This window comes from Heteronotia binoei, chromosome 5 (genome assembly GCF_032191835.1).
Source record: "Heteronotia binoei isolate CCM8104 ecotype False Entrance Well chromosome 5, APGP_CSIRO_Hbin_v1, whole genome shotgun sequence".
NCBI classification, from domain to species: Eukaryota; Metazoa; Chordata; class Lepidosauria; order Squamata; family Gekkonidae; genus Heteronotia; species Heteronotia binoei.
This window is the reverse complement of record NC_083227.1, coordinates 78,270,242-78,408,464: the sequence shown is the minus strand read 5'-3', so window position 1 is coordinate 78,408,464 and position 138,223 is coordinate 78,270,242. Positions and strand designations below refer to the sequence as shown.

At 44.9% G+C, this 138,223-nt stretch overlaps 1 protein-coding gene across 3 annotated transcripts; it reads right to left on the bottom strand.

Annotated features, from left to right (window-relative positions):
* Positions 1–16,845: 16,845 nt before the first annotated feature.
* Positions 16,846–89,214, bottom strand: SLC41A3 (solute carrier family 41 member 3). 3 transcript variants are annotated; one of them, XM_060239670.1, is made up of 11 exons: positions 89,122–89,214; positions 77,112–77,426; positions 59,165–59,272; positions 55,782–55,853; positions 51,787–51,931; positions 46,962–47,108; positions 35,729–35,873; positions 34,723–34,802; positions 20,957–21,091; positions 19,295–19,443; positions 16,846–17,213 (listed from the first exon to the last, which is right to left on the bottom strand). In XM_060239670.1, the coding sequence occupies exons 2-11, from the start codon at positions 77,400–77,402 to the stop codon at positions 17,028–17,030; spliced, it is 1,458 nt and encodes a 485-aa protein (XP_060095653.1). In that variant the 5' UTR covers positions 77,403–77,426; positions 89,122–89,214; the 3' UTR covers positions 16,846–17,027. The 3 variants fall into 3 exon arrangements, with proteins under 3 accessions (XP_060095653.1, XP_060095652.1, XP_060095655.1); XM_060239669.1 differs by lacking the exon at positions 89,122–89,214 and adding an exon at positions 79,107–79,322; XM_060239672.1 differs by lacking the exons at positions 77,112–77,426; positions 89,122–89,214 and adding an exon at positions 67,991–68,947.
* Positions 89,215–138,223: the final 49,009 nt, after the last annotated feature.

Below are 138,223 nucleotides of genomic sequence, written 5' to 3'. Positions count from 1 at the left end.
GGCGGGACCTGGAGATCCCCTGGAATTACAACTTATCTCCAGAGATCAGCACCCCTGGAGGAAATGGATATTTTGGTCTGTGGACTCTATGGCTTGGCATCTCACTGAGGTCCTTGTCCTCCCCAGTCTCCATCCCCAGTCTCCAGGAGTTTCCCAGCCTGAATCTGGCAACCCCACTGGTGATTAGTGGGGATTTGGCAACCCTACCAGGGAAGGATGGGGTTTTGGTAGGGGAGAGACCCAACCAGGCTGCTCCAGCCATCCTTCCCAAAAGCTCTCCAGTGATTGCCCCATCCAAACAGTTCTCCAAACTAAACACCAGAACCTGTGATACAGTGGTACTGTAATCAAAGCCCACATCTGGGAAAGCATCCAAAGTTTATATAACAGGAAAAAAATCATAAGAAATGTGATGTGTTTTCTGCAGAAGTCTATGCAGCTAGAAAAGGGAAATGGATTTTTCAGATGAATTTCACTCAGTGCTTTTGTGGACTGTACTTGTAAGCACAAAAATTCCCACACCTGTACTACAAAGACATCAGACTGTGAATTTGTTCAGATTCTCAAAGAATTAAGCGTTTCCTCTATAACCATTTTTTAGAAGAACTGTCACTGCTGCCTTCAGTTCCACAGTCAATTGCACCATCTATAACACTATTAATCAGCCATGTGAGTATAATTAGTGAAAAAAAATGGCCTTCCATAATAAAGTGATCAAATTTGCAGGAAAAATAACCTTACAGGTGCACCTTTAAAATCCTTTGCTATTGCAACATTTTTCTCCTGTTAGGTAACATTTATTGAAGGTGGTGGTGGTGGGGGAAGTGATCATTTGTCCTAACAGTTTGCCTTTCCAGTACAACAAAGATGGCTTGCAACTCAGCAATACAGCACACACTGTGTACTTGTGTTTCAGAGGATGCCCCAAGAGCCAACACCTGATCAGTTCCTGATTTGGCAGCAACTTTCAGTATGGCTATCCCTATGCAGAACCCTTCTGGTTCATTAACACGGTAAAGATCTACAGTTCCTCATATATTTCATGCAACTAGGCCAGCAGCTGGCATTGATTAGTCTTCCTTGCCTTGCGTGCCGCTGATACAATCTACCAAAGTAAGCTGGGGAAAACGTTTTAAAATACAAACTAAAAACATATGTTTTGCAGGTTAAACAATTAGCAGATTGGTGTCGGAGTGAGACTTCTTATCCCTGCCCTGATTGCTATGCTGCAGCCTGTAGAAGAGTCAGTTCAATTGTGAGAGAGTTGGACTAGGATTGAAGAAATCCAGATTTAGATCCCCCTGCTCAGCTATGTGGCTCACTGGGTGGCCATGAGCTAGTCCCCCCCTCTCAGCCTAGTCAGATTTATTGTGAAGGAAACAAAGAGGGAGGCAGGACCATGTGCACCTCTCTGTGGGGAAAGGGTAGGATAAAAATGTACTAAGCAGATACATGCTGCATGGTTTTGCCAGGCTCTTCTTTGTAATCGGAAGGGTAGCTTGCGGGGGATTAGAATAATTACAGATAAGATGGCTGTTCCCTATAGACTTCTATGAAATTCTGGGAATTTGAAAATTTCACTTGTTAAAAATCTCAGATTCTGAAATTAAAGGATCATGATTCTGAATTCCAAATCTGAGTTTTCATGCTGTTGCTTAAACTTCTCAGCAACTTCGGGACATTTACTCCCATATGCTACTGATATGGAAACAAGATACAGTGCCCAACAGTGCAAGACACAGAGAGCCAGTGTGGTGTAGTGATTAAGAGCGATGGACTCAAATCTAAAGAATTGAGTTTGGTTCTTCACTCCTCCACATGAAGCAAGCCGGGTGACTTTGAGCCAGTCACAGTTCTCTCAGAACTCTCTCAACCCCACCTACTGCATAAGGTGACTGTTGTGGGGAGAGGAAGGGAAAAGCAATTGAAAGCTGCTTTGAGATTCCTTGGGCTAGAAAAAAGCGGGGCATAAAAGCCAACTCTTTGTCTTCTTGACAGAATCCAATGCCTTGTACAGGCTAAGTCCATCCATTGACTTGCCCTTTAAGCAAGGGCTTGTGCATATCTTTGCACCAAGATTCTTTACTGACCAAGGATCATTACAATGAAGAGGAGCTGCACAACAGCATAGCCAAGGTTCTGGTAGATCCCCCCCCTCCCCAAAAAAAGAATATATATTCTCAAGGTAGTTACCTATACAGGGCAAAACACATGCTGGCAGTAGGTCTGACTGAAAAGAAAACTCTCATCCATTTCTCCACTGAAAAGGGGACAATTTCTTCTTGGGATTCTAGTAGTAGGGAACAGCCTAAGCCTTTTAAGCATGTATTGATGCATGAAGACTGGTCTATGAAGGGAAACAGTTTCTGCAACAGCAGTGTGAAAGATCAAGAAGTTTTAAAGTGGGCACTACAAGGTCTTAGTTTTATCTATCTGTCACATCACCTAATCGTTTCAAATGCTGAACCCATGCTAAAATGAATGGGCATGACACCAATAAAAGAACAAGTCATATGTTCACATGAATATTTGAATTGGAATGCTTCAGCAGAGATTTTTTTTTTTTGCTCTCCAAATTTGCTAATATCTTCCCACCAGTATTCAGTCAGTTTAATTAGTTGGCAATCCATGTCTCCAATTTTTATATAATTTACAAAGTACACAACTCTTCTCAACATTCTTCTTACTCCTCAGCATAATCCTTGCTGTCCTAATAGTAGCTTTTGGGTTTTAATGTTCTTTCTGTATAGACCACAGCAACTGCAGCACATCTGTGCCTGTGGTTGAATGTAGCTGGAATCAGACAAGTCTTGCTTCATGCTCAAGGCACAGGCAGATGTTTCACCCCAAACCAGATCTTAAGACCTTAAAGTAGTTCCATGGGCTCAAGAAATTTTGGAGTTAGGCCTGGGGAAGGGGAGTCAGGTTTTGGTAAATGAGATTATGTGTTCACAGAGGTGAATTCATAGAGGGTCACATGGTGTGAATTCCTGAAACTGTAACAACTAAAGAAAGGGCATATGGAGATAAACCCAATTAAATATCCCTTGCAATACATTAGTAGACAAGTTCTCCCCAGCTTAGTACCTCATCAATAACTATATTTAGAGTTGGGGAGGAATACTTAACCAAATCCATTGGATTCTTGTGTTCCCATCATTCTGCAGCACTCGGCCCAATTTGCTTCTCTAGGTTGTCTCAAAGTACTTTTTTTTAGCAATGCAGCTGCTTTTCACCAAATTTGATTTTACCTTAAAACATATTCCCAGATCCAAAAACTTTTTAGCGGATGCTTTGTCTCGATTTCCTCAACACAACAGTTAAAGAGAAGTCATTGACTCTATCATATCACCCAGTCATCTAGTAGGGGCAGTCACTACCAGATCCAAAGCAAAAAGAGGAAACACAGAGGAAAAATGAGGAGGAGAAAGACTGATCACTGAGGTGGAAAAAGAGGGAGATAATAAACCAGACGGGGTTACTAAGGGGGAAGGAGGGTTCTGGTACCGAGAAGGGAAACTCTATGTACCGGAGAGCCTCCGGAAAGAAGTACTGCAGTTTTGCCATAGTAGTAAACTCCCAGGGCACTTTGGGTATGTAAAAACTTCACATCTGGTAAACCGACAATTTTGGTGGTCACATATGAAAAAAGACATCTCGAGCTATGTAGCCACCTGCCCAGTGTGCATAATGGCCAAGAAAAGGGGAGGAAACCCCCCAGGATTACTACAACCCTTAGAAACCGCCGGGAGGCCATGGTCAGTAGTTTCAATGGACTTTATTGTAGAACTCCCAATGTCTCAAGGGAAAACTGTGATATTGGTAGTGGTGGATACTTTCTCGAAACAAGCCCATTTCATCCCGTGCCTGCAACTGCCTAAAGCAAAAAAGCTAGCCTACCTGTTCTTCCAACACATAGTTAAATTACATTCGTTCCCTAATAAGATTATTAGTGACAGAGGACTGCAGTTCGTTGCCAACTTCTAGTGGGAGTTTTGTAAATTAACAGGCATAGAGCAAGGTCTGAGCTCAGCATATCATCCTCAGACTGACGGACATACGGAGAGGGTGAATGCTCTTCTAGAACAGTATTTACGGTGCTATGTAAAGCACCAACAATCCGGTTGGGTAGATTTGTTGCCATTTGTGGAGTATGGATATAACAACAGTGTCCACAGTTCCACCAAGACTTCTCCTTTCAGAGTAGTGAATGGTTATGAAGTGAAGCCTTTCCCCTTGTTACCAGAAGGAGATGCCACAGAATTACCTTCATCTTTTGAACATTGGTGGGGAAACTTAGGGAAAGTATGGAAGGTAATACAGGAGAACTTGGAAACGGCTAAGGACACTTACAAAAGACATTATGATAAGAATCATGTTCCAGTATGGGACTTCAAAGTAGGAGAGACAGTTTTCCTATTGACTAAGAACTTACCAATGTCTCAGCCTTCGGGGAAATTAGTTTACAAATTCCTGGGTCCGTTCAAAATAAAGAGAGTCATCAATAAAGTCACCGTGGAATTAGAACTGCCAAAAATGTTTAGTAAAATCCACCCTGTCTTTCATTGCAGCCTATTACGCTGGGATCCTGGAGCTACGTCTTGGCACCCTCGACCACAAGCTCCAAAACCTATCCAGATTGGGAATCAGAGTCACCATGAAGTTCAAGAAATTCTAGATGCCAAGTTAAAAAGAGGGGTGCTGTGCTTTTTAATTAGATGGAAACATTTCCCACCTAGTCACAATGAGTGGGTGGAGGCTTCAAATGTGAAAGCAGCAAAATTGATAAAGAAATTCTACAAGTTAAATCCAAATAAACTGTGAAAAAAATCTTAAGGGGGGGGCAGTATGTCAAGCATGGTATTTCTGTGTATTAGGTCAATACAGTTATTGGAATCTAATTCCTCTCTCTTCCTGTTCTGAAATCTCCTCTTTCCCATAGCTGCATTTCAAAGCTTACTCCCCCCTCACTTTTCTTGCCTTCCTTTTCCTTTCTCACCTCTGGGTAGAAAATGTAGGAATGCAGTAACTTTGATGATAGAGAGAAAGGAGGCGCCTCCCCCGAATTGTTCCCATTCACCACTTATCAAGAGAAGCAGGAATGTATGGGAACCAGGGAAGTTACAACCACATGATAGTAGAGGGTAGTATTTTTGCATATTTATAGCAATTCACATATACATGTTATGGCTTGAAGCTATCTTTTCTATTTCCTTTGATGTAGCCCTTAAAACATTATGCTGTGCGAAACTCTGTACTCTGTATCACTCTCAAGGTACCATACCTTGAGCCAATAATGGATTATCAATAAAACGAGTCTTTGTATCAAACAACCGCTTGTTTATTCAAAATACCGATGCTTGACACAACAGGTCACTTTAGTCATATGTTCAGTGCCATCTTATAGGCAAGCAGTAGTTCGAGCCACACCTTTGACTTATGGTTTTCTTACACAGCTGTCAGGAGTTGTGGAAATTAGAAGCTCGGCTGATCCATTTGGCCAGCCACTGAAAATGTGACGTTAGCGATTTGCAGGAGTTATAAATCCTAGATGGGTTCCACCAATCAAAACAGCTTACTGAGCCATTAACGAAGGAAGCATTTATGAAGCCCCAAGGAAGAATGAGAATCACTGTCTGGTCAGCAGTCTCCAGGGTTGGTCCAAGTATACTAATAATTCTTGCTTGATATACTGACTTTTGCTTCCTTTGTCACATTGGTTCCTGGTTTATGATTCAGAACCATCATGGTTTCTATTCTTCAAATACTCTTGATATGTGCACTTCCTTGTGACTTCAGTTCCTGGATTATAATTCAGTTTAGCTTCACTTTCTAATCTAATCACTTTTGATCTTGGATTACTCTTGATCTGGACTCCAAATCCTAGGCTCTTCTTAGTTGTTGTCACCCATGATTTTTGCCCTTGATTAAGGCCTTTCCCCCCTGTATAGCCAGGATTCAAAACACAAGTGGCAAACCAATGCAACTTTTGGAAAGACAGGTTGCTTACCTGTAACTATAGATCTTCGAGTGGTTATCTATGCATTCACACTCATGGGATATCCCCCGAATCGGTATCTAAAAAGGCCGGGATTTTTCGCGCTCGGCACCAGTGGGCATGCGCAGGCGTCCCAGTACGCATGCTCACCGGAGCCATTGTGTGGATCCCACCAGTTCCTTCTTGACCGCTGGAAACCCCTAATATAGGGAGACCATCAGCAGTGGGGAAGGAGGACGGGTAGTGTGAATGCACAGATGATCACTCAAAGATCTACAGTTACAGGTAAGCAACCTATCTTCTTCGTGGTCTGTGTACTTCACACTCATGGGAGATTAGCAAGCAAGACATACCTGGAGGCGGGAAGACGATCAACCAGAAGAAACAGCTTGCAGCACTGCAGCTCCCAGATGGGTCATCTGCTGGGCATGCACATCCAGAGCATAATGCTTCATGAACGCATGAGGAGAGGACAAGGTGGCGGCCTTACACACGTCCGTCAAGGAAACGCGTTTCAGGAACACCACCAATGTCCCCATCGCTCTAGTAGAGTGCCCATGAATGGGCCCAGGCAACGGCTTCTTTGCCAACAAGTAGCACAGGTTAATAGTCTCAGTGAGCCACTTCTAAAACCACTGAGATGAAATTCTGGAACCCAACTTAGGAGCAGCATAAGAAACAAAAAGATGCTGGTCCTGATGAAAACTCTTAGAATGACTCAAATAAAACAGTAATGCACGCTTAATGTCCAAAGTGTGCCATCGATGTTTCTTGGCCAGAGTTACCACTAACCCTTCAGAAGGTCGTTTTGTGGGTTGGCCTCGCTTGGTCGGCAAGTCAGTCTGCACTGGTGACGATGGATTGACCAATGTAACCATCAGGGCCTGGGTGGCTTCCCCCATTGATACTGAGGGGCCCATTGCCATTTTCGGTGGCCGAAGAGCCAATTCTACAAGTGCTGCTGACAGCCTTGCCACCCGGTTTTAGTGGGTTTGTTTCGAGAAACTCGAGCAATGTGGGCATGAATCAACACAGTGTCCCTCGCCCAGACACAATAAGCAGAGGGAGTGACCGTCCGGAGGTGCAATTTTGCTACCACACTTGTGGCAACATTTTAAAAAAAACCAGTGCCTTTCCATAGGCACCGGAACCCACACAGAATGATTTCTGAGGGGTTAAAATCTTTTTTTTAAAAAACAATCAAAGTGTTTTTTTTTAACAACAACAACTAACTATAACACTTAACTATTGACTAGGAAAAACAACAAACGGGCTATATAACAAGGAAAAAACCCAAAGAATTACAATACTGACCGGAGCAATCAAAAGGAGATCCTATCAACACGGCGGCTCTGGTGAGTATGCATACTGGGACGCCTGCGCATGCCCACTGGTGCCAAGCGCAAAAAATCCTGGGCTTTTTAGGTACAGATTCGGGGGATCGGCGCAGGCGCTATATCCCATGAGTGTGAAGCACAGAGACCACGAAGAAGATAGAATGGTTTCCTTATCTTGAATAAACCGCCCAAACCTGATTAGTGCTTTCAATTATAATCCCATTTCATTAATAAAAATACAAATTATTATTATTTTTAGTATACTTGCTTCCCAAACAATCTTGGTTAAGTATAAATTATCTGAAAAATTAAGTCAGACACAAAAGAAAACTCTCAAAGAACTATTTTTTTAACATTTTATTTTGTGATGTGTGTTTCTATAAACCATAAAACTATTAGCTTGAAAACCATAAAATGGAAAATGATAACAAAAATTCTGTCAAACTAGGCACAGTCTCTGTGGGCAACAAGTGCTTATCTTCAAGTATCCCTGGATTTCATCTGGAGAGGCTCCCTGAAGCTTAAGTGCATTGGGATTGAAGAGCTTTGTGCCAAGGTGAGTGGTTTAAGAACACCAAAGGTGGGCACAGAAGGCTGAGTGTAGGCAGGTGAGCCTTCCAGTCACCTGTGAATATGCTGGATGAAACTGACAACTGGAGTTCTAAAGAAAACACGAGTTCATAGTTCATAATTACAGTCCTGTAATGCAAAAATGTGTGTACACTCTGTGAATGGCTTCAGATGTGACCTTGACATGGATAATGGGTCAGGGGAAGGATACTAGAAAGCTCAACAGCTTCTTTTTTTAAAAAAAATGCTGGTGCTTCTGCTTCTCAGTACCAGCCTTTAATAGAGCTTTGGTCTTTTACCACCATCCAAGGAAACATGCAGTTGCTCAACATGGAGATGGGTTCCGTACCTCCCTGGGGTGCATGTACAGCAAGTTCTAGTTAGGACGGGACACAATGCGGAGAAACAAAAATCATAAAATGCTCGCCCTCTAGTTTCCTTTTCATCAATCACTACAGGTTGCTCCTCATCAAATGCAAGCTTGGGTATTTGAGAAATCAAGATTTAAAAAAAATTTCAAGGAAATGGACAGGTTAGGGCCCGCCAGTCTCTAACAGCAACCAGTAGGAGCTGACCTACTTGATGAAGGGGAGAGTTGAAACAGCCATTAGTTCAGTTAAGGGAAAATGAGACTGGCTGAGTGAAGCATGTGGCAGAAGAACATGTCAATGCTGACCAGGAAGTCAGCTTGTAACAAAGAATCCAAACGCCTGAAAAAGGGTGTGCATTTTTTTTCTCAGTTTGGATCTATCAGACTATATATATATGGGATTCCTGAAAAAAACCAGATCCAGGATTTTCCAGATACCCTGAATTTTGGGGGGGGTTCAATAGACACAAATAAAAAAAAAAAATAGAGGAAAAAAAGCAGCGGCAAAGCTGCTGAAAACAACTGAAAGGTGACTCAGCTGGGGCTCTTTGGAGCAGTCCCTTTAAACTGGATAGTCCAAAACAGCTTGTAAAGTAGTTGATCCTGTGGGGAAAACTGTCCCTACAGGCTCAGCTGGGCAACCTGGTTTAAACTGGACTGCCCAACAGAGCCTGCAAAGCAGTGGAACCTGCATAGAGAACTCTCCCTGCAGGAGCCACTGAGTATCTCTTTGGCAGTTCAGTCAAAAAGCCCAAGAGTCCCAGCTGAGTTAATGGGGAGAGTGCTCCCCTCAGCTGTTTTGTTAGCTGTCTTCTGAAGTCCTTTTAATCATCCCCCCAGAAGAAATAGTGGCAGTGTGTAAAAGAAGCAGTGGCTGAAGCCCAGTCCCCAGCAGTTCTATGCAGTAACCGAGGGGTGATTATTAAAGGGCACTCCTGTCTGGTGGTATCTCTGTGAATGAGAGGGAGGGAGCCTTGTGTAGGAAGAGAGCGGTCTGCATATTTTAAAAGAGGTAAGACAGGTGGCAAACTGTGACTGCCTGACCTGCCTGTAACTCTGAACCTGTGGGACTGAGGTTGTGGAGGGTGGAGGCTGGTAAAAGTCTAAGTGAAAAAGAGCTTAAGAACATAAGAGAAGCCATGTTGGATCAGGCCAATAGCCCATCCAGTCCAACACTCTTGTGTCACACAGTGGCCAATACACACACACACACATGTATATAGCCACTGATATGGACCTCTGCTCCATATTTTTATCCAATTCCCTCTTAAGGCTGGCTATGCTTGTAGCTGCCACCACCTCCTGTGGCAGTGAATTCCATATTTTAATCACCCTTTGGGTGAAGAAGTACTTCCTTTTATCCGTTTTAACCTGACTGCTCAGCAATTTCATTGAATGCCCACGAGTTCTTGTATTGTGAGAAAGGGAGAAAGGTACTTCTTTCTCTACTTTCTCCATCCCGTGTATAATCTTGTAAACCTCTATCATGTCATTCCGCAGTCGATATTTCTCCAAGCTAAAGAGCCCCATGCGTTTTAACCTTTCTTCATAGAGAAAGTGTTCTAAACCTTTAATCATTCTAGTTGCCCTTTTCTGCACTTTTTCCAATGCTATAATATCCTTTTTGAGGTGCGGTGACCAGAATTGTACACAGTATTCCAAATGAGACCGCACCATCAATTTATACAGGGGCATTATGATACTGGCTGATTTGTTATCAGTTCCCTTCCTAATAATTCCCAGCATGGCGTTGGCCTTTTTTATTGCAATCGCACACTGTCTTGACATTTTCAGTGAGTTAGCTACCATGACCCCGAGATCTCTCTCTTGGTCAGTCTCTGCCAGTTCACAACCCATCAACTTGTATTTGTATCTGGGATTCTTGGCCCCAATGTGCATTACTTTGCACTTGGCCACATTGAACCTCATCTGCCACGTTGACGCCCATTCATCCAGCCTCAACAGATCCCTTTGGAGTGCCTCACAATCCTTTCTGGTTCTCACCACCCTGAACAATTTAGTGTCATCTTCAAACTTGGCCACTTCACTGCTTACTCCCAACTCCAGATCATTAATGAACACGTTAAAGAGCATGGGACCCAGTACTGAGCCCTGTGGCACCCCACTGCTTACCGTCCTTCACTGTGAAGACTGCCCATTTATACTCACTCTCTGCTTCCTATTACTCAGCCAGTTTTTGATCCACAAGAGGACCTGTCCTTTTACTCCATGACTCTCGAGCTTACTAAGGAGCCGTTGATGAGGAACTTTATCAAAAGCTTTCTGGAAGTCAAGGTAAACAACATCTATTGGGACCCCTTTGTCCACATGTTTGTTCACCCCCTCAAAGAACTGTAACAGGTTAGTGAGGCAAGATCTTCCCTTACAGAACCCATGCCGAGTCTTCCTCAATAACTTGTGTTAATCAATGTGTCTACTCATTCTGCCCTTGATAATGCTTTCTACCAACTTTCCCGGTATTGAAGTCAGACTGACTGGCCTGTAATTTCCCGGATCTCCTCTGGAACCCTTTTTAAAGATGGGGGTGACATTTACTACCTTCCAATCCTCATGAACGGAGGCAGATTTCAATGAAAGATTGCATATTTTTGTCAGGAGATCCACAAGTTCAACTTTGAGTTCTTTCAGAACTCTTGGATGTATGCCATCTGAACCTGGTGACTTATTAGTTTTTAATTCGTCCATCAGTTGTAGGACCTCCTCTCTTGTCAAAATGAGTGGTTCTGGAGCAGGCAAACACTTCTCATCTTCCACAGTGAAGACGGAGGCAAAAAATGCATTCAGCTTCTCAGTCATTTCCCTATCCTCCTTCAGTAATCCTTTTACCCCTTGGTTATCCAAGGGCTCCACTGCCTCCCTGGCTGGTTTCCTGATTCTAATATATTTGAAGAAATTTTTATTGTTGGTCTTTTTTTTTGCAATATGCTCCTCATAGTCCCTTTTTGCCTGCCTGATCACAGTGTTGCATTTGATTTGCCACAGCCTGTGTTTCCTTTTATTAATCTCACTTAGACTAGCTTTCCACCACTTAAAGGAGCTGAGCCACCTTTCAGTTGTTTTCTTACCTTTTACAGCTTCCATTACTTTGTTAACCATGCAGGCCTTTTCTTATACCTGTTTGTGCCTTTCCTAACTTGTGGTATATATTTTATCTGAGCTTCTAGGATTGTAGTTTTAAATAGCCTCCAAGCTTCCCCAAGGGTTTTGACTGTATTTACCTTTCCTTTCAGTTTCCTCTTCACATGCCTCCTCATCTCAAAGAATTTACCCCTTTTAAAGTTAAACGTGGTTGTGCTGGACTTTTGAGGCAACTCCCTATTTATACAAATGGTGAAATCAATAACGTTATGGTCACTGCTTTCAAGCAGTGCGATCACTTTTACATCTCTCACCAAGTCTTGGGCATTACTTAGGACCAAATCCAGGATCGCCCCACCCCTGGTAGGTTCTGTGACCATCTGCTCCATAGCACAGTCATTGAGAGCATCTAGAAACTCAATCTCTTTCTCTCAACCTCAACACATATTGACCCAGTCAATCTGCGGGTAGTTAAAATCACCTATTACGACACAGTTTTTACATTTAGCCGCTATCTTTAATTCTTCCATCATATTATAATCATCCTCTATTTTTTTATTTGGTGGGCGATAACAAACTCCCATAGTTAATTTTCCTTTTGGGCCCTCTATTTCAACCCAAAGCATTTCTAGAAGGGAATCTAATTATTTTACCTCAGTCTTATTGGACTGTATACCCTCTCTGACATTCACCTACAACCCTTCCCTCCCTATCCTTCTGATAAAATTTCATATAGCATCACATAAAGCAGTGGACAAGCAGCGGAATTCTAACCCCAAATTATAAGTAGTGTTGAAGTAAAAAGCCTTGGTAGAGAACACCTGCAGCTGTGTGTGGGTGAGGAAAAAGGAGTTTACAGACAGAGCCCTTCTGAGGAAATCTTTTGGTATAACCTAAAGTGGTACTGTGGAAAGAGTCACAGAGAGTTAAAGAAAAAAGAGTGATTTAGTAAAAGGATTTGCCTTTCTAAGGTGAATGTGTGGTAAAGCTTAAGGAGGCACTGTGTTAAAGATCTCAAATAGTCAAGAAAATAAAAATGTTTAATAAGAAGATTTGACACTCCTGAGGTAACAGAAAAGGGTAAAGCATAGGGCAAGGGTTCCCAGCAAGGTACCTGTGGCCATCATGGCACCTGCTGACACCTCTGGTGCCCACCAAGAGTTTTAGGAAGTGGATGGCACCAGGTACAGCTGATTGGCTGTGCAGTTATTTTAAAATGTTGTTTTGGCAGCAGCTGTCACCATAGCACAAGTATTAACACTGTGCTACTGAAGCTAAGCAATCATTTTTTGACTGGCTCTGCCTCCATTTTGTTGCTGCACTTGCCATGCCATGTCAGAATTCAAAAATATGCCCACAGACTCAAAAATACTGGCAATTCCTGGCATACAGAGTTGTCACTGAAATGCCTCCCAAGAAAGTGAAGTCTGTTGCAGATAAAATGGAGTTGCTGGAGCTATGGGTAGTGACAGTGAAAGAGAACCAGATACTATTAGGGGTGTGTTCTTGGTATATACCAAGCCAAATTTATTCAGCCAAAAACAGATCAGACAGTCTGATTCCGCTAATGAAGTAGCAACACCTGAATGAAAGCTGATATTATCCAGTCTTTTCAAAGTCTTTAGTTCATTCCCCCAGCTGTGCCGCCACCATGGTGTGACTTGGGAAGCGGACTGAGGGCTTTTAAAGTTTAAATACCTTTAGTTCATCACTAGGTTGTGCCACAGTGGCAGCATGACTCAGCAAGTGAAATTCTCCATTATAACCTATGGCAGGGGTGGCCAACAGTAGTTCTCCAGATGTTTTTTGCCTACAACTCCCATCAGCCCCAGCCAGCATGGCTGGGGCTGGTGGGACTTGTAGGCAAAAAACTTCTGGAGAGCTACCATTGGCCATCCCTGACCTATGGGAATGGTCCCCATAGAATATAATGGAGCCAAATAAATTTGGGTTTCCTGAATATTTATCTGAATCCCAATACAATACCGATATTGAGATTTGGGAATATTTGGGAATGCTGGTATTTTTGGGGTCCAATGAACCTGAATTAAAAAAAAAAAAAAATTTTGCACACTTATAGATGTGGAAGTGAGGAAAATTAAGGAGAGAACTGAACTGGCTAGAAAAAAGAACAACAAATAGAATTAGCCAAAACAGGAAGCAAAAGAGGGCAAGCCCAGCTCATAGCTCAGAGAGATGAAAGGGAAAGAGAACTGCCAGGGTGCAGAATGGAAAGAACTCTGCCTGCCTGACATAAACGACACAGGGATGGTGGCAAAATGGCCAGAGAAACAACTCAGGGCAGAATGAAGGGAACACGGAGAACATGTTTTCAGTTTGATGAAGAAGGACACCTGTGGCACAATTGCCCCAACACAAACAAACTGAACCCAGTGTACCAGAACAAGAAAATGCTATAAGACAGACAAAGACTGCCATTGCACTGAACTCACATAGTAATTCACACAGAGAGCATAAAATATTTAGAAGCCTGTTTGGAGAATCTGGCTCTACAGGGACTGACCAGCACTTTAAGCTCAAGGCATACAAAAATATCCATGATTCCAACACCTGAGGAAGGCATGAACCTACATAACAGTGAACCTGGGGTTCCCTGCCTTAAAGGACTACAATTATTAGAATGAAGGAATTCAGGTTCTGAGGTTAGTGTCATCAAATTTCATCTGGTCAAGAAAGAAAACATCATAATTAAAGGGCTGGGAGGACCTGCTTCCCCAGTGCCTATGGCTGAAGTGCAGGTACAATATAAAGACTGTAATGGTCTTGGGAGGTAGGGGTATTAAATTATATCCCTGCCCCATGGCGCAGAGTGGTAAAGCAGCAGTACTGCAGTACGGTGGTCTGAACTCTCTGCTCACGACCTGAGTTCGATTTCAGCGGAAGCTGGATTAAGGTAGCCGGCCCATGGTTGACTCAGCCTTCCATCCTTCCGAGCTCAGTAAAATGAGTACCCAGCTTGCTGGGGGGAAAGTGTAAAAGACTGGGGAAGGCAATGGCAAACCACCCCATAAAAAGTCTGCCGTGAAAACGTGAAAGCAACATCACCCCAGAGTTGGAAACTACTGGTGCTTGCACAGGGGACCTTTCCTTTTCCTTTCTATTAGATTGGGGAATGACTGGCAAAACATGTAGCCAAATCAAACTGCAAAAAGTTGTATCTCATCAAGAACAAGGCGTGAGCACACAAGAAATCTCACAATGCAATGAAACCTCTGAGGAGAGAATTAAAATTCAGAGTTGGTTGTAGGGAGCAGGCATAATTCCAACTGGAAAAAAGGGATCAGCTGAATTTATAGCAGAACCACAGCAGGATTACAAAACAGCCCTGAGGATTTAAATATGGGCTAATACAAATCCTCCTGACCTCACACCTGAATATCCTGTGGAGTTGATAAAGCAGGCGGATTTCATCAAGAGTCTCTTGAAAAAAGAGAACAAACTACAGTTGACCCACTAGTAAAGCCACAAAAATACACAATGGCCATTTTCCCACTGAGCTTACCTTGGAGCGACGTCCCTCTTCACCGCGCAGCGTCTGCGTGGATTTCCCACCAACTGCTCCGAGGCTGCTCCGAGGAACCAGGAAGTTCCCGACCTTTTGCGTCGCAAATGTAAACCACCAAAACCCAGTTTACATTTGCGACGCAAAAGCCGCGGGACTTTGGGCTCTTCTGGGTTCTGCGGAGCAGTTGGTGCAAAATCCGCGCAGACGCTGCGCGGTGAAGAGGGACGTTGCTCCGAAGTAAGGTCAGTGGGAAAACGCCCAATGTGTTTTCTGAGAGTGGTACAAAGAAAGTCCTTTTGCTGGTCACCTAGGTTTTAGCAGAACTAACAACAGGCTGACCCAAAATTTATACAGGCCAAACAATGGACAGAATGTGGCAAGAATGTTGGCTGATGAATGTGATCCAACATTCCACATTAAATTTCACATGGTTCACTTTCCACATCTCAACATCATTACCTCTGTGAGACAACAACTGAAACTTTATAACAAAGCAACTCTGAAGAGTCTGATTGTGGACTGGGAAACAGAGGAACAAATAGATTAGAGAGGAAAGTGAACAGTGGCACTGAAGCTCTCAAACTAATAAATACATCTTTGTATTGCAACATTAATAAAGTCCATACAGAAGTTCTTGCAACACTACCATCATATGACAGCCCATCAGCTTTGTTGCAATAGATATTTTACCAGGGGCTTCCGAGTTGTATGGTGTCTGCCCCAACTCCATCTTGGCTAAATTTGCTTTGGCAGAGGTTTGGGAGCTACGAAATGCCATTTTGGAAAAGGTGAGGTCAAGGCTCTCCTCAGGTTACGCTAATATGGCCAAAACTTGGGGGAGTCCAATTCATTGATGGGGAATCTGAATGCATGCCCATGGTCACAGGGGCTTAATCTAATTACTAGAAAGCACCAGGTAGCCCTTGTTCAAATGTCTTCCACAAAGCTTCCTCAGGCACCGCCCTCAGTCATCTTTTGTCTATCCTGTCTGGGTAAAATCACCTTTTTGTTACCTTTCTGGGAAACCCCCTCCCCTGGCACAGAATTCCCGCTCAGCTGGAGGCTTGGCTCTCTTTTAATTTCTGTACCCCTACATTCACCTAAACCTTGCATTGGAAAATATCTGATTGTTTCATGGTTACTGGCAGACTATCAGAGGCACCTTGCAGCTTGTTTGCACACTATCCAGGTGAAGATTCCTAAATCACATGTTCAGTTTCCCCTAATTGGCAAGTCTGTCAGTTTTCTAAGCTAGTCAGGCTGCAGAAACAGGAAGAGGTTCTCCCCAACACTGAGCTTATTTTCCCCAAAACTGTGATTCTGGGCAAGTGTTCTGAACTTGTTAGTGTCTAAGAATACATATGAAAAAAGACCACGTGTGGTAACAGAAGACAGTGAGGCATTTTTTAGCCCCCTACAAGGAACACCAGAGAGGTGCAGAATGAATTCACAGGGATCTCCTGAAGAAGTATGGAAGAGACCAGTGTGTCTTTTGTATTGCTCACTAGAGAATGGAAAACACAACACAGCTATGCACAGAAAGTCACAGAAACAGCTGAGCAGCTGCACATTTCTGTCTCCAAAGTGAACATGGCAAGTCTCATGTTAGCAGGGTATGAAGAACTGAGTCAGAAATGTTTGATCTGCAAATACCATCTAATGTACTACAGCTAGTGGACACCTTAAACGGGGATGAAAATAGATTCAAGCAAGCCATTTACTGGTCCTCCAAGGATCTGCCTAATACGGAACATCCTCATGTAGAATATTATCTAAGACACACTGAGAGCAGTGGATGGCCTCCCATTAATGTCTATTTCAGACCAAGGCCTATCTGACCAGGCCTCTATAGTAACACTGCTTAACCAGATGGGGCTGGTTTAAGCAGAGTTTCACAACCGTTTCATTACTAGACATGGCTGCAGTCCACACAGATGCTACTTCGTTGGTATTTTTCATTGCTATCACTTCATTGGTATTTTTCATACAACACAGCTATGCAATGTTGAGATCAAAGAGGATGGATCTCCAATATCCTTTTAATACCCTGTTGGACCATGTTAAAAGCACCATAGTGAAAGTCTCACTTGTCACAGTGGTGGGCAGGGCAATATTGCAGAAGTCTTTTTAGTTTCCCAGTTCCGTCTGTGGCCCACTGATCACCCAAACCAAGAGAAAGCAAAGTGCTAGCAATCCAGTGCCTAGGAGGTCTCCCAGTGCAGTGAGGTAGGGGATGGAGAAATTATCAGGATCTAGTCCCTTTCGCCACATCAGCCGCACAACCAGGTCAGCCATGTAGAGCAGGATTCCCACCTTCAATCAAAAACAATACAGACATTATCATCCAAGTGCTACTAGCAACACACATTAGCCATGCTATATTTTACTAGAAATGTCTTCCTCTGAGCCAGATCAGCTACAGCACTAAACTTGCTAACAATTGACAACAGGGGAACTTTGGCCATTTCCACATTAAATGCTTGCTCTATATTATCTCTATTTCTGCCCCATTTTCACCTGAAGTGCTTTCAGAAGTTGCTTCCAGACTTTCCTCTTCTTGTTTTCCATTGTTTCTAGGTTGTCAAACTAGACTTTCCTTTCCACACTAGATCTGGTGAAGGATCTCTCAACCCCCCTAAAAAATACAAGTAAATCTGTAGAGGCTTACTTAGACCCCTATTAAAATAACAGTGGGAGGAGAACTCTCTCTTATTCATCTACTATCACATCTCAGTTTCCATGTCCCCATCCACCAGCTACAGTAACATTTCCCCCACCCCCATCTGAAATTCAGTGTTTCAATAGCTGAGATCCTGTCTTACCCCACATGCCCTTCCAGCTATTTTGGCAGTTCTCAGTCCTCTAGGTCAGTGGCCCACAACCTTTTTGCCACCAGGGACCAGTTTTGTGGAAGACAATGTTTCCACTGACCAGGGGGGGGGGGGCAGCGCTGGGGGTTTTGCCACCACAGGCTCCCCCCTGCCCACGCCACATCCCTGCCCCCCCATGGGGGGGATCTTTAAATGGGAGGGCAGAGACTGGGGCTCTTTCTGCTTCCCCCTCCCATTTAAAGAGTCTATAAATGAGGGGTAGGCTAAGACAAGTCCCTTCTACTTGTCCAGGACCCTGTAAGGGGAAGCAGCCTTGGAGCGAGGCTGCGCCGCCTCTTTAATCCAGGACTGCTCTGCCTCACTCTGCGGCCCAGTTGCTAGCAGGCTACAGACTGCTACTGGTCCACGGCCCGGTGGTTGGGGACCCCTGCCCTAGATAATCAAGAACTGTGTTTGTTATTGTGATTGAATGAGACAGACAACCTTCCATTCCCCTCCTGTTTTGTAACTAATCTCCCTTTGTCTGATTAGTTGGGAGCTGCCCATAAGCAGTAAGCAAATCAGAAAAGACAATTTCATACCTAAGCACACCATTTAACTGTAAGTCAAGACTTCAACCCACCCCGACCCACAGAAAAATCTCATTTTGGACAGCAGAATTTCAATATGTCATGAGGGCAGCTTCCAGACTGCAGCCCAGATCCAGATTTTCTCCACCTCCAGAGCATCTTTGATGACAGTGTGATTGTTCCACACTAACTGTTTGTGCCATACTTTCATTTACAGACTGTTCAGTATTCAGTGTTTTTTGGGGGGAGGGTTGCATGCTGCAATGAGAAGATTTAACGCCGCCACTGATCCCCATTGGCTTATGCAGTCACTGCCCCCAAAGCCCACCAATGACTTGTACCTTGTCTACATGTTGGTGCTTTTGCTTGGTTATCTGCTTTCCCACTTTAGACTTGTTTTGATAGGTTGTTTTGATTGGTTGTGCTGCCCTTCCTTCCTTTTGTGAATTATGTACAGTCGCTAAAGATTTCAGCATAGCTATGATTATGGCTGAATGCAGGGCTAAGGGAATATTATTTTGAAAGGTTATTGTTGTGGTTCTTCAAAGCACCCTTACACTGTTCCTGTTTTGTTCATCGATAAAGAATTCTGAGATTTTAATGCTCATTAATTATTGAGCATTTAATTAATTAATTAATTATTATTGAGCACCAATTTTGTTTCCAGCAAGGGGGGGGGGACACCACATACTAGACAATCACCTCTTTTGGCCAGAGGAGATTAGTGCAATCTCAGCTCACTTACCCCAGGCTCGTCAGGCTGTGGCTCTCTCACCACTGCAGTCTTTGCTTGCCCATCCACAAGGGGCTCATTGGGCTTTTGGTTCCCTCATTGCTGCCTCAGCTTGCCCTCCTGCATCACACACAGAATTCACCTGCACGCTTGTCTTAGGCAAATGTATCTGGCATAACATTAACACATCCAAAGTGGTCTGACCTATTTTGGAACACATCGAAGATCCCAATTTGATTCCAAAAAATTGTCCTTAATTACCTGCAGGAGAGCAGCTATCAGGTAAAATGACACAAAACTGAAGGTAAGAGAGATGTGGCCTCCCTGTAGGACATGAATGGTGTACAGGAACACCAGGTGCCCTGGGATCACCAACAGGATTAGCACACGAGCTGACTTGGAATTGACTCCTGCAGAGAATAAATATCAATGTAAGTAACAGTTAGAATAAGACTCTTCCTGTAACAGTGTTATACATATTGCAGTGAATATGTGCTCAATTATGTGCATGGCTCAGATAGCTGGCAACTCTAAAAATACAAAATCCTTCAAAAAGGATCCATCACTGCAATACAATGTGACTGCTCCCATATGAATGCTCCTTTATGTGACTTCCCACAATGTCCATCAGTGTCTACCATCACTTGGTAAGCTATTCCTCCAAAGCTGACCATCCAAAGGATTGGGAGATCTTCTCTGTATCACTCTAATACACCTGATATAATGGGAGAGTGGAGGGTCAAATGTTTTCTAAATATTTTCTAAGTACCATAGGAGAGCATTTACCATAATCCTAACAAATGCACTCCTATGGCTTATCTAGCATTCCTAAGGGTTTAAAATATGAAATTGTTTATCACAGGTCCCATAGAACAATTGTGGCAGAACCATGATTCAACTGTGAAAGCTAATTTAACTGGAATTCAAAATCCTACCTAGCATTTTGCAGGCAGCTAGCTCTATCATGAGTTTGTGAATTTACAAATGCATTGTGTTCCAATATGCCCACCTCCTTTCTGTTTTATACACAGTGGTCTGTAACTTCCCTAGTTGCTCTCTTGGATGAACTCACCACAGCTGCACTATCTAGGCTTTCCAGCAGCTTCATTCAGTTTTTGTTAGCTAACTTACTCTCAGCAGTAGCTACTCTCAGGGTATCAGTGTTCAAGCTAAAAGGGGGGAAACTAAGACTTGAGCTTTCACTGTCATACCACACAAAAGCCTGTAGAAGGACGCTTGATTTGCAGCCATGTAGTTTAACAGATCAGTGGTGGTGTTACTGTACCACAAGAAACAAAAGTTCAGAGCCTAATGGCAGAACTACATGTTAGGGAACAGACTCAGTCTTCGCAAAACAGAAGAACTGATGAATGGCATAATAGAGAGCCTATATCTAGCAGAAGAGAAAGGGGACACTTAACCCTCCCTCCACTGTTTAATTCCTGCGGTGCATGCATCTCAGCTGTTTTTCCCTGCCCCCCCCCCATGTGATAAACACATACCTGAACTCTCTGCTGGGGCTTAATGACTGGGGGTGGGGGGGTCAGAGGCATATAGTTGATCAGTAAGGGATAAGCAGCCCCCCTCCTCTGCTCCTGTGCTCAAAATATGTTTCAGCTGTTTGGCAGCAGCTTGAGTTTCTAACTCAGGAACAGCTGTAGAATGTCTAGCTCCAGACTCACAAGTTAGGAGAACAGTTTTCCCTCATGTATTTAAAGTTGTCACTGTCCCCCAACCCAACCCTCACAAAGAACTGATGAAAACTGCTCTGGTGCTACAATTCTTTTAAATGAGTACAGGATAACCCAACAGTGGCGCAGTCCCAAGCTTGCCTTGTCATTGATTCTAAGAAATAGAATCCCATGGAAAGTTCAGTCTCTCATTTGGATAGTGGACAGAAAGAATTTAAAGCTAGTTTTGTACCTGAAGTGAAGAAGGTGGTACATGGATTAGGCCAGTGCTGTCTCATCTTGTAGGGCAAGACACCAGGCATGCTCCAGAAGTGAAGAAATGTAGAAATGCGACTGGCCTGGATAGCAACCAAATTGCCACCCACACCTGCAAAGTAGAATTGTAGAACAGACCCTTAAAGCTTTTTAAAATTATTATTAGTAACACAAAAGATAATATGAAACAAAATTACAACCAATATAAAAACCCTGAACAAAATTTCTGTTCCTATAACTCGATACTCCATTATTTCCCTGTTCATTGTTCTTTAATCTATTATCATTTAAAAGTCATTTATCCTTTAAAAAATATATAAGTTCCTGAAAAAAAAGATTAGATGACAGAATTTCTCTCTCTTGAAGAAGCTTAACTATTGGAAACCAGACTGTTTGAAATTTTTTCCTGATAAGTAACTAACTTTTGTAACCCTGAAGAGAGATCTAATTTACCCAACACAAAATGATTCCAAATAGTGTTATACCATTCCTCCAACCTAGGCCCTTTTTTCTTTCTCCATTTACATGCAATTTCTATCTTAGCAATTGCTAATAATGTTGACACTATGACTTGTTTTGTTTTATCTAACTTCTTCATTTGACTTACTTCAAGAAGGACAGTTTCTGGGTTTCTACTGATATGTATTCCAACTATTATTTCTATTTATGAAAGCACCTCATTCCAAAAAATGTTAATTACCGGGCAACTTCAAAAACAGTATATATAATCACCTACTTGTCCACAGCCCTTCCAACATTTATTTTTTAAAGCTTTTGTGATAACAATTACAATTCTTCTGTTGTCCAGAGTTCTCTAGAAAAATGGGGATGTCAGCTTCCAGTCAAATACATCCTTAGCATGATGATGGCTATACACAGGACTGGCCTCTAAAACAATGATTTGGATTTTTTTTTAAGAAAGCCCTGTTGGATCAGACCAATGATGATCTAGAGCAGCATCCTGATTCACATTGTGGCCAACCAGCTGCCATGAAGGGCCAACGAACAGGGCATAGAGGCAAAGGCCTTCCCCTGATGTTGCCTTCTAGCACTGGTATTCACGTATTATATTAGAAATTTGCATAGACCATATCACCTTAGTATCCAAACTCCTACCAATACACAACATTGCACTGAGAGACAGGAGCTTTGTGCTACAGAGCAGCCTCATTTTGACACCAGAGACACACCTTATACTGGATGGACGTGCTACTGTTAATCAAACAAAAGGTCCAACCCATCACCTCAAACTACCTGACTGGTGTGTGTACAACACTGTTAAGTACAGTGCTATTCAGGGGTGAGCAAATATATAAGTGGTATGTAAATCTGCACACCACATCACCACAGATTCCAAAGTACTTTGAAGTGAAGCATTCTGCATCTAGCTAGGCTCCTCTGGTCTCAGCTGCCGAACATTTGGACTGGTGGTCAGCAAGCTTGCTCTTTGCGTGATCATGTCTGAACCTACTCTTGGACTCTAGTCCTAATATACTATTTACTCCTGTGTGCTCCATGTACACCAGAGGGAAAACAGAAAATTAGCAGCACTACAAGGCCCTGCCCCTTTCTACAGGAAGTATCTGGCCCCACCCCACCACTGCAAATTCAACAGCGGCTTTCAATTCTGCTTCTCAGAAACAAACAGAACAAAAAAAAGACTTTTATTTTCAACAAATTTTGAGGACAAGAACAGCAGGACACAGTCATGTAGTTTTTCCGGAGGCACTGGCCATTGCTTCAGTTGAGGGCGAATTAGCTCTATTAATGCAAGGCAATTATCAGACAAATATATTCCTTCTAAATTTATTCATTTTGGCTATATGGAAGGAGATACTATATTTCTTATTTAGCAGACTGATTAGTTCTGTGAGACCTCAGCATTTTATTATATATGTACATGTGAAAATGAAAGCAGGATTAGAATGCACCAACTCAGGAGTGTCAAACTCATTTGTTATGAGGGCCAGATCTGACATAAATGAGACCCTGTTGGGCTGGGCCACGTTGGGTTGGGCCGGGCCATGTTGGGCTAGGGCTAGGCCATATTTAAGATTAGGTAGGAGAGATATATAAACTTTGCAAAGGACACAAACACAATTAAAGATTTTTTAAAAAAACTTAAAACATGCTTAGAATGTTAGCATTCATTTGTTTTAAAGGTGCTTTCTTTGTATTTCTCCCATGGGATCCAGGGAACTGGGCAAAGGAAGCTCTGGTTCTTTCCTTCCTTCCTCAGGGGACTGGTGGGGGAGGAGCTTCAGCCAACAGAAGGAAGAGAGGCTTGGCTCAGTAGCTCTGCTGTGTGATTGAGAGAGCCTGGCAAAGCAAACTATTCCTCCCCCTCTTCCTCCCCAAGGGAGAAACCTCAGCCAATGGAGAAATAGAGGTTTTGCTCTGTAGCTCCTGTGCAATTAAACAAGCCTGGCAAAGCAAGCTGAGATGCAGAAGGAAGCAAGATATAGGGAGAAGGAAACAGATGACAGCCAGTTGCTTGGGGGCCTGACAGGAGACCTCCGGGGGCATGACTTGGCCCCCGGGCTGCATGTTTGACACCCCTGCACTAGTAGTGTAAATATTAGTGTTGGACAAAGACCAAGGTGCCTTAGGTTCAAACCCTAGTTTTGCCATGAATTTCCCACTCTCTTTCAGTCTAAGCTTCCTTGCAAAGTTGTTGTCAGGATAAAATGGGGAGAGGAGAAACACTGATGCACTTGAGAGCCCTGACTGAAAGGCAGGAGAAATTTGTGGCAGACAGAATATTCTACAGAGAAAGCCCTGAGTTTGTTAGGTGTTTCCTCTGCCCTGCCTCACAGGTTTGCCACAAGTTTTTAGTTGCTTAGTTTTGCCATCGTGTTCTAGACAAACAGGAATAAAAATATTAGTGAGTTAGCATTCTGTCTTGCCAGGTAACAGGGTACCTGTGCTAACCTGTCCTTGAACCAGTGATTAGTTGATACAATTGTTGGAGTTGAAGACTGTGGTTCAAATCTCTACTCAGCCATGAAGCTCAATGGACATCTGGACAACTTGCATTCCTTCAGCCCAATGTAACTTATCTTAAAGGAGTGACAGGTAGATAAAAGAGGACAACACCCTTGTTTGGCATCCTCACCATAGAGAAAAGGTGAGATGCAACTGTAACAAGAGAGGAAGTCCTATGTCACGGCTGGGGCCGGGTCAGGCAAAGTCCAGAGGCAGTCCGAGGTCTGTAGCCAGTAAGCAGGAGGGTCCGAGGCGCCAAATCCGAATCACTGTAGAAGTATCGCAGGTCTGAGGTCCAGAAGCCGAGGTCAGGGAGTCCAGAAGTCCAAAGCCAAAGTCAGGGAGTCAGGAACCAAAGTCAAGCCGGAGTGGATGCTAGAATGTCAGGGAGATGACTAGTTGCTTCCACAAAGCTTCCTCCCAAAGCCCACAGCTATATAGCCCTCTGCTGGCTGTTGCCCGTTTGGGCTAATTGCTGGCTCAGGGAGGCAGCCAGGATCCTGTTACCACTCAAGCATCCTTGCTCTTAGAAGGGCCAGAATCCTCTCAGAACTCAGGGCTCAGGGAGCGTCTTGCTTGTGAGCGTGCCGCCCTCCTCCGATCCCTGAGGTCCTGCCGGAGGCGGTCACGCACACGAGCCACCCGAGAGGGCGAGGCAGGGGGGCTGGGATCTTCTCCAGCAGGAGGCAGGGGCACTGGTGCAGGTGGCAGGGGCACAGTTTCCTCATCAGACTCAACTTCCTCTGAAGGGTCCCCAGCACCCATGACACTATCCCCCCCCCAGGGCCCCCCTCCGTCGAGGGACCTGGAAGGTCGGGGTGGTCGTTGTGGAACTGGTGCACCAAGTCCGGGGCATGAAGATTGTCCTCGGGCTCCCAAGACCGGTCTTCTGGGCCGTATCCCTCCCAGTCCACCAGGTACTGGAGGCCTCCACGATGGTACCAGGAGTCCAGGATCTGGCGCACCTCATATTCTTCCTCGTCATCCACCAACACTGGTGGTGGCGGCGGTGGGGAAGGAGTCCGAGCTGGGTCAGGGGGTGCAGCCGGAACAAGGAGGGAGCGATGAAACACGGGGTGAATGCGGAGGTGGGGTGGCAACTGGAGCCTGAAGGCGACGGGGTTTATTTGTTCAACGACGGGGTAGGGTCCAATGAACCGTGCATCCAGCTTGTGAGACCGACCAGGCCGGCGCAGGTAGCGAGTTGAGAGCCACACCTGATCCCCCGGCTGCACTGGAGGGCCTTCTTGCCTCTTTCGGTCCGCAGCCCGTTTATATGCCTCCTTGGCTTGCTGTAGCTGCTCTCGGAGCAAGTCTTGGCTGGCACGGAGTTCTTGCAGGTAGGCATCGACGGCGGGGACATTCGTGGGTGGTAGGATCGCTGGGAAGAACCGAGGGTGGTACCCGTAGGTTGCAGCAAACGGGGTCATTTGGGTGGATGAATGGACCGCGTTGTTGTATGCAAACTCCGCTAGGGGCAATAGAGTGGTCCAGTCATCCTGCTGGTAACAGGTGTAACAGCGGAGATATTGCTCTAGCGTGGCATTGGTGCGCTCTGTCTGGCCATCTGTCTGTGGGTGGTAGGCCGAGGACAGGTGCACTCGAGTACCCAGGCTGGAATGGAGGGCTTGCCAGAACCGAGAGGAGAACTGAGGGCCCCGATCGGAGATCAGATGGGCTGGGAGTCCATGCAGACGAAAGATGTGTTGCAGGTAAAGCTGGGCCGTCTCCTGAGCTGTGGGGAGTTTCGGGCACGGAACAAAGTGGGCCATCTTGGTAAATAGGTCGACGACCACCCAGATACAAGTCTGACCCTTGGAGCGTGGAAGTTCCGTGATGAAGTCCATCGAGATGGTATCCCAGGGTCCTGAAGATGTGAGCAAGGGCTGCAGCAACCCTGAGGGTTTGGCTGGGATGTCTTTGGCCCGTCGGCAGACGTCACAGGAGCTGACATAGCGGGCAACATCAGCGCGAACTCGTGGCCACCAGAATTCCCTTGTCAGCAAGTGGGTGGTCTTATGCTGTCCAAAGTGCCCGGCGGGTAACGAGTCGTGGGTCAGGCGTAGCACTTCTGCCCGCAAGGGCCCGGGCGGCACATAGAGGCGTTCGCGGTGTAGCAAGAGGCCGCCTCGAGTCGTGAACTCGCCTGTTGGGTCATCTTGGAGAGCCTGGAGGTGTTGCTGGACCCAGGGATCATTGGCCTGGCTAGCCCGAATGTCCTCCACGAGTGCTGGTGAAGTGGAGGTGGCTGCAAATACTGAGGGCGGCAGGATTGGAGCAGCGGGCGCGGTCTCAGTTGAGGCAGGGGCGTATTCCGGTTTCCGGGAGAGCGCGTCTGCTTTCCGGTTCTGGGTATGGGGGATGTAGGAGATCCGGAAGTCGAAGCGAGAGAAGAATAGGGACCACCGGATCTGGCGCTGGTTGAGACGGCGGGTGGTCTGGAGGTGTTCCAAGTTCCGGTGATCGGTGAGCACTTGAACAGGGTGGCGAGCCCCTTCGAGGTAATGTCGCCAAACCTCAAACGCCGCCTTGATCGCGAGCATCCCTCTCCCAGATGGTATAGTTCCTCTCTGCAGCAGTGAGCTGCCGCGAGTAATAGGCGCAGGGCTGTAGTGGCTGGGACGGCTCCTCGCGCTGGGACAGCACTGCTCCCAGGGCCACGTTGGAGGCATCAGCTTCCACCGTAAAGGGAAGCTGGGGGTCGGGGTATCTCAGGAGTGGCCCGGTGGCAAAGCGAGTCTTCAGGGTGGAGAAGGCGTTATCGGCCTCTGGGGACCAGTGGAAGGGTTCTTTGGGGCGGAGTAGTTGAGTCAGGGGTGTGGTCAGGGATGCGTAGGCCGGGATGAATTGCCGATAGTAGTTGGCAAAACCGAGGAACCTCTGCAGGTCTTTGCGATTCTGAGGAGCCTGCCAGGTCAGGACCGCTTCTACTTTTTTCGGGTCCATGAGGATCCCCTGCGGTGACACGATGTGCCCAAGGAACTCGACGGAGCGCAGGTCGAAGTCGCACTTCTCCAGCTTGGCGTAGAGACCATGGGCTCGTAGGCGCTGCAGGACCTGGCGGACGTGCTCGGCGTGTTGGGCAGGATTGCGGGAGTAAATTAGAATGTCATCCAGGTATATGATCGCGAAGCGGTCGAGCAGGTCCCGGAATATGTCATTCATGAACCTCTGGAAGACAGCGGGGGCATTGGTCAGTCCGAAGGGCATTACCAGGTGCTCGTACTGCCCGTATCGGGTCCCAAACGCGGTCTTCCATTCGTCTCCGGGCCGTATGCGCACCAAATTGTACGCTCCACGGAGGTCCAGCTTGGTGTAGATTTGGGCCCCCTTTAGGCGATCCAAGAGTTCAGGGATCAGTGGTAGAGGGTACCGGTCGCGGATGGTGATCTTGTTCAGGGCCCGGTAGTCATTGCACAGCCGGAGCTCCCCACTTTTCTTCTTCACGAAGAGCACTGGAGCAGATAGGGGAGAGGTTGAGGGTCGGATGAATCCGCGTTTCAGGTTCTTGTCCAGGAAGTCTCGCAGAGCTGCCAACTCCGGCTCCGACATTGGGTACAGACGCCCCACCGGGAGTGGTGCCCCAGGTACCAAATCAATGGCACAGTCGTAGGGCCGGTGAGGGGGAAGCTGATCAGCTCCTGTCTCTTCGAAGACATCAGCAAAGTCCACATACTTCTGAGGGAGCTGAGGACCACCACTCGGGATGCCAGCTGCTAGAGTGGTGGGAGGAGTCAGATGGGGGCATGGGTCTCGGAAGCGTAGTTCCTGCTGGGCCCAGTCCACGATGGGGTTGTGCAGCTTCAGCCAGGAAAGGCCTAGAATCAGCGGGAAGCGAGGCATGCGGGCGACATCAAACCGCAGCTGTTCTTGGTGCTGCTGGACGTGGAAGGTGATGGGACAGGTCTCCTGGGTGACGGGGCCAGAACGGAGGAGGCGCCCGTCAATAGCCTCCACCAGCGACGGAATCCCTTTTGTCTGCACAGGGATCTGGTGCTGCTTCACAAAGGCGGCATCTATAAAACAGTGGGCCGCTCCCGAGTCCAGCATGGCATACACGAACAGCCAGCGTTTGTCAGGCAGACGGAGTTTGACTGGTAGCAGGAATGGCCCTGGGGTATCAGCCCGCTGTTCGGAGGACCCAGCTAGTCGCCCCAGGCTGGGGGGTCCACTTACGCCTGGGGCTGCCCTTTTGGCGGCGGTGGCAGCGAAGGTCCAGGTATCCGATGCTTAGCAGGGCAGCCAGAGGCATAGTGGCCTGCCGTGCCGCAGTAGAGGCACAGATTCTGCGTGCGGCGTCTGGTCTTTTCCTCTGGGGTCAGGCGGGGTCGAGCAGCTCCAAGCTGCATAGGCTCATCCTTGGTGCTGGTACTAGCTGGGGACGGGCGAGGAGCCAGGTAGCACGGCGCAGGGAGCTGGCGCCCTCTGGTCTTGGCTTGGCGGCGACTTTCCAGGCGGCCATCGATGCGGAGGCAGAGGGTGATAAGTTCTTGGAGCGTGGGTGGCTGCTCCACCCTGGCCAGTTCATCCAGGACCTCCTCTGCCAACCCCTCAGTAAACTGGTCCATCTGGGCAGCCTCATTCCACGCCAAGTCCTGGGTCAGGAGCTTGAATTCAGTGGCATATTGAGCCACCGAGGAGTTGCCTTGTTTCAGTGCCCTGATCTTCCGGTTGGCTGTGGCTGCTTGGACTGGGTTTGAGAAAGCAGCAGACAGGTGGGCCTCAAACCCCTGGTAATCAGTCAGTAGGGGAGAGGACGCGACCAGTAAGGGTGTGGCCCATTTGGCCGCCTGCCCCTTTAACAGACTGATGACGAAACACACCTTGGTTTTGTCATTGAGGAAGTCCCGTGCTCTCAGTTCAAAGTACAGCCGACACTGTGCTAGGAAGGCAGGAAATTCTTCCACAGCACCCCCAAATCTGTCAGGTGGGGGAACTGGGCACTTGGCTGGAGCACTGGCCGCAGGTTGTTGCTGCAAGTGCACTACTGCCTGTGTTAGCTGCTGTACCTGGGCTTGGAGCGCAGCCAGTAGTTCTGTGGTTTCACTCGCTTCAGCATCCATCCTGTGGAGTGGGTGTTTGTCGGTGGAAGCAATCTGTCACGGCTGGGGCCGGGTCAGGCAAAGTCCAGAGGCAGTCCGAGGTCTGTAGCCAGTAAGCAGGAGGGTCCGAGGCGCCAAATCCGAATCACTGTAGAAGTATCGCAGGTCTGAGGTCCAGAAGCCGAGGTCAGGGAGTCCAGAAGTCCAAAGCCAAAGTCAGGGAGTCAGGAACCAAAGTCAAGCCGGAGTGGATGCTAGAATGTCAGGGAGATGACTAGTTGCTTCCACAAAGCTTCCTCCCAAAGCCCACAGCTATATAGCCCTCTGCTGGCTGTTGCCCGTTTGGGCTAATTGCTGGCTCAGGGAGGCAGCCAGGATCCTGTTACCACTCAAGCATCCTTGCTCTTAGAAGGGCCAGAATCCTCTCAGAACTCAGGGCTCAGGGAGCGTCTTGCTTGTGAGCGTGCCGCCCTCCTCCGATCCCTGAGGTCCTGCCGGAGGCGGTCACGCACACGAGCCACCCGAGAGGGCGAGGCAGGGGGGCTGGGATCTTCTCCAGCAGGAGGCAGGGGCACTGGTGCAGGTGGCAGGGGCACAGTTTCCTCATCAGACTCAACTTCCTCTGAAGGGTCCCCAGCACCCATGACATCCTATGACTGGTGGACAAATTAAAAACTGACAAATTGCCAGGCCCAGGTAGCATACCATCCAAGATTTTTGAAAGAACTCAAATGTGAACTTGTGGATCTCCTGACAAAAATATGCAATCTATCTCTAAAATCTGCCTCCGAGGACTGGAAGTTAGCTAATGTAACCCCCATCTTTAAAAAGGGTCCCAGAAGAGATTACGGGCCTAACAGTCTAATGATGATACCATGTAAGTTGGTGGAATCCATTATTAAAGCTAGAATTAGTAAGCACATTGATGAACAAAAGCTATTGAGGAAGAATGAGAATGGATTCTGTAAGGGAAGATCTTGTCTCACCAACCTTTTAGAGTTCTTTGAGGGGGTGAACAAACATTTGAACAAAGGGGACCCAATAGATGTTGTTTACCTAGACTTTCAGAAAGCTTTTGATAAAGTTCCTCATCAAAGGCTCCTAAGTAAACTCAACAGTCATGGGATAAGAGGACAAGTCCTCTTGTAGATTAAAAACTGGTTAATTAACAGGAAACAGAGAGTATAACTGGGCAGTTTTCACAGTAGATGAAGGTAAGAAGTGGACTTGGTTCTAGATCTGATGCTTTTTAAATTCTTCATTAATAATTTGGAGTTGGGAGTAAGCAGTGAAGTGGCAAATCTGCGAATGACACTAAGTTGTTCAGGGCGGTGAGAACCAGGGAGGACTGTGAGGCACGCCAGAGGGATCTGTTGAGGCTGGGCAAGTAGGCATCAATGTGGCAAATGAGATTCAACATGGGCAAGTGCAAAGTAATACACGTTAAAGCAAAAAAATCCTAACTATAAATATATGTTGATGGGGTCCAAACTGGCAGTATCTGACCAGGAGAGAGATCTTGGAGTTGTTGTAGATAACTTACTGGAAATGTCAACTCAGTGTGTAACTACAATAAAAAAGGCAAATGCTATGCTGGGGGTTATTAGGAAAGGGTCTGAAAACAAATCAGCCAGTACCATAATGCCTCTATATAAATCTATGATGTGGCCTAATTTAGAATAATGTGTACAGTTCTGGTCACCGCACCTCAAAAACGATATTATAGCATTGGAAAAAGTACAGAAAAGGGCAACTAAGATGATTTAAGGAATGGAACACTATGACTAAGAGACCCCTAATTTCAGTTATATACAGACATCATAATCACCCATTTGGTTGCCAGGGTGCCTGGAGTCTTGACTCTCACACATCTGCTCTAAAAAGTGGACTTTGCCCATGGTTTCTAAGGCTTATATGGATACTATAAGCCTCAGCATTGCAGCAGCATTCTACATCTCTGGATGGGTGTTTGCCAGAACCACAGATGAGTTTCCAGCCACTCCTTGCGTGCACAATCTCGGTTGTTGCAGTGGAAGAAGCCACACCACCATGAACTGTACAGGCAAACAGTTTCCAGCCTGTTTCCATGAACCAATGGCTAACACCACCAGAATCCATCTTGTTTTCCTGACTCCATTACAGCAAAGCAAGAAGCTCACGTACTCAACAGCTGCTTCAACTTTTGCATAAGGCAATCAATCTTATATTAAGTACCAACCCCACCAGACTGTCTAAGCTTCTGTCCAACGGAACCCAAGACACAGGATGATGCCAGTAAAGATATAAAGGAGAGAAAGAACATCTTCATCTAGAGTCAGAGTTCTTTGTGTAGTTCGGGTGTCACCTTAGGTAACTATTTGGCCCCCTATTGTGTCCTTTAGGTATACGTAGATAGCTTGTTAATCACTTCCATCCCAACACCCTCTCCTATTCTTTGCCTTAATGGTTATCCTGGAGCCTCCCCTTTTTGCCCATTGTTACCTGGAAGCCCAATCAGGTAACTAGGGCCAGGTCCGCTTATTGGCCAGGTATGGGTATCCAATCACGTGCCCCTAATAAATTGGCTGTACAAAGAGAATGGCAAAAGGATAGCCCTGTTTCTGCCTTCCCAGCATCAATGCACATGCAAAGAACATGAAAAGCACCAGCAGTGTGGAAGGCCAATGTATACCTACTATATCTCCATCCCACACTATCAGGCAAATTACCAACACTCGAGATCATGCGGGGCTGCTGGGGTAGGGGATGACAATGATGAGCAGGAGGCAGTACAAGAGTGGGAGCACAGCAAGAAATCCACCCGTCTCATTTTGCTTTCATACATTTTCCCAGCACAATACTTACAATTTCAGGGGTTTGGCAACAGCTAAAAGCCTCTCTAGGAATGGACAAATCCCTTTTAACCTTTGACTAGAGTTGAAATGATAGCAAGTATTCTCCTGTAGCAGTAGAAATTTGCTTTATTAACCAGTTAAGCAAAAAGTTAAGTGAATGGCTATGAATACCTAAAAAGGCTTTCCCCCATTACAGATGGATGAGTTTCTTCTCGGCTCTCTCACTTCCCTGCCCTCGCCTCTTCCTTCTCTCCTTCCTGCTGCCCCCACCCCCTGCTTTCCCCTGGGCATGTTGTTTCTTCCATCTCTCCTTCCTGCTTTCTGTCGCCTCCCTGCACTTTCTTCCAGGCACGTGGTTTCCCTCCCAGCCTTCCGCTCATCCCCTCTTCTTTCTCTCCTTCCTGCTTTCTGTCGCCCCCCTGCTCTTTCTTCCAGGCACTGTTGTTTTCCTCCCAGCCTTTCCCCTGTCCCCCTTTCCTTCTCTCCTTCCTGCTTTGTCACCTCCCTGCACTTTCCCCTGGGCACATTGTCCCCCCCCCCCAGCCTTCCCCCCCTTCCCTCTTCCTTCTCTCCTTCCGTGCTTTCTGTCTCTCCCTCAATTTTCTCCTAGGCACGGTGTTTCCCTTGTTCCCCCTCACTTCAGCCTGTCAGTCCTCACATTCTGACATGTTACTGTTTTATGGTTTCCCACGCTGGTGCAACCCAGATCAAAGGTTTTCTGAATTTGTTAATTTTACTATTCTGCTATTGGATTTTAACTTTGTACTACTATTCAAAACCCCACTAGCTATATGTGGCTCTGCTTATTGGACCTCATTCCTCATCTGAAGAAGTGTGCATGCACACAAAAGTTAACGTTCTGAATAAAACTAAGTTGGTCTTAAAGGTGCAATCGACTCCTATTTAGTCCTCACAGCTGTTTCTGTGCAAAATTCCTTCATTCTGGGAGTGATATTTCCAGGTGGGAAGTAGGTGCAGCCAAGGAAACTGGGGAACATGGGGAAACTCTCTCTGCCTTTTACCCATGGATGGTAGGATACTGCAAATGTTGCATTTTATTATTTGTATATTATCACTATACATTGTATAATACCCAGCACTGATAAAGGGCAAGGAAGAATGGTGTTCAGCTGGGCTACTTCATCTTCACGTATAGTTCCATGGACATGAAAAAAATATTTTTTATCGATCCTTGAAATTATAATTGCCATTTTTCTATTAGATTTTCTATTCTGGATTTTATAGCACTTTTGCAAATAACAATAAGCCCATGAAGATGACTGGTCAGTTTTCCTAATTAAGAACAGTTTTCTTGTTATATGTTAATAACAGTTAACTGTAGGTGTGGGTTTAGGGTTTTTTTTTTAAAAAGTCATACATTTGGTGTAACACGGAGTCTGTGGTTTGGTGTTATTTCTGTTGGGCTCACTGGTTCTGTTTGCATTTGAAGTAAGGATGCCAGCCTTCAGGTGGAACCTGGGGATCCCATTGAATTACAGCTCATCTTCAGACTAGAGAGATCAGTTCCCCTGCATCTTAACAAAGGATGGAGAAAGTGTGGTCTTTCCCTCTATGGAACTATTACCAATAAGTAAAATTTATTTCACTTGTTAGCAATAAGTAGAAATTTTGGAAGACAAGAGAGATGCTGCCCATTGATACTGCAAGGAGGTCCCTGTGGGTTTCTCTTTTCTTAAAGGCTTTTTGAAACTAGGCTTTGGAAGGGGTCCTCTTTGGAAATTTGGAGAGATCAATTCCCAAGGGGTAAATTTCTCAGCCCCTGCACTGGTTGTTCTTTGCATAGCATAGGATGTGTTTCAGAGAGATTGGGGTACAGTGTTTATGCCTTTATGTAGCTCTAAATAGAAGCTCCATTTATGATGTCTCTTAAGTGCCTAGAACTTGCTTTCTGATAGTAGCTCATTTTTGTTAGCAGAAGTTCTGTTTAAAACTTTAAAGAATAATTATATGGACCAATTGGTAAATGAAACATTTCTACAGCCTTGGAGAATAAGCCTGGACACCTTCTCTTATTCTCTCTTCCATCCTACAAAAGCAAATGGTCAACTCAGACTTAGAGAAAAACACTCAACTGAGATGCTGAATAGAGCCTTCCCTCCCAACTTTGTTATTCCAAGGAGGTCTGCCATCCAAATACTTGCCAGAGTTGGCCCTGCTCAGCTTCTGAGATCTGACAAGATCAGGCTTGCAGCTGGGCTACCTAGGTCAGGGACTAAGTTTAAGTTTTGTGCTTTTCATTTGTCCCACAGTTCATCTGTTTTTTATAAATTGGTTATAAGTGTGGGGGGGAGGGGCACCAGAAGTTAGCCTTGCCTAGGGCGCCAGATAGTATAGGGCCGGCCTTGCTCTGAAGCACAGGTGGAAGGAAGGCAGGAAGAAAACCACCTTCTGTAATGCCCTGGCGTGATCCTCTTTGTGAGAGTGCTGCTACTGAGCTTCGAATGGATTGGGTCCTTAATGAATAATCAAGGTATTTTCTTTAAAACCAAATTTATTTAATCTTCAGATTTCATGGAGCAGAGTGGCTTACTTTAAAATTCCTGTGCCTCAGCAACATATTGAATAGATGCTCATATTTCCAGCTCTCAGAGAATTTAATCTTATTCTGGGAAGTAGTGCCTTGGGTGCAAATGAAGTGGGATTCAAAATATCAAGTATTCCTGTTTTCTCAGATTCAGAGTTGTTAAACAGCCTGCTATGGGTAGATACGAGAAAATAAGGGTTCTTTTGCTTGTTGGTCTAGACACCAGGATTCCACTCTGATAACAGTGACAGTGAAGAGAGAGCCATATTTACAACCTCATAGCTCCAACTTCCACACCCCTCTATTAAGATGCTTGTGAAAAGAAGAACCTGCTTACCATTGATTACTGGAGTAAAAACAGCCATGCCTTCGAAGTTCGGCTTGGCCACGGTTTTGTTCAAGATGAGGCCGCCAATGCTGCAACATAAAGTTATAAGATCCTAGAATGGTTCATCTTAGAAAACTGATGTCCCTTTTCATTTACAGTACAATTTCTAAACATAAGCATTAGAGGACAGGAAACCCTTCTAGATATCACAGGTAGTAGCCATCAGTCACTTTCTCTCAGCCTCACCTACCTCACAGGGTTTTTATTGTGAGGGTAAAATGGAGGACAGGACTGGAGAATGTTGTTGTAAGCAACTCTGAGTCCCCATTGAGGAGAAAAGTGAGGTATGAATATCTAAATAAATGAATGCATATATCCAGAAAGAAATGATGTATGATATTATGCACAGATTTGGGTGGAAAGGCAACATAGAAATGTTTTTTAAAAATAAATATTATTTGACCATTGGAAGACTCTATGGATAATTCAAAACAAATAACCAGAGTCATCTCTATTCAGGTGGGGAATCTATGGAGTAACCTCCACTGACACAGAGCTTTGCAAAGAAGTCAGGTGGCCAATTCTGCTGCTAAGCCCAATTTCTTTTTTACAAAGTACAGACATCAGGACAGCAGAAGACACTTGATTTGTTATTTAAATTATTCACAAATGAATGTATAACGTGACCCCATTAGAAAGCATTATGTGACAAAAAGAGATGTACAAATTTGATCTACAGTGAGTGATCTTCTGATGGCCACTACCAGTAATATCTAAAAGATCTAGTTAACGAATCAAATATATATGAATGAAACAATCCAATAAACACTCCTGTGCACGGGTGCAAAGGAGATTTCATCACAATATATCCCAAATCCATTAAAAAAAACTATCCTCGGTACAACCAGAAACCTGACAAAGCAGATTGAAGTGATTTCCCCAAAGTTAGTGAGAGGAATGACTGAAGTCAGTCTCTAAAACTCCAAGAGGTTTCTTTCCTTATCTAATGATCTACCTGCTGATGGTCATTGCAACAATGACTGGCTGCCATCCAGACTTCAAGACTTCAGCAATGGCAGGACTCTGCTTGGCAATAGCAACCCACAGAGGAATCATCACAATGAAGACAGCACAGATCAAGGGTGAAAGGTAACTCACATCTGCCAGGAAAAAAAGAGACTTCGGGTTAGCATGTGAATCTTCAGTTCTGTTGAAGTTGTGAGCAAAACAATTCTATTCTACCAAGCAAAAGAATAGGTACCCAGCCTTGCCTGTTCTCAGAACAATCCCCCATCACTTCGATTGGCATCCATAATCAACAATAGCTGATATGGGACAGCTACTGATTATGAGAAAGGTAATAGCTAAATTCCAGTATCAATAAGAATATTCACTGCTGCATCAGGCAGGAGAGAAGCACACAAGAAATACTGTGGTGCCAAACCAGAGAAAGTTTATGGTGTTTGGGTTACTGAATTATCAGTAACTCAAATCCTATTGCTGTTGATGGGATTGAAGCATGGCTAATTTTAGCTGGTTTAGGGCCAGTGTGTTTTCTCTTTCCATAGCTATATATAAACATCACCCCCCATGCACTAATCAGCTTTGCCATTAATCTTGAAAAATGAGTCCCGATACTATACAGAGAAGAACAGAGTGGGCTACAGCAGAATTTCCCAAAGATGGAAAATTAGGAAACTCTAACTGTATGTAGCACACTCTCTTGAGATTATGTTAACAAGCTCATTACTGCTTCCAAGCCATAATCTTGTCATAGTGAAAAATCTAGCAACTAAAAAAGCTTATTAATTTGTGGAGAGGAAAATTGATACATACTAAAAGGAGCCAAGGAACCTGCATCAGAGGACAAGCATATAGCTATATATTTTAGAGGGGGGGGGGGACAGGTGTGCAATAAAGTAAACAAGTGGGAGGTGGGAGAAAATAGCAATTAGGCTGACTACAACTGAACCTAGAGGCCCCATCAACTTGGTGACTGTTACAAATTAATGCTAGCTAAGCATCATTGCTGAAAAAAGATTCACCCCAGGGTTTGTGTTTGAACAAATTTAGGAAACTTTCCTCTTTGCAAGTGTTAAGGAACTAAGGAAAGGGTGTCTTCCCCCTATTCCCTAATTGGAGAGTATTGCAATTTTTTTTATGGATATAAGAATTTTTCTGGGATATTTAATACACTGATTTAATGCTCTTGAGACCTCTAAGCTGTGTCAAACATGTGCCCTTTACGGTCCTGACAGCTGCAATGGCTCACTTAAGTATTCTTGTGAAAGACACTGTACAGTTTTATTCTGCTAATACCACTTCCTACCTTGCTGGTATAGCAGCTGTACAACCAGAAAAACACATAGCTGATTTATTTAAGCTATCTATACTTTGCTTTTCTCTCAAATGGGAACCCAAAATAGCTTGTAATATCATTCTCCCTTCCTTCACGTTATCCTTACAATGACAATTTTGTGAGGAAGATGAGGTGTGAATCCTCATTTCTGCCATGGAAGCTTACTGGATGAGCAGGGACCAATCACATTCTCTTGGCCTAACCTGCTGCACCCAGTGAAATGCCGTGTCAGAGTGGGGATTCAAAACTGGGTCTCCCAGAATGTAGTCAGACACTAACTCCTATACTACTCTGACCTTTATACATTTCCTGTAAAACTAAGCTTCATGCAAAGAGAGGAGCCTATTGTCCAGCTTTTTCTGACCTCATTACAGTATTTCCACAGATACATGTTTTCACATCAAATCTGATACAAACAACGGAGTTTTCAAAAGAAATGCGTATTTACCAGGACTGCATAAGTATGACTTTTCAGTTCTAGTGATAACTGGATTAAAGCCAGCTGATCTCCTCCCACCTCTCTCCTTTCAACCCCCTCCCCCCAAATTGCTTTGTTATGTAGTTGTGCTGATTCAGATCATGTGAGGAAAGTCTGATCCCAACCTGAACCACCCCACAATTTATACTGGTTTAGCATGATACCTTGGTAGAAATGTTATTTGTAATCACAATCCACTCTCCAAGAAGCTCAACACCCTTTCAGGGAGTGAGTGGGAAAATATTGATTACAGGAAACAAATGGCACAATCCTAAGCAGAAATACATCCAGACCAGCTGACTTCAGTAGACCTAGTATAAGAGCTGCACTGTAACTTACATCTGTGAACATGTCATCATGTCATTAGAAAGGAACACTGGACTTGACACAGAAATTTTTTCTTCTCGAAGGCAAGGAGGACACTCTGATACCCTTGGGTTCCTCTTCCCACAACTCCTGGAGGCAGGAAATTGATTGAATCTCCCATCTTTGGGGGGAGGAAGAGCCCACCCTCAGACTGGAGACTTTCACAGCTGATAACAGTTTACAGTGTGTGCCAAACAAACACACAAGGCTGACAGAACCCTTTGAAACAAACCATAAAGGTAAAGATAAACTGTTAGAACAGTGAAAGAACAATGAACATGGAAACTGTAAGTCAAGTCACCCTTTAGGAAGAATAATGGGTTGAACAAAGACCCTCCAACTAGGGTGGGTCCAGAGTGTCCTCTCTCTTGACCCTTAAGAAGAAGGAACCTTCACGGTAAGTCCAAATGCTCCATTCTTTTCAAGGGGAGAAGGACACTCTGATACTCTTGGGATGTTACAAAGCTCATCTGATCCAGGGAAGGAAAAGTGACTGCCAAGTATAGAGATAATAGTAGGACTAGACCACTTGCAGTAGGACTCTCTGCTCAAATGCTGCATCAACTGTGGCAATAAATGTAACGCCTGATGTTGACACCAAGGCCTTGCAGATATCTGCAATGGGTACATTTGTGTCAAACACTGCTGACATAGAAGTTCTTGTTGCTGAATGAGCTGTGATCTCCTATGGGACTTGAAGGCCCTGAGATTCATATGCCAAGGAGATGCAATCCTTTAGCCACTTGCTTAGTGTAGCCTTACAGAAACCCTTTTCCCCTTGACTGCTAGATGAAAAGCTACAAAAAGGGAATATGACTTCCTAAATGGATTGGTGCTTTTGATTTAAACGTGAAGTACCATGTGAAGGTCAAACCAGTGCCAATTCCTCTACCTAGGAAGGATGGCAAATATACCTCCTGTGTGCTGTGAAAAGGCATGCTGACCTTGGGAATCAAGATGGGATCTGTGTGCAGAACTACCATGCCCTTATGGAAGATGCATAAGCCTTCTCTGAGACCCATCTTGCTGACGTCGCAGCTACCAGGAAAAGTACCTTCATCAGGGTATGGAACTTCAGGGAAACCTCCCTCAGAGGCTCAAATAGAGGATGGGTGAGAGCTTGAAGAATGACATGAAGCCTCCAAGAGGGAAACGTGTGCACTAGGGGGCTAAAACAAATTAATTTCAGAACTCTCTTCACTGCTGGGTGCCTGGAGAGTGGTGCACCACTAACTGATGTAAGTACAGTGCTCAGAGCCAGCTATTTACCAATGAAGAATGCTTGCTCTTAGACCCTGAGAGAAGGCCCAGGGTGTCTGGTTGCAAGTGTTTCCTCTGGTTTCAGGTGTTTCCCCACTCTTCCACTTGCACCTGCTAGCATGGCCTTGGGTCAGCCATAGCTCTGGCAGAGGTTGTCCTTGAAAGGGCAGCTGCTGTGAGAGCCCTCTCCAGCCCCACCCACCTCACAGGGTGTCTGTTGTGGGGGAGGAAGGTAAAGGAGATTGTGAGCCGCTCTGAGACTCTTCGGAGTGGAGGGCGGGATATAAATCCAATATCTTCTTCTCTTGCACCATCTGAAAAAAGCCTTCAAAGAACTGTTGTAAATCCTAAAAGCAGAACTTTCCTGGGCTGCCATCATGGTCTGAATGACCAGATCTGATAAACCCTGTGCCACCAGTGCTTGCCACTCACCCTCCATTCTGTTAGATGATGCCAAGCTGGGATGCTGGGTTAGCATACGGGGCCACAGTGGAGGTTCCCATGGAGGATGAACTGATGAAGGCAGATTGGAAAACCAAGGTCTCCTGGGCCAGAATGAGGCCAGGCATATAAACTCTGCCTTCTCTGGCTTCATTTTGTTCAGAACCTTTGGAATCAAAAGTATGGGAGGAAAGGTGTAAGAAGAAGAACCAATGGCCAAGAAGACATCAGAGCATCCATGTGTTCTGCTTGTTGACACTGGTGTCTCAAGAAGAATTTAAGTGGCACTGGTCAGGGAAGCCAAAATGTAGAACCAGGGACTGGAATGTTTCCTGGCTGAGGGACCACTCCCCCTAGTCCAGCCTTGTGTGACTGAGCCAGTCTGCTTGAACATTTGCTACACCACTGATGTGTTCTGCTCTGAGAGAGGCCATATGTTGTTCTGCCCAGAACATGAGGATAGTTGACTCCTGCTGTAGCTTCTTGGTTTTGGTACCTCCCTGATGGCTCATGTGTGCCTTGGCTGTGATGTTGTCTGCTCGTATACATATGTTCAATTAAGACAGAAAGTCTTGGAAGTGGAAGAGTGCCAAACGAATTGCATGCAGTTCCAAAAGACTGATGCTGAGAGAAGCTTCTTGATGGGACCAGACCCCCTGCACATGGCCGAGTGTGCAATGGGCTCCCCAACCTATCAGGCTGGTGTCTATTGTGATCTGTAGGTCTGTGGTCACTTGGAAGGGTTTGCCAACAAGCAAACATTTCTTCTTTGTCCATCAGAGAAGGTTCTTCCTGAGATGCTGACTGATGCTGATTCTGATGTGCTTGTAGAGGACTATGAGCCTTTAATATGGCAATAGTGTCCACTGAAGAACCTGAGAGTGTGCATGGGTCCAAGAGACTGTCTTGATAGCTGCAGATGTGCTAGGATCAACAAGTCCTTTGATTTCACAGGGCAAGCCAGTCATACAGTCTGAACAATCAGAAGCTTGCAGCCTGCAGCGTAGCTGCTAGGCTGCTTCTGCGCTGTTTGCCTCCCTGGGAGGGAAGAGTCAGAAGTCGCCCGTTTGGGCGCGCAATGTGAGGGGCGGGGCTAGCTGCTTTAACAGCTAGCTCCACGTTCCCCTCAGTTCATTCTTCTCTGCTCTATTTAGTGGAAGAAACATTTTTTTCTGGATTGAATCTCACTGACCCCAAATGTGTGGTAACTTGGGCAGTTGTCAGGTGGCTCTTCTGGAGGCTGATTAGGAAGCTGTGACTGAAGAGGCACTGGATAGCGTTCTGAATGTCCCTGAGTGCCTGCTCTTTGAAGGCGACCTTACAAGGAAGTCTTTGAGGAGGATGGATATGGATTCCTTTGAGACGCAGGCTTGCAGAAAGAGATAATCAGTTTTGTGAATATCCAGGGGCTGATGGCAACCCAAATGGCATGGCCCTGAACTGGAAATGTTTTCGACCAAAGGTGAATCTCAGATACTGTCTGTCCTAGTGAGTTATGGGCATGTGAAGATATCCCTCGGTTAAACTGATGGTCTTCAAGGCCTCCATTTTCAACTTCCTGTAGCTCACAAACCTGTTCAGGATTTTGAGGCTGAGTACAGCCCAGCAGTCCCCATTCTTTTTGGAAACTAAAAATAGAATATATATCTAAGAACCTTTGCAATGATGACACAGGTCTGATGGCAGTGATCTCCAGCAGATGGCATCTTGTGTGCGCTGTCTCTTGATGGGGCACTGAGGGACCAGTGAGCTCAGGAATCTCTCATGAGGTGGAGTGACAAATTCTATTGAATAGCCATGGATTATTATTTCTTTTATCCATTTGTCGATGGCTGATAAATTCCAGGCTTGATGGAATTTTTGAAGCCATCCCCCCACCAGAACTAGCCTGGCATCACTTTTGTTATTGATGCTGCTTTCCTCCCTTACTGCAGGCTGGTGCTTGGGCTGAACTGCAGTACTGACTTGTGGCTCTGAAGTTAGGTTTAGATTTGGTCTATGACTGTTGCTTGGAGTCCAATCTAAATCATGGAAGCATTCTGTAAGATCGAAAGGACTGTAAACTATAATTTTTCTGCCATCTGGCCTCCCATTTATAAGTGAACTTTCTTCTTCTCTTGATCTCAACTGATATGTCCTTTAGGCTATCCTCAAGTAGCTTGCCACCTAGAAAAGGCCAAGATGCCATATGAGACACAGAAAGAGAGTCCACATTCCAAGACTTGAGCCAGAGATGTCTTCTGGCTATCACTGTGAAAGACATGGCCCTTGCTGAGAACAATCATGTCCAGGCTAGCATCAGACATGAAGGCTGCTACCCTCTTCAGATTGTCCATATAACTTGACAGACACTGATTTAAATAAGAGCATTCTTGGGACAATTGATGAAGCCACATGTATGAGGCTCTTGCATTGCAGAAGTGGTAGCAGAAGCTTTAATATAAAAGACAATGGCTTCATGGACTCTGTGGAGAGCTGAGTCACGTTTTCGATCACTGGGATCTTTAAGGGTGCCCTCTCCCTCATTTGGAAGAGTCACCTCTGGTGCTAAGCTAGCCACAGGAGTATCTACCACTGGAACTTTCAGTAAGCTGGTTTTCTTGGGAGGAAAAGAGTACATTTTTAAGCCTGTCCAGAATGTAAATTGTTATTGATAGGATCTGACCATTCCTCTTTAATCTGTTTTTAAAAAAGAAAGGGAAGGGGAAAAATTGAACCCAGATCTCTAACCCTAGAGAAAAGCTCAGGGACCCCTTTACTGTCATCATCCAGACTAGTCTGATCTCATCAGAAATCAGAAGCTAAGCAGGGTTGGACATTAGCGAGTATTTGGAAGAGCAACCTCAAAGGAATACCAGAATCATGATGCAGAGGCAGGCAATGGCAAACCACCTTGGAAATGTCTCTTGCCTTAAAAATAACTATAGCTTGCCACCCAGCAGTGCAAAATGCTAAAAGAGCTAAAACTTCTGGCTGCCAGACAATCTTAGGATCCCCTGGTTACTATCCACACTGCCATACGATGATGATGAATGACAATCATCTTCATTATCCTGGTTCCTCCTTGGAGATTTCTACCTTAGGGGCAAAAGGCTGTAGGATTTTTAATACTTTATGTAAGAGAATTGGAAGCTCCTCCTGAGAAAAAAGGCAGTGAGTTGGCTTGCTCTGTTGAGGAACATTGTCCATCTCAGAGAAATGGCCTTCCTCTTATCCAGGTCTATATCAGAATCCTCACAGCCTAAGGAGAAATCCCTACCTTCAGATCTGTAGTCTGAGAAATCTGAATAATTGCTTTTAATGGGGAACGTGCTTTTACAAGCAGTCTTTGCTGTCCAAGAGGAGTGAGCCCTGGTATTTCTCTGTGACCAGTTCTCCACTAGCCTTGCCCCAGTCTCACGCTCCTCTTCTCCATGGGGCTTCCGTCTGATTTTGCACAAGTTGCCAGGAGGCTGCGACTCACTCCGCCTCTTTCCTGCAGCAAGCAGAAACCATTGTTTTAGAAGATCTTGCTTGCCACAGGGAAGAGGAAAAGCAAGTTGCAGCCCCGGGGCAGCTTGTGCAAAATCAGACAGAAGCCCCACAGAGAGGCGGAGAGTGAGACCAGGACAAGGCTAGTGGGGAATCAGAGTGTGTCTAGAGGTCTTGAAATAGCTAAAATTTTTGAAGGTGTTTGACTGGAGAAGGAGGAGGGAATTGGCCTCACATTGTCTTTTTCAGGTGGGTAAAGAAGCTCTTTTTTCTTTCTTCTCTAACTGAAGACAAAGTCCTTGGAAGCCTGGTGGGACAACAAAGGGCTCTCGCTCCCTTCCCAGCTTCCCCCCTGGTGCGAAGCTATTGTCTCCCTTCAGGTTGAACAAGCCTGATGGGCCAATACAGGCCATCCCTGCTGATCAGTAGAGGGCACAGTTTTGGTACCAAAAACTGAAACTGCTTCTTCATGATCCAAGCCAAGCAATTCGTGGCCTATGGCACTCTCCAGGAGTTCTGCTGCAGCAGGATGGCTGGAAAAACAGGTTTGCAGGGATTTCCTACTCTGTTGTCTGGGGGTCACCTCTACCAATTCTCCCTCAGAGGAGGTCCCATGGTTGAAGATCTCGACTGCAGACACAGCTGTGACTGAAGCAGTGGGGAAAAGGCAAACAGCCTCAGGAAAGAGGATGCCAGAAGAACAGTTTGTTGCTTTTTAAAACAAGGAAGAGGCACACGGAAAGCCACACATGTGGAAAGGGAAAAACAAAGTGCAACCAAAGGAGCTCCTTAAAGGAAAATCTCAGGAGTTCTCTAAATCCATTGCTCTCTCAGGCAGAGAAAGGGAAAAGACTGAGGGTGGGCTCCTCCTTCCTCTGGAGATGGAAAGTACAATGAATTTCCAGCCTCCAGGAAGAGGAACCCAAGCGTATCAGAGTGACCTCCTCCTCTCAAGAAAGAACAGTTAAGAAATCTGGATATGAAACAAAGAAGTAAGCTGACCAGCCTTCCTTTAAGATTTCACCAGTGTAGCTGTATCATGCATGGTATGGAAAACGAGTCTATATATCCCAAGATTAAATTCTGCGTTTGTAGTATTGTTAAATTTCTTCTTCTTTTTTTTGTCTCCTACAGTCTAACACCAGCCTTCATGTAGCTTCCTGTGAAATATCCAGGACTGTTCTTGAGGCCACTGGATTGTCTCATCAAAAGGAGAAGAATAGACTAGAATCTTCTGATCTAGAATAATTGCTACAACCTTTATATAAAGCCTTTAGACTTCTGGGTTGCATGAATTTGAATAATCTCCTCATGAATCAGCTCTTCTTTCCTAAAATACAGCCTCAGAATAACCTTTAGAAGTTCAGGGAAGTTTAGAAAAAGGGGAAGAGAGAACGCTGCACTGGGAGAAAATAAGCATGACTCAGAAGCAGAAGGAAGGAAGCTTCAGAAACATCTTCAGGCAATGGGGAGGGTGCCAGGCCTTTTGATATGCTAATGTTTCTTTCTTCAAGGGCTCTCCATCTGCTCTTTGTAACAGGTCCAGAACTGGGCCAGTTGCAACACATCTTGCAGGTAATGGGAGCAGATGAAGCATCCATGAAATGTGCTTTTTTATTTTCTAAAAAGATCTTGTCAAAGCCTCAGGCTACAGGTATGAATAATGACGATGCCTTTAATCACAGTATCGTATTAATCTCAGCAGATTTTTACCCAGGAATAAAATGTAGCCTCCTCTGATAAACACAAAAAAACAGATTAAAAAAAACCAGCACACAGCATTACATCAGTGATACAGAGCAGGAAGTTTGGCAGTAAAGGGATACCGTGATACAGGGCAGGAAGTGGCAGTAAAGGAAGCACTGAGCACATTGTTATCTGCCTGGCAGGTAGGAAATAAATGTTCAACTGCAAGAAACATAAATAGGGTCTCAACTTCAAGGGAGCCCAGAATATATACTAGCAAAGCATATCTGAAAGTGAATGAGGACCAGATGATATTTCAGCAGAAGCTGCTTTTTACACCACAGTGTGGTTAGAGCAAGAAGAGCTATGCCTATGGACATTCCTTCATGTGCTCAGTAATTAAATCCCTTTGACTATTTCAGCCTCTTTGGACTTCAAGAGACTAAAAGGTTGGTTTCAGCCAAGGAGTTTCCAATGGAAGCTTCAGCAAGAGGCCACCTAGTTGGAATGCAAATGCTGATCAAAACTATCAAACTTGGACTCTCTATTGAGACTCAGAGTGCACAGCTCACTACAGAAAGTAATTGTCCTTCATGATTCAGCTTCATTCCAATTCACCAACATTTGGGAATGGTTCACACTCACTCTAACTGGCTCACTTTATTCTTGTGACTAGGCTGTTCTGCACTGTGATGCAACACACCATTATGTCAGGAAACTGAATCTTCTGGCCCTTCCTTGTAATAACTCTTCCCACCATCTCCACCCTTCTGCTGTTTGCAGTCTTTTGTGTGTGTGCGGGTGTATACACAAGTGAATGAATCTCTGTGATCCTAACAAGGTAGGCTCTGGCCCACAAAAACTTATGCCAAAACACATTTGTTCGCATCATTCTTCTGAAATTTGCCCAGTACATTTCTTCACTCCTCACAATGATTTCTAAAGGGCAAGAGATCTAAACTGGACAATATTAGGTCTCTGCCAGCATATTTTTAACAGGAAGGCTAAAACCACAATCTAGTCCATGCAGTCTGCTCTCAATTTTCAGCTGCAGTTTGATGTTTTTGCTAGCAATCCCCGCCCCTCCATCCCCAAATATATGCAACACAGTTAAAGCAAAACACAATCCAAACTCCCACAGTTGCTTTTCCTTAGAATCCCATCTAGGTCGGCCATTGAGTAATTTTCTTGCCAATTTGCAACAAAACCATACATCAGATAAGACCTACACCTTCAAAATAACTAAGATGTAAACTTTCTAAAGGGCATGGCTGGTCAGCAATGAGGCCTGCCATGATGGTGAATAACTCCCTGTTCTGGAGGGGGTTTTTTACAAACACAAAGGAACAGAGACAATTCAGACACAAAGATCCCACTACTGAATCAGGGAGCTCAGATGTAAAGGAAGGAAAAGGTAGTTTTAATAGTATCTTATGGAAGAATGATTTTGACAGGTACAACTTTTCTCACCTCTGCAGCAATGCAACAAGGCAAACCTGTCAAACTCCTTTTCCTGCACAGCTATATATAAGAGCCTACTTAACCTCCCCTTCCTCTTACTGATTTCATAGAGCAGAATAATGGAATCATGGAATCACAGAGTTGGAAGGGGCCATACAGGCCATCTAGTCCAACTCCCTGCTCAATGCAGGATCAGCCTTCAGCATCCCTGACAAGTGTTTGTCCAGCCGCTGCTTAAAGTCTGCCAGTGAGGGGGAGCTCACCACCTCCCTCTGTAGTTGATTCCACCCTTGGTAGCTGTTTCCTTAGGCTGAGTTCCACCTACCTAGTGTGCGAGCTTCAGAGATCCTCTCCCTTTCTGCCTGGTTGTCAACTATGCTGTTCTTTATTAACCGGAATTCAATTGCATCAACTGTGCTGTACTGTGCTGCTGCATGGCTGTGCTATTATTTGGTGCTATTAGTGCCATCCTGATAAGTTATCCTGGTATGTCATTATGATGGACTACCCTGTTGTACTTTACTCAAGCTTGTAACTGTTTTTTTTATTATGATTGTAATTTTATTGCTATTTATGTTGTGTTGAGCCCCCAAATGGCGGAATGGGCAGAATAATAATAGTAATAATAATAATTGTGTTCAACCATTTGCACAGCACTGCAGCTAAGGAAGAACTCTTTCTGCAGTTTCTGTCTTTTAACTGGCTAGGCTGCTCTTCTTAACGTACCAATGTATTTGAAGAGAGTGCTGCTGATTCCAGCGAGCAAGGAAAGGGTGATCAGGTCTCCAAGGCTTGCTGCGATGGGGGTGGCAACATTGTCTGGATTAATCCCAACCTTCCTTGCACCAACAATTACACCAATCATCACCAGACCTGCAAAAGAAAGGGATCAGAGAATGAGCAAAAGATGGCTTGGAAAACATTTTGAGTACAGTTCTGGAATTGTTTGAGATGGACTCTTTCACTCCCAAGATCTCTGACAGCACACAAAGACAACAGAGCACCAGTTTTTGTGAATGCTTTGCATATAGGTTGACAAGGTGAGAGAAGAAAGGGAGCACCTGGTTGAGCAGAAGGAAAACAAGAGCTGCTGGTGAGAAAGAAAAGCGAAGGAAAAGCATGAGAAGGAGAAGAGCAAAGAAGAGAAGGATGATTGGAGAAAAGCATGTTGGGGGGGAGGGGTTTCAATTCTCAGTCATGTGATTATTTCTGTATGCATTTGTTTCTGTACAGATTATTTTGTATGAGAGCCAGTTTGGCGTAGTGGTTAAGTGCACAGACTCTTATCTGGGGGAACCGGGTTTGATTCCCCACTCCTCCACTTGCACTTGCTGGAATGGCCTTGGATCAGCCATAGCTCTAGCAGAGGTTGTCCTTGAAAGAGCAGCTGCTGTGGGAGCCCTCTCAGCCCCACCCACCTCACAGGGTGTCTGTTGTGGGGGAGGAAGATAAAGGAGATTGTGAGCTGTTCTGAGACTCTGAGGTTTGAAGCGGAAGGTGGAATATAAATCCAATATCATCATCATCTTCTTCTTCTTCTTCTTATCCTCCTCCTCCTAAACTTTATAACTTAGAGAGCCAGTGTGGTATAGCAATTAGAGTGTTAGGGTAGGTTCTGGGGGACTTGGGTTTAAGCACCAACTCTGCCATGGACACTTGCTGGATGATTTTGGGCCAGGCCAGTCACCTTTTCTCAGCCTTATCTACTTCACAGGGTTGCTGTGATGATAAAATGGGGAAGGAAAAAACATGTATGCTGCTCTGAGTCTCCTGGAGGAATGATGGAATATAAATGTACTACACTGATAGACAGTAACTGTGGCCACCTCTGGAACAGAGAAACTGTCTGCATAACTTGCAGCTAAGGATAACGGATTGGTGGGTTACCAAACTGCTAGTAGGGAAGCTAAAGAGTAAGGCCATATAAAAGTGTCAACAGTTGTAAATAGCAGGTGGCAAAAAAATAAATAAATCCATTCATAGGTTTCCCAAGGATGGGAACTAAAAAGTTCAAATAGGTATATATGAAAAAAAAAATTCCTGGTTTCTCAAATTCTCTCTCTCTCTTTCTCTCAGATACAGACAGACACATGTACATTTATATAAAGAGCTCGAGAACATGCCAAAGAAGTATAACCAGAACAAAGAACATAAGAACTTTTACGGATTAGACACCTGGTACAGTGTGGTGAGAGCCAGTGTGGTGTAGTGCTTAAGAACAGTGAACTCTAATCTGGAGAACCAGGTTTGATTCCCCACTCTTCCACATGAAGCCAGCTGGGTGACCTTGGGTCAGTCACAGTTCTCTCAGAGCTCTCTCAACACCACCTACTTCACAGGGTGTCTGTTGTGGGGAGAAGAAGGGAAGGAGATTGTAAGTTGCTCTGAGACTCCTTGGGGTAACAGAAAAGTAAGGTACAAAAACCAACCCTTCTTCTTCTTTTTGGTCCAGCATTCTATTTCCAAAAGCCAGAGGTTTCCAAGGACTGGTCTTACTAAAATGCAGGTCTCCCATGCCCAAGCATTTCTTACTGCAGTGTCCTTTTAAAGAAACAGTCTTATGCTGCTCTCTTGTGGAAGGCTGGCACATTTTTTCTATTCCATTAGTAACTGCTTTATGAAACACCTTTTTGCAGCACCATTGCTTTTTATAATCCCCATTATTTAAAGAATTTTAAATAAACTGTTAAAATATATCCAGAGCAGGAAATCAGCCACAGAAACAGTGAGGCCTTTGGATGACAAAAGAATAAAGGAAATTCTAAAAGAGGATGGGGAGATGGCAGAGAAGTTCAATGAATTCTTTCCTTCTGTCCTCACTATGGACAGTGCGGGCCATGTACCCATGCCACAGCTACTGTTTTCAGGAAGGGAGTCTGAAGAATTGAGTCAAATAGAGGAGACAAGAGATGAAGTTCTAGACCTATTGGGGAAATGAAAAACCAATACAGACCCTGATGACATACACCTGAGAGTTCTTTGTTGTTGTTCAGTCGTACAGTCGAGTCTGACTCTTTGACCTCATGGACAAAGTCACACCAGGCCCTCCTGTCCTCCACCATTCTCTGAAGTCTGCTCAAATTCGTGTTACATCAGTTACACTGTCCAGCCATCTCATCTTTTGCCATCCCCTTCTTCGTTTGCTTTCTGTCTTTCCCAGCATCAGGATTTTCTCCAGCGAGTGCTCTCTTCTCATTTGGTGACCAAAGTATTTGAGCTTCAGCTTCAGCATCTGCCATTCCAGGGAACAGTCAGGGTTGATTTTCCTCAGGACTGACTGATTTGATCTTCTTGCAGTCCAAGGGACTCTCAAGATTCTTTTCCAGCACTGCAGCTCAAAAGCATCTATTCTTCTGCGCTCGGCCTTCCTTATGGTCCAGCTCTCACAGCCATACATTACTACTGGGAATACCATCACTTTAACTATACAGACTTTTGTTGGCAGGGTGATGTCTCTACTTTTTATTATACTGCCTAGGTTCACCATAGCTATCCTCCCAAGGAGCAAACATTTTTTTAATTTCATGGCTACAGTCACCATCTGCAGTGATCTTTGCCTCCCAGAAAATTCTTAGGAAGTTCAAATGTGAGATCTACTAACCCATATATGGAACCTATCACTAAATTTAGTTGCTTTACCAGAAGACTGGAAAGTAGCAAATGTTACACCAATTTTTAGAAAGGAGTCCAGAGGGGGACCAGCAAATTACTGGCCAGTCAGCCCAATGTCTATCCAAGGCAAATTAGTAGAAAATGTAATCAAAGATAGAGCTGTTAGGCACATAGAGGGACAAAGTCTGCTGAGGGAAAATCAATATGGCTTCTGCAAAGGGCGATCTTACCTCACCAATCTTTGGAGTTCTTTGAGAACATGATCAAGTATATAGACAATGGTGACCTGATAGGCATTATATACTTGGTCTTTCAAAAGACTTCTGACAAGGTACCTCACCATAGACCTCTGAGTAAACTTAGCAGTCATGGGATAAGAGAATGGGTTGTCATAATGATTAAGAATTGGTTACATGACAGGAACCAAAGAGTAGGAGTCAATAGACAATTCTCACAATAGAAGTAAGCAAGCAGTGGGGCCCCCCAAGGATTGGTATTGGGGCAAATACTACTTAATTTATTCATCAATATCTGAAAATAGAGGTAAGCACTGTAGTGCACAAGTTTGTAGATGACACAAAATTATCCCAGATGGTGAAACCAAGGCTGACTGTAAAGCTCTCTAAGAGGATCTCCACAAATTGGGTGAGTGGGTGACAATGTGGCAAATGAATGTCAGTGTTGCTATATGTAAAGTGGTGCACATGGGACAAAAAAAAATCACAGCTTCAAGTGGGGTCTGATCGTGCTGACAATGAGAGGGGAAAAGATCTTATGTCATGGGGATTGTAATGAAAGTGTCAATGAAAGTGTCAGCTCAGTGTGCTGTAGTAGTGAAAAAAGCAAGCTCTATGATAGAGATTATTAGGAAAGGCACTGAGAATAAAACGGCCAATATTATAATACCTCTGTATGGATCTATAGTGCAACTTCATTTGGACTACTGTGTACAGTTCTGGTCACCATATCTCAAAAAGGACATTGCAGAGCTGGAAAAAGTACAGAACAGGTAACCAAGAATATTAGGGGGTTGGAGCACCTGCCCTATGAGGAAAGGCTGAAGAGTCTGGGACTTTTCATTTTGGAAAATAGATGACAAAGGTGAGACATGACAGAGGTTTATAAAATTATGTATGGGGTGGAGAGTGTTGACCACTTCCCAAATACTAGAACTTGAGGGCATCAAATGAAACTGATGGGCAGTAGATTCAGGATGAACAAAAAAATATTTCTTTACACAGTGATTAAATTGTGGAATTTGCTGCCAGAGGAGGTAGTGATGGCCACAGGAATAAATGTAGCTAGTCTTTTAAAATCTTGGCAGCAGAAGTGGGGGGGGGGGGACAGTGTTTCTGCAAGAGAAGGCAGCCCTACAAAATTTGGCACATTTCTGATCATCAGACTGACTGAAGAAAAAAGCTTTATGTGATAATTGTCATCTGAGAATGAAGGGAGGGCTGCCACCATACTTAAACAGCACTCTCAAAGAAGCTGTCTGTGTGGAAGTGTCAGGCTTCACCATTTAGAGAAAGGGCCAGTGTCAACCTTTCTAAATGTCCCAGGTTCCATGCTGTCTCCTGTGACCAAAGTCCTTTGTTGTACTTGGCACTTCATGTCACTTCCCATCTTCTCTTCCTCCTCTAAAACCTCATCCTAATCTCACCTTCCACGCAGTCCCAATATTAACAAGATGATTCATATTTCAGAACTGTCAAGGTTGTAAAGCAGTGAGCTGGCAATAAGTGACAGTGCTATTGACAACAAGGTTTCTTGTAGACAGATGCAAACCCTGAAGACGTGATCTGAGATTCTGAAATGATCATTTGACATCAGCTGCGGAGTAACTACGAGGAGGAAGGAAGAACTAAAACCTATGTCATGAGTAAGAACAATACACTTTCAAAGACATGGGGGGAAAGGCAGTCCGAGAGACACTCACCAAGTGAGAGGGCAGCAATGAATGCCGTCGTCACACTGCTAGCACAAAGCATGGCTGCCTGGTTCAGCTCCACATACCCTTTGGCTATGGCCTTGAAAAGGACTGCAACTACAGCTGCCAGGAGTCCCACAACTGTGGCTTGTGTCTATTGAGCAAAAACAATGGACAGAAAGTCTCAGAGGTTGTTTTCGGAGAGCAGTTTGCAAACATTCCTGTAGGAATCTGGCCCTATGCTGATTCCTACACACACACTTCACACGAACAGTACATAAAGAAGCCCAGCTTTTTAAAAAATGAAAAGCAACTTTCAAAGGAAGCATTTTTTTAGTAAGGAAGTGATAGGGAACAGGTGTGCTGAACTTTCTCCTTCTCAGTCATTTCCCTATTACAGATCATACATGCCGCAAACCTCTAAGCCAGTAGCAATTCAGATGCATGCCTTTTGAGAGCAAACTTTTGTTCTTTTTTTAACCACTAAATACAACCTTCCCCCCCTCCCCATTCTTTCCCTTAATGATTACAGGATGGGTTGGGAGGACGGTTGGTCAGCTCATTATTTCATTGCTATTTTTCATTGTTCTTATCGATAAGCATTATACTGCATATCATTCTTAGTTCTGGTATTTTGAACGTTGCAATCTAAACTATTTTATTGTGTGTTACCTCAGATGATATGTTTGGAAAGATAGGGTATAAATATATTAAGTGACACAACTGGAACTACCTCCCCTCATATACAACACGTTTTACTCAAAATGATCACCTTGTCAAGTTGTCTTTTATGTTTTTAAAAGAATTCTGTGCTTCCTTACACATGTTTGTGTGTAATATACAGTTGGCAACTAAGACAATTTGTGTTTGGATCAGATATCCCCCAAACCCACTGTTACATCATCCTTCTATCAGCAACAAGCTGATAAAAATGAAATTCCAGGATGTGTTCTGCATTATTTTCTTCAAAGCTACTTCCCACATGACCTTTTTGAGGGTAACTGCAATGCACCATACATAATACTGGAGTGGACATACGCCTGGCTCACTCTGAAAAATTACTGTGGATAGCTGAGCCTGGCTCCCTGTAGTGTGTTTTTACTGTGGAGTATGTGTATTAGCAACATCATTGCAGAGGTACACTTTGGTACATCCCACACTGACGCCCAAAACTGTAATACCAAAATCAGCCTTTGCCCTCAATAACATCTACAATAGCATTAGAATTCAGATACTTTGAAATTATCCACAAAAAGCACACTGCTGCCCTCTGGTGAGAACAGACAAGAGTCACAATTCTATGTCACAGCAATACAGTCAGTACTGTAGTGTTATGGGATTATCTACACTGTTATCAGTTTTATACGACTATCATACAGAAAAGAAGGTATACTGACATAGGACATAGATATGTAAGAGTTCTAGGCCTCATTCCTGCAAGGCTGGTGACAATTTGAAAATTTCAGACTTTATCTAAAGCCTCTGATAATGCCTGATAAATCCAAACTATGCAACAACAACAAAAGTTTACATATGAAGGTTTCAACAATGTAAATATTACAGTCCTGGGAAAACTTGTGAAAAAGATACGTTGAACACAGCAGTTCAGGCTCATGGTGCTTTGAGGGAAACCACAGGTCTGATTCAAGACCTGACTACTTAGACCTCCGGCTATGTGAAACATAGCCATGAAAGCTTATGTTCTGAATAATAATTGGTTGGTCTTAAAGGTGCTACTTGATTCCTGCTTTGTTCTACTGCTTCAGACCAACACGGCTGCCCACTTAGGTTTATATCATAGAATCATAGAGTTGGAAGGGACTTCTAGGGTCATCTAGTCCAACCGCCTGCACAATGCAGGAAACTCACAAACACCTCCCCCAAAATTCACAGAATTTTCATTGCTGTCAGATGGCCATCTAGCCTCTGTTTAAAAACCTCCAAGGAAGGAGAGCCCACCACCTCCCGAGGAAGCCTGTTCCACTGAGGAACCGCTCTAACGGTCAGGAAGTTCTTTCTAATGTTGAGCCAGAAACTCTTTTGATGTAATTTCAACCCATTGGTTCTGGTCCTACCTTCCAGGGCCACAGAAAACAATTCCACACCATCCTCTATATGACAGCCCTTCAACTACTTGGTGATCATATCACCTCTCAGCCACCTCCTCTCCAGGCTAAACATGCCCAGCTCCTTCAACCTTTCCTCATAGGACTTGGTCTCCAGACCCCTCACCACCTTTGTCGCCCTCCTCTGAACCCATTCCAGCTTGTCTATATCCTTCTTAAAATGTGGTGCCCAAAACTGAACACAATACTCCAGGTGAGGTATTACCAGAGCAGAGTAAAGCAATACCATCACATCACGTGATCTGGACACTATACTTCTGTTGATACAGCTCAAAATTGCATTTGCCTTTTTAGCCACCACATCACACTGTTGACTCATGTTCAGCATATGATCCACTAAGACCCCTAGATCCTTTTCGTACTTACTACTGCTAAGACAAGTCTCCCCCATCCTATAACCATGAATTGGATTTTTCCTACTTAAATGAAAACTTTACATTTATCCTTGTTAAAATTCATTTTATTGATTTTAGCCCAGTTTTCCAGCCTGTCAAGGTCATCCTGTAAACTGTTTCTGTCTTCTTCTGTGTTTGCAACCCCTCCCAATTTAGTATCGTCTGCAAATTTAATAAGCATTCCCTCTATTCCTTCATCCAAATCATTGATAAAGATGTTGAACAAAACAGGTCCCAGGACAGATCCTTGAGGCACTCCACTTGTCACTCCTCTCCAAGAGGATGAGGAACCATTCACAAGTACTCTTTGGGTGCGATCCATCAACCAGTTACAGATCCACCTAACGGTAACAGGATCCAAACCACATTTTACCAACTTGTCAACAAGGATAGTATGTGGAACCTTATCAAAAGCCTTACTGAAATAAAGATAAACGATGTCTAGAGCATTCCCCTGATCCAGCAAGTTAATCACTTTCTCAAAAAAAGCGATCAGGTTAGTCTGACATGACTTGTTCTTGAGAAAACCATGCTGGCTCTTAGTAATCCATTCTTTCTAAATGTTCCAGGACCGACTGTTTGATGATTTGTTCTAAAACTTTTCCAGGTATAGACGTCAAGCTGACAGGTCGGTAGTTACCCGGATTGTCTTTTTTCCCTTTTTTGAAGGGGACAACATTCATCTGCCTCCAATCTTCGGCACCTCTCCTGTTCTCCAAGAATTCTCAAAAATAATAACCAGAGGTTCAGAAATTACTTCCACAAGCTCTTTTAGAACCCCTGGATGCAATTCATCTGGCCCTGAGGACTTAGTTTCATTTAAAGAAACTAGGTGTTTATGTACTACCCCTATGCTGATTCTAGGTTGGAACTTCATACTCTCCTTATATGTTCTGTGTTGGAACTTCATACCCTCATTATATGTGGAAGACCACTGTGTAGTGAGGACATAATGAATCATTACAGAACACCATGATTCCCTCTATGCCCTCTTTCACTCTATTCCATGTATCAGGCCTGCACTGGTAATTCCCAGCCCATTAGTGCATAGTTAGAGATAATGTTGAAGGCATAAAAGCATCCCAGGGACTGGTCTTGGCACTTGCATACAGTTAGCAACTTTAAAAGCTAGGCAAGCCTCAAGGAGGTCTTTAGATCTCACTGGTTGACAGGGAAATGTGCATATTTATTACCAGCAATTCACCCTACAGAGTAACATCTGTCAGGGATCCTCAGGCTTGGGAGAGATGCAAGAAGCCTACTTTTTGATTTATTTTGCCATGTAACCAACAACATGCTTACAACAGCTCGTTAAACTTCACCAGACATTATCACAAGTAATTTCTCCTCTTTTTCAGTACTCTACAAATGTAGATACTGTTGTTGCTTGATTTTAACACATGTAGTCAAAAAACAATTTTCTCACCTCTACAGGGATTCTTCAAAATGGCCCTGAGCCTCATGCCACACCAAACACCCTTACCTGAATCAAAGCCAAATTACAGGTGGCCATTTTCCACTGTTCATGGGGATCATCCATCTGTCCAGTGTTAGCCTGGGAGGCAGAAAAAGCAAAAAAAAAAATCACTCTTTGCAGTGATAGTTATGGTAGGGGAGCCTGCCACTCTCTCTTTCTCTAGATATATATATATATTTAATTATACTAAACAGTGCAAGTACAACTAATTGAACAGAACATACAACATAAAATATACAAAAACACATAATTAAACAAAAAAGCATTGCTATAATTTATGTATGTATTAAATTATTGGCAAACACTTGGGAACATGTAGAATTATTTTGATTCAGAGACACAGCTACATGGCAAACAAGTCTCTTACATTAATCAACAATGATTAATTCTCCACTTCCTATATATAACAACTGCCCACTTATTCATTAACTTGATTTACTGGGCTTTTCTATACTATTCCTCAATAGACAGCTTCCTATTACTTTTCCAATTTCTTGTAATAATCTTTTCAGCAGCAGTCAGCAGATTTCTGACTTACTCTCTTTTTTAATTTATACTTTTTCTCGTAAAATTTAAAAAAAAAAAGAATTTGCAGAGTAAATAATATTCTGGCCTGGATCCTGCAAACTGCTAGTGCTAAAATGATCATCCTTTTGCCACTTTTTGCATGAGCACAACTCCTTTCCTTGCAGCTACCTGGCCCCACACAGTTATTAGGATATGCAAGCCCTTCAAGCCTAAGAGTAAATTGTCCTGGGATGAGGAAGGAGTCCAGTGGAATGGGGAAGGTAGGGAAGTGCCTATGATCCTTGTGCCCTTTCAACCTTTTGATTTCTGTTATCTCCTGAATAACTTTTAATACCTCCTTCCAACAGCTTGTTACAGTTATACAGCTTCATCAAATATATGTCCATCGCTGCAGATAACACTGTTCATTAGTCAAAGGACTGCATTGTTTCCCATAAGCTTACTTGTACTCATAGGTCGTCAGGTAAGGATCTGTTCTGTGTCCCATTATCATCTGAAGTGTGGAAGAAAGGCATACAACAGGGCCTTTTACCCGGGCTTCAGAACTCTATATGCAAGTGGCTAATCTGGCACTCTCTGCTTGCCTTTAGACACCACACGAAGACACTACTGTTCTGATATGTACTTAACCTACATGGAAAATGAATTCTGTTGACTTTTCATTAGATTCTAGATAGCTAGTCCTGCTGAAGTTTTATTGTTCTGTCTGCACTGCTTGTTTTACTGCTTTTCTGGACAACATGCAACTAGTGATTTTGTTTCATTTCACTATGATTGTTAGATGCCTTAAAGGTCTCATGTGTGGACTGAGTCAGGATAAAAAATATTTTAATCAACATTCTCTTATAAGGACCCTGTGACCCTGCCTTAGGATGCCTTGTGTGGCACTCAGAAAAATACTGTGCCTGGCATGATACATAGGAAGATACTATATGCCTCTGTGGTCACAAAGCAAAAAACCTGCAACATATGAAAAATTGGTGGCCATGCTGCCAAATGGCAACATTATGTGGCTAATTCTATTTGTTTGTCTTCAGATTCAACTTCAGCATGGCCTTATGAACATTCCATTGGCCAACTGTTCTGTGAAGGTCATTACGATGGGCAGGAGGTCACTACCACTTATTGGAGAAACAACTTAAAAGCAAGCCTCCATGCCTTATACTAAGTCAGCCCATTGGTTCATCTAGGTGCTATTGTCTACTGAGACTGGCAGCTGTTCCCACAGTTCTGAGCAGAGATCCAGTTCCCAGCAATTGCTGCCTGAGATCCTGAATGGGAGAGATCATGGACTGAACCAGGGAGCTTTTCCCATTCAATTTATGGTAACTGCTAAACTTCAGTTTTGTTGCTGCAAACAGAACATGTAGATTCCAAAGACAGGATGTAGATGAGATGAATAAAATAGGACAGTGGTCTCTTCAACCCTTCCACACTAGTGATCTAGGGAGCTACAAACTTGAGACATCATGGCAGGAAGGGCAGATTGAGCAAACCCAAACAAGTGCCCTGCTGGGTACATATATTCTTTCTAATGCAAGGGCCACACACAACCCCATAGCCAGGATCTGAAGAATTGGGGGGGCTGATTTTTTCAGAGGGCACATAGTGGCCCCAACCTCCATGGCCTTCTCTCCTTCCACCGCTGAGGAGGAAAGCTGCCAGCTCACTGCCATACAGCCTCCCCCCTTCCCACAACTGCCCCAAGGTGATCCCTTTCCACCCTTCTTCCAGCAGCTTTGGTGAGGAGCCACTCAGAGGTTTAGATACGTGCCACACAATCTCCTGCCCTTACCTGTAGCATGATCCAGCTAGGCAAGCCCAGCAGGACAAGGGGAGGGGGGGGGGGGGGGTTGAAGGCGCCACCAAGTCGCAACTGACTTCTGGGGCTACAAGACCTCCAATTCAGATTTCTTCCTGTCGGAGGGCTAGCCAAGGTTGCCCAAGCGCAGCTCTCACCCTCGCTCGGGTGGCCAGCGAGACCAGGCCAGAAAACCCCTGCAGGCGAACATCACCTCTCCACTGATCCACAGCCCCGGACTGCAGCTGGGACCTCCACTTGTGTGCACCAGCCTACCCTACCCTGCCCTGTCTGCAATGGAGCCATCCGCCCCCTACCCCTACCGCCCCACTTGAGGGTCAGAACCGCCTCTTCTTGCAGGCACCCTCTAGCCCAACGTGGAGCTTAACTTTCAGTCCTGGACACTTTCAGTTGTTTCTGCTTGCTGAGGGTCAGAGATTTCTTCCAGTCCCTAAGCAAGCAGAAGCAACAGGGAGCTTATTTTTCAGTCCTGGGCTCCAAAAGTGCCCCGTTGTTTCTGCTTGCTGAGGGGGTCAGAGAATTCTTTCGGCCCCTAAGCAAGCAGAAGCAACTGTGTATGATCACGTCCCCTAAGCAAGCAGAAGCAATGGTATATGATGATGGCAGAATGGAGAAGGATGCAGCCGAGACACTGGAGGCTGGTTAGGGGCCCCAAGTCAGGGGGCCATGCCTAGCAGTCAGGGGGCTATGCCCCCACAGCCCCCCTCATAGCTATGGGCCTGGCCACACACCATGAACAGCTGCAGCAAATCACAACTTTTCATTAGATTCACGCAGCTGTCCACAATAACAGGGAGACTATTAGACTGTTTCTTTTCTGCAATGTAGGAGAAGGATTCTTATTCACTGCCCCTTAAACTGTAGCTTGCTGTAACCTGTATCAGCATCTTACTTTGTGAGAAGAAGCAAATTGAATAAAATTCAGTGTCTTGAATGGGGAGTAAAAACTCTTTTGACTAAACAAAAGGAATGAATTAATACATCTCTGCGCATAAGCCATGTCCCCCATAGCTTAAGTAAACCAGAGGCTGACACTTACAGCAGTAGAAAGTCTTGATGCCAAGGTCATTTCAAGGTTACCCTTCAAGCCAAGAAGGGCAGGAACCAGAATAAATACTTCTGTGATTGTCTTAAACACCTCCCAATGCTGAGAGAAAAGAGGAGAGAAAGTTAGTCAACTAACTGTTACCCACTATCACTATATACACCCCATAACCTCTCACACACAAGCTCACGCTTCAGTACACTGCACTGGCTTTTTTAAAAAAAGCACTTCCAGCTGCTGAGCATGGCACATTATCAATGCCCTGTCTGGAGGTTCAACACTGGTACAAAGAAACTGTGTGTCAACAAAATGTGTGAAACTTTCTCAACCTGTTTTCTAGAAGACATGAAACACATACATAGGTTGTCAAACTGTCTGCCCAAAAGAGATATCCACCTCCACCAAAAATACAGCAAGCACTTTCATTATACCAACAGTTTTTGTTGCATGCAAGTTTAACAATTATACATAATTCTTCATCAGGCAGAATGCATATGGTTGGCATGGAGTAAGGTTGTGGTAGGGTCATAGGCACCTACTACACAGCTCCCAAAATATCCCTATTCAGTGAATGGCATAATAACATTACTAAACTGAGGCTATCATACTTTGGTCATATTATGAGAAGACAAGAGTCACTGGAAAAGACAATGATGCTAAGAAAAGTTGAAGGCAGAGGGAAAAGAGGAAGACCCAACACAAGATTGGCCCTCAGTTTTCAACACCTCAGAATGGCTGTTAATGATAGGACATTTTGGAGGACATTAATTCACAGGCTCACCATAGGTCAAAATCAACTACACAGCACTTACACACATAAAATTCCTCCTTCCCCCTTGTCAATAGTATTTTATCGCCTTTTAAAAATTACCATTAAGAATATTCTTCAAAAGATTCCATACTCCATCACTATACAATTCCAATGTGAGAACACTTATCTTGCCTTGTTTAAAAGAAAAGAAAGAAGTAGTCTAGAAAATTGAGAAAGCACAAATAGGGATCTATTGCCAGTTAGGATAGAAACTATTTTGACACCTCACCTTCTTTCTCAATCAAAACCCAGAGAGGCTTACAACGTTCTCCCCTCTGTTATTTTAACCACTCTAACCACTCCATAACACTGGTTCTCAGTTGACTGAACTGATGGCAGAGACAATGGAAGGTTCACAAAAACAACTGGAAATTAAAATTGAGACCATATAGGCCCTAGACTCTGCATTCTGGATAACAGATAGGATGACGACAAAATCAGCAACTTGCTATCAGCAGCAGGGAAATAGGAGGGTCTAGACAAGGGCCCTAGAAAGACTGAAACCAAGAGGAAAGCAGAAGAATTATACTTTTCAATAAAATGCAAAGGTTGGAAGTCCCTTCCACATCCCCATTCATCCTCCTACCTACACCTACACCTCCCATCTACTATATGCCAACCTTCCTCCCACTTTTATTTACTGAAGGGATATAAAAGCCCATTTTCTGCTGGCAATTACTGATGCTTGCACAAAAAGACACAGATCTCCATTTAAGAAGGGTTGTGGTGACTGAGGGCTAGTTCCCAAGAAGTGAAGGAACTTTCTGTCAACTTGTCCTAAAATTCAGGAAACTGGTTCATTATGTTGAAGCCCATTTTAGAAGCATCATGGAAAAGATGCCAAATTTTATTAATGCCACTTCTGTCGCCTATCCAGGTGGACAACAGCCATAATAAAGATAAAGAACATCACAAAGTTCTGGAAGCAAAACAGAATGATATGAGGTGGAAGGCAGATGCACATGAAGATTCCAACAACGGCTAGTGGTAATTGGGCCTGTGGCTCAATGGTAGAACATATGCTTTGCATGTAGAACAGGGTTTCCCAAACTTTTCTTTCCTATGGCCTGGTTATTTTAACACTTCTCCTTCGTGGTCCACTAAAATTTGGGGGTGGAGCCTGGAGATTTTGGGTGTAGAGCCGGGAGAAAGGAATTATGTCATTTCCTGTGGTGTTGCTTCCAGGTCAAGGGCCAAGTGATGTCACTTCTGGGGCACACTGAACCAAAACTCCGCCTTTTCCTGTGATGTCACTTCAAGGGCACTCCCCTAAACCTGCCTCTTCTTCTGAAGTAACTTCGTTTTCAGAAAAATCTCTCTGAAACTCATGCTGAGCCAAAATGAGGATGGAAAGTGGGTGGTCTGAAACTTTTTCATACATTCCCAGGGTCCTCTTTTTCCACCCCCACATCTGCATGCATCTATCTCTGTGTGTGTTCTTCTTCAGCTTGCAAGCACTCCTAATGCCCATGTTCAATTGCATGCACCACTTACACCACCCTTTCCTCAACAGCACTGGCCAGGGTATGCAGTTGGGAGTGCTGTTACCATTGCCATCAGGAATGCCAGCACTGTGTACCATCCACACTGGGCCCTGGCAGCTGCTCTACCTCAAAATATGCTGTCACATTTAGTAGGCCCTTCCTTCAGCTGCTAATACTGGAACCCTGCTTCAAGCTACAACCAAGCTTGTTTGGTTTCAAGAAAATCTTTTGACAGCTATTTTTCATACTTTTCCTTGGCTACTGGGAAATTGCTGTGAAAGGTAGCAGAGAATTGTACTGCAATTAATGAATTAATTTCAAGTTATATGAAGTCCATACAAGCTTTGCTGCAGTTATCCCAAAAAGGATATTTATGAGGGGCTTGCAGCTTTTTACTGGCTGTGTTTCCCATGCCTTTAAAAGCAACCTGTTGTGCAGATATTTAGCCAGTGAACTTCTTTCATCCTTTTTTAATATCTACAGGAGAAGTTTAATTTTGGTGTCAGACAGCTGTCAAAAGCAGGACCAGTAAAATGGTGCCAAGTTCATAGTACCATCACTTTCAGTGCTGTTGAGATATACAGCAGTACTCTCCAATAATCTCTTTCTGCCCCACACCTCTCACTCTCATTCACTCACACAGAAATCTCATAGAAAGGTCAGCTGGCTACAATTGGGGGTGCCAACTTTTCATTGGCAGAGCTCCTATGTCTGCAACAACAGTATGATGAACAGAAAAGCTTCATCCAGTAAAAATGGAAGGAAAGAAAGAAAGAGAAAGGGAAAGAATGAAATGGAAGGAAAGGAAAGGAAAGGAAAGGAAAGGAAAGGAAAGGAAAGGAAAGGAAAGGAAAGGAAAGGAAAGGAAAGGAAAGGAAAGGAAAGGAAAGGAAAGGAAAGGAAAGGAAAGGAAAGGAAAGGAAAGGAAAGGAAAGGAAAGGAAAGGAAGAATATAAGAACATAAGAGAAGCCATGTTGGATCAGGCCAGTGGACCATCCAGTCCAAAATTCTCACACAATGCCCCAAAAGCACCAGAATGTCCACCAGTGGGGCCAGGGCACTAGAAGCCCTCCCACTGTTGCTTCCCCTCCTCCCAGCACAAAGAATACAGACAGAGCATCACCTGCAGGGAAAGAAGAAAGAAAGAAAGAAAGAAAGAAAGAAAGAAAGAAAGAAAGAAAGAAAGAAAGAAAGAAAGAAAGAAAGAAAGAAAGAAAGAAAGAAAGAAAGAAAGAAAGAAAGAAAGAAAGAAAGAAAGGCCTTACTCACCATTAGATGACCCCAACCAGCAACAATTCTGCCCAGGGGCCGTTTGGTTAAAAAAAAAAAAAAGCTACTGGAATGTCCACTCCCAGCCCCTCCCGGCTGAAAAAACATCCCCTCCCTTCTTTGCTGCCCAGGTCTCCTGGGGAAATTTCCCGAAAAGAACATACTGCAAGGCACATGAAAGCTCATACCTTGAAGAACACTTCATGGGTCTAAAGTGCTAGTGGACTCCAGTTTTTCTCTCAAACATTAGGAGGGAGGGAGAAGGAAGGAGAGGCAGCCCAGCTTCTCTCTGCACAACACAGAGACGGGGGAAGGAAGGAAGCTAAATGGAGCTCAGGCTTTGCTGGGGGCAGAGCTAGCTTTGGCTTTTCTTGCAACCAGGTATTGAGGCTACTGTGGCCCAGTGCTGGGTTGCAAACCTGTGAATTAAAAACACCGATGTAGAAGGCCCTAGGTTCAATCCATGGAATCTCCAGTTGAATGGTTCAGGTAGCAAATGATGAGACCCTGGAGAGCTACTTCCAGTCAGAGTTCATAATAAACATTTTGATGGGCCAAGAGTCTCATTCAGTATATGGCAGTTTTATATATTTGATTGGATCACTGTATTGACAAGACATTTTCGGCTTTCAGCATCATGACAGAAAATTTCAATGAGATGGCCTAGATTGCATGTAACTAAAACTGAGAAATACAGGGCTTTTTTTTTTCCCTCTGGAAAAAAGATGTGATCAAACTCTCAAGACTGAAATGAAGGAGAAGCAAATGGGTGTCCCTCATGAATTTTTAAACTTTTTTTTTTGAGAATTTTGTTTCCACAAAGAAGTTCTGGAACTCTGTTCTGCTGCATCCCCCCAGAAAAAAAGCCATGGAAAAATGTATCCTTGTCAGTTGCTAATCTTCCCAGCTGGGTAAGAAATGTGGCACTGGAATAACAAAAGAGGTCTAAACATTCAGGATGATATTCTTCCAGGCAAATTAAAAAGATAACTCTAATAGTTCATTTATAGATAGCAGCAGGGCATCTAAATGCTCAAAGGTCAAGTGACCCCCCCCCCCAACAGAAACATCCACTTCAAATTAAGGTTGCTCTCTAGTGGGGTGTGTTGTAACAACAGTCATTATGGTGTAGTGGTTAGTGTTGGACTAGGATTTGGGAAAACCAGGTTTGAATCCCCACTCTGCTATGTAAAGCTCACTGGGTGACCTTTTGTCAGCCACACATTCTCAGCCTAAGTTATCTCACAGGGTTGTTATTGTGATGATAAAAATGATTGAGGGGACAACAATGTCATAAACTGGCTTGAGTCCCCACTGGGGAGAAAAGAGGGATATAAATATCTAAATAAATAAATCTACCTTTCACAATCTTTCCCTCTGCCTGCATATATTATGATGACACTGAATCTATTTTATTCATCTAATACAGTGGACTCTGCTTATCTGTCACTAAACCTGTCAGCCCCAAGACTCCTTTTCTGTTTTCAGCAACTAATGTACGCATGCTGAATTTACAGTGACTTTGGCTCAGTGACTTTGCATTCATTCAAGATGAAGCATCGAAATTGTCATTCTTCCGTTGTCTGCACCTTTTAATTTTGTCTTCCTCGTGACACACTTTAAAAAAGTGTGCACAGAAGCTGCCCTTTCTGAAATGGACACTGTACAAAGTGAGTTGCACTGTGTTTGGTTATAAGAATCCACAGCTTGAGATTTGTTCCTATGCTTTCCTCCCTCCTCCCCTTGCAATTACCTTAACCATGTGGCTATCTGGACTACAAAGTTATATGCCAATGTAAGGCTCATAGCAAAGGGGGTATTTAGAGATTTTATGTTTGCCTTTTCAGTCCTTGAAGTAAACTCTGGGCACTCTGATTGAAGAGAAAAGCTTAAAAGGAGAGAAAAGAAATATCTCTCCATTCCAGCTAGTCTTACATGCTACAGTGCATATGTGTTGTGCAATGAGGAAGAAGAAGGGGTAAAGAAAACTGCATCCATTGGTCCTCCAGGCATGCATAACTGCACTTGCACTAGGCTTACAGATGGATTTAAAAGCTTAGACAGATTCATGGAGGGTCTGTCCATTAATGGCTACTAGCCCTTGGTGAGCAAAGGGATCAAGATCATTCAGGATACATTATCTCACATTGCACTCACAGTCAGGTGGGCCAAGAAGACAGAAGTTTTCTATCTTGAACATTTATGAATAAAATCAAGGATTCCAATTAACCTTAGAACTATACACAATCCATGAGAAGCAATTATTTGAGGGAGAACAAGAATGTCATGTTGTGTTAGCAACATACAATTCCAATAGCAAAATCCCTCACAGAATTACACTTTCCTAACTAAGCCCATTGACTTCAATGTAATTAGTAGGACGCAATTCTGTGCAGGATTGTACTACAAAATCTTTTAGGACTGTAGGTGGAAAAACAGATTTAGTGGTTGATGTCAGCACTCTAAGAGATAAACAGCACATGTATGGCTTCCATTCCTTTTATGTACTTATGAACTGCCTGCTTCCTTTCTCTGGTGTATTGCTGTATATCAGGTGATGCCTGTGGGGAGTTGCATGAGCATTCTTGCTGGACTAAGGATTACTGTATTTCTTCCCAAACCAAAACACCACTGGGTGCAGTTCCAGTCAGGATCAACAAATACAAAGGCCAAATTCAGAATCACCAAGTATATAATGCAATAAAGGGCCCCAAAATGATAGAATACCCTCACTTTCAACTACCGATCATTAAGCTAGGAAACCTGTGTGCGCAGCAGAGTTCTAAAGCTTAGTATAAAAGATGTCTCTCACACTTAGAGAAGAGCTGCATATTGACCGTAACTGCAGAATAACTCTCTGAAGAGCTTTTCCAACCCATCATTATGTGGAGCTTACAAACCCTGGTGGAAGGCTACTTGACAGCAGCAGCAGCCATCCACACAAAACTTTTACTCTTATGGAAAAGACAAAATGGCCCAATAGGAGCTGCTCTGCGTTTGCCCTCATAAAAAGAGTATCATAGAAATGCTTAGACTTTAGTCACATCATGCTCTTCGTCCTCTGCTTATCAGCTGAAGCCTGGACAATGAGAAAAGAGAGTGAGAAAAATGAAAGGACAGGTTTTCCTTCCTGTCATAAACAATCTCGCTATAGGACTTAAAGTTCAGGCTGTCAATTCTGAACAATTACTGTTATAAAGTTGGTCAGGATGAGGGCCTGTAAAGAACTGTGGAGTGGCAGGGAAGAGACTGGGAAATTCCATTCCACCCTCATAGCATGACTCTACCAAACTCCATGGCTGCTTGAGTCACTTTGGCTACATACAAACGTATGTCTGAAAAGAGGATGACATTGCTGTGGATGTGTGCTGAGATTGCTTTTTGTGACTGTAGCATATAAACCAATCCATCATGGATGTAAGATATGCACTGGCTGGTGCTTCATGGCAGCTATCTCTCCCTTCTCCTGTTGGGAAAATGAGTTGCCCCAGCAGTTCTGTGAGATGGACCACTTCCATCTCAGGTGCTTGACTGTGGGATGTTTTCACTCCCTGCAGCATTAGCAAAAGGCAGTAGAAGCAAGAAGACAGACAGGTGAGCCTGGGGATGCGTGACACTATCTTGGCTGTAGTTTACATTAGCCCTGGCTTCACTTATTTGGTATGTCATACAAAGCAAAGCATATCCACAGTGTTGTAAGCTTCATTTATCTATATGCAGCCTTCTTGCTCACCCAGCCCTGTAGTGTAGTTTTCCCCTTTCATGCAGGTCTAGGCCTGATGACCAGGAAGGGGACATTTTTGCACTTTCCTCTCCATGCCATCTGAAATATGATGCTGGAGATAAGTTTTACAGGTACTGTAGCACATCAAGAAGAAAAATAATTGGGTTCTTGATCAAATCAAGCTTGAACTCTCCTTAGAAGCTAAGTGTCTCAATTGAGGCTATTGTACTTTGGTCACATTATGGGAAGACAAAAGACACTGGAAAAGACAATAATGCTAGGAAAGTCTGAAGGCAGCAGGAAAAGAGGAGGTCCCACCAATGACTCAATGAAGGAAGCCACAGCCCTCAGTTTGCAAAACCAAAGAATGGCTATCCAAGATAGAACGTTTTGGAAGACATTAACAGCATTGTCATAGGTTGGAAATGACTTGAAGGCACTTAACACCTGCCCACACCATGTCATTTGGGAGAACTGTAAACAGGGGGCAGCATTTGGGAAAAACATGCCACACTTCCCCCAATCCCACTTTTGCCCTATATACTGGGATACTATGAACTGTTATGGGCTATGCCCCCTTCACAGCTTAATTTGTTTGTGTGTCTGCTTTGAGGGAAGCAATTCAATTAATTCCTTATGACTGGAAGACATGATACCTGCTTGGGCTGCATTACTATCTTAGTCAGAGCCTCTAAAAGTCTGTACCATCCTAAACTGGGATGAGAAATTACAGTCACAATCCAAATTCCTTTACCTTCATGGATTTTTTTTGTAGCAGGAACTCCTTTGCCACACACCCATGATGTAGCCAATTCTCCAAGAGCTTACAGGGCTCTTAGTATAGGACCTACTGTAAGCTCCAGGATGTTCCTGCTACAAAAAAAGTCCTGTTTACCTTAATTTCTCCCCCCAGGATACTATGAACTGTTAGGAGCTGAAGCAGCCCAGTTCCCCTCCCCTCTCTATTTCTCCATTAACAGACACTCAACTGCCCACAAGACTCAATGCCTCCTGAAGGACAATGAGCACACAGCCTTGAGCCAACAGCAAAGGCAGAATATAAATATTTTAATTTTAATTAATAAATTGATACATTGGACTGTTTCCAAAATAATATTTTTTTCTATATGTGGGGAGTCCCCAGGGCATGCAGAATGCTTTGTTTTGATGCTACTGACAGGAATGAGATTATTATTTACTGTTTGAAAAAGTGATGAGGATTCGCTCACGTCTGCTGAATTTTAGTGCCTGTATTCTATGATGGTTACATACAATAGTGTGTTATGAATAAAAATGAAAGTTCTTTCCTCTGACAGGCTCAAAGTATATGCTCAGTCGACTCTCCCAAATGACTGCTGAAACTCTTGTTCAGTAATACTCATAGAGGATCCTTTTCTCATAGGCAGGCAAGGCACAGCACTGCCTCTTGCAACTTTCATATACACAAATTAAAAATGGATTCCCAAGGTTACCCATGCAAACCAACCCTCTTTCCCTCTGCCTCCTAAGGTACTTGAAAGCACATACATACATGAACAACTTCCATCAAGAGGCCAGCAAGCACCAAGCCTAAACCTGCCAAGAATAATGGCACAAAGATCTGAGATACAATGGAGAAGGATGTCTCTGGGAGGAATCCATGGGGTGATCTGGTTAACTTGCAAGTGAAACCTCTCAGTTTCTTCCCCTGAAAGCACAGCTCCAATTGCAGCTGGGTGACCACCATGATTGAACACCATTAACCCATACTCAAGAAGCAGGATGAAATCCAAGAAGAGACATGAACCTCACTCTCAGCAGCACATTCCAGAGTTAAGGTACTGTACAGTTACAGCTTTGCTGATGTCTTCTTTTCTTCTTTTCCCCCCTTCTACAGAAGAGCAAGAAGATTACTTTCCAAAATCCCTTTGGTTTAGCTGAGCCCAGCCTTTACTAAGCTTCAGGGCAATTCCTTCTTGTTATACTCCACAGAGGAAACAAAATCCAGGAAAAGGGAGACAATTAAAATGTTTGTGGACAAAACGCAAACAAAAACGACAGCTTCTAAAACTTGGCTGGAAACCAGAAAGACGTGCTTGAACTGCCGCATTGAAAAGTAGCAACAGCATGAGGAGTGACAGGTTGTACGGGAATCCCAAATGCAACAAGTCAGCAGTGTCCTTCCTCCTCAAGTTACATTACAGTCTGATTAAAATTTAAGACTGAGCTGCTGAAACAGACACAATTCCTTCTACCTCACCATGTGTGATGCTGAACTTTTCTTGACATCCCAAGGCAGGGGAAGGAGTTAACTCCTTAGTTTTGTTTCCTTTTCCCTCTTGTTTCCTCAAGGTGAAGAAAGGTCACAGGAACATGAGCTTAATCCTACCAAAGCTGCAAGAATTATACAAGAGGTCAACAGGAACCACGAGGAGATGCACTGGCTGGAAGGGAACTCTTTTCCTTCTACCCCATTTTCTGTCTTCCTTTCCCCAGCCTTCCTAAAAGCTGTACCAGTTCAGAAAGTATGCAGCCTCTATCTCTAAATGACTGACGTTCAGGAAAAAAAATTCCACAGCAAAAGCCAATGAGCTTCAAAGGCAAACGCCCTTATCTTCTGTCATCACTTCAACGTTCAGCTACTTTGCAAAGGCCATGATAAGAGTCTCCAAAGGAATTTTATTTAAGGTAGTTCTATAGTATTGTTAGTCAGTGAAAATGTTTCCAGTGGCTTCTATGTGGCTTTTAACTTCCTGCTCCCCATGCAAAGCACTCTTAATACATAGCTGAAAAACAATGCTACACTATTGTCTTTGTGGTTTAACAATTTAAATGCTCACAAGTAAAAAAACTGATGGAATTGTATCCTTCCAAGGCCACATTTAGAGCTCAAAAGTAGAAGTGGTGGAACTGTATCCTTCCAAGGCCTCAGTAGAATCATTAAAGTTTGCAAACCATCACAATACTCAATGGTCGTTTTCGCACTCACCTCCAGCCGGTGCGACCCCCCTCTTCACCACGCAGGATCTGCGCGGATTTCGCACTAAATGCCGCGGAGCAGCCTTTTGCGCCGGAAACTCCCGTCGCAAAAGCCGCACAAATGCCAAACTGCTTTTTGGCGATTTACGTTTGAGCGGCTTTTGCGCCGGGAGTTTCCGGCGCAAAAGGCTGCTCCGCGGCATTTAGTGCGAAATCCGCGCAGATCCTGCGCGGTGAAGAGGGGGGTCGCGCCAGCTGGAGGTGAGTGCGAAAACGACCAATATGTTCATGCTAGGAAACGAGCAAGGGCACATCTGTGGTTCTCTCCTTTAGATTTACTTTCTTCCTTTCTTATATTTTGAGCTATTCTTGACATGGTTCACCAAGTCTACCTCTTCTACCTATTTTTAATTACAGTCACTTGCTGAGATACAGAGCTCTAATTTCCCCTTCCAAAATGAATGAGGCTTCATCAAACACCATAGCAACTGTTGAGGCCCAGTAGAACACTGAGGAGACAGAATTCTCACTCACCGATAGAGTGGGGGGAGGGCCTCAGTCAGCCCCGTAGCCAGGATTTGAAGAATTGGGAGGCCCTGATTTTTTTTTCAGGGGGCACATAGTGGCTCCAACCTCCATGGCCTTCTCTCCTACCACCGCTGAGGAGGAAAGCTGCCAGCTCGCTGCCATACAGCCTCCCCCCTCCCCACAGCTGTCCCAAGGTGATCCCTTTCCACCCCTCTTTCAGCAGCTCTGGTGGGAAGCCACTCAGAGGTTTAGATACGTGCCACACGGTCTCCTGCCCTAACCTGTAGCATAATCCAGGTAGGTAAGCCCAGCAGGACAAGGGGGGGTTGGAAGGCGCCACCAAGTCGCAACTGACTTCTGGGGCTACAAGACCTCCAATTCGGATTTCTTCCTGTCGGAGGGTGAGCCGAGGCTGCCCAAGCGCAGCTCCCACCCTCACTCGAGTGGCCAGTGAGACCAGGCCAGAATACCCCTGCAGGCGAACATCACCTCTGCACTGATCCCCAGCCCCGGACTGCAGCTGGGACCTCCAATTGTGTGTGCCAGCCTACCCTGCCCTGTCTGCAATGGAGCCATCTGCACCCTACCCCCGCCACTACACTTGAGGGCCAGAACGGCCTCTTCTTGCAGGGGCCCTCTAGCCCAACGTCAGCCCAACGTGGAGCTTAACTTTCAGTTCTGGGCACTTTTAGTGCCTGTTGTTTCTGCTTGCTGGGGGGGTCAGAGATTTCTTCCAGCCCCTAAGTAAGCAGAAGCAACACGGAGCTTAACTTTCAGTCCTGGGCTCTGAAAGTGCCCTGTTGTTTCTGCTTGCTGAGGGGTCAACTATAGAAGCTAACCTTCTGCTGCATCTCAAGTCTGAGGAAACAAGCCTCTGATATCAACTGGAACTAGTGAGATCTAGTGTTTTCTTATCTCAGAGGTTCAGTTGTATAAGTAGATGCCATAAAGTGACATAGCAGTGACTGGCCTTTATTAAGAGTAACAGTTGAGGTAAACAAGTTTATTTCTGTCTGTCCACCTCCACGTGAAGTGCCATAAAAAGCCCAAATGCAACCAATCAACATGCTGAAAGGGCATACAGTTCAGGAGACCTGGGAGAGTACACTTCACTTTTTTTTTATTGTGCTCTTAAGGTGTCACTAGTAAAGCAGCAGAAATCTGCCATCAGGGAAATCATGAGTGCATGTGGAACCGGAACTTTCTTTTCATTACAACACTTGTCCAGTGCTTAACACCTTCCACAACTAATGGAGGAAGGGAGAGAAATAACTTGACACAAGGCAGAAGCACTATTAAAAACAAAACTCAGCAATAACAATGGGATAAATACTTTTATAGCATTTTAATAAAGTCACACAGGGAGACAGGACACCTTATTCTCTGATACTGGTAAAAGTTGTACCCAACGAAACAGCTAAGCTTTGCTCCTAATTTTAGAAATCCATTTGTATGAATTTATTATCATTTCTACAGCACATTCTCGTGGGCTCCATCATTCTGAGGCTGGCCAGGGAGACTTGCTACAGCAAGGGAAGCTTCTTCAGATATGTGAAGAGCAAACACAGGAAAAAGGTGTAATAGACACACTATTGCCTGAGGACGAAAATGGAGGCCTGACAGAGGATGAAAAGAAAACAGAAAAGAAAACAGAAAGGCTCAGTGTCTATTTTACCCCCGTTTTTCCCTTTAAGAAGAGAACAGGCTACTCTAGAGATGGTAGTAGGCAAGGCATGGCATCTGGGCTGCTGGTTGACAAGGACAAAGAGGTCGTTGAGAGGCACTTGGCTTCAATGGATGAGTACAAATCCACTAAGCCAGATGGTGTGCACCCAAAAGTGTTCCAAGAACTTTTTGGAGTGCTTGCAGAGCCTTTGTCCATCATCTTCAGGTCCTCTTGGAGAATGGGAGATGTGCCATAAGACTGGAGGAAGGTAAATGTTATCCCAGTCTTCAAAAAAGGAAGGAAGGAATGATGACCCAAGAAACTATGGGAAAGTCAGTCTGCCCTCTGCCTCAGTGAAGATATTGGACTCAGTCTGCAAGCATCTGAATGACAGCTTAGTGATCCAAAAGGTCACCCCAGATTTGTTCCTAACATGTCCTGCCAGGCCAACCTCAATTCCTTTTCTGATCAAGCAATGGACTTACTGAATTATGAGAATGTCGTCAATGTTGTTTATCTGGATTTCAGTAACGTTTTTGACAGAGTTCCCCATGATAGGTAAACTGGAGAACTACAGACTGGACTCTAGGATAGTCAGGTAGATAGGGAATTGGTTGGAGAACTGGATTCAAAGAATAGTTGTCAATATCATTTCATATGAATGGAGGGAGGTGTTCAGTGGAGTGCCACAGGGATTGGTTCTGGTACTTTTAAAAAGGCTTATAAAAATGATCTGGACGAGGTGTGGAGGAGCTACTCATTAAATTTGCAGATGACACCAAATTGGGAGGAGCAGCAAGAACACCAGAAGACAGAGATAGACTTCAATGAAATCTGAACACACTGGAAAAGTGGGTGTATATGAACAAGCGGCAATTCAATAAGGTGAAGCACACAGTTCTAAATATGGGTGTCACAAGCAGGGGCCCAGGGAGGGCCTCTACAGGATGCCACCACTCTGGTACGAGTCTGTCTGGGAGGGCCAGAGTACCCACCCAATCCGTGTGTCTTCCTTCTTAACAAGTACCTTTTATCCATGACCAAGGAGATGCGAGGACCCAGGCAGTATAACAATAATAAGTTTATAGTAAGTGCTCAAAAACAAACAAATGTGTTTTAGCTATCATTGCAACAGTGAATGTGAAAAACAATAAAGCTGGTACAAAGAAAATAAAAGGCCCAATGTGACTAACTCCCTCCTTCCACTTCCAATTCACTCACCCATCTTTGGATGAGGGAACTCTCCTGCTGCATCCTCTTTCCAAACCAGCCTTTCCAGAGAGAACACCCCTCCTCCTCTAGCTAGGCCTCTTATCCTTTCCTCCAAGGTCCCACTCTTCTATTCTCCAGTGGGCAAGTTCTCCCTCCAAAACTGCTGCCCACCCAACCAGAGGGACAGAAAGGATACTGAGAGATGTAGGTCTTATTGCTTCTTTAATTCAGGCTTCCCTGGAGCCTGTAGGCCGCACTAGGCCTACAATCATAACACTGAGTAAAAAATTGAGAAGCCTGCATACTAGATGGGGGACATACTTCTGGGTAGCAGTGTGTGTGAATGACATCTTGGGGTATAGGTGGACAGTAAGCTTAATATGAGCAGTCAGTGTGATGCTAAAGTGGCTTTGGAGTGTATCAAAAGAGGCATGACATCAAATCATAAGATGTCATAGTCCAACTTACATTGTACTGGTCAGACTGCACAAGGAGTACTATGTGCTATTTTGGAGGCCTCACTTCAAAAAGGATGTGGACAAAATGAAGTGGGGGCAGAAAAGAGCAATGAGAATGATCAAGGGTCTGGTGACCAAGCCCTAAGAGGAAAGGCTGAGGGATGTGGAAATGCTGTCAATGTCATTTCATCTGAATGAAGGGAGGTGTTCAGTGAGCAGATTGGAGAAGAGCAGATTGAGGAAACATGACTGCTCTCTTTATGTATCTGAAGGGCTGTCACTTAGAGGAGGGCAGGCTCCTGTTGGCAGCAGAGGACAGGACTTACAATAATGGGTTTAAATTATAGGTGGAAAGGCACCAGCTGGATTTTTTAAACAGTAAGCATAGTTTAGCCATTGAATCAGCTGCTTAGAAAGGCTCCCCCTCGCTGGCAGTCTTCAAGCACAGTTGGAAGAACACTTTTCAAGGATACTTTAGGCTAATCTTACATTGAGCAGGGGGTTAGACTAGATGGCCTATATGGCCTCTTTCAATTCTGTGATTCTATAATTCTCAATACAAACCAGTGAGCTGAGCAATTAGCAACCCATTCTACACATGTCAAACAGAGAGAGAGATGACACAGAATTTGCCTGAAACTACACAAAGAAGGCCAAACAGAGATGTGGCATTGGCAGACTTTGGTAGCAGAATCAATCTACTGCCAAATCCCTGTAAATGGGAGGGAGTAGATTAACTGTGCAATCCTAAACAAAGGAACATCCAGAGTTAATAGTCCTAAAGAAAGTTACATCCATTGATGTTAATGAGCTTAGAAGGCTGTAACTCTGCTTAGGATAGCACTGTTAGAGAATATAAGGGTGGGTAGCAGGCACTAGAGCCCCATGGTGCAGAGTGGTAAAGCTGCAGTACTGCATTCGAAGCCCTCTGCTCACCACCTGAGTTTGATCCCAGCAGAAGCTGGTTCAGGTAGCTGGCTCCAGGTTGACTAAGCCTTCCATCTTTCCGGGTCGGTAAAATGAGTACCCAGCTTGCTGGGGGAGAAATGTAGATGACTGGGGAAGGCAATGGCAAACCACCCCGTAAAAAGTCTGTCGTGAAAGCAGCGTCACCCCAAAGTCGAAAACGACTGGTGCTTGCACTACCTAGCAGGCACTAAAACCTTCCTTGCTTGCATTCTCTCTCTTCCAGAATCATTTGTCCCACTCTGGGTTCAAGACTGAATGGGAGCAACTGAGAAACAGCAGAAACAAATGGAGGATCAATTTAGAGCAGCATTTCCTATTTGCTTGGCAGTCATTTCTGACCTGGGGCAGTTCTGAACTGCAGACTCACCACTAACCCAATAACAAAAACCAAAGGTAGCTAGGGCATGTAAGGGTTTTACGGTTGGTTCTGCACTTGCATTGCATTTGCTTATTTAATTCTTGTGGGAAATGAACTAAATCCATCAATAAATGTAATGCTCACTGCAATAAAAATGAGTGAGGAGAAACATTCAAGGTGAAAGTTCAGGCCTAATATTGCAAGGAGACCTGCTTAAGATTATTCTCTATGAGAATCTAACTGGCATCTTCCAGGGGCATTCCACTATAGATCTGTAAGTCTCCATTCTCTAACAAAAGAACTCAAAGGAAAATGAAAAACAAAATCTGCTGAACAGCAGCATATCAAGAAGATTAACACTATCCTCGCCCCTTCCTGGTCTTAACAAGGACTTTGGATTTCTAACTCACCAGTGGCACTAATATCTGGCATATCCTAGCCCTTACAGAAGTTAATTAATTCAGTCATAGCTCTGTAACTTTCTAACTGGACCTACTTTTCATGTTTAATGTTAATCCTATCAACAATGGTTCAATGGTATTGGGAAATGTGTTTTATGCTGGTGTAATACCCTAATAAATGACTTTGACCTTTTTTTGTATAGGTATTGGGAAATGGTTTTTTGGGGGGTGGGGGCTTCCCTGCAGCATCATAGTGCATTCGTGCACCTCTGAGGGTTTCCCTGGCTTTTCTCCGATCCTTCTCAAATCTACTTGCCTCCAAAGTTTTGAAAAGATCACAGCAAAGCCTGGATAGCTGCTGTGTGAGTGGAAAAGCTTGGATTTTAGTCTCGTCCACCACACCAGCCATTTCCCTCAGAGTAGCCATTTCCTTCACCTACTGCAGAGAGGTTTTTTCCCCCTGCCTTCACATTGGTGACTTAATAAAATTATATCAATATATATAATTATGCCAAAATATGCTCCAGGTTGTCTGAATTCCCAGCTGTTAAAAAAAAAACTTGAGTCTGTAGCCTTTTTCTTTTTAACAAATTGTGAGTGATGAATTCAGACACATCACAGGTGCTACAAACTGCGGCTAACAAGCCAGCTACAAATCCTAGTTTGAAATCCAACTAACAAATCTTGATTTGTTGGACTATCTGCATTTGGACATTACAACTAGCTGCAGTTACCTTGATACCTGCATACAATCATAACAATACTCTGCACAGCTGTCACTCAAGTAGGTGGGCATCATAATCACTTATATTTGCACAGTTAAGTTATGTGGCATTTTCTGACACAAGCAAAAGGGACCCATATCTGCCCCAGTGACCCTACAATTTAAAGACTGTTAACGGATATTTATTAGACATGAAATTCTGCAAGTTACAATATACTCTGCCTGATCAATGGATGCACATACATATACATATATACATGTGTTTATATAAAAGGAGACACGTAAACAAAGACTGGGAGCTGGATTGTCAGCCAAGTTAACGAAGTGAGAACTAAAATTTACACTAGTACCAAAAAATGGTATACACTCCTGAATATTTAATACATCTACCTGGTAGATATTGGATACTCAGAGCATAGGCCTAACTCAATAGTAGTGGCTTAATGGTCTGAAAGGGGCCTACATTCAAAATTGAGCAACTGCTTATTAATAGACCCTACTGTATGCATCCATTTACAGAATTCCTGAAAGCAGAGACAGTGTGTCCTTCATTACCTCTCAAAACAAAATGAGTTAAGAACACAATGCCTATCTGAATTAGTTTCCATTAGATTAGAGGGCCCTTCTAAATGATCTCCCTAATTCTGAAGAGCTTCACAAGATTCATGCCAGTGAGAAATAGACCCAGCTCACTGAAAGTTGTTAGGACATGAAACAAGGCTTTCAGTGTCAGACTATCAGATACATTAGGAACAGCATGACCTTACTGGTTGAATAAATCAAACAGTGTGTGGGGGGGAGAGGAAGGACTGCAATAATGCCGGAAAAGAAACCTGTTACAAGTAATCTATTTCAATCTTTTGTTTTTTGATTGAAAAATCTAGGAGAAAAAGCAGTCTGGGAAAATACTCACAGAATGACATATAACATGCAGCCTCCCCAGATTCTCAAATAATTTATAAGTGGTGGCATCCTGTAGATGCCAACATGCTGACACCACTGAGTTATTATTAGGGTTCCATGTGGTAGCTGTAGATCTCATGGGATTACAACTGATCTCCAGGAAACAAAAATCAGTTCCCCTGGAGAAAATGGAAGGTGGACTCCATGAAATTACATCTAATTGAAGTCCTCCCCAAACCCCACTCTTCCCAGGCTCCAACCCCAAAATCTCCAGGAATTATCCAACCAACAACTGGCAACCCTAGACTTATTATATCTAAATTAGATAAGGCAGAAGTTGCTGGTCAAACTAAGATGAGGTCTTCTTGTTTATCTGTTTAGCCTGTGGATGCCTGAAAGAGAAAGCAAGCAGAACCTATTCTGTAATACCTGAACTCACTTGAAGCAAAAACACAGGACTTTCCATTTTTCCTACCTGAACGTAATCCAAGACCATCCCCGCAAGGACCATGCCTATGCCAGCCAGCAAGTAAGGCAAGAGCACCTGAAGGCCAATGGAAAGGGCAGATTCCTCCTGAAGCTTTGCCATAGCCACTTTTGCCTCAGCTGACTGCTTGGGAGGCAGGAGCAAAGGGCCATCCTCTGTCCCCTGGGTGCCAAGTTTGCTTTCTTTATGTTTACTCTTGGCTTTTGCTTTGTGCCTGGACCGCTCTCCATTTCTAGATCGGCCTTCCTTCCTTCGCTGCCGAGCTTCTTCACCTTTCATGTTGGCTTTTCCAGTTCAGGAGTGCTTTTAAGTTAAGGTGAAAAAAGAAATATATCAGGGGGAGCGGGGGGGGGGGAGATATAAGGAAGCAATAAGGTGAGATATCCCATGGCACCTTTAAAAAGAACAGCATGCTGGCTTTTTAAAATTTAACTTAACCTTTTTTTGTGCATCTGAGAGGTCTCTCAATTTAATTTTACTGACTCCTGGAGTGATTCCCATAGAACATTCACACAAACTAGCTCCTAAACAGGGCTTGTTTTTGTAGAAAAAGCCCAGTAGGAACTTATTTGCATATTAGGCCACACCCCCTGATTACTGCCTGGACAGCAGCTGCTCTTAGCTTCCAGGAGTGGTTTATTGTTAAATAAATGTATTTGTTTGCATAAGAACATAAGAGAAGCCATGTTGGATCAGGCCAACGGCCCATCAAGTCCAACACTCTGTGTCACACAGTGGCAAAAAATGTTATATACACACATACACTGTGGCTAATAGCCACTGGTGGACCTGTGCTCCATACACTGTGGCTAATAGCCACTGATGGACCTGTGCTCCATATTTTTATCTAAACCCCTCTTGAAGGTGGCTATACTTGTGGCCGCCACCACCTCCTGTGGCAGTGAATTCCACATGTAAATTCCACATACTTTATAGTCCGCCTTTCTCACTGGGACTCAAGGCGAATTACACAGGCTGAGTTAATACAATCAGTGAGATGGGATGCTCAATCAACAATGCAATTAGGATTAGGCCTGTAGAACCAACCACAAATTCAAAAAGCAGAACTGAAGCAAAGCATACTGTTAACATGACATGATGCAATTACACAGTGGGATCCACCTTACAGCAAATTATACACAGTAATATAGAACACAGTCCCTAATAATCTATCCAAGTAATAGTTTTGTACAGTGCTGCACTACTATCTGCATAGAAAAGCCCTCCTGAATAATTCAGTTTTGCATAGTTTGCAGAATATATGACTCTTGGGGCTCGCAAGTATCCAACAATGCTGGTTCCTAATTTCATCTATGCACTGATTGCATTCATATTTAATTCCCTGAATTTTCCAGAGGAGTGATCTCTTACAGCTAAACAAAAACATAGTCTATGGTATTCCAAAGATGAATACATTCACCAGAGCAGAACACTTTAAGACTATAAGTTTATCAGCTTTGTTCCTGCATAAGCTTTGCTTCATCAGATGCATGACGAAGATACAAAATCAATGTGATTAGTCTTTTGACTGGATCTCGTTTTAAACTTCCCTCTATGACATCAACCCCCTCCCTTCTGTTGCAAATATAAATGCATTCGCCTTATAGACGTACACTTCATGCACCTGATGAAGTGAGCTCCGACTCGCGAAAGCTTATGCTGAAATAAATTCTGGAGCCACGGGCCTCCTGTTTCATTTTGCTGCCTGCTAGAGACGCACGTCGGTGCCCATCTGGAATCAATAATCGGAACAGCAGTAAAACAAGACCGTGCGGTTTAGTAAGTATCGGGTTAGCAAAACCACATGGGTTACGACTCGAGAGCAGGGAGCAAAACGGGCGAAGAGGAGGAAGACAAAATAGTGAGAAAAAACGATAGTAAAACAACAGATAATCGTCAGGGTTGCAATTCCGTCATCACTTATTCACAGCTCTTGAAGACAACCCGGCGAGACACACCCCCTTCCGATCCTCCAGCACTTACCCAGAGCCTTTGTCCTCCTTTGCCAGGGCTTTATCGCCCCCTTGGACCGAAGAAGGGCATCGCACCCACCTGGAGCGCATGCCAGAGAGGACGAAGGGTATGCAAACAGCGGGAGCGTGGCCTCCTCCCTCCGGCCTGCTTCTGTCGCGCTCGCTGTCACAACAGTCCCGTTATAGCCTGAAAGCGGCTTCTCTTTGCAAAGCGGAAAAAGGAAGCAGCCGGAGACGAAGGCCCGCAGATACTGGCAGGCGCGAAGAGAAAGGGGCGCGCGGCAACGGATAGAGGGCGCCGCCCCTTTGCTTTGGCCAGAGAGAGCTGGCCCAGGCGTTGGGGCGCATACTTGCAAAGAGTCGCCCCGCCAGAGACTTTGCTGTCTCTGCCTTCCTCGCAATTTCGGGGAAGGGGGAGTGTTAAAAAGAGTTCCTTGAGCACTGGCCTGTCTGGGGGCGTTCGTAAATCCCAAAGATAGCACGGTGCCCTGGGGTGGGGGCACTTTCCTCATGCTGACTATAAAGAGGGCCTCGAAACATAACCTTTCTCCAGTTTTAAGTGCAGAGTGGTAAGCTGCAGTACTGCTGTTGGAGCCCTCTACTTATGACCTGAGTTCAATCCCAGCGGAAGCTGGTTCAGGTAGTCGGCTCCAGGTTGACTCAGCCTTCCATCCTTCCGAGGTCGGTAAAAAGAGTACCCAGCTTGCTGGGGGGAAAGTGTAAATGACTGGGGAAGGCAATGGCAAACGATCCCGTAAAAAGTCTGCAGTGAAAATGTTGTGAAAGCAACCTCACCCCAGAGTTGGAAAGGACTGGTGCTTGGACTTTTACCTTTATACCACGCCAGGGAAAGCTAATGGCAGACAATGATGAACAGTGTTCCCTCTAAGCTGAGTTAGTGTGAGCTAGCTCACAATTTTTTTCGGCTTTGGCTCACACCTTTTAGTTCAGGAAAAACGGCCCTAGAGCGCGATAATTTAGCTCACCACTTTAATGCCAGTAGCTCACAAAGTAGAATTTTTGCTCATAAGACTCTGCAGCTTAGAGGGAACATTGGGGAACATTATGTGTAGAAGACAGGGCGTTTTTTGAGCAGGAACGCACAGGCTTTGTGTCAGGGGTGTGGCCTAATATGCAAATGAGTTGCTGCTGGGCTTTTTCTACAAAACCCTATGCAAACAATGGGGACATCGGGGTGTGGCTTAATATTCAAATGAGTTTCTGATGAACTTTTTCTACAATAAAAGCCCCATAGAAGGAATGAAAAATGCAGTACCCTCGAACCTGCAAGATAAACAGTACCCCAGACAAAGACATCAAATCACTCATGCATGATGCAAATAGACTGAATGAGAAATGATCATTTACTCCAAAACTTTCCTGGAGTTTGTGGCTGCAGATCAAGGCCTCTGACTGCTCAACGACCTGAACACTTACCTAAAAATATTATTTCCAACACTTCTGGGCAAACGCATTGTGTTTGTGTGTGTCAGCTAGATTGACCAGTACACATTTGGCAGCTGTATTTGTGAGTTCTTGAACTAGCCAGCATAAAATAGTCTGCCAAATATGTAATTTATTGTTTGTAATATAAGTGTAAGATCTGGAAAAATATTGACAACAGCTTTGGTCTGTGTTCTGTCCTTGTAGAATTTGTGTAGCGATTTTTAAACAGCCTATCTTTTTTATTTTACACATTTACTTTCCTGGAGTTTTTGGCATAAGCATGGAGAAGAAATTGCCAAATAAATCCTGTGATGAAGCTCTTGTGGGATTAATACATTTCAGAGTAATAGAGATAAATTCCATCTCTTCTGAATTGTTAGAATTGTATTCCATTTTTGCTAGTCTGGATTTTACAGGCTTTGTTTTATAAATATATAAATAAATAGCCTTCTTGTATCAAGAGAAAAGGCAGGAAGACTATTAATTATTTGTAAAAACTTATTTGACCACATACTTCCATTTTATGAATAATGCGTATTCTCATTCTGCAGTTTGGTTTTACTAAGCCATTATAAATTCCGAGTATGTCTCCTGAATTATTTCTTTGTATATTTACTGCATTCCCTGTAGATCAGGGGTGGCCAACATTAGCTCTCCAGATGTTTTTTGCCTATAACTCCCATCAGCCCCAGCCATTGGCCATGCTGGCTGGGGCTGATGGGAGTTGTGGGCAAAAAACATCTGGAGAGCTACCGTTGGCCACCCCTGCTGTAGATCTTCCCCTTTTGCTATGAGTTTCCACCGGGTTCTGTCTTGTCTATTGTGCTGTTTAATGTGTATATTATTTTTTATTTTATTTATTATTAGATTTATGAATCACCCATCTCTGCTATAGCAAGGCTCTGGGTGATGTACAACAAATGTGAAAAACATCAAGCTTAGATAAACAATTAAAATAACAATCATTTTACAGTTTAAAATCAGATGGTGAAATCCTGTTATTACAGCTGCAAGACAGCCAGCCACTGTGCAGACAAGGGGGAAGAGAGTAAGGAGGAGAGCGAAGTATTGAGGGTATCAATGAGAAAGTCATTGAGTAAAACATCACTAGTATGTTTGTTGTCCTTTTCATCCAATCCAAGTGAGACTGTGGGCAGTCTGAAATTGGTAATGAATTTCACATGGGGGTGGGAGGGATAAAATTCAACCCAATAAAACTGAAGTACTGATGCCAATGTTTGTAGACCATCAATTGGATATCCGTACTGTTCTAATCAAGATTATACTCCTCTTAAAGGGTCAATTTCATATGTTGGGAATGCTACAGCTGGCCCTGCAAATGGACATCCATTTTCCAGAATCTGAAGCAACTTTAGCCAAATTCAGGCGGTATGCCATCTCCCTTAAGAACATAAGAAGAGTCCTCCTGGATCTAACTAGTGGTCCATCTAGTCCAGCATCCTGTCTCACATAGTGGCCAACCAGTTCCTCTGAAGGGCCAAGAACAAGCCACAGAGGCCAAGACCTTCCCTGATGTTGCTTCTTGGCTCTGGCATTCAGAGGTCTAGTGCCTCTGAACATTGAAGTTCCCCTCAGTCACTATGACTAGTAGTCACTGATATTATCCTCCATGAATCCATCAAATCCCCCTTTAAAGCCGTCTATTGCTGTGGTCATCACTACATCCTTTGGCAGCAAATTTCACATTTTAACCACCCTCTGTGTAAAGAAGAATCTGCCCACTTTTTTTCATGTAGGTTTGATTACTGCATCAGGCTGTCTATCAAAAGTGTTTGGAAACAAAAACAGAACAGAATGCAGGTGGGTCGGCTTGGATCACACCAGTGTAAGCAAGTTGTACCAGATGATGTCAGTAGACTGCTCAGAACACCTCACCAGTATGGAAGAGCTTAACTTGCTACCAGTTTGTTCTGAGCATGATTCAAATGGCTGGTTAAAACGCTGAGTGGCCTGGAACTTGGGTCAAGACTGTCTGCTCCCATATTAATCTGTCATTCGGTAGTAGCACCTTCTTAATGAAGCTCCCTACCTGAACAAGCTAACTTAGCATCTATCTTGCTGTTTACCTGGACACTTACTTGGTTGCTATTGCTTGTTGTTTCTGCCTTTGTTACAAATTTTGATGTACTGGTGGTTGCACATTTATTTGACTGTAATTGCTGAGTTAAAACTATTGTTTTGTAATTGTTGACCCCTGCAATGGGAAGGGCTAAATAGGGGACTTTCACACTGCCTATAAAAACAGTTGAGGCTGCTGCTTGCTAACTTTTTTTTAACCATTTCAGACACAACCGTTTGTGTCCCATTTGTAATACAGGAGGGTTGAGAGATTTTTTTTCCTGAAAATCCTTTCCCTCTGTCCTGAAATGTCTGCTGCATTTCTAAATCATTGCAGAGTTATGTTTGAAACTGCTCTGCTAACTTTTCTGTACATGCTTTTTCTAACTTTTTCTGTCAGTGCTAAGTTTTAACTTGCCCACCCATTTCAAAATGTTATTGTTAAACAAAAGATACAGATTTCCAGTGTATTGCTATGTCACTATATCACAACAGCTGGAATGATTTTAAAAAGAAAAGCATGAGGAACCAGAAAAAGCAGCATGGTTTGAAATGGAAAGTTATTTGCATAAAATTTAAGTACTTCTTCACCCAAAGGGTGATTAACACATGGAATTCACTACCACAGGAGGTGGTGGTGGCTGCAAGTATGGCCAGCTTCAAGAGGGGACTGGATAAACATATGGAGCAGAGGTTCATCAGTGGCTATTAGCCACAGCATATTGTATTGTTGGAACTCTATGCTGGCTTGCCCTTAAGGCTGATCCAGAAACTGCAGTGGGTACAGAGTACGGCAGCTTGCCTGCTGACTGCATCACATGTACGGGTGAGCATACGGCTGACACTTCACAGTCTGCACCGGCTGCCTATAGAGTACCGGGTCCATTTCAAGATCTTAGTTTTGACTTTTAAAGCCTTGCGCAGCCTGGGACCAACATGCCTGTGGGACCGTCTCTTCCCATATATGCCCCGGAGGTCACTTCATTCGGCCTACCAAGATCTTTTGACCATCCCTGACCCAAGAGATGTCTGCCTTGCCTCTACCAGGGCCAGGGCTTTTTCGGTCCTGGCCCCAGCCTGGTGGAATCAGCTCCCTATGGAGATCTGGGCCTTTCATAGGGCCTGTAAAATGGAGCTGTTCCGCCAGGCTTTTGGATGAGGCAGCGGGCTTCCATTTGTTAGATTGGTTGGCCTCCCCTGCTGTACATCATGTTGTACCATCATCAGTGCTGAAAAAAATTATGCTACTTCATCATTATATGGACTGTTTGTTACTGACGGGGGCCAGTGGGCTATGTAACACAAATGTAATATATGGTATGTAAAATGCTGATTAGATTCTGAGCTCAATGCTGTAACTGATTTTATTATGATTTTAGCTGTTCTTGATTGTTTGTTTTATTATTGCATATTTGATGTACTCTGCCCTGAGCCCCCGTGGGGGAATAGGCAGAATATAAATAAACTAACAGCAACAACAACTGTCTCTCTGGGGCAGTGATGCTCTGTATTCTTAGGTTATAAACAATTTTATTAGTAACATATGGTAGCAAAGTTATATCTATATCTTACAACTTAAAAAAGGAAAAATTTATCTACCCCATCTTACTTTCCCCCCGCCCCTCCCCCCGTTACTTGACCCCCGCCAGTGTTATTTACTTAAAAAAAACCCCAAATATTAAAGGTACCCTTCTATTAAAAAAAAAAAAGTTATACTCTTGTTTTAAAAACTTAATCATTATCAAAGATTGTCCAATGTCCCTTTATTTTCCACTCTTTTTCTACATATCTTCTGAACTTCTTCCACTCCAACTTAAAAAGTTCTAAATCATAGTCTCTTAATATTCTAGTTAATTTGTCCATTTCACTCCATGACATAACTTTTATAATCCAGTCCCATTTCTCTGGTATTTTTTCTTGCTTCCACAACTGTGCATACAATGTCCTAGCAGCTGAGAGCAAGTACCAAATTAAAGTTCTATCTTCTTTTGGAAATTTTTCCATATGTAGTCCCAACAGAAAAGTCTCTGCAAATTTATTAAACTCATATCCCAAGATATTAAAAATCTCTTGCTGAATCATCTGCCAAAACATTTTAGCTCTTTCACAAGTCCACCACATATGGTAGAAAGAACCTTCATGCTTTTTACATTTCCAACACCTGTCTGGCATCTTGTTATTCATCTTTGCTAATTTCTTAGGAGTCATATACCATGTGATGCTCTGTATTCTTGATGCTTGGGAGGGGCAACAGTGGAAGGGTTTCTAGTGTCCTAGCGCCACTGATGGACCTCCTGATGGCTCCTGGGGTTTTTTTTGGCCACTGTGTGACACAAAGTGTTGGACTGGATGGGCTATTGGCCTGATCCACCATGGCTTCCCTTATGTTTTTCACAAATGATGTTTCAAACCTCCATTACTGCATCATTTTATATAGAGCCAGGCTACCAGTAGGACAAAATGATTAAAATGAAGATGCCCATAGTATCTTCTCCCATGCTTCTTCTCCTTTCAAAAGGCTTTTGACAAGGTACTTCACCAAAGACCTGAGTAAACTTAGCAGTCATGGGATAAGATGATGGTTCACTTATAGATTAAAAACTGGCTAAATTACAGGAAGCAACAAGTAGGAATCAACGGACAGTTCTCACAATGGAGGGAAATAAGCGGTTGGGTCCCAAAAGGATCAATAATGAGGGCTGGCATGATTTAATTTATTCATAATTATTCTAGAACTATAGGTGAGTAGTGTAGTGACCAAATTTGCAAAAGACAAAATTATTCAGGATGGTGAAAACCAAGGCTTATTGTGAAGAACTCCAAGAGAACCTCCACAAACTGGGTGAGTGGGTGACAATGTGGCAAATGAAGTTCAGTGGTTGGTAAGTGTAAGGTGATGCACTCTGGGCCAAAAAGTCCAAATTTCAAGCATAGGCTAATGGGATCTGAACTCGCTGAGACTAAGAGGAAAAAGAACTTGGAGTCATAGTGGAGAGTTCAATGAAAGTGTCAACACAATGTGCTGCAGTAGTGAAAACAATCAAACAATTTTAGGAAAGGGGTTGAGAATAAAACAGTTGATATTGGAATGGCTCTGTATAGATCTATGGTGCAGCCTCATACGGAAAACAGTTCTGGGCGCTGTATCTCAAAAAGGGCATTGCTGAGCTGGAAAAAGTACAGAGGAGGGGAACTATGCCCTGTTGTTGGTCATCCAGAGGAATTGGTTGGCCACTGTGAAACAGGATGCTGGACTAGATGGACCACTGGTCTGATCCAGTGGGTTCTTCTTATGTTCTTATGAACTTATAAATTGGAGGGCAAATGAGGGGTAATGGTTACCACTGATTTGTCTCAGTTCTTGCTCGCTGATCATCAGCAGGAAGACAATTGTTTAGTGACCTGTTTGGACGTATCTAATCCAATTTGGATGCATCCAGCTTGTAAAATTACATTATTTTCTTCTATTATTAAACCTCACCACTGCTGCTTCCACCTGTGGCTTTAAAAAGCGCATGGTAAAAAAAAGAATTCAATTTAAGCTTTTTTTAAAACTTGAGGCTTACTGCTTAGTGTATCTATGTACCTTTGGTGTCTATCCATGAACTCACCTAATCTTGCAGTCATTTCTTGTGATCACTTTTCAAATTATTCATGGTGAATGTTCAAGCACAAAAAATAGGCAATACAATATATTTTATGTTGGCTAGTTAGGGACACACCGAGTGCATAGATGCACAGAAGAAATGAACTACAGGTGATTCCATGCTTTATGCAAGTTGATCCATTTAATGACTTGAGGGTCCATGACCTTTTCTCCGGCAAATTATTGGACTGGACAAAAGCATCCACAGGCTGTAACAACCAGGTGACTATTGCACATATGCAATAGTGCTTGAGAAGCCTTTACCAAGAAACATCCAGGCAACCTGATCAGGAGCTTGCCTCATGCAAAAGAAGAAAGTGGATATCAAGAAGAGGAAAAGTGGACATGGTGCAGACATTATCTCTGATAGTCCACTGTCCAATTACTGGCAGATAGAGTTCTTGCACAACGGAAACTAGGAATTCGTTTGTGGTTTTCACATGCTTTAATTTAATATTGTATCAATTGCCTTAATCCTTGCTATAAATAAACATGGCTCAAGCATCCATCAGACTGGACTGATTATTGATACGCAGATGTTTTGTCTGTAACTCGGGAGGGTATCCATTACAACAGAATCTGGAGTTCTGTTGTTTTCATTTGTTTTTAAGTGAATAGACCTGAACATTGGTAGCAAGCCGAAGTAGGCTTGCCAAGTGTCTGAAGAAAAAGCATCTCATCCCTCTAATTGAGGCTTAATAAATGGAACTGGGCAGCTAAAGCTTTTCATGGCATGGAAGTAGTTAACATTCCACTAAGCCTTTCTAAAGGGAAAGGCCATTTTTCTCCAGGCCTGTTGGCAATGCAAGGCTGAAACTTAAATTTCTGTGTGTGAGAGAGAGCAATTTAAGCGCCCTTTGCCATCAAAGCATTCATTGTATTTGCAATGCCTTTTGGTCATTCTGACCCCTGTGAGAGTACATTCTGCTTCTGCCCCCTCACAAACTTGTGCTATGGCTGCTCCAATGGACTAGCCTTCCAGAGGCAATGAGAAGATTTACATTTTCTCTTGCTCTTTTGGGCAACCTTTGGGCTTTCTGGATGCCTTTAAAGTTGTGAATCTCCCCCCCACACCATGTCTGTATTTAATTTGTTGTTTTTAGAATTACATTTGTACCATTCTTACTGTTCCGAAATCCTCCTTATGCACCTTTGCAACCGCATTGAGAAAGTGATGTGTGGGCTAGCATGACCATGTGGGCAGATGCTGCTTTCCAGTGGCAACGTGTGTGTGTGTCCACTGTCTCATTTCAGGTTAGAATGTATAAACCAGCCCACAGACCTCCTGCACCTGTGCTGCTCCATTCATTCCAACTGAGCAGATAATTACATCTAATGAGATGTATCCCTTTTCCTGGCCTGAATGGGGGTCTTCACAGATCCTCCCACTCTTCCTTACCAACCTTACCAGCCCTCTGTCAGTGTTAAACTGTTCTCAGTCTGTACTAAATTCTCCTCAGTCTGGGCTAAACTGTTCCAGTTCTCAGTTAGAGCTAAACTGAGTTCTCCTCAGCAGTTAATTCCCAAGTCTTTCTGCTCAACTGATGATAACCAATCAAATCCCTTCGAGCAGCCTGTCACTAAAGGCTCTTTGACTTTGTGAGGCATCAGCCCTTCACAGTCCTTCACATGTTTAGACAGCACTTATGAGCTTTTACAGCACAGTCACAGACAGTACCTTATTCAGTGGCAGGAGCATCTATGCCCAGCCTCTCTTCCTCATCCGCACTTCTCCAACATTCCTGATTTATTTACATATTCCCTATTCTACTCTGGGTTCAACAAACAGGCATTAAACTTAACCCATGCTAATCTGAACAAATGTACATTTTTTTGTCAATATCCCTTTTACAGACTGCATTTTACAGACTATCACTTCCCCTTGATGCAGAAGATGATTGGTCTGCTCAGGTTCATGATCTTTACCTCTGAATCTAGACAACACTGCATGCAATTCATAGAACTTCTTTTCTATCCTAGCTAGCAACATGTTTGGAAAACTCAAAGTCAAGCGTATCATTAAACAGAACACCCAGGGCCCCTTTCCCATCAATGAGAGGATAATATTTAGCAGCTGTACTATTGGTGTTTCTTAAAATCCTAACAAAGCCACTGCCTGCTCAAAGAAAATATTTTGTCTGGCTCCACTCTGGAGGATGTTCTAAAGAGAAGTTTTGTTTTGTTTTTGGTGCTATCAAGTCACAACTGTCTTATTGCAACCCGTTGGGTTTTCAAGGGCAGAGATGTTCAGAGGTGGTTTGCCATTGCCTGCCTCCCCATCAGGACCCTGGTATGCCTTGGAGGTTTCCCATCCAAATACTAGCTGGGGTCAACTCTGCTTAGCTTATGAGATTGGACTAGCTTGGGCTAAGCAGATCCAGGGCAAAGAGCATTTACATAATACATATTTTAAAACAATTTTTATTTAAACATATCCCATCTTTCCTTGTGGTTCAAGGTGGCTTACAATAATAGTTTAAAACATTGTAGTTAAAACCAAAGATACAATAATAAATCCCCCCACCCACCCACACACAACTTCTAGGATTCTGCTGCAGTTGCCCACAAGAAAAACCTATAGCTATCATCTGAGTGAATGGAAGACTATAATTAGAACAGGAAAACATGGTATAGTTTCTATAACAAAATTAGATTGTAAACAACTTAGATACTAACCAAACTGTACTACCATTTTTGGCTTGAAAGGGCATTTTGTTCTGTTGTCAAGTGCTCACTGGTACTGTTTAAATCCTCTTTACAACATCTAAGCATCAGAAAAAGTCATGCACATGCAAAATTATTTGAAGTCATACTTTGTATGTTCTTTAGGTATTTCAGGATTTAAAACCATTACCTCACAATCACAGCCAGAATAACTGATCTAGAGAAGTCTGATTCAGGAAGCAAAGCTTTTAGGTGAAAATCTTAATGGCCAAATGGCTCATTACATAGTCCTGGAAGATTTGGGCTTGAAATGAACTGCACTAAAAGAGTTGCAAGGCTTTGCGAGTGACGGTAACCCAACCCTGCAGCTGCTGCGTCCTGGAGTTGTGCATCTTTTTGGAGTGTCATTTCTAAACCAGCAAGGCTTAAATTTCAGCTCACTTGGCATAACTGAGCATCTTCACTCCTTCCAGAAGTGCTGCTTCCCACTGAGTGGTCTGTCACAAGAGACACCCTTTTTTCCATCAGAGGAGTCACTGGATCCCAATGGTTACGCATAGCTTCATCTTACTTACATGAGCTGCTGTGAGAACAGGCTTACATGGGTAGAAAGAGGACAATGCTATCCTTGTTTGAAAGAGTGATCTCATCAAGAAGGTTTTAATTTGTTACACCTCAGTTTTCAACTGATCTTCAAGAAAGCAAGCGCATTGAGAAATAAACATAACCCCATTTCTGGTCCACATCCTACTGCTTCATGGGATCTACCTATCTGGATTCAATTAGCAGATTAGCAGCTAATGTTTTCTCTGGTCCTGAGTGAGTTACTAGGAAATGATTGGCAATCCAGCATGATTCCTCATGCTAACAGAGTGCTGATTATCCATTTGGATGCCAGTGGGTGACTTGTAACCAGTACATAAGATCCACTTTAAGGCTCCCATCAATATTTACAGTTGGTTCATTTTTGCCTTCAAAAGCTCAGTCAGTATATTTGGTTATAAAACAAGAAAAGAAAATGGAAAAATAAATAAAATATCATGTCTAGAACATTAAAGGCTCATTAATGATCCCATTATTCAATTTGATTCAAAATAGAGAAGGTAGAGAAAGAAGTACTTTTCTCCCTTTCTCACAATACAGGAACTCGTGGGCATTCAATGAAATTGCTGAGCAGTCAGGTTAGAATGGATAAAAGGAAGTACTTCTTCACCCAAAGGTTGGTTAATACATGGAATTCACTGCCACAGGAAGTGGTAGCGGCTGCAAGCATAGACAGCTTCAAGAGGGGATTGGATAAACATATGGAGCAGATGTCCATCAGTGGCTATTAGCCACAAGGTATAGATGGAATTCTCTGTCTGGGGCAGTGATGCTCTGTATTCTTGGGGGAGGGGTTTGGGGGCTGGAACGGTGGGAGGGCTTCTAGTGTCCTGGTCCCACTGATGGACATCCTGATGGCACCTGGGTTTTTTTGGCCACTGTGTGACACAGAGTGTTGGACTGGATGGGCCATTGGCCTGATCCAACATGGCTTCTCTTATGGTTTTTCTGTTCTTTTTACTGATAATAACATTTGCCAGAAGGCTTTCCCTCTCTACTGTTAGTCAAAATACTAATAAAAGCAGGACAGTGGATAATAATACTGGTCTCATAAATGGCAGAACATTGCCAGGCAAATACTATGGAAAACTCTCTGGAACCTTGCCCTCTGCCATCAGAAAAGCAATAGCAATATAATAGTTAGTGTGTGCAGAGCTGGAACTCGATTAAGAAATCAGTTGGTGTTTACCTGGGTCTGAAAAAAGGTTGACTCATGATAAAAATAACTGTTTACCATTTGCTTATGCCGTTTAGGGATGTTCAGTGCTCCAGCAAATATTTTGGAGCTTTACTTTGTACTTCAGCTGCCAAGATATATTTTGTATTCCCATTAGCTGCAAGCCTATACATAATTAAGATACTTAATTCTATTGACAGCATCAAGTCTGTGCAGGCTATAGCCAAACTAAATTCCCTGCTAACAGAAAAGGCGGAGAAATTTCTATGCGGATTCCCCCGATTTGCCTCCCATGGTGCTACTGAGGGAACCTGTACCTCAGGAGCAGCATTTTAGGAAGATCAGTGGGCTGCAGTGGTGAGGGGACGGGAGGAATATTATGTTCCACTGACAGAAGTGCCTTGTGTGAGTATAAAATTTAGTTTGGATCCAACCTTATATATATATATATATATATATGAATTAGCACAAGTCATTCCACAAAGCAGGGGGGGAAAGGTAGATCTGTGGGACTTGTGAGGGCTCCAAGCCATAGGCTGAAGATCACAGCTCTAGTGTATCTCTAGTATGTATCTAGGACAATCACTTTCTTTGTTTAGCTCATACATGTGATTAGCAAGCTCATGCCCAAAAGTATACTTCATTTTATCACAATAACATTTGCAGATTAAGAAGGCTGCTCTGTCAGAACGCGACTCGACAGAATTATAAATACTACTAGGAGTAAAGTCCATTGTGATGAAAAATACAATGGGCTCTAGAAAGAGGCTCCAGGTGAGTGCCCCCCTTGCTGTCTTCCCACCCACCCAATTGAAGGCATTCACTCCTCCCCCACCTCCATGGGAGCTGATCTCTGCCATCTGTAATTCTGAGTGATCGCCAGCTCTCACCTGGAGATTGGCAATGGTGGTTCCCTAGGAGGAAATGGCATTGTACCTGTCTGAGGCCCCATCCCTCCTCAAACCCCACTCATTCCAGGCCCCACCCCTTAAATGTCCAGGAATTTCCAAATCTGGAGTTGGCAACCCTATCTCATTCCTTTTATCTGCCCCTCTGACTTCAGCTTTCCATCACCTTCCCCCTCCCTGCAACCTCTACATAGGTTGTCTTTCTCCACAGTGTGTGTGTGTGTGTGGTTTTTTTTTTTGGGGGGGGGGGGGGACCAAAGCAGCTTGCATCATTCTCTTCTCATAATCCTGTGAAGGAGGTTAGGCTGAAAGTCTGTGACTGGTCCAAAATCACCCAGTCAGCTTCCACAGCAAGTACCTGGGTCTGGCAGACCCCACTCTGAAGCCCTGTGCCCTCCTCAAACTCCATCACAGAATCTCCAGGAATTTCTCACCAACTTGGAACTGACAGCCATAGTCAGGACTGGCCCCAGTGAGTTCTGCCTCAGAGGCCTTTAGTGATACCTTTCAGAACAACACTCAGTCTTAAGCACCCTGCTTATCTGTCCATCCTGCAAAGCAGCCATTTTCTCCAGGGGAAGTGATCTCTGCCATCTGGAGATTAGTTGTAATTCTGAGTTATCTCCAGTCCTCACCTGGAGATTGGCAACAAGGGTTCCACAGGAGGAAATTGTTGGTTTGGAGTCTATGGCATTGTACCTGTCTGAGGTCTCACCTCTCTTCAAACCCCACCCTCTACAGGCCCCCTCCCTTAAATCTCCAGGAATTTTCTAACCTGAAGTTGGAGTTTCAGACCAACAGTCTGTCTCTGACTTTCTCTTCTGTCTCCCTCCTCTTTCCTCCATCAGCCAATCAAAGGAAGGTTTTCTTTCTCTTTTCTGTGAATCAGTGTGACAGGCAGCTCAGCCAGTGTGGGAGTAGGGAGACCCAGTAAGTGCCAGATCTAAGGTTGGTTGCATTTTACTGACAGAATCAGCTTTGCTGGGTAGCAACAGCCACTCGGGCAGGAGAGAGGAGCAGACTCAACCAATGGTAAGCAAGTACTCTTGATTGATTGTGTGACAGGCCAAAGGTTGATGAAGTGCAGTTCCACCCAGTCCCAACGAATCAGGCTGCTGGGATTTGCCAACATGAAACTAATTTTATGTCTGTGGTAAGGCCCATTGTGGAAAAAAAATACAATGGACTCTAGAAGGAGGCTCTGGGCAAGTGCCCCACCCACCCTTGCTGTCTTCCCACCCAAGTGAAGGCACACACATCTCAAAAAGAGTGGACTGGAGAGCAGCTGCAATTCTCAGTGCTCTCCAGCTGTCACCTGGAGATTGGCAACAGTTGTACCCCAGGAGGAAAGGCCTCTTCCTCAGAGGCCATCTGGAGAGCAGTTGTAATTTTGAGTGGTCTCCAGCCATCAACTGGAGATTGGCAACAGTGGTTCCCCAGGAAGAAATGGCATTATACCTGTCTGAGTTTCCATCCCTCCTCAAACCTCACCCTCTCTAGGCCTCACCCCTTAAATCCTAACCTGGAGTTGGCAACCTTATTTCTTTTCCTTTATCTGCCCCTCTGACTTCAGCTTTCCATCACCTTCCCCCTCCCTGCAGCTTTTACATAGGAAAAGGACAGTCTTTCTCCACAGTGAGGGGGGTGGGGGTGGAACCAAGGCAGCTTACATCATTCTCCTCTCCCCACCCCTCTAATCTGAACAACAACCCTGTGAGGCAGGTTAGGCTGGAATTCTGTGACTGGTCCAAAATCACCCAGTCAGCTTTCACAGCAAGAACCTGGGTCTGGCAGACCACACCCTGAAGCTCTAACTTGTATGCTCTCCTCAAAGTCCACCACAAAATCTCCAAGAATTTCCCACCAACCTGGAAAGGTATCACTAAGGCCTCTGGGTGAGTGCCCCCCTCCAGTCTTGTTGTCTCCCACTCGCCCATGTGAAGTCATTCACTCCCCCCCCCCAACCTCAAAAGGAGTTGATCTCTGCCATTCTGAGTGATCTCCAGCCCTCACCTGGAGATTGGCAACAATGGCCCCTCAGGAGGAAATGGCTGGTTTGGTGGGTGGCCTTGTCTGAGACCCCACTCTTCCTCACACCCAGTCCTCTCCAGGCTCCACCCTTCAAATCTCCTGGAGTTGGCAACCCTATCTCCTTCTCAACCAACCATCCTGGGATGAGGCTGAGGGGAGGCGGGAGACAGGGAGTGAGGAAAGAGACAGAAAAGAAAGGAAATAAGCTCCCTGGCTTATTTCAGCGACCTTTGGAGGCTGCCTGTATTGACAGGTCGTCTGCATGGGTCGTTGATAGGGTGGAAGAGGTTTGGTGGTGGTGGTGGCCACAACACCTTTTGTGAGGCTGGAGTACAGCAGCAGTCCTTTCTGAGGTCAGTTGCCAGAGAGGACATAGAGAAGAGTGGGATATGTGTTTCTCTCGGAGGTAAAACTGCTTTTGGCCAACATTCTTGGGCCTGAGTAAGTGAGGGCAGGGGAGTCAGTCAGTGGAAGGCGAGAGACTCTGACTGAGCTGTGATCAGCCAATGGTTTCTGAAGTACCTTGCTGTCTTCCCATCCACCCAAGTGAAGGCATTAATCTCCCCCCACATACCTCAAAGGGAGGTGACCTGGAGCTGACAACTTGGCAGCCTCTACATGTGAAAAGGACACTCTTTCTTCATGGGGGTGGGAGCCATGCACCTGGAGGTTGGCAACAGTATTTCCCTGGGAGGAAATTGCTGGTATCATCAAGCAGCTGATACTGCGAGGCAAGCCATTGCAAACCTCCCTTTTGCTCCCTCTGAAGCAGCCCCTCCCTGCTGTGAATGAGCATTCCTTGTCAGTTGAAGAGATGTTAACTGCTACTGTTTGTGTGGATTAAAGGGAGGAAGGCAGACAGACAAAATGTAATAAAAAGACCGAAAGACAAAAATACAGAGAAAGAATGAGAGAAAGAACAGAAGGGGGAGGTAGAAAAAAGAGGGGGAGAGAGGAATGAAAGAAAAACGAGAAGAAGGAAGATAGGGCCCTGAGGAGAGGCAATAGTGATCAGTAAGCTCCCAGCAGAGAACCGTCTCCCTCAGATGTTAGTGACCATCTGATGGTGTTTTTGCCTGACAGGGCCGGCAGTGGTGGGGGAGGGCATAGGGTGGGAGGACAGGACAATGAACCAATGTAAAGCCAGAGGGGTTGATGAACACGTGATGGGCCAGTGGCTCATAGAGTGCAGGCTTAGCCAATGAGGGGGCTGGATTTGACTTCACCAGAGGACTTTTAGGCTTTTTATAAAGGATGCTGGTATATATCACTGTCACATTGACAAATGGATATGCAAAATGTTCCAAATGTACATTCACTTCGTTACATTTTATTCACTTACTTTACTTTGTAAAATAAAGAAAAGTGTCTAGCAAAGAATGGTATTATCATCCATCAGCTGGAGCTTTTGTATTACATTCAGAGCCAATGCTGACTTTGCATTTTGTCATCAATACAGGTACCTAAAATAAATGCATATTGTCAAATCTGAAAAGGTATGCATGAATAAAATTGGATATGTGTTCAGTTACAGTATTTGGGAAGCAGGGTATATATGAGTATCATCATTCCCAAGTGGTTTGAAGAGGTGCATGCCATATTTTATGTACATATCCTTCTAATAATGAAAAGTGATGCGTCATTCGCTATATATTTTATACAGTTATTATTTGTATTCTTTTACATATATTCTAGAACCTCAGGAAGTTAACTTGGGAGTGGACACTTTCCTAACTTTGTTTAACTTGAGCCCGCTTCAGCTCCTGCTGCTTTCACCTTTTGGAGGGAAGAGCCTAGAACCTGGCTTATGTCATTGATGGCCAAGGGTCCACGCTGTAGAAGCTGCCATTCAAACACCCAGTTGTCCCTTGAATCTTTATTGTTGTACTCCACTTGTGGTGTCTGTCATGAAGTATAAAATAACTAACCAATCAAGGAAGAGGGGGTCCCAGGGAAATCAACTAATTAGTGAAATTACCAGTGTTGTTTGATGTCCTGCTTTCTGGCCCCTGAGGAAGAGATCAGGGACTATAACAGGACTGCCCCAATGATACCTTTACCACTGTCAATAACAGGGGTGCATTGAATTTTTCTGTTTTAGCTGTTGGAGTGAAAATAGTGCTCTTGAGGGGCTTAGAAATCCCCTGTTAAAAAATCTTTGTCTTTTTTCAGCCCTGTTCACAGCCATGATTTCCCAGTCTGCTGTTATTTCTTTGTCATTATTTTCCTCTAATCCCTCATTTTTTCTTGTTCCTGATTTAGTCCCAAGGAAGATTCCAGCCAACTGGGGATGAAATGAGGAATGGGAAGGCTTCATAATGCTACATATCCAATCAGATTTGTCTGCGGGATTACATCTATAAGGGCAAACAACATGAATTAAGAATGAGAGCAGCGCTTTTTATATCACTCAGTAAAGATGAGTCCAGCCAGTTGAGTATCCAGTACAGAAAAAGATATAATTACAACACAGCACAACAATCCCACTTAGTTACATGATGATATCACTGAGGAAGGACAAATCCAATTAAGGAATGGGGGAAGTAGAAGAAAACAAAATTGAGGGGACTCTTTTGATCCTTTTAAAATGTTCCTAAAATACCATTTACCTCATTCCTCACCAGCAATCAAATGAATTGGGTGTCAGTCCAGTACAAGTGATCCCTCGGCATGTTGACTGAACATGCAGAGAGGGTGAGCAGGCCTCTGTGTGACCACCAGCTCATGAATACAGCATCTACACGTGTCCACAAGTGTTCACATGAACTCTCTCTCTCTCCTTGATTAGCCACATTGGGAAAGCAGCATCCCTTATCACAGGGAGTGAGTATACCTGTAGATACTTCCTTTGTGGATTTGCACCATGAAAATGACCCAGGAAATGACCCAGCATGCTCAAGCCTCCTCTTCCTCGCTATACATTGAGTCATATGTTGGGGACTACTATGTGTGCATCTGGAATGATGCTCACATTCAGGTGTGGCTGTAGGACAAGCATAGCTAATGAGTTAATAAATGGTGTACATCCAATCCTACACCCAGGCTGAAGAAACTGGGCATCACCGTTTCAGGTCTTTGTGCCTAAACTGGAACACACTCGTCCACATTCTTCGCCATTCTTTTTTGTGAGTTGGATTGACTTGCTTTCCCTGCAATCAATCAGCAGCTGTGAGGAAAGGCATTTTTAAACACACCAGGAGCCCAATTCTCCAAACTTTGACATAGGGTTGCCAAGTCCAATTCAAGAAATATCTGGGGACTTTGGGGGTGGAGCCAGGAGACTTTGGAGGTGGAGCCAGGAGACATTGGGGCAGAGCCAGGAGCAAGGGTGTGACAAGCATAATTGAACTCCAAGGGAGTTCTGGCCATCACATTTAAAGGGACAGCACATCTTTTAGAATGCCTTCCTTCCATAGAAAATAATGAAGGATAGGGGCACTTTCTTTTGGGGCTCATAGAATTGGATCCCCTGGTCCAATCCTTTTGAAACTTGGGAGGTATTTTGGGGAGAGGCACTAGATGCTATATGGAAAATTTGGCATCTCTACCTCAAAAAACAGCCTTCCCAGAGCCCCAGACACCCGCGGATCAATTCCCCATCATTCCCTATGGGAATCGTTCCTGGAGGTGCATAATGGCTGTGGGGGTGGAGCTTCCCCCGCCAGCCAGCTGGCTGAGGGAGGGGGGAAGCCTGTAAAACCAGGGGATCCCCCGCTGGGACCTGGGGATTGGGAAGCCTACTTTGACATAGGGAGAAGAGAAGCTCCTGCCTTCCTCTCCATGCTATTTGTATGAGACTAAACAGCATCTACTGGGAGTTACATAATTTCAAAGCTCTATGTGGAGTGTTCCAAACACATGCAAGTCCAAAGTTATAGGAACAACTTCCTACTGGGGCTGTTTCAGCTTGGGGAAACAGCATGGTTGAGGAGCTCTTTCACTCTCTTTACCACAGTTTTGAGCAGAAATTGGATCCTCAGAAGTTTCAAAATAGCCTTCACTACAGCGGCTGTGAGACTGCAGGGAAAGCAAGTAGAATCTGGGGAAACCCAACCCAACAAAGAATGTAACCTGTTGTTAGCAGTCCTCTTGCAGGAGGAGCAAATTAATATAAAGAGAGAAAGAGGTAAACATAGGGCTTTTTTTCAGCAGGAATGCACAGGAATGCAGTTCCGGCTGGCTTGGCAGCAGGTGGTGTGGCCTAATATGCAAATTAATCCCTGCTGAAACAATAGTGGCATCAGGGAATGTCAGGGGATAATGTGCAAATATAAATATCACCTTCAAAATAATAAAATATGAAACACTGTCTGGCCCAAAAACACACAAGATGGATGCCAGTTAGAGAAAAGACTTGGGAAATCTTTTTGAAGGTGAGTTAAAAGCGATTTACTAACTCTCACCACAGCCTATAGAGATGCATAATTTAGGAACAATGGGTCTCCCAAGAAACTATGACCTCACCTTGGTGTAATCCCATCAACCCTATTTACAAAACCTGATCACTGGGCCATCAAGAATCATTTACACTTATAATCCACCTCAGGCCAGTCCATCAAGCATAATTTACATTGCAAGAAATCCCATAAAATAATCATTTCCCTTTCCCCCCAGTACCCAGCTTGCTGGGGGGAAGTGTAGATTAGGGATGTGCAAAAAAAAAAATTTCGGAATTACACGGATTCGGAAGTATACGGGGAAAAAAATTCGGATTCCCCATATACTACTGAATACCGTATTCGGAATAGCCGCATATACGGTAATGCGCGGCTATTTCCGAATATACGGCCTATTTATACCCTATGGGCCATTGAAATCAATGGCAAATAGGGTATAATTGAAGCCGCCTGGAGGGGAGGGGGTTTGAGGGAGAGCCCCCAAATTTGCAGGGGACCTGCAGGGGACTCTCCACTCCAACCCCCCCAAGTCCCAAAAAGATTGGGCCAGGGGATCCAATTCCAGGGGCACCCAAAGAGGGTGCCCCTATTCCATCATTATACTCTATGGGCCATTGAAATCAATGGCAACATAGGGCATAATTAGAGGCTACTGGGGGGCAGGGGGTTTGAGGGAGAGCCCCCAAATTTTCAGGGGACCTGCAGGGGACTCTCCCCTCCAACCCCCCCAAGTCCCAAAAAGATTGGGCCAGGAGGTCCCTGTCTTTGGGCTCCCCAAAAGGCCCATTGCTAACAATGATGGGAAAGCCCAATTAGCCACTTCCTCACTGTAATTGTCGTGGGAAAAGTGGCTCTGGGGAGCAGGGGGTTTTGAGGAGAGCCCCCCAAACTGCTGTGCAGCTTCAGGTCACTGTCCCACACAAAACCCAAAAGGCCAAAAAAAATTGGACCAGGGGGTCCAATTCCTGGGGCACCCAAAGCCAAACCTAACCACATCAGAGAATCTCTATAGGACCCACATGCACTACATCCTTCTATCTACTCTATGAACCCTGCAGGCCTGGAAGCAATATAAACCCAGTTGCCAACGTCACTGCCACACAAAACACAATCTGCTCAAGGTCTGCTCTGCAGACCTGGCTGCAGCAAACCCAGATGCCAGCTCTCCAGCCCTGCCCCAAACAACACGGGGAGAGCTGGCCAAGCACAACAAACCTACTGGTTCTGGGTCTCTCACCCAGGTGCCAGCTTCCCTGCCACAGAACACACAATCTACAGATGCCAGCTCTCCAGCCCTGACCCAAACAACACGGGGAGAGCTGGCCAACCACAACAAACCTGCTGGTTCTGGGTCTCTCACCCAGGTACCAGCTTCCCTGCCACAGAACACACAATGTACTCTATAAAAACAAGAAAGTGACCCAGCCCAAACACACCCTCGCCAACCCCCACACCAACCAGAGGTAATTTAAAAAAACCAAAACAAAACCAGCAGAATCACAAAAGGCCAAGTGTTAAAAAAGTGGCCTTTTCACCAACAAGAAAGCTCAGGCCAAATCAGTCAACAACAACTCCCCCCACCCCCAATAACCTGAAGAGAAAAGTAACACAGCAGCAACACAACACAGCAGCAACAAATCAAACACTGAAACAGTAAAAAACTCAACTTTTAACAATACAGGAACTTTCCCTGCCCCCCCCCCCCAAAAAAGAACCCCTTCACCCTAACCCCAAGAAATCCAAGCCACCCAAATCAGGGGAAGTAAAAGGACACTGCACTTTTAAAAGTCCTCTCACTAAATTAAGATATGGGCAAATTAGCAAACCCCCCCACCCCAGGCCCCCACCCCCAGCAGAACCTAACCCCAACCCCAAATAGGCTACCCTACCCACCCAGTACTCACCCACCCAAATCTGGACAAGTAAAGGGACTCTAGTCCTTTTACCAACAAAAACTAAAACAAGAACCCCAAAACTGTCTTACCTTGTCTTCTCTGAGTCCAGGGAAGTAAGGCTGAGTGAGAGAGCAGCAGGCAGCAGCAGCTGAAGCCAAGGGCCAGCCACCAGCAGCAGCACAATCTCTCTCACACACACCAAGCCACACACCAACACAGCAATGGAGGAGTCCAGCAGGAAGACTCCTTAAGCAAGAGATCAAAATAACAACAATGTAGCTGATGACTGGGCCATCAGCTACACAAAAGCCCTGCAAAGCATGCATTTGCAATGCATTTTGCAAATGCATGCTTTGGATTGGCTGCTGGGGCTCTTCTTCCCCCTCCCCCCCTCCCTAATCCCAGGGAGGCTATGGAAGAGGCGGGAAGAGGCCACTAAAGGCGGGAAAGCAGCTTCTTTGAGGCTGCAGAAGCCATTCCCGCCTTTTGCTTTGACAGCTTTGACAGCCGTATACTTCCGAATAGCTATTCGGAAGCATACGGCGAGCCGTATTCGGCTGCCGCATAATAGGCGGCAATAGGAATCGGCTACAGCCGATTCCGAATACAGCCGAATCAGTGTTGATTCGGCTGTATATTCGGTTCGGCCGAACTGAATGCACATCCCTAGTGTAGATGACTGGGAAAGTAGATGACTGGGGAAGGCAATGGCAAACCACCTCGTAAAAAGTCTGTCGTGAAAATGTTGCGAAAGCAATGTCACCCCAGAGTCGGAAATGACTGGTGCTTGCACAGGGAACCTTTTCTTCCCCCCCCCCCCAAGTTTTTTCTTTTTTTTTTTGAGGGGGGGGGAAACGCATTAGCATAGCCTCAGGGAACATTTTTCCTATAACTAGCACTCTGCTTCATTGCAGTATGTGTGTCCCTGAATATCCTGCACACCCTCACTTGCATTATTATTATTATTATTTACTGGCCCTTTATGGGGCACTCCTAACATCAGCGCCAACCATCAAGAGTTTGGAAATGACATCAGAATCTCCTTTTCAATGGAGACCTTAACATAGAGACCTTAGCATAGAGCCAGTTTGGTGCTGTGGTTAAGTGCGTGGACTCTTATCTGGGAGAACCAGGTTTGATTCCCCATTCCTCCACTTGCATCTGCTGGAATGGCCTTGGGTCAGTCATAGCTCTGCAGAGGTTGTCCTTGAACGGGCAGCTGTTGTGAGAGTACTCTCAGCCCCACCCACCTCACAGGGTGTTTGTTGTGGGGGAGGAAGATAAAGGAGATTGTGAGCCACTCTGAGACTCTGAGTGGAGGGCAGAATATAAATCCAATGTCTTCTTTCATATGGCATTTTTTTCATCTTTGCCATGCCCAGAAATTGCTGGGCCAAGCTCTTCCTGTCTCTTTCAGACCTAGCCACCATAATCCATTTATTTATTTATTTATTTATTTATTTATTTATTTATTTATTTATTACTTTCAATTTATATCCCGCCCTCTCCGCAAGCGGACTCAGGGCGGCTTACGACATCATAAAATAATCCATGCGATGGTTGCTTCCAGGGTTATACTACTGTAACTTGCTCTACACTGGCCCACCCTTGAGTTTGACCCAGAATCTCCAATGAGTCCAGAATGCGCCAATGCAAGTCCTGATGGCACACATTCAACCTGTGCTGCACCAGCTACACTCACTTCCAGTTGAGTATCAATTCAGATTCATGGTTCTGATTATGACCTTCAAATAGGCTTGCCAAGTCCAAGTCAAGAAATATTTGGGGATTTTGGGAGTGGAGCCAGGAAACTTTGGGGGTGGAGCCAGGATCAAGGGTGTGACAAGCATAATTGAACTTCAAAGAGAGTTCTGGCCATCACATTTAAAGGGACCGCACACCTTTTAAATGCCTTCCTTCTATAGGAAATTAGGATAGGGCACCTCTTTTGGGGCTCATAGAATTGGATCCGCTGGTCCAATCTTTTTGAAACTTGGTGAGTATTTTGGGGAGAGGATCTGGATGCTATACAGAAAATTTAGTGCCTTTATCTCAAATAACAGCCCCTCCCCAGAGCCCCAGATACCCGTGGATCAATTCTCCATTATTTTCTATGGGAATAAGTCTCCATAGGGAATAATAGAGTTCCCAGCAGCCATTTTCCCTCTCCCCCACTTTCTGATGACCTTGAAGCAGGGGAGATGGCATCCAAACCGGGGTTTACATTTTTGTTTAACTGATTTTATTGGTTTTAACTTTGTATTTTTATCTTTTGTTGTTCATTGCCCAGAGCCTAGCACTAGCCAGGATGGGCCAATTCATTATGAAGAGGAGGAGGATAACAACAACAACAATCCATCAAGGCTTATGCCAGACTCTGGGTAATTTACAACATAAATAAACAATCAACAGTTAAAATAGCATAACACTTAGTTAAAATTATAAAACTCAGATTGTATCTTATAGATTTGGGTTCTCCATTCTCGCCATAAAATGCTGGTTGTTTTTCTGCTACATCCATGGACCTCTGTCTTCTAGATTGATAATTATAACCCTCCCTGAAATTGGTTTCTCCCCACTCCTCCCTGGTTTTCTCTTAGGTAGCCTTGTGTGTGTTTTAAGTGTGTTGTGTGTGTATTTTGCCTTTTAGAAAACTCTTTTAATAATAATTTTTAAAAGTTTTCCAGTCAAACGTTGGTCTGCCTGTTTTGAGAGTTTTCTAATGGAAAAATCCCCATAAACATTGGTGGAAATCTAAGTTATCCCCTCTTGCTATGAGTCCTTTAAAGCTAATTCCCCCTAACTGGCCAGATGAGGAGAGCCAGTTTGGTGTAGTGGTTAAGTGTGTGGACTCTTATCTGGGAGAACCGGGTTTGATTCTCCACTCCTCCACTTGCACCTGCTAGCATGGCCTTGGGTCAGCCAGAGCTCTGGCAGAGGTTGTCCTTGAAAGGGCAGCTGCTGTGAGAGCCCTCTCCAGCCCCACCCGCCTCACAGGGTGTCTGTTGTGGGGAGGAAGGTAAAGAAGATTGTGAGCCGCTCTGAGACTCTTCGGAGTGGAGGGCGGGATATAAATCCAATATCTTCTTCTTCTTCTAATTAAATAGGATGCCACCTCTTTGGGTAACACTATAGTCTGTCTTATAACTATTCTACTGTTGAAAGTCCAGGCCATACTGCTGCTGTGTGTGTGTGTGAGTGAGTGAGTGTGTGTATGTGAGGGGGTGTTACTTGTGACTCCCGATTTTGCAGATTGGCCAGATGAGAGAACAGCAGCTTTAGGATATAGTGGTGTATAAAGAAACAGAGTATGGTACATTTAGCAGTTCAATGTGTTGCTTTATTCTCTCTTTTCAATTTAGAAGTAGTGCTGCCCCTTGAAGAGCTCTCAGTTAAGAAAAATATTGTGAGACCATAGGAAAGACAGCTAAGTATGTCGGAACATTACCTGTACTTTGTTACACTAAATACCATCTTTGTAATGTATTAGACATTACTATATTAATTGCTCATTGACTCTTTTTGCTCAGCACTATGGAAAGCTGACATTTTCAGTAAAAGAGAGAAGCAAAGTGCCCAAGGTCCCTCAAGCTGCGGTTGTTTTTTCCTGCATGTAATATAGTGTAAAGGATCTCACTGCATGAACTGGAAGGACTCCAAGGGGCAGCAGATTCCAGTTTGTCCTGGCAGGGCATGACACGGCATCAGGTATCTTACGTTAAAAAACATATCAATTTCGCAGGCATTTTCCCATCAGCTTTTTCTCAGAGGCTTTCAGGGACAAGCCACCTTGCACTGATCAAGTTCCAAACAATATTTAAAACAATGTTTTCTTACACAAGCAGAATTCTTGCAAAACTTTGTAAATTAGTAAAATTACCAAGGCATAAAGATGATGAATAAAGGAGACCCCCTATTTGCAGGACAATTTTGTGGCTTGTTTTATGCTTTCTGCTACACCAACCGAGTATGACGACACAGCAACCATTTGGTTTAGTTTCAAAAAAACATGTGGACGTTAAAACACATGAAAGCCATGACACATGGAAACAATTATGGATCATGTGAACTTGATTTAGGGGGAAATTCATGGATATTTTCCACATAATTGGTAGCAGGAAATTTACTCTACATTTTTTTAAAAAAGAAATGTATTGGAGAGCACACCTGCTCCCAGCATGGCAAGCAGACTGGGAATCCTCTTCTGACTCCTTGCTGATCATCTGCAAGAAATGGAGAACTCCTCAGGGGGGATGGGATAGTCTGTCAACACTTCAGATAAGTTATAGAACACTGGAAGAGAGATGGCCAACTGACAGGCATCATCCAGCTCACCATGTGAGCTTCCCAGCACCCAGCAGTCCAATGGGACAGAGTCCTTGTGACTAAAAGAAAGAGTATGCCATTCAAAGTCATCCTTCTGTGGTTGGTTACATTTCCTCCTAGCACTTCATGCTGACTGTAGCACCTCAGGCTGTTTCGTTTAGAGTTTTAAATTGTGCCTTTGTCCATTCATTGTTTCATTCATTTGTTCATCTTCATTCCTGTGGTCCCATTAATTTAAATGGGAAACACACCATTAGGCTGTGATTTATTTTCCAGCCATTTGGGATGGAACATGCAGAGATCGTGCTGTTCTCTCAAAGGAGCCTCCCTGCCAAATAGCAGGCAGATAGAAGAAAGGCTCCCAGATTTTAAAGCTGTAGAAGGCAAAAAAACATTTTCAGCTTTAAAACTTTATTTTCCATTCAAATAGGATCACATTCTCCAGGTGAGACCTGGAGATCTCCCAGAATTACTACTAATTTCTCCAAACTACAGAAAGCATTTCTTTTGAAGAAAACAGCTGCTTCAGAGAGTGAATTCTATAGCATTGTACCCTGCAGAGTTCCCTCCCATCCCCCAAACCTTGCCTTCCCATGGCTCTGTCTCCAAATCCCTGGAAATTTTCTAACTCAGAGTTGTGTATGTGTTATCTTCTTACTGAATAGAATGGCTCTCCTTGTTTATGCTAGGAGCGACTCCTAATTTTCTTCCTGCACCCTTCATATTCTGTCTCTCCTTGTGGCCTCTCAACAGGCAAGACACTTCTGCAGGTTCTTCCCATAAGACCATACCAGGGTCATAGCCAGGCATGCACACTCCCACACATACGCAGCTGGATTAGCTGATCACTTGTGACAGGGGAAAATATTCTTTAGATTAGGCTTCTGTGACAGGGGAGACTGTCCTACTAAGCACTCTCCTGGAACAATCACCATGCTGTTGCTTTAGGTGTCAAAATTTACATTTCAGAAAATAGCATAGTAGGCTCAGGTAGCGATTGAAAACAAGTTTTGGTTTATTTAAACAGACTGGCAGGGAAGGGATAGGATATTTACATAGGTTTCTGGGATTTAGAAGATGTAGGCAGACAGTTAAAACTATACACAGAACTTTCTGAGGTAACTGACTTTATAAGATACAGTGTTTCCTTTAAAGTGGTTTAACTTTCATTGATGTTAGAGGTTTATCTCCCCCATTTTATAATCACACCATCTTTTCATTTTCATTTCATTTCATTTCATTTTCATTTTATTTTATTTATATCCCTCCCTACCCCACCGAGGTGGGCTCAGGGCGGCTCACAACACAGAAATTCTAACAATAGGGTCTAAAAATTAAAATACATAATAATTTACATAATTAAAACAACTAAAATCAATCAATCAATGTCACCGTGCTATCTTACAATCTTCCTTCAGAATATTTCAATGCCGGTCAGTTATAAGCCAACCAGAAGAGGACAGTCTTACAGGCCCTGCGGAACTGTCCAAAGTCCCGCAGGGCCCTGACCTCCTCTGGTAACTGGTTCCACCAGCAAGGGGCTGAGATTGAGAAGGCCCTATCCCTAGTTGACTTCAGCCGGGCCCCCTTTGGCCCAGGGATTATAAGCAGATTTCGAGAGCCGGATCACAGCACTCTCTGGGGAGCATATGGGAAGAGACGGTCCCTAAGGTAGGCAGGTCCTAGGCCATATAGGGCTTTAAAGGTAATAACCAGCACCTTGTACCAAACTCGGTATATTATTGGCAGCCAGTGCAGTCCCTGGAGCCCCGGCTGAATGTGCTCCCATCTAGGGAGCCCTAATAACAGCCGAGCGGCGGCGTTCTGCATTAGCTGCAACTTCCGGGTTCGGCACAGGGGCAGCCCCATGTAGAGGGCATTACAGCAATCCAACCTTGAGGTGACCGTTGCATGGATCACTGTTGCCAGATCATCCTGCTCCAGGAAAGGAGCCAACTGCCTTGCCCGCCTAAGATGAAAGAATGCGGACTTCGCAGTGGCTGCTATTTCGGCCTCCATAGTTAAGGCAGGCTCCAATAGTACCCCCAGGCTCCTGACCCTGTGCGCCACTGTCAGTGGCACACTGTCAAAAGCCGGGAGGGGAATTTCCCTTCCCGGACCACGGCGACCCAAGCAAAGGACCTCTGTCTTCACTGGATTTAGCTTCAACCTACTCAGCCTGAGCCATCTAGCCACAGCTTGTAATGCCATGTCCAGGTTTTCTGGGACACAGTCAGGCCGGCCGTCCATGAGTAGATAGAGCTGGGTGTCATCAGCATACTGTTGACAATCCAGCCCATACCTCTAGGCAATCTGGGCAAGGGGGCGCATGTAGATGTTAAACAACATCGGGGAAAGAACTGCCCCCTGAGGCACCCCGCAATCAAGCGTGTGCCTCCGGGACAGTTCACCCCCAATCGCCACCCTTTGTCCCTGACCATCAAGGAAAGAGGAGAGCCATTGTAGGGCCAACCCCTGAATCCCTGCGTTGGCGAGACAGCAAGTCAGCAGCCGATGGTCGACCATATCGAATGCAGCCGATAGGTCTAACAACACCAGCACTGCCGAGCCGCCTCGATCCAGATGCCGCTGGAGATCATCCATCAGAGCGACCAGCACTGTCTTCGTCCCATGACCTGGGTGAAAGCCGGACTGATGGGGATCGAGAACGGAAGCATCCTCCAGAAAACTCTGCAACTGCAATGCCACTGCCCTCTCAATAAGTTTACCCAAAAAGGGTAAATTCGAGACGGGCCGATAGTGTGCCAATTCGGCCGGATCTAATGTAGGTTTTTTCAGTAGAGGGTGGACCACCACCTCTTTAAGAGGTGCTGGAAAATGCCCTTCCATCAGGGATCTATTTATGATGTCCCGTACAGGATATCTAAGCTCCCTCTGGCAAGCTTTAATAAGCCAGGAGGGGCAGGGGTCTAGATTACAAGTTGCAGAGTGTGCAGACAAGAGGATCCTGTCAACTTCCTCCAGGCTGAGAGCATTGAAGCCATCCAGGACACATTCCGAAGACAGGCATGGAGCCTCAGGTTCACATACTGTCTCCAATATGGCGGGGAAGTCGCGGTGGAGCGACGGGACTTTATCTGCAAAAAAATTCGCAAAAGCCTCACAGCCAATCTCCAATTCATTAAAATTTGGTCTGCCTTGTGGCAGAGTTATAAGAGTCCGAATTGTATTGAACAATTGTGCCGGGCACGAAGCTGCAGACGTGATCTTAGCCACAAAGTATGTTTTCTTGTGGCCTTGACTGCCATCTCATAGGACTTCATAACTTCTCTATAAGATGTTCTAGTCGCTTTGTCTCGAGTGCGCCGCCATTGCCTCTCTAGTTGTCTGAGTCCACGCTTTAATTGCCGCAACTCCTGGTTATACTAAGGTGCCGGCTTTGGGCAGGGGCGCAGAGGACGCCTAGGTGCGATCTCATCGATGGCCCTGGAGAGTCTATCATTCCAAGACTCTACCAGGTCATCTAGGGAATCGCCAGGGGGCCAGGGGTCCCGTAGAGCTGTCAGGAACCGTTCCGGATCCATCTGACTTTGCGGGCAAGCTAAAATACGCTCACCGCCTAAACGGGCTTGGGGTAGGACATCCACACGAGCCTTGAGGGCAGAGTGGTCCGACCATGGCACTGCTTCAGCAGTAATATCGTCCACTGAAACTCCCGCTGCGAAGATCGTCTAACATGTGCCCCGCCTGGTGAGTGGGCATTGTAACAATTTGGGAGAGTCCTAGTGTCACCATGGATGACACCAGGTCCATCGCCTGACTGGAGGTCGCGTCATCGGCATGGACATTGAAGTCACCCAGGATCAAAAGCCTTGGATGCTCCAATGCCCAGCCTGCTGCAGCCTCCAGCAGGGATGGTAAGGCGCCAGCTGGTGCGTTAGCCGGTCGGTACACCAGCCAGATCGCCAACCCATCCCCAACATCCCACGCCAGGCCAGCACATTCAATACCCTTGATCTCCAGGGCCGGGAGGGCCCAGAAGGAGTAAGCCTCTCGTATGAATAAAGCCATCTTGAGTGTATCCTGCTTTTTTCCTTTGGTTATAAGACTAAGGTTTCTTCACTAGGCCTCTTTCTCTGTCATGATCATTACTATCTTCCCTTTGAGATAAATAACCTGCACCTTTGGCACCTTTTCAGAGCCTTTCACTGTCACTTCAAAATCTTTTGCCAAAGCCTGATCTATCAGACTGTCTTTTCCCCCTTTGGACACTGAGCTTAATACAGAAAACTGTTTTCCTTCTCAATATGTGATTCTGTGTTTTACCAATACAGAGACTGTTCTACTCCTCTGGTAGAAGGAACAGCCTTCTACCAGAATCTCTGCTATTCAAAACCATCCCACATGGCTCTGAATCAGATTCTTTGCGTCCCTTGACACATACTAGAGAACATCACAAAGACTACCACCCTCTTTTGTAGTCACTCTCCAACTCCTTCAACTCTGTAACTGCTCTTTCCTTCTAACTGCCACTCTCTTTTGACAGTTAGAAGCAGTTCACCAATCAGAGTGAATTCCATTAGTTGTCACTTACTTGCAGTTCCATTAGCTTTCACTCACATGCACTGCCTTAGGGACCGTCTCTCCCCATATGAGCCTCAGAGAGTACTGAGGTCAGCGGGAAAGAACTGGTTGACAATCCCAGGGCTGAAGGAGGCCAAATTGAAGTGCACACGAGAATGGGCCTTTTCGATCATAGCTCCACACTGGTGGAATCAACTTCCAGATGAAGTGCGGGCCCTGCGGAGTCTTGATCAATTCCGCAGGGCCTGCAAGACTACTCTTTTTAAGATGGCCTTCGCGTAAATATAGATCTAAGATAGACCTGTTGTAGACGTATCCAGCCGCAAAATTCACTGAAGATCTGAGATGTAGCACCATAAATTTTAATTTTAATAGAAATGTTGGTTTTAAATGATGGTTTTTATTTAATGTATTATTTATTGAATTGTGCTGATGTTTTATTGTGAACTGAGATTTACATGTTGTGAGCCGCCCTGAGCCTGCTTCGGCGGGGAGGGCGGGATATAAATAAAATGTAGTATTATTATTATTATGTCAGAGCTTCTATCTCCTTTCTGCTACAAAATGGATGTGAAAAAGAATCTATCTCAATAAAAGTAACTTTTATCTTCATGCAATATATTTGCTTGAAGTGTATTTTCTGCATGTGATTCCAACTATGCAGCTTTGCTATACTAAGGGAATCTTCACATCTGGAAGCAGTAAATAGATGAATACAAGTGGAAGGAGGCAAAGTCAGTGGAAGGCTTTTTCACCTCTGTGCCTTGTTTGCTGAGCTTCTAGAGCAATTGGTTGGCCACTGTGTGAAACAGGATACTGGATGAGATGGACCATTTGGCTGATCCAGCAGGGCTGCTCTTATGCTGTTTGTTCAGCAGGAACTATTCACCCACCCCCACCCCCAAGTAGGTAGCATAGTAGTCTCATCCCTGCCACCTTATTTTAATGCACCTTTTAGAGTATGAGTACTTGGCAGAAAACTAGTATAATTATTAGTATAGTATAATAGTTGGTACTTGGCAGAAAACTAGTATAATATAATAAAAGGTGTATAATAATGCACCTTTTAGAGTATGAGTGCTTGGCAGAAAACTAGTATAATAGTGTAGTTTAATTTACTTTAAATGTGTATTACTGCAAGGACATATAAATCTGACTATTAACATGCATGCAAGAAGTACAAGAACTTGGTATCTGTGTGCATTGTAGATTATCACAACACAGAAAGCATGTACATCAGATGAACTTCCGTGTGCATGCACACTTCTTCAGATACATTGAAAGGGAAGTTACCAGTCTATACATATAGATAGAAGATGAGCAGCAAATTAGCATACATCATAATAAATGCTTAACAGATGCAAGGAGCAAACTGGAATAACAAGTTTTATAGATATGGTCACCATTTGTTTGGGTTTAATTGGGGGAGGGCAGAGTTAATGAAATATGTCACAATTGGAGATTGATGGGCATGTACCCTTCTTAACTGTGGAATGCTGAGAGTAATTAACTGAGACCCTGGTATTATGCTCTGTCCATCTCTGTTGGAGGCAACAAATCAAAGTAGTAATGTATAGTACCACAACAGAAATAATTTGAAAAGGCTCAATCTCAGACAAAGAGGGTCTGCAAGGACTTGCTTCTTTCCCTTCCCTGAAATCCCCCATAGGCTTTCCTGCTTCCTTCCTTCCTTCTCACCCTGACTCCCTGTCTTCACATCCCCTCCCACTGGCAGCTTCTCCCCTGGAAAAATTTATGCAGTGCTGGCTGCTGAGCCAGGCCCAGTTGTGCAGTAGTGAAACTATAAGTATTTGCAGGAAGCCCTCACTTTCCCTCTGTCCTCCTTTTCACACTATTTCTTCTTTCCATTCTCTGGGTAGCCTTCATATCGTCACCTTTCCCACTCACCAAGGAACCTATCCCTATATTGAGACACATCTATTATTTATTTTCTTCATTATACCCCACTTTTCTCCACAATGGGGAGCCAAAGCAGGTTAAATTATTATTTCCATTTTATTTTCATAACAACCCTGCTGAGATGTGTGACTGGCCCAAGACTGAGGTTTGACCCTGGGTCTCCAAGATCCTAGTCTGAAACAGTAATCACTATACAACACTGGTTTTTGTGGCGTGTCTGCTGTTGAGTAGTAGCAAGCAGTCAGGCCTAGGCAAGTCATGCAAACTGGGTGATAGCAGGTTGTTTGGTGGTGCTACCAGGCATGGCCCTGATGATGCCTCAATCAAAGGTCAATACAGCCCTGGGAAGGGCCTTTAACTTTTTTCTTAACAGAAACAAAGACTTGAAGGCTAGCAGCACAGTCATAGTTGCTTGAGAGCATTAATTTTTTAAAGCTACAGGCACTGCTTCTATTATTTTGGAAGATTTTAATATCCCAATTTTTTGTTTGTTGGTATAACAGCGCGCCTCACGGTCTCACTGGATCGCTTCTATATGCGACTTATGGCTACCCCAGCCCCTCTTCCGCCTCAGTTCTTCCTTTTGATTTTACCTCATGACTATGAAACTCAAGGGGTGGGTGTAATATGGATTTCTCAATACTAGTCTCTTCGGGGGTTTTGTTTTACTTTCAGATGGATATAAACTCAGTTGGTAGGTAGGGGACCACAGCAGCTTTGATAGTTTCCCCAATATACTGGCACCAGAGAACTTTAAAGTAAACCACAGAAATTTATTAACATACACACACCGTCTTCAACTGGAGAATGGGAAATATATACATAGGCTATATTGTATCTCAAGCAGTTAACAGTTTCTTCATAGTTCAGTTAACCGTTTCTTCGTATCAAGTTCACTTAGGTCTCTCAGGTTTCACAGATCATATAGATTTCACTCTCCAACACTATTCTAGGTTGGCCTCTTGGGTATAATGTGCCAAGTCCCTTAAGTCGACTGGTGTCTCTTCTCCCAGCCCTTCAGACTTCTAGACCCACATCGTTCCCTCAACCACCTCTTTAGCTCTTAAGAGAAGTGTATCTGTGTCTATGAGCTCTCCGGTCTTTTACTGTGACTCTTCTCTAGTCACACACAGCCCCTTGGCTATCTTTATAGAGTGAACAGTGAGCTCTGCTTCTCTTGAAGACTCTCCTCAGCTCCTGTCTCAGCTCCTTCTCAGACCAACTGCTTTCTTCAGCAGTCTCCCTCAGACTCTGTCTGTCACTAACTGCCCTCAGCCATTAGCTGTCAATCACCTCTGAGAGTTCTGAGCACTCTGGCCCCCACCCTCAGATCATCTGACGCAGGCTCTACGCGTCCTTAGTTTTCTTGTTAACCCGTTAATTACCGTCACAGTTGGTTTGAGATTTAAGATTTTTCTGCAAACCTGGGGCATTTCTCAGGTTTGTAGAAAGATGTGCCTAGTCTGCTTATGGCTCCAGTCTCCAGACTTCAGTACCCACAGATGGAATCATGTTGAAAATTAGATATATTGATATGATCTATAGACAGACAAAGCCCTAGCTGAAACAGTATTGATTGGTAGTAGCAGTTTAGAATAAGGACCTGTCAGTCAAACTCATATATTGCTAGATCTGCCTGGCTCTGTCAATTTTATTCTCCTCCTTATTCTCTGTCTCTCCCTCCTGCTCAGACTGAATTATCCTTGAAATCACTAAACCGGAACGCCAAACACTAGTTAATGACCATTAACAAACATCATTTGTTCTATTTGCTATTGTTATAATAACGACAGTAATGAATATAGATCCAAGTAGGCAGCCGTATTGGTCTGAGGCAGTAGAACAAAATAGGAGTGGATTGCACCTTTAAGACCAACTTAGTTTTATTCAGAACGTAAGCTTTCGTGTGCATGCACACTTCTTCCTCGTCTGAAGAAGTGTACATGCACGTGAAAGCTTACATTCTGAATATAACTAAGTTGGTCTTAAAGGTGCAATCCACTCCTATTTTGTTCAGCAATAATGAATGGAACAATGCTGTTTCTTTATTAAAAATCATATGGTCACCTTTTGTTGGCTGATTACTAGGTCCTAATCACAAATCATGTGTCAACCCAATGCACCTTTTATCATTTGTGTGCTTCTTTCCTAAGTCTTGCATGGTACAATTCTCAGCCCCCTCTATCTGTGTGTATGTGTGTGCATGTGCATCAAATCACACATGGTGACCCTGTAGGGTTTCCAAGGCACGAGATGAACGGATATGGGCTGCCATTTTCTACCTCTGCATAACTACCCTGGACTTCCTTGATGGTCAGCTATCTAACCACTAACTGACTCAGCTTAATTTTTGAGATCTGATGTGATAGGGCCATCCAGGTCACAGCTCAGTCCCTCATGGATCAGGGAATAAAGGGTTTGCTATAGAACTTTGCCAATGGCATGCCACCTCCCTCCTCTGTTCGAAGAAGGAAGCAAGGTTGACAAGACTTCTGGTTAACCTTTAACATGCAGGCAGTGTGTTGCAATGCTGAAGAAAGAGCGTGTAGTCTGCTGTATTTATCAGAGCAAGAAAGACAACTATCCTTTGTCCTGTCTTCAGCTTGGAAAGATCAGTTATGAACTTCTGCTCACAAATCTTTGGAAACAGACCTGAATTCTGCCTCCCTGCCCAATAAAGACACACAGTGAAGTAAAAAGAGAACTCTGAGAGTAGCTCATGCTTACAATGAGAAATGTTTATGCCCCCCTGAGAAGTCCACTTTGTGTTCGCTATAAAATCTGTATTTCCCAAAGTCTTCTTAAACCTCCCAAGAAGGCAAGGACTGATGTTTTGAAACACAGATGTGAATGACCTTCCTTTATGAGTATCATAAATTCAGTTTATGCATACCAAATATATTCATAAGACACCACCAGGTCATTTCAGTGGCTGATTTTATTTTCTTTACTCATGTTCAGCCAACAGAACATTTTTCAAGAGATGTAGGGAGAGTGTCAGTCCAACAGTAGGTGGCAGCAAACGAGTGTGAATTATAGTCCCAAATGAAACCCAAGAAACTGACTGGGAAGATAGATTCCAAGCCTTTACCTTAAACAAAAGTGGTTCAAAATCTTTGTGCAGGGTTAGGGTGCTTTTCTCCATTCAATGATATTTGTTCCAAAGAGCTTCCTAGCTGATTGTGGCTCCAGCCTTTGACATTTGCCCAGTAGCCATGCTTCTTGATTTGGCATGCATTGGCCCAGGTCATGTTCTTCATATATCCAAATCTAATGCTTTCCTATCTATACAGGCAGCATCTCGTCTGGGATAGAATGATCAGAGTAATCTATGTGTATGAATGGATCTATAACATCTTGTTATCCCAACCTTCCCCCAAAAAACTCAGTTCTATCCTTCCTGCTTTATCCTCACAAACAACCCTGCAAGGTAGGTTAGACTTAGAGTATGACCAGCTTTAGGAGTGATACATTTTTTCTGACTAGCAGTGACTCCTGGGAGGGGCTGCAACTCACTGGGAAATCTCAGCTTTTGCAAGCAGGATGTCCCAGATGCAACCTTTGTGTCATGCTCTGGGGGTTCCGCTGGTGGAGGAGGCAAGAGCGTAGGCTTCAGAGCAGGTCTTTACACAGCTGGGATGCAGTACGCCTCAGAATGTGGGTAGGAGGGAGGTTACGGGCACCTCTTGCCCCTCTCTATCTCTCCCTGTGTTGTAGCCTCTCTGGGTTAGGGTATGGCACAGGGGATGCCTCCCTGGCATCCAGCTGTCTATTCCCATAAATCCCCTCCCCCTCTCGCCCCACCCTTGCCTTTCCTTAATCCTGTTGGAGCAGAAGGGTGCGGTGAACCAGCCAACTTGGACGTGTTACACATGAGGGATCCATGTGGGTGAGCCCTGGGCATGGAAGGTGCTGCGGGCCACCTGACACCTCCGGACAAGCCCTGGTCCCTGGTAAGGGGCTGTTGGGAGCCTGGTCCAGGAAGTCCAGGAAGAAGGACAGGAGCTCCAATGCCGGACACTTCGATGCTTCCAGTTAAAAGGGTAGCAGGTATTGGGAAAGACCTGTCTCTGCCCAAGATCCAAGAGAGCAGTTTTCATTCAGAGCAGACAGTCCTGAGCTGGAGGAATCAGCGGTCTGACTCAGGCAGTGTCCTATGCTTAGCTGGAAGAAGTAGTTGCTCAGTTTCTGTCCATCTGTTTCATTTGTCTCCCATTCTTCTGCCCAGGAACCCAGGGCAGCATATGTCCCCTCCTCACTTTATCCTCACAACAATCTATAAGGTAAGTGGGGTTGAAGAAGGGTGGTTGGCCTAAGGTCACCTCAACTTTTAGGGATGCCAAGCAGGATAAAACTGACCCCCTGGAAAGTTTTTCAAAAAGGTGGCACAGTGTGCATCATTATTGTGTGGTGTGCAATGGGGATGGATTCCCCTCCCTCTTAAAAAAAACAAACTCTTCTGAGACCATGAAGAAAACCTGTTGCACATGAATTGATTTACATTCCCGCTTTATTGTTTTTAACTTTAGTACATTTTATTGTTACATAAGCAATCCATATGGTTACCTAACTCCTAAGGCTGCCAATAATAATAAGCAAACCATAATAAATGCAAAAAGCTCACTGCTCTCATGAGATAAGCAATGCGCCCAGAAAGCATATGACTGGTACAGTTCGAGATTGTGTTTGTCACACAGCTCCCTCTGTTAAAGAGAGTGAAAAGCATGTAGCTAAACTGGCTACGCAAATCCCTCCAGGCACTTGGGCAGCCCTCCAGCCCCACTGGTTTGCCTTGCTGCTAATGAATCAGCCTCTTTTGCTCAGTTACCTCCCCAGCTTGTTTACTTGGAAACCAAGTGCTTAAGGAACAGGGTGCTCTCCGTGCATAACAATGATCCCTGTTTTAGATGGTCTCCCTTTGCTCACTCATATTTACCGAAGGAGGAATATGCGCAAGGGTGCCTGTATCTGCTGGGAACTTCCAGGAAACTGTCCGAAAGAACATCAGAACATTTTCATTTCAAGAGCTGACATTTAACAGTGCCAGCACTTTTACAGACACACACATACACAGAGACTTATACACATACAGAGAGAGAGAAAGAGAAAGAGCCAGTAATAACCAGGCCCAGTTATTCATCATGCTACTATGGATCTAAGGCACAAAAAGTTGCCCCCCCCCCACTCGGAATGAAGAGGCTGACACACAGTGTTGGATGAAAACCGGGCCGCTTTATTAAAACATAACTTGAACGAACTAGAATGGCAAGAGGTCTAGGCTTAACAGGACAAGCCCTGGGGTCAAACCCAGGACCCCGCCTTGTCCTGGGAGGGCGAGCCACCCTGCCCCCAGCATGAGCCCCATATCATCTGGCTGGTGCTGAGCAGCCAGGCCCAAACTCCACCTCAACCTAGACCGACATCCATCCCTCAGGAAGGATCAGCCCCGATGAGGCTTTGCCGTGATCTGCACTCCCAGCATTAAACCGTAAAGCCCATCTGCAGTTCGTACAGACTACCTGCACCAACTGGTGCAGAGCTATAGGTGCTCCCCTGAAAGACTGTAGCAAATATCTCATCCTGCCACCACCAATGCCAAGCCTCTGCTTAGGCATTAGCGCCCCACCGGGCAGCCCAGAGCCACCTGCAACCCCCTCCTTAGCTCATCGAAAAAGGCCCGGTTTCCCAATTCAGATAAATGAACCCCATCCGACCTATACAGGTTGGCATTCTCGACCCGTATGGACGGATGGGGAAGGAATATTCCCAAGCCCCCTTCCATGGCCTTCTGCAAGGCCCTGTTGGCCTTGCGTCTGGCACGTTCAATCCCCCCGGGATACAGGGCGGACCGCCAGACCCTACGTGGCAATATTGCCAACCATACCAAAAGGACCCTTGGCCATCTCTGCTTAATGGCTCTCAGATCCTCCTGTGCCTGCAAGGAAAGGACCTTCCCCTTCATGAACCCGAGGTCATTACCACCCAGGTGGATGACCAAGATGTCCGGGAGAGGCACCCTCCTCCCACGGAAAAACAGTGGCATGATCCCTGGCCAACGCAGGCCATGGCGAACAAGCCATTCAACTGTCGCCTGCTCGCTGAGACCCAGCTGTGAACCAACTGGTGATCTCCTGGCCTGGTGGGCTGCCCAGAACACCATACTGTGCCCGCAGATGAGGATTCGACACCTCTCACTACAAGCCACAGCACCTGAAAAACAGAAAAAGGGTCACAACCTGGAAAATACATGCCAACGGGCAACCAAACTGCCAGTATGCCCCCCCCCGAACTCTTGAAAAACCAACAGGCGCACGTATGACCTATAAGCGGCTGACCGCCACCAGCCCATCCGCTGTATATCAGGGGGCTGTAACCCATTGCTGCAGCCGTGGACGCGGACCCAATTCGAAATGAATGGGTTCCAAATTTGACACCCCCTAAACCCAGCTCCGCCAGCACCTTATCTGTCACCGCCCAAAACAAAGGGCCATCGCCCTCACCCCTGAGCGATATATACTGCTCGAAGGCCTTAACGGGGCACAGCTCAGCTGATGCACATTGGCTGATCACAATGACCAAGCCCTTCTGATGCTGGTCTGTTTTTGACCGCCTTACTGTTAGCCTGACCTATTCCCCCACAAATTTAATGTCACTGGCGCGCAGCGCCCGTTCAGAAGTATCTGACTTTGACTGCACTACCTACTCACTGACCCGAAGTGCGCCGAAAAAGGCGACCAAAGAGGCAGCATGAAAAAGAGAGGCCTCAAAGGAAGAGGAACTTACCTCAGGCCAAACCCTATAAAGCCCCCTCAGCACAGAAGGGGATATTGGTTGCCGAGCGTCCACCCTCAGCCCCCGTTCTCTAGCCCAGCCCTCAAGCATCTTCCGAACCCTAAAATTGCCAGTGCCCTCCGAAAGGCCCTGTGCTTTACTAACAAAAGCCAAGATCGACAATTGACACTTGATAGACTTAAGTCCTAACCCCCTATCCTTCTGGTGGATGCAGAATTGAATAATGTGAGCCACCGGGACCGGCCAGCTGTCCGGAAGCCCCGCTGAGCTCCTAAAAACCCGGAACTGCAAATCCTCCCTCTCATAGGCTTTACGGGTACTCGGTTCCAAGGCTAGCTGGATTGCCCTACCGGCTTCCGCTTCCCAAGCTGCCAAAGATCCAGAGGCATTCGTGCTGGTCGTGGGTCCGCTTCCAGAGCAAGCTGGCGAAAACGCTCCATCTGTTGGCGAGATAGAGCTTCCGCCACGCCATTGCAAACTCCCGGGACGTTTCGTGCCAGAAATAGAATGTTCAACCGTAGACAACGCAACGTAAATGACCTAACCAAGTTCATCACCACTGCTGATTTTGACGACAATGAGTTGACAACATGTACAACCGTCATGTTGTCACATCAGAAGTGGACTGTGTGATTAGCTAACTGTTCCCCCGCAAGCCAAACGGCTACTACAATGGGGAAAAACTTCAAAAAAGTGAGGTCCCGACATAACCCACTGTCAAACCACGCTGCAGGCCATTGTTGCGCACACCAATGCCCCCTAAAATATACTCCAAAACCGCTGGCACCCGCCGTGTCCGAAGATATCTGAAGCTCTGCTTCTATCTTCAAATCATCACATCAAAATGAAATTCCGTTAAAGGAATCCAAAAATTCCTCCCATACTTCTAGATCCAACCGCATGCCTGCGGTCATTCGGACTCTGTGGTGAGGGAGCCGCAGGGACCCCATGGCGTCACATAGGCGCCTCAAGAAGGCCCTGCTGGGAGCTACAACTTTGCAAGCAAAGTTGAGATGCCCCAACAACTGCTGTAGCTCAAGCAGTGACACCTTACGCTGCCTTTTAAGGTAGGCTAATCGGACCCTGAGACCCGCCACTTTATCCTACGGCAGACGCGAGGCTTGCTGCATGGTATCCAGTTCAATACTTTAAAAAGTAAGCACTGAGCTGGGGCTCTCTGTCTTCTCATGGGCCAATGGTACCCCGAGCTCCTGAGCCAGGTCCTCGAATGACCTCAATAACCTGGCACATTGTCCAGACCCGGCAGGACCCACAAAAAGGTAAGCATCCAGGTAGTGAACCGTGTCACTCAACCCCGATCTGGCCCAGAGTGCCCATTCCACAAAGGAACTAAACCGTTCAAAAGTGGCACAGGACACTGAGCATCCCATAGGAAGGGCCCTATCCATATAATACTTCCCCTCAAAGGCGAAGCCCAGCAAATCAAAATCTTCCGGGTGTACTGGCAGAAGGTGAAACGCTGACTTAATGTCGCATTTTGCCATTTCCGCCCCCACACCACAACCCCGAACCACTCTGACAGCTTGGAGGTGTATCTGACGAAACAGAGGTGTATCTGACCGAACAGAGAACTTCCGGAGTGGAATCGTTCACTGATACGCCTCTAGGGTAAGACAAATGATGTATCAAACGGTATTCCCCTGGTGCTTTCTTAGGCACCACCCCTAAGAGGCATACCCGTAACATGGGCACCGGTGGGGTGTCAAAGGGTCTGAGGACCCTCCCCTCCGTAAACTCTTTAGCTATTTTTTCCCTAACCACGTGTTCCATCCCAATAACCAAATGAAGGTTAGGGGCCGAACAAGGGACCCTAGGTCCCAGATACGGAATCCTAAATCCATGAGTAAAACCATGCAACAGATATGCCCTATCAGCGACAGGGGGTAATGACACAACAACTGCCTAAGTACCTTCAGACGAATGGGACTGGGTCCCTTTTCCAGGCGGCTGCTGGTTATCCCCTCAGGGCGTTTGGGGCCAGCCTTTGTTTTTGATTTACTGCAGGCTGAGAAGGCATGAGACCCCCTGCACAGTGGGCACTCATGTTTGAATTTACAGGCCTTTCTGGAACACACACCCTTGGACGTGAATTCCCAGCAGAGCAGCCGGGGTTGAACCGACTGGCCTGCCGCACTGCAGGCACCTGCGCTGCTCTGTTGCTTATGTACCAGATGCCCGCGATTGGCCCTGTCCCCCATATTGGGCTTCGCCGGGGACATCAGCTGAAGCCAAAGCTGCTGATTAATCTGGTCCCACGGAAGCCCTGGGTTAACTGTGGCCCTCATCCGAAAGGCCTCATCATATTGCAACCATGCCACTCCTATGAAATCCGTATATGCGCGGTGCGCTATGTCACAATATTGAAACAGCGCCACAGCCCGGAAAGGCTGCGCCCTTGCTATTACCCCTGCATAGATCAAGAAACCTGGCAACCAGTTGGACCAGGTCCTATCCACCTTTCTATGTTTCAGCTTCTCTTTCTCTTTTTCATCCACGTCCTACTTATCCTTCTTTTCAACCTCTCTAAAGAGGAGGCTGAACACATCTACGTATTCGCCCCTCAAAACCTTATCCCGGGTCGCTGCTGTCAGGTGATCCCCCAAGGGCAATGCCGTGTCGCTGTATGGAAGGACATGAAAGGGGATGGACCCATAAGGATTAGGAGGATAATGCCACATACCCCACTGGTAACCAGGCCACCCTCCCTGCTGCAACAACTGCTGCTGTCCTCCCCATGGCAGCACGCCCGGCACCGCCGCAGAAGCGGCGGCGCCTTGCGACGATGTCATGGCCGCTACTTGTGAAGGGGGCTGTGTGACAGACCCAGCCAAACCTTGATATTGGGGTGCTGCATAAGGCGTACCCCAAGCCCAGGAGGGTCCGGGCTGCACCTGCTGCCCAAAAGACCCCGACTGCCCTGGCGGTGCAACTGTCGAGCCCGCTATGCTATGAGGCCCACCCGACTGAACAGGACCCCAAGACCAAGTTGGCAACTGGGGTTGCAATGGGGACTTACCCGCTACCCCCGAGGGGCTGGTGGCCACTACCACAGCCAGGGCTGGCTGCACTCTATCCCCCACTGTTCCATGGGTCATGGGCTCACTGCTGGGTACCTCTACCACATCCACATCGTCTTCCTAGTCTGGCTCCTGCTGCATGTCTGCACCAACGGCCCTGCCCTGCAAAGCAGAAAGGTGAGCCAGAACCTCCTTTTCGAAAGTTAACCTGGACAACCGCCCAGATGCCCTGCGATGCCCCTCCCAAATGGGACCCCCAGCAGCGCCCCTCTGCTGCTCAAGGGCATCCAGTTGACCAATAATGGCCTGCCTAAGCTGAGCCTCCTCGCCCGAGGCCCCAGGGGAACTGGGTTGCTGAGTACACTTTCTCGCAGGCTGCTTCCCTTTGGAAGGGCCCTGACCTTTCTTGGCCGCCATGACTACCTGCAGTTCCACCTTACCAAAGAAAACGTCCCCCCCAGCGGTCCCTAGCACCTCGCTTCACTTATATTTTCCCTAACAGCTGCCCAAAGAGAGGGTGGGGTGGGGTGTGTCCCCCCTGGGAGCTAGCTCACACTAACTCAGAGGGAACACTGGTCACAGCTAACTTATGGGGGCCCAATAAGGGTTTTCTGTTAGCCTGCCGCACTGAATTGAGGGGGATGAAAAAAGAGGGCAGTAAGGGGTCAGCACCCCCTTTAACTGCCTTACCAGTCGCACCCCTTATAAAACAGAAGGGGGGAGGGGGGCCCTACCAGCCTGAATCCCCTCCTTAATGCCTCCTGCCACCGGCCCCCCACGACCCATGGTAGCTAGGCTGGCTTCCAAGGGCTGAACCCCAGCCAACTGGAGCGTGCCACTCCCAGATACCCCCGCTAGAAGAAGAAGAAGAAGAAGATATTGGATTTATATCCCGCCCTCCACTCCGAAGAGTCTCAGAGTGGCTCACAATCTCCTTTACCGTCCTCCCCCACAATAGACACCCTGTGATGTGGGTGGGGCTGGAGAGGGCTCTCACAGCAGCTGCCCTTTCAAGGACAACCTCTGCCAGAGCTATGGCTGACCCAAGGCCACGCTAGCAGGTGCAAGTGGAGGAGTGGGGAATCAAACCCGGTTCTCCCAGATAAGAGTATGCACACTTAACCACTACACCAAACTGGCTCCGCTAGCGACGCTGAAGTTCCGACATCTGCACCAAAGCCTCCTGCTCCCAAAACGCCAGCTCAGCCCTGCTTGCGCCGCTCCAGCTCGCGCACGCGCTTCCTGCCTCGGCCCACACCCGACCTAGAGGCATACGCAGCTCTCCTCGCCGAGAGCCGCAAAAGAACTGTGCAACCAGGGCAGGGCCGGGGCTTTATAGCCCCGACGCCACGCCCTACTCCTCAATCACTGGATGCCCGGGATGAAGACGCCAGCTCTCCCTCCTTCCAGGAGGGCAAACACAGCCCCCAGCCTTTAACGGGCGATGCCCAGCTGGCTGGGAAGAGGCCGACATGTGGCAAATGCATCTACATCAATCTAGAAAGGTAAACTGCATGTGTGTGTGGACATGTGAGAAGGGATTCAGCCCTTCAAATACTCCTGCTTTGCTAATCAGAACCAGACTCCCCATATTGTTGTTGACATCTTAATGGCCATAAGTTGGATGTTTAAAGATCATGCATTTTCTCTTTTAAAATGCTAGTTATAACATGAGAAGTTCAATTCCTTGAAACTTAGGCAGGACTGATGGATTCTATCCTCTATTCCCTTCCTGGGTGGTCCCAGTCCCAATTGAGGCTATGTAAAAGTACAATATACCCAGGGCTTTGTTTGTAGAAAAAGCCCAGCAGAAAAATCTCATTTGCATTTAAGCCACACCCCCTGATTTCAAGCCAGTTGGAACTGTGTTTCTTTGCGTTCCTGCTCAAAAAAAGCCCTGAATATATCTATCCTGAAATGCAAGCAAAATCTTGCTTGCCTCTCATTGTCTGCTCACATGCCATCCCAGATAAGATCCTAGCTCAGACAAATGAGATTCAGGGTCATATAGATCCAGAAAACCCTCCTAAAATAAGAAATACTGAGCCCAAAACACTATTCAGCGGGAAGTCTTCTGACTGGATCTCATCCCTCTCATGGATGTATCTATTGATGATAAGTGACTGTTTCTCCTGCTGCCCCAAGCCCACCCACACTTCCCTGCCCAGAAATTAAAACCAAGCATAGAAAGGGGGGGGGATGATAAAACCACCACCAAATACCAGGAATCCATTTTTGATTTGGAGCATTTCTGATATTTCTAAATGGATATTGTCCCAGACCAGTCAGATCCTGGTTACTAAATGTTCAACAGAATGTGTTGCAGCTGTGGTTTTAAAAGGCTGTCTGTGGTTAGCCTTACCTGTGTCTTCTACTACTACTTCATCTCTATCCGTATCAGTACCCTGAACCCTCCAAGGCTGTTCCATTCTCAAATGCCAATCCCTACAGGCCACAACAGAAAAACTAACAAGCTGTTAGGCCTGAAGGCTCTGGCAGGTCTTCTTGAAGCGGCATCTCTTGTGATCTGTATGTGACTTCTCACCTCTTTGCCAAAGCCCTTGGCAACAGTTCATTTGGAATGGTATCCATCACCACTTCTTTCCTGACTGACAATAGAGAATAGATTCTCCATAGATTGCTGAAGACTATTTAGCTGCTATGTAGCACATTCCAATGCTGCTTAAGAATGTTGTTAAAACTCTAATTAGGTATAGTCTTTTCTTGACTTCCAGGGATAATTGCAAACAGTGTAACTAAAAATGATACCAGAAATTCTTTGACAGAATAATGAGTTACATATCCTAAGCATGTCCTATAAAATTCAGTCATATAAAAATGTGTATCCAGTATACAACATATAGCAGACTGAGTATTAACACTGTATTTCCCACTTAGAATAATTCCTTTGAATTCATGCCTGCAGCACCTTCTGTGATATCAGCTTTGCTTTTGTTTTGTTCAGACATCCCTCCCAAATTAGTTACTTCCTGTTTGCAAAGATTTCCCTTTCTGCCATTGAGGCTGTTTATGGCAGGTGGGATGCAGTGCTCCCCCCAAGTAGGTATTCTTGGCTGAGCTGGAGGGGAAAGGGAGGTGGGGCCAGCAGGGCCAGTCTTCCTGCTGGCTAAGAGAAGCATGGAGACTTTGCTTGCCCATCCTGCTCGGCTGAGCAGAGAGGGAGGGAGAGATGCAGGGCCTGGTTGGGGGCTCTGAATTTTGGGCCCTCTGATATGTTGGGGGTGGGGCCCTCTGTGGCCTGACTATAGTTATGATCCAGCAGAGATCTTCTAATGTTCTTATATACATTTATCAGCTACATGTGGAGACGCTAGGGTTGCCAAGTTCCCTGCAGCCGCCAGCAGGGGACTTTTTTTGGCGTACACACAGTGCGTGCAGCATAATTACATCACCCAGAAGTGACGTATCTCACCGGGCATATCATGCAGGGATACTCTACGAATTCATGGGAAACTCTATGGTACCATAGAGTCCTCCAAATTGCTGTAGAATCCTTGCATGAGACCATAGAGTTTCCCGTGAATTCCTAGAGTATCTCCACATGATGTGCCCAATGCGATACGTCACTTCCGGGCATTGCACATGCCGTGCAACATGGGACTCCTAGGGGGGCAGGGATCCCCCTGGCGGCCTCCTCCCTGCTGGCTGGTTGGGGCCTGCCAAACCAGGTGATCCCCCATCCCCAGCGGGAATTTAGCAGCACTAGGAAACACAGATATGCTTCACCAACCTGATATGTGTTTGCAGCCTAAGACCACAAGTGATTTACCTACAGTGAGTAAATGATACAGTAGTTCTGTTGCCCTGTCACCCTCATTGTTCAGAGGCCAAACTACACATTACATAGGAGCTGTGAAAGCAGTCTCCTAATGACAATTTGAGACCAATTCCTCACTAGCAGTTGCTCCGCTCCTGGGCTTCTGCTTTCCCCAGCTCAAGCGATCAATTCCCCACCAGTTGTTGCACAAGTGCATTTTGATCCATGGCTCCCTTCAATTTCCCTTGCAGTTTCTTGCTCTTGTTTTTTTGGAGAGCAAGAAAACGGAAGGGAAATTGGAGTCCCCTAGTCTTTCTCCCCATGAACAGCAAAACAGCTGGGGAAGGGAGGGTGTATGTGGAATATGAGAAATCTAAAAGCTGGAATGGAAAGGGTTAAGCTGTTGCTCCCTATAGTACCCCTCCAGTCATTGGTAGCCTCCCACAGTTTTTTTTTTCTTTTTAACGTTGGAGCTCTGTTTATATGTCTCCAACGCAATGCCAGATTTGGCCCTCAGTAGAATGCTACTTTGGCATATTGGGCACTATTAAATACACTTATAAATTCATCTGTTTCCCTCAAACAAGAGAAACAGAACTGCCATCCAGCCATTCCTGACATATTAAAAAGATTTCTGCTTAAGAGGAATGAGACGGTTTATTCCCTTGAGCACAATTGTATTAAAATGTTTTCATTAAATGACTCACAAAATGAGCATTTTGAAAGAATTTTTCTTTCCGGGGGCAACCACTGTCTTCTCTATTTGGCGGGGAATATATAAGTCTGTAAAGGCATTTCGCTATTTTTTCCCTGTTCCATAAACTTCCATTCAAGTACATGCTTGTCCCCACCACCTCCACAACCATTACCCGGCCCCCCTCCCCCCAGAAAAAGCACCTGATAAAACTATGGGACTTGAATTTCTCAGCATCAAGACTGGTTGATAAAAGATAGCCTATCAAGATATTATAAAACAGACTGGTTTATCTGTGGTGTAGTTGATGAAAAGAACTTAATAGAAAAATTGGCAGATAGAATCATTTTAAAAATTGTTTAGGTCTGCTCTGTGAACAATATGTGTACATATTACATTTGAACCTTAAAAAAACAGTGAGGGTTTCTTTGGCCAGAATGATCATATTTTGGAGAAAGGAGATTAGCGTTCTCCTCTAATGTTGAGGGCTAGAAACTTGACCTTTGCTAAATAAGATAAAAGCAGAATTTCTGGGTAGTCTGCAGACCAGGGTGCCCAAGCCATGGCACCCGCTGACAGCTTTCCTAGCCCCCATCAAGTGTTTATAGAAAGTGGGTAAAGTGGGACTTTTGCCCAGAAAAACTTCTGGTTGGCCATTGGAGAATTGATGGGCAGTGCAGATTTTTTTTAAAAAAATATTTCTTTGACAGCAGCTGCAATTACAGCACAAGGATCTTCACTATGTGACTGAAGGTAAGTTGTAGCTGCCTACACCTCCTGCAACAGCCATTTTGTAGCTGCATCAATCACACTGTGTCAGAATTCCAAAGGTGCCCTAAAGTTCACACACTGCCAGCTACTACAGTTCTTCAGTTTACTACATTCCTTTTTTTTCCAGGGGTAGAAACTTCCTGACAGATGTAGGACAGTGATATTGTGCAGTACTCTATAAGCCAGAATGTTTTAACAACTGCCAGTTTAGCTCAAATTCTGGTGACCAATTGTGAACAAGGGCTGGGTACAGTTGGGTAGCTTGGGGCAGCAGCCTCCTGGCTCAGAAAAAAAGCCAGCACAATCCAAGGTGCCCCAGGGAGGTCAAACAGTGTGCACCCCACTACCGGAAGAGGGATGGGCTATGTACGCTTCAGAGGAGCAGTCAGACCACTCAAGCGCACGGAAGGCATTTCCCTGGCACTGACCAATCAGTCAACCAGGAAAAGTGACAGGGAAGCACTTCGGAGATTTGCTATTACTTAGTAAGTGCTTGCTTTTTAAGGTGGCAGAGAGGTGCCAAAGGAAAGGGTGGGAGCAAGGAGGGACCCAGATGTGTGCGTTTGAATGCACAATTTAAATCCAGCTGTGGGGAGTCCCTGTGTTGGCCCAAATACACTGTTTGTATTCAGCCAATGAGCGAATGTCTATTTGTTGACCCACTTGTCAGTGTTTTCAGCTGGTTGCTTCACAGTTCCTTTCTAACAGTGCAGCACAGCAAGATCAGCTTATTGCACATGTACATTCCTGCACAGCTGCCATCCCACATAATTGTGCTGGTTCCTATTATCCCCAGCATAGCCTTTTTTATGGTCAAAGTAGACCCTTTCTTTTCTTTTCTTTTCTTTTCTTTTCTTTTCTTTTCTTTTCTTTTTACCTCTGGAGTCCTCTCCATGTCTCCTCTGCATGTCTCCTTGGCACTCTCAGCCTTAGGTTCCCATCTCTAAACTTGGGGGAGATTGGCTAGACCAGTGGTCCCCAGCCCTTTTGGCACCAGGGACCAGTTTCATGGAAGAAAATTTTTCCACAAAACAGAGGGGAGGGGGATATGGTTTCGGGATGATACAATTGTGCACTTCATTTCTATTATTACATTATGATATATAATGAAATAATTATACAACTCACCATAAGGCAGAATGAGTGGGAGCCCTGAGCTTGTTTTCCTGTGACTAGATGGTCCCATCTGGGGGTGATAGGAGACAGTGACACTTGCACAGCCCGGTTGCTAACAGGCCATGGACCAGTACTGCTCTGTGGGCCTGGATTTGGGACCCCTGGCCTAGACCTTCAGGTTCTGCTCTGCAGTTCTCTGTTTGCTTATTCTGCACCATTTGATTTATTCCAGAGCCTTTTCTCATGTCTGCCAGCTGCCCGGTATTTATGTATGGATGTGTGTATGCATTTAAGGAATTTGCTCAGCTGAGAAATCAAAACATTTTATGTCACAGTTCTCAGTATCTTTTGATAGCTGTTTCCACACCTCCTCCTCAATGTTTTTTTCCTTGTTCTTTGACTCATTTCTTTTCAGCTACTACCCCTGTGCTTTCAAAAATATCTGTGTTTCATAGACTGAAGAAGCTTTAGGGTTGGCTCAGTAGCAGGGGTTGTTTTGTAGAAAAAAAGGTGGTGGAGCTCATCCAGGGATTGTTATGCAGCTGCACCTACTATTCAATGGACAAGGTGGGAAGGAGGAGGTGGAACTCTCAGAAAGGTTCAGGAGCTGTGTTCCTGTGAGCTCCTGCTGAATCCGAGGCCTGCTCAGTAGTAATGCTTCTGAGGGGACAGGCCCTTTGATTGAGACATTTGGCTCTGGTACTCAGGGGGAGTCTATTGATACCATGTATATTATGAGACTCCTGATTTTTCCCAGGGTTAGTTCCTGGCTTGTCCTGGTCATCCTCAGATGAGGAGTGTGATCCTAGGTCTGATTCAGGAGATGTTGTGATACTCCACCTGTTATGTATTGGAACTGGAGTTTGGCCTTAGGGCCAGCAGAGACTTGGCTGAGCTGGAGACCCTAAAACAATAGCCACCTGGATTCAGGAAGGGGCCCATCAGGGATCGTTAGGCCAGCTATTAACCTATAGTTGTATGTGATGGGATTATGGTAATGGGATTCAGGAAGGAGGCCCATCAGGGATTGTTAGGCCAGTTATTAACCTATAGTTGTGTGTAATGGGATGATGGTAATGGGTTTTTGGGTGGGGAGGTTTGCACGCATATAAGCAGGGCCATTGGTCCTGCCAGACAGTTCTGTTCTTATCTCACTATGCTGAATCACTGAATAAAGAACTGAACTCACTATCTCTTGGGCATCCTCATGCTTTGAACTCAGTACATTGTACTACAGGGGCACGGGGTGGTTCTGGCCAGGTTTCCTGGCAGTCCTGGCATCGCTTGACCCAGGCCTCAATGTCACTGTCCATCCCTGGCCACCATACATAGCTCCGGGCGAGCACTTTCATTTTAATGATGCCCAGGTGAGTCTTATACAGGGCTTTCAAAACTCATTGGCGCAAGGCAAAGGGAACCACCACGGCTGCCCCAGAGTAAGCATCCCTTGTGGGAAAAGAGTTCATCCTGGCATGAGGAAAAGGCTGTAAATTTGAGGACTGTCCAGCCAATAGGCCACCCCCTCCCCATGCAGTTGAGGACACGGGATAAGATGCGGTCCTTGCCCAAGTGGCGGGCAATGTCAGCAGCTTGCAATGGTTGGTCGGGGAGATCCTTGATGAGTAGGATCTGGTGGGCTGGCACCGGTTCCGGGTCCTGGGCAGGTAATGGCAGGCAACTGAGGGCATGTCCCATCGCTTTTCCTGGCCTGTGCTGCAGGGAGTATTGGTAGCCTGCGAGAAAAATAAACCAGCGCAGGACCTGGGGCGAAAGCATCTGGGGGGTTTGCCAGTTGGGTCCGAGTAGACCCAGCAAGGGCTTGTGGTCTGTGGCAATGGTGTACAGCTGCCCGTAGAGGTAGTTGTGGAACTTTTTTACTCCCACAACGATGTCCAGCGCTTCTTTGTCGATTAGCGTGTAGTTGTGTTCAGCCGAATTCAGGGTGTGTGAGTAACAAGCCACTTACACCTCCCTGCCGTCTGGGAGGTGATGGCCAAGGACCGCCTCGACACCGTACGGGGAAGTGTCTCAGGCAAGGATGACTGGCAAGGATTTATTGAAGTGTGCCAGGATTTATTGAAGTGTGCCAGGAGATCAGCAAGTCTTTGACAGCCCAGAATGTGGCTGCTTGTTTCTTACCCCAGACCCAAGGAGAATTCTTATCGAGGAGACGGTGAAGGGGTTCCACGTACGTGGCTTTGAGGGGCAGGAAAGAATGATAAAAGTTCAGGACCCCAAAAAATGCTTGTAGCTCTTGTTTGGATTTGGGTTCCGGGGCATCAACTATGGCACTGACTTTGCTGGGAGCCAAATGGATGCCCTCTGCGTCGACTAAGAATCCCAGGAACTCAACCCACGGGACTCCCAGGAGACACTTTTCCCGCTTCACTTTTAGCCCAGCTGAGTTGAAACGTTATAGGATGGTGGGAAGAGGTTGATGAGGTTCTCTTCCATCGGGCAGTGATCAGAACATCATCAAAAAAGGGCTGGACCCCGGGGATACCTTTTAAGAGGGAATCCATTAAGTTTTGGAAGATCCCCGGGGCCACGCTGACCCCAAACTGCATTCTTTTAACTTTGAATGCCCCCCTGTGCGTAACAATGGTTTGTGCCTCAGCAGTGGCTTCATCGACTGGCAGTTGTTGGTATGCCTGTGCCAGATCCAATTTGCCAAAGATTTTCGTGCCAGCAAGGGAAGCTGACCACTGGCACTGGGTAGGCGTGGTCTTGTAGCTCCTTGTTCAGTGTACACTTGTAGTCCACACAGATGTGAACATCTCCATTAGGCTTTATGGGGGTTACAATAGGGGTTTCCCAGGTTGCGTTGGGCACTGGTTCTAACACCCCTTGGGACACTAGGCAGTCTAGTTCCACCTCAATTTTAGGTTTAAGCGCAAAAGGGACGCTCTTGGCCTTCATTCTGATTGGCCACACTTGGGGGTCTAGATCTAGGGACACTGGCGGCCCTTTGTAACAGCCCAAGGTACCATCAAAGATGGACAGAAATTCATCGCAAATGCTCCCCAAGACTGTGGGGGTTAAGCCATGCACTCCCATGACTGCAAACCCCAGAGGCACAAACCATGCCAGACCTAGCAAACTTGTGTGTTGGCCACCCACCACCACCAAGTCCAAAAGTCCATCAAAATTTTTGTACTCCACCCGGAACTTTCCCACCCCCTTATTTCTACATTGTTCTGTGAAAAGTCTCTGAAGATAAACCCCGCGGGCCGGAGGCAAGGCCATCCATTGGGACAGATTTTCTTGAGGGTCTCCTCTGAAATAATTGAAATTGAGGATCCCTTGTGCAATTCCATCAGGGAAGGTGCTGATTTTATCTGGGGTGTCCAAGGGCAGATGCAGTACCTGTTCCATGTGGTGGGCTACCTTGGTGGCCCTCTTGGAAACTGGTGGGCTTGGTGGCAGATGGACCTCTGCAGTGAACTAGTCTGCTGCCTCTGTGGCGAGGGCCTCTTCCATCGCAACCTGGAACATGGAGTCTTTCTTGGCAAGGAGCCTCCATTGGATTCTTTCCTTCCTGAGGCCGCAAACTAGCTGGTCCCAGAGGGTCTCCTCCAGGTTGCTGAAATTGCAGTGGCATGCTGCCCTTTGGAGAGCCGTAATGAAAGTCGTAATCAACTCACCCACTGCCTGGTTCCTTCTGTAGAACACGTGGCAGGCCACTATGATGGAGGGTTTAGACGCGAAGTGCTCTTGAAGCTGGTTCAAGATGATCCAGTATGGCGTGTCTTTGAGGTCCTCCAGAGCCAGCAGGGAATGGATGATCTGGAATGTCAAGCGACCAAAGACACAGAAAAAGGTGGCCCGCTTCTTTGCCTCATCAGTGATGTCTGAAGACTTCAGGAAGAAAGCGAAGCAGGAGGCATAGGATTCCCAGTCCTCAGTGGTGGTGTTGAACTCATTGAAGTGTCCTGGAGCGGCAGCTATGTCGTCCGGCAGCAGCGATGCATTGTGCAGTGCTGGATGAAGAGTGCAGCAATGCACGGTGCGGTGCCAATGGCTGGGGCTCCTCACTCACCAGGATCCCATCCTCATCACCTGTATAATGTACTGGGTTCAAAGCACGAGGATGCCCAAGAGATAGTGAGTTCAGCTCTTTATTCAGTGATTCAGCATAATGAGATAGGAACAGAACTGTCTGGCAGGACCAATGGCCCTGCTTATATGCATGCAAACCTCCCCACCCAAAAACCCATTACCATCATCCCATTACACACAACCATAGGTTAATAGCTGGCCTAACGATCCCTGACGAGCCTCCTTCCTGAATCCAGGTCCCTGACGAGCCTCCTTCCTGAATCCAGGTCTTGTTTTAGGGTCTCAAGCTCAGCCAAGTCTCTGCTGGCCCTAAGGCCAAAATCCAGTTCCAATACATAACACCACCCAAACCTAAAGGTAAAGGCAGTCCCCTGTGCAAGCACCAGTCATTTCCGACTATGGGGTGATGTTGCTTTCACATTTTCATGGCAGACGTTTTACGAGGTGGTTTGCCATTGCCTTCCCCAGTCATCTACACTTCCCCCCCAGCAAGTTGGGTACTATTTTACCAACCTCGGAAGGATGGAAGGCTGAGTTGACCTGAAGCCAGCTATCTGAAGCCAGCTTCCTCTGGGATCAAACAAACATACCAAGTGTTTTTTGCCAATTTTTTTTTAAATCATCAGTAGAAATATAGCTATAGTGTCATAACACTGCAATGATAGACCTATTACTGTCTAGGGTTGTTTTTGTTAGAAAGAAAGAAAGAAAGAAAGAAAGAAAGAAAGAAAGAAAGAAAGAAAGAAAGAAAGAAAGAAAGAAAGAAAGAAAGAAAGAAAGAAAGAAAGAAAGAAAGAAAGAAAGAAAGAAAGAAAGGCAAAAGCATACCAAAATGGGGAGAAGGCTGGGCATAAGGGTAAACTACAGGGAAACTGCAACTTTGGATCCCTTTGCATTTATAGCAGCCATCAGAGAAAACAGGGAATTGTCCACATGTCACAGCAACCTAAGAGCATGTGTTTGGATCTCACTCAATTGAACCTCAATCCCAGAATGTGAAATCTGGAATGGTATCGCTGCTTGCAGTCAAAGACCTGAATTAACCACAAATGATGGAGTTTTTCCAAATTGATTTTTAAAGTTTTTATAAGGCATCTCCAGTCTTTGACGTGAAAATCTTCATAAGAATAATCTGTGCTATATATATTTAATTTTTTTTTTAATTCCCCATTGGAAACTGGCTTCCAGCTCCAAAGAAGAATTCAGCATCATTTTGGAATGCAAAGAACTACCAGTGCATTTTTGGTATTAAGCAAAGAGCCCTCAAAATGCCAGCAAAACCACACTTCCACATTTGGACATTTGTGGACTGGAGACAGAGACGGAGGAGCCAAAGTAGGGAGAATAATGCAATGCTCAAAGGAAAAGACTTTGTACTCAGCGCATATGAATGAAATGCCTGCAAATGGAAGCTGCTTTCCCTGCTGGAAACTCTGGGAGCCAGGAGTAACAGAAACCATAATAGGTATGCAACTCTTCTGCTTTCCATATTTGTGGTATGTTGCTTGCTGGTCTGTTCAAAGCCTCCGGCAGCTGTATTAGCAGTAGCATGTTACATCTTGTGATTGGCTTGCTAATAATAAGCATTCAATGACAGTAACATTAAAAACATCCATAATAGTTTCTTAGATTGTGGAAACCGCAGTCAGGTTGTTTCTGAGATGATATAAACATTTCTCCAATTTATCAACATGCATTTTTTAAAGAGCTTACTCATATGTGCTGGAATATACCTCTGGGCTTGATACTCTCTGGTACTACAATATCTCCTGTTCTTATTTGTGAACATTCACATTTGGGTATGAATTGAGCATTTTTTGCAGCCTGTTCAAGCCTCTGTGTGTGTGTGTGTGTGTGAGAAGTGTTATCAAGTTGTAACTGATTTATGACAACCCCATAGGGTTTTCAAGGCAAGAGACTAACAGAGGTGGGGTTTGCTATTGCCTTCCTCTGCACAGCAGCCCTAGAATTCCATGGTGGTCTCCCATCCAAATACTAACCAGGGCCAACCTTGCTTATTATATCATTACCCACCACAAACAAAACAAAACAATTATGCTTTTCCATGATTAAGACAACCGCAGGAAGTGCAAGTCTCATGGAACTATGGGATATTGCAGGACACAGGTCACTCAGTGGAACTATGGGATCCTTGAGGATATAACCAGTTAAAGTATCTGCCTGCAAAGTTAAAAAAGTGAAAGTTAGGTGAACCAACAGTCAATTTACATATATCTAGGCAGAATTTTGGCTTGGCCTAGGCACCACCTCTTTAGTTACACACTAAGAACTTGCTAACCTTGAACTGGTGTTGGGGAACTGAGGGGTGCAGGAACCTTTGCCTGCACCCTCATCCCCACTGTATTCATTTGGGGAGGAGGAGAAGCTGGTTTGCCAGTTGCATCAAGAAGGAAAGACAGTTCTAACTCCCCCTCTTTTTATTTAACTGCAACCCCAAATGTTAAAACATATAAGAATCATACATCATTAATCAAAATTCAATACTTAAACACTGTGCACAATAGTTTTATAAAGGATATCCTTGGATGCTCTCGACAAGACCCAGAGTTGGCAGGAACAACCAGGAGCTAGAACACATTCACACATTAAGTACCTTTTCCCATCCATAGGAGCCAATGTAACTGTCAGTCAACTCTATGATGAGCATTTGACATATAGTGACATACAGAATGGAGCTCAACACTTTCGCTCTATCTCTCTGGGTCAAGAAGGCCAAGGAAACCAAAGAAGAGCTAGGGTGACTCAGAGAGAGTCCAGGAATCTAGGTTCTGACATGGTTATTTAGAATTTGATAGCATATAGACATTCCAAAATGCAAAAGTGATGTGAGGCTAAAAAGACAGCATTAGTTGAACCAGGGAGGTCATATCACCTGATGTGATGTGTCCTAAAGCCTCCTGTGTAAGCCAAAATGCCCTCAAAACGAGGTTGGGGAATTGTCAGGTGGGGCACCTGGCTCACTCAGGATCTTTTAACCTGTGTATACAGGATTAACACGTCCAGAAAAGTAATGCTTAACAGATTAGGGACTCTAATATTAAGTATACCAATTAAAATTTATTAAGACAAATATAGGCTTCCATACAAGATAAAATACTCATCAAAACACACATTCAGTCCTAGGAAACATAGATAGAAAGATAGGGGAACACATGGGTAGACAAACAGGGTGATATTTACCTATCGTAGTCTTCGAGGAAGGCTCCAAGGGCGACAAGTGAGGAAGTGGGAGAAGGGACCGGGAACTGATCAGGAATCGGGGATGGATCTATGTAGCGGAAGTTGGGATACTGATAGAAGCACTCCTGTGGGTAGCTAGTCCACAGATTATAAGGACTCCCTTGAGCCCTTAGGGAATGGGAGGTATGAGGGAGGAGGAAGGTGGTCAGCTGATGCATGACCACCCAAAAAGGGGAGGTTTCACAGTGCCCATAGGGGCTGGACTACTGCAACAACCAATAGAAAGTTTATTGGTGGCACCTAATTGGATGCCCGCTTTTGACCAATGGACTGGCTTCAACCCTGGATACCTAAGAGAACTTTTAGGTTGAAATGGACCAAGGGGGAGGCTCCAAAGTGACAGCTGGGGAGAAGAATGGAAAGATTACTTGGATGGGGAGATACTTAGGACTATCGGACTTGTCTGAAAGGGTGACAATAGAGAGTCAAATCATGGCCTAGGTAACACCCAGTTTGTACAAAGGAACTTGGCTCTGGCTGAAGCTGGTCTTCCTCTTCTTCTGTCTTCTTCTTGGCACTAGTCTTTGTCTAGAGTTCCATTAAAGAAAGTGGTGGTTGGACGATTAACCATTCCTGGGGTGGGTAGGTTGCTTGCAGGCATAGGTGACATCTGGTGTGTACGTGAGCCATCTGCTTCGCTGGAATGGAGTCAAGCCTGGTAGGAAGATGGCTGCGTGTGGTGTTAGCCCTCCACGGTGGATTCCATGGTCAGAACTTCATAACCTTTTGCCTGGATAGCTCCTGGTGGCACAGTTGCTTCCATTCCAATGCTGGGATGGCTGTCATACGGAATGACGGGAAACCATCCGTTCTCCTGGTGGGCACTCTTGTACTGGTGTAGAGTGCTTTTGTAGTGATATGGCTGCTTGTACTACATAAGTCCCTTTTGCCCCTGGATAGGTGTCCCCACACTCTCTAGCCAGACATGTGTTAGTCACTTCTCCACGTGCTCTGGCAACTGAGCTGGTAATCACGATGTTCTGTAAGGGGGCTTTTCCTCACACCTGAGAAATGGAATCATAGTTTCAGCTATAGAGTCTAATTAATATAGAAACTGAAATAGCATACATTTGACATAGACAACTGAGAATTCAGCCCTAACTCTGCAGTAGAAATTAAAATAGCATACGTTTGACATAGACAGACAACTGAGAATTCAGCCCTAATTCAGCCATAGACAGACAACTGAGAATTCAGCCCTAATTCTGCAGTACCTAGCCAGATCTCATCAGATCTTGGAAGCTAAGCAGAATCAGTCCTGGTGGCTAGCATTTGGATGGAAGACCACAAAAAAAACACCAGGATTGCAACGGCAAATTTGCAATGGCAAATCACCTCTGAATTCTCTTGCCTTGAAAACTCTACAGGGTTTTCAGCTGTGCCTTGATGGCACTTTCCTCCACCACCATCAAGAACTTGCTGAAAGGTTGTGCACCCAATCACCCTGTGCTGGAAAGAGAACAGGACCCTGATTGGAGAAACTGTGGGAGAGGCATTCAGCCACCAACACTGCCTAACTGGTTGCAGGGGGGTGGACTGAGCCAAACAGAGCAATGTGCGTGAGCGAAGAGATTCAGCCCCTTAGCCTGCTTGGCAAGTGTCCACTGCAACCCATGTACACACTGTCAAATTAAAAGGGGGGGGGGAGGTGGAAGAAAGGGTACCAGGCTTTGCCAATGAAGCTGACACATTCTGCAGCTCCTTGGGGCTAGCAGAAGTTGTGGAATTTAAAATTGGTAGCTGTGGTTGCTATAAATGTCGCTGTACTGCTTTGTACAGCTCTGTAGTCAGAGTGTGAAACTGTTCCTGGGCGGCAGCTGCTTTTCAGATGGTTCATAAGCACTCAGATCATTATGCTGATAATGGAACAGTTAACAGAGCTACTGTTTTGGTTGTACTGTGATGCTAAAAGAACATGCTGTGCTTGGCAACACCAGAGGGAATAGGAAGAAATGCAAATTAAGTCTATAATTTCAGCATGGCATGGGTAATCTGTCAGTTATGTCTGAGATAATAAGGTACACGTTCAGTGGGGGGGAGGGGGGAGACACCAGAAAGTTAATCACTGTTGCTATTATCAAAGCAGAGTACTCGCAGGGAAAACTGGAATGATGGCTGTCTACGAATGCAGTGCAATGTTTCTAACAGTCACGAGTGGCAGAACAAAACATTGGGGCCATCTGAAATAAGTACTAGAAGACATCAAGGCTTCTCATTAGTACTGTGAATGCAGAGGCTTTCATAATGAGAACAGAGTGTGGATATTGTCCATGCATTTACCCCCACCTCCCACCCTCGCCTTTCCATTCCTCACCCTACCACTGGTGGGTTTTTTGCCAGGGTGCTGATCTTAAATTGGTGGTAGGTATATTCTTTGCCCTGACCTGATGGCCCAGGCAAGCCTGATCTTGTCAGATCTCAGAGGCTAATCAGGGTCAGCTCTGGTTAGTACCTGGATGGGAGACCACCAAAGAAGTCCAGGGTTGCTACAAAGAGGCAGGAAATGGCAAACCACCTCTGAATGCCTGTTGCCTTGAAAACCCTACAGGATTGCCATAAATTGGCTGTAACTTGATGACATATTCCACCACCACTAGGTATATTGCTATAATGTCTTAATACTAAAGTGATATACTGGTTAAAAATCAACAAGCTGATAGTGATGGGAAATGAAGAGTTGCCAGCCTCAAGGTGGGAAAAGGGAGCAGGAGGTTCCTGGCCCCCATCATCCAGCTGGCTGGCAAGGGGAATCTCACCCCCAGTGACTACAACCTGGCATAACATCCTCAATGCGATGATATCACATGAAAGTGACATCACACTGGGAATGTTGTGCGGTGACACTCTGGTATTTTGGGCAAAACTCTATGACAATCATAGAGTTTTGCCAAAATACTAGAGTGTCACTGCACCATGTCCCCGGCATGATGACATCACTTACGCATGATCACCCCCCAAATTTAGTGGGCCACGAAGGAGAAGTGTAAAAATAACCGGGCCACGAGGGGGGAAAGTTTGAGAAACCTTGCTCTGATGGATTCAAGCCATTATTCCACCATCACCACCCCTGGAGTCTTAAAGCACAAAGTTCCTCCAAGTGCATAAGAGGAACAAAATCATCACCTAGGCCTATAGATGTTTACCTAAAATTACTCTTCTGTACCAGCATCCTGACTAGCAGTGAAAATGTGATGCCATTTGCCTATCACAGCAAGCAATAACTATTACAATTACCATAGGTAATTACAAACTCATATAACTTGATGGATGGGAAGTTAAAGCACATTCAAATCCAAGAGATTTAATGAAAATTAATTTGAGGCTCTGAAACAAATATGTCCTTATTCTATTTTAGGAAGGTTCTTTTTAGAGATAATTAGGTTATAAAGACATAAAGTTTGTGAAAGATAAGAACATAAGAGAAGCCATGTTGGATCAGGCCAATGGCCCATCCAGTCCAACACTCTGTGTCACAGAGTGGCCAACCCCCCCCCCCCCAAGTGCCATCAGAAGGTTCACAAGTGGATCTAGAAGCCCTTCCACTTTGCCTTCCTCCATGCACCAAGAATACAGAGCATCACTGCCCCAGACAGTTCCAATAATATACTGTGGCTAATAGCCACTGATGGACCTCTGCTCCATATTTTTATCCAATCACCTCCTGAAGCTGTCTATGCTTGTAGCCGCCGCGACCTCCTGTGGCAGTGAATTCCACATGTTAATCACCCTTTGGGAGAAGAAGTACTTCCTTTTATCCGTTCTAACCCGACTGCTCAGCAATTTCATTGAATGCCCACGAGTTCTTGTATTGTGAGAAAGGGAGAAAAAGACTTCTTTCTATACTTTCTCCATCTCATGCATAATCTTGTAAACTTCTATCATGTCACCCCACAGTTGACGTTTTTCCAAGCTAAAGAGCCCCAAGCATTTTAACCTTTCTTCATAGGGAAAGTGTTCCAAAACTTTAATTCTAGTTGCCCT

What these genes read in the sequence shown, in the direction of transcription:
- SLC41A3 (XM_060239670.1), bottom strand. Translation starts at nt 77,402, where the DNA reads ATGAAAGGTGAAGAAGCTCGGCAGCGAAGGAAGGAAGGCCGATCTAGA. An exon ending in GTTGCAATGACCATCAGCAG is followed by an intron (nt 34,803 to 35,728) that starts GTAGATCATTAG and finishes TTTATGTTGCAG; the next exon opens with CATTGGCGGCCTCATCTTGA. An exon ending in TGATAGCTGCTCTCCTGCAG is followed by an intron (nt 17,214 to 19,294) that starts GTAATTAAGGAC and finishes TTTTGATTGAAG; the next exon opens with GTGGGAATCCTGCTCTACAT.